The sequence below is a fragment of the Sebastes fasciatus genome, chromosome 8, assembly GCF_043250625.1.
Source record: "Sebastes fasciatus isolate fSebFas1 chromosome 8, fSebFas1.pri, whole genome shotgun sequence".
Taxonomy (NCBI): Eukaryota; Metazoa; Chordata; class Actinopteri; order Perciformes; family Sebastidae; genus Sebastes; species Sebastes fasciatus.
The window spans coordinates 70,160-179,859 of record NC_133802.1 but is presented as its reverse complement, the minus strand read 5'-3'; the positions used below and the strand labels follow the sequence as shown (position 1 = coordinate 179,859).

General features: G+C 39.8%; 3 protein-coding genes and 1 long non-coding RNA gene across 8 annotated transcripts; 3 read left to right on the top strand and 1 right to left on the bottom strand.

Moving 5' to 3' along the window:
- The first annotated feature begins 1,029 nt into the window (after positions 1-1,029).
- On the top strand, positions 1,030-12,175 carry slc66a1 (solute carrier family 66 member 1). Of its 4 annotated transcripts, none has more exons than XM_074642772.1 (8): positions 1,030-1,182; positions 5,145-5,338; positions 5,431-5,560; positions 5,901-5,988; positions 6,741-6,895; positions 7,008-7,100; positions 9,143-9,328; positions 11,210-12,175. In XM_074642772.1, exons 1-8 carry the CDS (start codon positions 1,165-1,167, stop codon positions 11,294-11,296), a joined length of 951 nt encoding a protein of 316 aa, XP_074498873.1. In that variant the 5' UTR covers positions 1,030-1,164; the 3' UTR covers positions 11,297-12,175. The 4 variants fall into 4 exon arrangements, with proteins under 4 accessions (XP_074498873.1, XP_074498872.1, XP_074498871.1 ...); XM_074642771.1 differs by having other exon boundaries at positions 1,040-1,182; positions 5,142-5,338; XM_074642770.1 differs by having other exon boundaries at positions 1,125-1,248.
- A 2,752-nt stretch (positions 12,176-14,927) lies between these two features.
- On the top strand, positions 14,928-63,533 carry nr1h5 (nuclear receptor subfamily 1, group H, member 5). 2 transcript variants are annotated; one of them, XM_074642775.1, is made up of 11 exons: positions 14,928-15,076; positions 24,570-24,705; positions 46,533-46,931; positions 47,054-47,194; positions 47,319-47,443; positions 59,805-59,903; positions 59,990-60,086; positions 60,348-60,464; positions 60,579-60,668; positions 60,789-60,902; positions 61,556-63,533. In XM_074642775.1, exons 2-11 carry the CDS (start codon positions 24,609-24,611, stop codon positions 61,756-61,758), a joined length of 1,482 nt encoding a protein of 493 aa, XP_074498876.1. In that variant the 5' UTR covers positions 14,928-15,076; positions 24,570-24,608; the 3' UTR covers positions 61,759-63,533. The 2 variants fall into 2 exon arrangements, with proteins under 2 accessions (XP_074498876.1, XP_074498875.1); XM_074642774.1 differs by having other exon boundaries at positions 14,930-15,076; positions 24,566-24,705.
- Positions 34,397-36,270, top strand: LOC141772114 (uncharacterized). Its single transcript, XR_012594856.1, has 3 exons — positions 34,397-34,624; positions 34,729-35,117; positions 35,474-36,270. It is a non-coding gene; the product is annotated as an uncharacterized LOC141772114 (long non-coding RNA).
- An 8,888-nt stretch (positions 63,534-72,421) lies between the features above and the next one.
- LOC141772113 (uncharacterized) lies at positions 72,422-73,421 on the bottom strand. Its single transcript, XM_074642776.1, has one exon. It carries the CDS (start codon positions 73,331-73,333, stop codon positions 72,422-72,424), a length of 912 nt encoding a protein of 303 aa, XP_074498877.1. The 5' UTR covers positions 73,334-73,421.
- Between the last annotated feature and the right edge of the window lie 36,279 nt (positions 73,422-109,700).

The following is a 109,700-nucleotide window of genomic DNA, read 5'->3' as shown; positions in this document are numbered from 1 at the left end:
AATCCTCTTTTCTTTTTCATTCAAAGTGTCCAGTCTTCCAGGTAGGAGGTTTTCTCTTGACAATCGTTATCTTGAAGAGATCAAACCAGGACCAGTCGTTCTGATTAAACAAGTAACCTCTGTTGTATTGTGATAAACGACAATTAGCCATCTCATCATCTCTGCATAGAACAGAAGAGAAGAAGTGTCATTGTTAAATGACTTAAAGCCTAGTAACCTCTCCAAAGTTCACTGAGTGAATATTTGCATACAAGCCCTTTTTTTACAGCGGATTTCCCCACATGGACCTGGTATTCTAGGTGTATTGTTTTTCACGACTGCACACTAAAATGCAAAGCTGGTTGAAGAATGCAGGAGGCCTCAGGGCTAATGGCGACTCCGGACTAATGACTGAATTACCATGTGCAGCGAAATAATCCAATTTAACAAGGCTTGTAGATATGTGATGAGAGTATGTGAAATGTGTGAGCCCTGGAACATCAAATCGGCATGGTTAAGTTGGCCCAGTTCTACAGATAAGTCACATTAACATGAAAGCAGACCGTTAGCTTGTTACACAGCATTAACAAATGTGTCGACCAGTCTCACTGAGGTTGATCCTGAACGTTGTGAATCACAGTAGTGATCATTTGTTCATCGACCTTCAAAAACAAAAACAACAATCCTGAAAGGGAAAGAAAGATGTTTTTGAGAGATCAAATACAGTCGTTTTGTTCTATGAGACACAATGTTCTGATTATCATGATGTGCAGTAGATTAACCGATAGAAGAATAACCGATGCAAAAAGAGAAAATGTGTTTTTTCTTGCCAGTCTTACCCTCATACTCTCCTTTTATGTTCTTGTGTTAAAATGTAGTTTAAACAACTCGGAGGGATGTCTGTCACACATTTCCAACCCATGACGAGGGATATAATTCTTATTAAATGGACGAAATATACATTCCTGGAGCCCGACCCAGATTAGACTTTTATTTTGAAGTCCTGGCTGGTTTGTATTGGAGCTCACGAGCCGCTAGTCACGTGCCAATTTTGATGAGCCTTGCAGTGACGTTTCAGCCTAACGACTAATCAGATCATGGACACAGACCTAGCTGCTTTATTGCTTCCGTGTTGCCTCTTCAGTCTCTGAGAAGTTGTTGTTCTGGTCTGAGGACTCTACCGCCATGTCAGCAGCCACACAGGCAAGATCACTGGCTTTTATTCATTGTTCTGTTAAACACTTTACCGCCATGTCAGCGGCCACACAGGCAAGATCACTGGCTTTTATTCATTTCCAGTGTGGTATGTTGTTAAAAGCCACAGGCGAGACCAGCTGTCGGTTATTAGCTAGCTGTAGTTAGTAGCTAACAGTTATCCTGTGGTTTCTGATAAGTGTGTTTTATTTTGGTGAAAAAACTAAATGTCTGTTTTCTAGCTTTTCCTAATGTATAATTGTAGCCACACATAGCACCACTGTATTGAACTGTACCAGCAGAATGTGGATCTAAACGGGCTGTTCTGATGTTGTTCCGTGTTAACTGTTAACTGGAACTCGGTATTATCTCGAGTGTATGTGTTGTTGTCTTTGGTGTTTTAATGTGTTGTCTTTGGTGTTTTAATGTGTTGTCTTTGGTGTTTTAATGTGTTGTTGTCTTTGGTGTTTTAATGTGTTGTCTTTGGTGTTTTAATGTGTTGTTGTCTTTGGTGTTTTAATGTGTTGTTGTCTTTGGTGTTTTAATGTGTTGTCTTTGGTGTTTTAATGTGTTGTCTTTGGTGTTTTAATGTGTTGTTGTCTTTGGTGTTTTAATGTGTTGTCTTTGGTGTTTTAATGTGTTGTTGTCTTTGGTGTTTTAATGTGTTGTTGTCTTTGGTGTTTTAATGTGTTGTTGTCTTTGGTGTTTTAATGTGTTGTCTTTGGTGTTTTAATGTGTTGTTGTCTCTGATGTTTTAATGTGTTGTCTTTGGTGTTTTAATGTGTTGTTGTCTTTGGTGTTTTAATGTGTTGTTGTCGCTGGTGTTTTAATGTGTTGTTGTCGCTGGTGTTTTAATGTGTTGTTGTCTTTGGTGTTTTAATGTGTTGTTGTCTTTGGTGTATTAATGTGTTGTTGTCTTTGGTGTTTTAATGTGTTGTCTTTGGTGTTTTAATGTGTTGTTGTCTTTGGTGTTTTAATGTGTTGTTGTCTTTGGTGTTTTAATGTGTTGTTGTCTTTGGTGTTTTAATGTGTTGTTGTCTTTTGTGTTTTAATGTGTTGTTGTCTTTTGTGTTTTAATGTGTTGTTGTCTTTGGTGTTTTAATGTGTTGTTGTCTTTGGTGTTTTAATGTGTTGTTGTCTTTGGTGTTTTAATGTGTTGTTGTCTTTGGTGTTTTAATGTGTTGTTGTCTCTGATGTTTTAATGTGTTGTTGTCTCTGGTGTTTTAATGTGTTGTTGTCTCTGGTGTTTTAATGTGTTGTTGTCTGGTGTTTTAATGTGTTGTCTTTGGTGTTTTAATGTGTTGTTGTCTTTGGTGTATTAATGTGTTGTTGTCTTTGGTGTATTAATGTGTTGTTGTCTTTGGTGTTTTAATGTGTTGTCTTTGGTGTTTTAATGTGTTGTCTTTGGTGTTTTAATGTGTTGTCTTTGGTGTTTTAATGTGTTGTTGTCTTTGGTGTTTTAATGTGTTGTTGTCTTTGGTGTATTAATGTGTTGTTGTCTTTGGTGTTTTAATGTGTTGTCTTTGGTGTTTTAATGTGTTGTTGTCTCTGGTGTTTTAATGTGTTGTTGTCTTTGGTGTTTTAATGTGTTGTTGTCTCTGATGTTTTAATGTGTTGTTGTCTTTGGTGTTTTAATGTGTTGTTGTCTTTGGTGTTTTAATGTGTTGTTGTCTTTGGTGTTTTAATGTGTTGTTGTCTTTGGTGTTTTAATGTGTTGTTGTCTTTGGTGTTTTAATGTGTTGTTGTCTTTGGTGTTTTAATGTGTTGTTGTCTTTGGTGTTTTAATGTGTTGTTGTCTCTGATGTTTTAATGTGTTGTTGTCTCTGGTGTTTTAATGTGTTGTTGTCGCTGGTGTTTTAATGTGTTGTTGTCGCTGGTGTTTTAATGTGTTGTTGTCTTTGGTGTTTTAATGTGTTGTTGTCTTTGGTGTTTTAATGTGTTGTCTTTGGTGTTTTAATGTGTTGTTGTCTTTTGTGTTTTAATGTGTTGTTGTCTTTGGTGTTTTAATGTGTTGTTGTCTTTGGTGTTTTAATGTGTTGTTGTCTTTGGTGTTTTAATGTGTTGTTGTCTCTGATGTTTTAATGTGTTGTTGTCTCTGGTGTTTTAATGTGTTGTTGTCTTTGGTGTTTTAATGTGTTGTTGTCTTTGGTGTTTTAATGTGTTGTTGTCTTTGGTGTATTAATGTGTTGTTGTCTTTGGTGTATTAATGTGTTGTTGTCTTTGGTGTATTAATGTGTTGTTGTCTTTGGTGTTTTAATGTGTTGTCTTTGGTGTTTTAATGTGTTGTTGTCTTTGGTGTTTTAATGTGTTGTTGTCTTTGGTGTTTTAATGTGTTGTCTTTGGTGTTTTAATGTGTTGTTGTCTCTGGTGTTTTAATGTGTTGTTGTCTCTGGTGTTTTAATGTGTTGTTGTCTTTGGTGTTTTAATGTGTTGTTGTCTTTGGTGTTTTAATGTGTTGTTGTCTTTGGTGTTTTAATGTGTTGTTGTCTTTGGTGTTTTAATGTGTTGTTGTCTTTGGTGTTTTAATGTGTTGTTGTCTTTGGTGTTTTAATGTGTTGTCTTTGGTGTTTTAATGTGTTGTCTTTGGTGTTTTAATGTGTTGTCTTTGGTGTTTTAATGTGTTGTCTTTGGTGTTTTAATGTGTTGTCTTTGGTGTTTTAATGTGTTGTTGTCTTTGGTGTTTTAATGTGTTGTTGTCTTTGGTGTTTTAATGTGTTGTTGTCTTTGGTGTTTTAATGTGTTGTTGTCTTTGGTGTTTTAATGTGTTGTTGTCTTTGGTGTTTTAATGTGTTGTCTGGTGTTTTAATGTGTTGTCTTTGGTGTTTTAATGTGTTGTCTTTGGTGTTTTAATGTGTTGTTGTCTTTGGTGTTTTAATGTGTTGTCTTTGGTGTTTTAATGTGTTGTCTTTGGTGTTTTAATGTGTTGTTGTCTCTGGTGTTTTAATGTGTTGTCTCTGGTGTTTTAATGTGTTGTCTTTGGTGTTTTAATGTGTTGTTGTCTTTGGTGTTTTAATGTGTTGTTGTCTTTGGTGTTTTAATGTGTTGTTGTCTTTGGTGTTTTAATGTGTTGTTGTCTTTGGTGTTTTAATGTGTTGTCTTTGGTGTTTTAATGTGTTGTCTTTGGTGTTTTAATGTGTTGTTGTCTTTGGTGTATTAATGTGTTGTTGTCTTTGGTGTATTAATGTGTTGTTGTCTTTGGTGTATTAATGTGTTGTTGTCTTTGGTGTATTAATGTGTTGTTGTCTTTGGTGTATTAATGTGTTGTTGTCTTTGGTGTTTTAATGTGTTGTCTTTGGTGTTTTAATGTGTTGTCTTTGGTGTTTTAATGTGTTGTCTTTGGTGTTTTAATGTGTTGTCTATGGTGTTTTAATGTGTTGTCTTTGGTGTTTTAATGTGTTGTTGTCTTTGGTGTTTTAATGTGTTGTTGTCGTTGGTGTTTTAATGTGTTGTCTTTGGTGTTTTAATGTGTTGTCTTTGGTGTTTTAATGTGTTGTTGTCTTTGGTGTTTTAATGTGTTGTTGTCGCTGGTGTTTTAATGTGTTGTTGTCGCTGGTGTTTTTATGTGTTGTCGTGGTGTTTTAATGTGTTGTCGCTGGTGTTTTAATGTGTTGTTGTCGCTGGTGTTTTAATGTGCTGGTGTCTTTGGTGTTTTAATGTGTTGTTGTCTTTGGTGTATTAATGTGTTGTTGTCTTTGGTGTTTTAATGTGTTGTTGTCTTTGGTGTATTAATGTGTTGTTGTCTTTGGTGTTTTTATGGCTGATTGAGTGTGTGACGAAGCTCTGAAAACTTCCCATCTGTGCCATATGGTTCGATATGTGGAGATATTTTTGCCACATTCTTTTGTATGCTCTCTTGGAAGCAGTGTGTAAACAGTGTTTGTAGGCTTGCTATGTAACTAGAAGAGAAGATGTAGAATATGGGTGTTATTTGTTAATATGCTGGATATTTACAGAGCCTTTTTCTCCAGCAGAATATGAGGACAGACGGAGTCCTTACGCGGGGCGCCTTTGGATTGACCACTCAAGGAAACTTCACTTCATTGTGCCCGAATGGGTCCAAATGGGTTTGGGAAGGGCTCGGGGAATGTGCCCAGGATGCGAGGGATATGGCCAGCATCTACCTAGGCCTCCTGTCCATCCTCTGCTTCATGGTGTCATCACTTCCGTAAGTGTTTGTGTTGGTGTCTGTGGCTCTCAGAGGAAGTGTTCTTTTATCTAAACATCATGTCTAATTCTGTCTGTTGTTTGTGATTGCAGACAGTACTACAGCTCATGTAAAACAGGGAATATGGACAGCGCCCTCTCTATTTGGTTTCTGCTGCTGTGGTTGGGAGGTGACACCTGCAATCTGGTGGGCTCCTTCTTGGCAGACCAGCTTCCTCTTCAGGTAACTTTTAGTGATATAATGATTTTCTCAGTGTAAGGGTGTTTCCCACGACAGATTAGGGCTGTAACTATCAGTTTGATTATCAATTAAGCTATAAATCAATGTTTTTGATAAATTCTTTAGTCTATAAAATGTCAAAAGCAATGATCATAAAAAAATTAAAATTCTTTTTCACTGAAAGAAACAAATATATATATTTTTTAATAATAATATGACCAATAAAGCAAACAAACTGTCAAATTTTATCAGTGACGTATATGATCAATTACAATGACTTTATTTGTGTATAGAAGAAAAAAATCATGACCTGTATACATGTGTCTTTCTCCTTGTCATCCAGACATATACAGCCGTTTATTACGTTATAGCTGACTTGGCGATGCTGACCATGTACTTGTACTACATGACGAGGAACAGAATAGCAGAAAGTGAGTGTTTTTTTTTCATAACTCAATTTTCCAAATGCACAATATAAGAACCAAGTTCTTGTTTTGAGCCTTATTTGAATCCTAGTGCCTCATTTGGTGTGCTACACACAGGACTTTCTTAACATATGGAACAGAAATAATCCCTGACATGTATTGTATCCCCAACTGTAAAACTGTAGCAATAGTCTACTACACGAACAAGTGTCTCATATCAGTACTGATGAATAATGATCCAACACTAGTCCAGACAGAGGAAGAAGGTAATCGCTGTACCCTGTCATGATGTCATCACATGCCTCATGTTGCTGTGGCGTTTGTTCCCTTACTGGTGACCTTTGACACAGACACCCTTGTCTGGAGGAATGTGCTTAGCTGTGCGTGCCGATACCCATACTACCATATTACTGTATTTAGTATGCCAAAAAAATGTTGTATGTCCCAATACATAATAGGTCAAATGCAGTGTGCCAAAAATACCAGGATGTCCTACTGCACCCAGTCGCATGCTTTTCTGGCAATTCTGACCCACAATCCTCTGCACAGTGCATATATGAGCAAGAGGGTCAAAGTTCAAGGTGCAATGTTATGATGAAGTAGTATGTCCCAATTGTATGCGTACTGCATGGAACTGTAAGTACTTTGGGCAGCTGCAGTATGTACTAAAAGTAAAAATAAAAAGTATGCGATTTTGAACGTAGCCAAAATGTCTTTCCCAGTGTCTATGTTGAACTCAGGTGTTGTCTCTTCCCCAGGCAGGAGGGTTTTGCATGCAGTGGGTGTAGCCTATGTCCTGGGCCTCACCACAAGCCTCGCCCACCTCCCCGGGTTAGGTGCCCAACAGGAAGTTATTCCTTCTGGGTTCAGAAGTCGCGCCTTGCTTGCAACCTCTGACCCTAGTACTATCAAGGTGAGTCATATTTGTTTGTTGGATTATAGACCTGAGGGTGGTGTTTGTAGTTGTGTCTGGCTTTTTTTTTTGCTGGTGTAATGTTGTTGTGTCTGGCTCTCTGTCGCTTCAGGCTTTTACCCCTAAAGAGATTATTGGTTTCTCCATCGGCTCAGTGTCGTCAGTTCTCTACCTCTGTTCCAGACTTCCCCAGATGTACACTAATGTGAGTATGACAAAGTTTAGATTCCTTATTGGCTGCATACTGAAGGTGGTAGACATTAACTGATACTTATACTTATGCTAATACTAATAACAAATGGATAATAATTAGGGCTGTCAGTCGATTAAAATAGTTAATCGCAAATTAATCACACATTTTTTATCTGTTCAAAATGTACCTTAAAGGGAGATTTGTCAAGTATTTAATCCTCTTATCAATGGGAGTGGGCAAATATACTGCTTTATACAAAAATATGTATATACTTATTATTGGAAATCAATCAACAACAAGAGAGAAATAAACAGTTGGTTTCAAAACTATATGGAATTATACAAGACTCTAAGAAGCACTCCACAAACTACATTAAACAAAAATGGGAGAGAGAGTCAGATTCACAAATAACAGAGGAGGACTGGACAGAGATATGTGAGACTCAGGCAACCACTACAAACTCAGGATCCTGGAGGGAGTTTGGATGGATGAATGTAGTGCGATTTTTCATCACTCCTAAATGAACAGCACTGCAAACAGGCACGCAGAGCGGGGGCCTCTTTTGTAGGCAATGTGGAACCCCTTGGGTTAATCATTTCCATATTTTTGGGGCATGCCCTAAAATACAACCATATCGGCAAGAGGGGGCAACTGAGATCCATTAAATAATGGGAATAAAGTTAAAGTACTCATTCATTACACTATACTTGAGAAAAATACCAGAGATTGTTTTACACAAAGATACATATTTCTCTTGGCAAGTAGTAAATTAGCTATAACTGGAAAGTGGTTGCAGACTGATCCTCCAACATTAGACCAATGGCGGGGTATTATAAATGAAATATATTGTATGGAAAGACTCGCATCTATTTTAAGGCTTAAATTGGAAAAAAGTATCGTACTGGGAAAAATGGATTGTGTATTTACACCATTGAGTAAAGTGTGACATTGTATATCAAGATGTATTTAAAAAAATGTTCTGTGAGCTGACATTGTAACACCCATGATGACTTGATGATGTTTTTTGTTCTCAAATAAAAAGAGTTTAAAAAATCAACAAAAAAACAACACAAACAAATGACAGATATTATCCAGAAACCCTCACAGGTACTGCATTTAGCATAAAACAATATGCTCACATCATAACATGGCAAACTGCAGCCCAACAGGCAACAACAGCTGTCAGTGTGTCAGTGTGCTGACTTGACTATGACTTGCCCCAAACTGCATGTGATTATCATAAAGTGGGCATGTCTGTAAAGGGGAGACTCGTGGGTACCCATAGAACCCATTTACATTCACTGATCTGGAGGTCAGAGGTCAAGGGACCCCTTTGAAAATGGCCATGACGGTTTTTCCTCACCAACATTTAGCACCCTTCCCTACAAGCTAGTATGACATGGTTGGTACCAATGGATTCCTTGGGTGTTCTAGTTTCATACGATACCAGTAACTTCACTCTAACGCATTAATGCAACTTGCAATTTTTCAGTTGTAGTGGGCTCAGTTTTAAAATTAAACAAATTAGTGACGTTAAAACGAATTTGTATTAGTGTGTTATTATCACGTTAACTTTGACAGCCCTAACTAATACTAATACTTATGATAATACTAATAACAAATAGATAATAATGATGATTAGATTAAGCATCCTCAATATTAGTTCAGCATCACTGTATATTGCACACTTTAAAATTATAATTGTTACAGTTTTTGTTTTCTAATTCCACTCATTTTCTCATTACACTAATGTTGGTAAAAGTACATCCAGTACAACACGTTCTAAACAATACAATTCAGATAGTTTGGTATCGAGGTGGAAAACACAGTCCTATATCGGGTCAGGTATCCACGGGTACCCAATGAGTATTGTGCAAAACGTGCATTAATTCAAATATTTCCATATTTAAACTGACAGATATTGTTGAAGATAAATCAGATGAGTAGGTGCCGCATGAAAAAAATACATAGTGGTTGTGTAAAAACTCTTCTATTCCTTATTTGTGTTTGTGTTCTTCCCATTTCCCCTCCCGTCCTCTCATTGCTCCCCAAAGTTCAAGAGGAAGTCGACAGAGGGAGTGTCTTACTTCTTGTTCGCGCTGGTCATCCTGGGAAACACCACATACGGACTGAGTGTCCTGCTGAAGAACCCTGATAAGGGACAGGGCGAGAGAAGCTACCTGATCCATCACCTGCCCTGGCTCGTCGGCAGCCTTGGCACCCTCTCCTTAGACCTCATTGTATCCTTTTAAAGACAAAAAAAACATGGCCGCCATTGCCTGGCCTCTGGGCTCTCCTCAATCCCACGTACATGCTACATTTTAGGAAGTGCTGAGCTGGAAGAGAGGACACTTCATATCAGATGGGTTTAGGTCTCATGACTGCACGTGTGGAGACACAATTTACAGTATCAAAGGTCTAAGCACTCACAGGGAAATGAGCTTGTCACCAGGCACCAGCAAAGAAACAAGCTGCACTAGTGCCCCCTGGAGGCCATGTGCCTCTTTGCACCCCACAAAAGTGGTGAACTGAAGTATGAACTTGCTTGCTGCTTTGTTTTCAATGAACACTAGATCAGGCCGAAAGCATGTGACCTGATGATGACTGGGTGTTGTAGTTGTTTTAAGGGCCAGCACTCAAAAGTATCAGGGGAAAGATGGCGTGATCAGTTTGGTTCTCTAAATATTGTTGTCATACCTTTTTAGCTCCTTGCCCAGCTCTGCAGTTTATTAAAAGCTGAATATCAGTCGGTCCTATCACATGGTACAGCCCCAAGCTTAGATTAACCTGTTGTGTCTCTAGATGAAGATAGATATCACTCAAATGTCTCTACGGTAAAGATGACGCCACAGCACAGAAGTCACAGCGCAAACCATTTCTTTAGGTACAGTGGTCATGAGCAGAGTACATACACGGCAGCCTTGTTAAATGCTCCGATACCCAGAGACCAACCAGTACTGCTGTGCTGGAATAATACCAAAGAGTATAGAAGCAAAGCGACCAAACTCTGGTGCTTTTTTGACAACATCCGCTAGATGGCGCTGTGGTAGCGCTGCTGCCATTTTGGACTGAAAACTTCAATGAGTCTATGACCATGAATGTATAAAGAGACGTCTGTAAATCAGAGGATCGTTTGAGGTAGATCAACTTCCCAGTACGAACACTTAAATAGCCCTCATTTAAATCATGATGTCCTGAAAGTTGTAAAATGAACTAACAGCTGAATCCAGAGTTATTTTCCCCGGCATACTGAACATGCATCAGACCCACGGGACCGCACCGCCCTGCACGCTCATATGACATATCTGGTTCTGCCAGCTTCCTGCTAGCTGTATGCGGCTGTAATAATGGATATATTGGCTGTAATAATGGATATATTGGCTGTAATTCATCACTTTTATTATCTTATAATTCACCCATCGGCTGTATGCTGTAGGCCTGTATCTAGCACTACTAGCTACTGGCCGATAGCCGGTTGTTTGGGAACAGAGACGTTAATACATCCACCACGGATGTATTAATGTCTCTGTTCCCAAACAACCGGCTATCGGCCAGTAGCTAGTAGTGCTAGTAGCATGACATCATTCATCATCCATGGTCTGTGGTCTGTTGGACCCTCTTCTTCATCAATGGTCTGTGGTCTATCGGACCCTCTTCTACAGCCATGGTCTGTGGTCTATTGGACCCTCTTCTACATCCATGGTCTGTGGTCTATTGGACCCTCTTCTACATCCATGGTCTGTGGTCTATTGGACCCTCTTCTTGAGATTGATCTCAAAATCTGTGTGCAACACAATTGCAATTAATTACATTTTAAATTTTTAATTAAGTAAAATTCAGTTGCCACACAGTGAACCTGGGACCTTGGTAAATCCTGGGAATCTGGAGCTTCAGGGCCCACGTTACCCTGTTGGTAATCCAACTTTGTACAGCAGGAGTCACTGTCTGGTATTTAGTAAAATATATTTTTTTAATACCATCAATTTGGGTCATTTTTATTAATTCATTATTCAATTTATTGTCAAATAGTATCTTCTGTTCATCATAGTTGTGTGTTTCTAGCTGCATTAAACAGACTCTTTCCCAGGATTTCTATAGTTTTCCTTAAGGCTGTGGTTCAGATCTCCATCCAGTTCATAATGTACCGTAAAGCTAAGGTGGAGGTGGACGTCAACCACGATGAGACAACGCCTCTGATCGTGAGCTAAACCAACAACCCATGATCGTACTGGTGGGACATGAACAGACACTCACTTCCAGCAAACCCCCAAAATCACATTTCCAACCAAATCAGGATGAAAGAAAATTGAACATTTTAGTTTGATTTTATAGGTTTATTTATTATGCTCTTTTTTAATGTTTAAATGTGTTTTTATCTGCTAAAGTACTGTGAGATTCTTCACTTGGGTTCAGCTGCAGTGATGTGATTTACACTGCTCTAAATGTTAGAGTTTTAAAGGGACGATCAAGGGTTTCAGGTGTTGGACATGGAAACTCCTCCTGTCAACCTGAACTCCTTTCCTGATTTCAGGTCACAACCTCAATTTGATGTCATGTAGATGTCAGAAACCTGCTGGCCGGGGTGACCAGGCCACACAGAGGTTTCTCTAAAATGATTCCCATGTTTTTTAAGTTGCCAAACCCTTTTGACAGATCTGACACTAACTACTGCATGAAGCCCAGTCTGATCTTGTCGTGGTGATGTGTCAGATCGGAAAATAAGAAATGTTTTGTAAAACATTTCAGAGTGCAAATTGTATTTAGTAAATTTTTAATTGATGTTTACACCAAGTGCTGTAATCACAAAAAAATGAGCCTTTATTTTTCTGTTCATTTTAGATATCTTTTTTAATTGTAGACATACTATTACTATTTTACTTTTTTTTTTTAAATACAGACACTTGACCAGTTTTGTTTGCACTGGGGATAAAAGTCACTTAACACAGATTTCACTACCAAGTTTAATTTACACATTTTCAGTTTTCCATTCTCACAGTTTTGCGCAACAAAAGTTGGTTTTGTACTTTGAGAAATGTTTAATATGTTCAGTGGGTCAGTGTGCTGTAAAGATTAAACAATGAAAAATACTTTTTCTCTGTTCTTTTTTATTCTGGGTAGTGTTGGTGGATTCTCCCCATAATTTACACAATGGTGTTAGTCTTTTCATGAATTATATTATTATATTTTATATATACAGACGTAGGCAAAATCGTTGGTACCCTTCCGTTAAAGAAAGAAAAACCAACAATGGTCACTGAAATAACTTGAAACTGACAAAAGTAATAATAAATAAAAATTCACTGAAAATTAACTAATGAAAATCAGATATTGTTTTTGAATTATGGTTCAGCAGAATCATTTAAAAAAACAAACTAATGAAACTGGCCTAGACAAAAATTATGGTACCCTTAACTTAATATTTTGTTGCACAACCTTTTGAGGCAATCACTGCAATCAAGTGATTTCTGTAACTCTCAATGAGACTTCTGCACCTGTCGACAGGTATGTTGGCCCACTCCTCGTGAGCAAACTGCTCCAGCTGTCTCAGGTTTGAAGGGTGCCTTCTCCAGACTGCATGTTTCAGCTCCTTCCACAGATGTTCAATAGGATTTAGATCAGGGCTCATAGAAGGCCACTTCAGAATAGTCCAATGTTTTGTTCTTAGCCATTCTTGGGTGTTTTTAGCTGTGTTTTGGGTCATTATCCTGTTTGAGGACCCATGACCTGCAACTGAGACCAAGCTTTCTGACACTGGGCAGCACATTTCGCTCCAGAATGCCTTGATAGTCTTGAGATTTCATTGCACCCTGCACAGATTCAAGACACCCTGTGCCAGATGCAACAAAGCAGCCCCATAACATAACCGAGCCTCCTCCATGTTTCACATTAGGTACAGTGTTCTTTTCTTTGGATGCTTCATTTTTGCGTCTGTGAACATAGAGCTGATGTGACTTGCCAAAAAGCTCCAGTTTTGTCTCATCTGTCCAAAGGACATTCTCCCAGAAGCTTTGTGGCTTGTCAATATGCATTTTGGAAAATTCCGGTCTCGCTTTTTTATGATTTGGTGTCCTCCTCGGTTGTCTTCCATTAAGTCCACTTTGGCTCAAACAGTGACGGATGGTGCGATCTGACACTGATGTACCTTGACCTTGGAGTTCACCTCTAATCTCTTTGGAAGTTGTTCTGGGCTCTTTGGTTACCATTCGTATTATCCGTCTCTTCAATATGTCATCAATTTTCCTCTTGCGGCCACGTCCAGGGAGGTTGGCTACAGTCCCATGGACCTTAAACTTCTGAATAATATGTGCAGCTGTAGTCACAGGAACATCAGGCTGCTTGGAGATGGTCTTATAGCCTTTACCTTTAACATGAAGGTCTATAATGTTCTTTCTGATCTCCTGAGACAACTCTCTCCTTAGCTTTCTGTGGTCCATGTTCAGTGTGGTACACACCATGATACCAAACAGCACAGTGACTACTTTTCACCCTTTAAATAGGCAGACTGACTGATTACAAGTTTGAAGATACCTGTGATGCTATTTACAGGACACACCTTAGTTTAACATTTTACATCTTTTCTAGAGGTACCATCATTTTTTGTCTAGGTCAGTTTCATTAGTTTGTTTTTTAAAATGATTCTGTTGAACCACAATTCAAAAACAATGTCTGATTTTCATTAGTTCATTTTCAGTAAATTTTTATTTATTATTACTTTTGTCAGTTTCAAGTTATTTCAGTGACCATTGTGGGTTTTTCTCTCTTTAACGGAAGGGTACCAACAACTTTGCCTACGTCTGTATATATATATATAATATATTATATATATATATTATATATATTATATAATATATATATATATTATATATATTATATATATATATATATAGCTCCTCTTGAGAGGAAAAACTCTCAGGGAGCTCTTCCTCCCCTACAGTTTACTCTCTTCACCTCCCACTTTTTTTTCAGTCCAGCAGAGGTCAAGGCCTGCTCTTGGCCTTGATGGTGACCTTTGACCCTTTGCCTTTGCTGACCTCAAACCCTGGTGACTGTGTTTGACCTGCTCCTGGGAGGCCTTGACAGCCAAGTTGTTTTTCATCATTAGCAGATTCACACTGGCCTCTCAGTTGCACCCTCCTCCCTTATAACCCCCACGCACACGTTCCAGCACTATTAAACATAATGCAATCACACACACTCAAAACAGTAAGGGCCCACCCACCAAGGAAGCAAGGTCAGTACAGAAACTATCATGGGTTCAGTGAGTGTGTGTGTGTGTGTGTGTATTTGGGGGTTGAGGGTTGTGAAACAGTGGCAGAGAGATTGTTAAGCGGGTCGGGGAGTTAGCAGGAAGAGCCAGTGATAGGGAGCATCCATCCATCACAGGGGATGAACAAGAGGCTGTTTATAAACACTCTATACTGGGAATGTCTTAATGAGATGATTCCAGTTCCTACAAGCAGGGCAGGGACAGGGTCCCTTGTGGCTCAGAGGTTGCCAGTTCAAATCCCTAGTGCAACCAAAAGGCCCCATGCTGGGAAATGTTATGGTAAATTTAGGATATTTTCAATTTCTGTGTTGACATACAGTACATGGAGACACATTATCTTAAGATGCTATTGTTCCCTGGCTTCATTTTTCATGTTTTCCCAATTATTCCCCATAAAATGTCTGTGAATAATTTATTCTCCTCACTGACAGACTTTTGTCCTGCAAGAGGACATTTACAGGAAAAGAAGGTCTTTGGTCAGGTTCCCGCACGTCCAGCTAAAACACACATCAAGAGCAGCTGTCTGTTTACTCTGTGTGTGTGTGTGTGTGTGTGTGTGTGTGTGTGTGTGTGTGTGTGTGTGTGTGTGTGTGTGTGTGTGTGTGTGTGTGTGCGAGAATGGAGGCTGGGCTGGAGTCAACGTTACAAAAACTTAGATATTTGGACAAAGGGAGAGGACGTCTGGACGCTCGGCGCAGCAGGAAGGCTCCCACCATCAGCGGTGAGTCCACCACTTCTGCTCCTAACAAACACAACTGCAACATAAACAGAATAATTCATAAGCCAGTACAATGTTGTTAAGTGATCTCTGACCTGAAGATCGGCACGTTACTGTCCTGCATTCTGAATCTGTCTTATCTATAGGGGTTAATCATTTTTCCACTGTCTTCAACACTTCATTGCCATTTCAATGCAATTTCAGCAGGGACAGAGCTTCAGTGCAATTCAGCTGATTAAGGTTACAGGTGTTACTTATGATGGCCAGTTTGTACATGCTGCATTAAGGTCCAGTAGGATATGATACTGTTTTTTATAAGGAATTCAGTGTATTTGATTGCATCCAGCATACATAACCAATTAGGACTGTCAAAGTTAACGCGATAATATTGTGTTAACGCAAATTTGTTTATGGTCACTAAATTCTTTAATGCGTTAATGCAATCTTTAGGTTGTAGTGGGCTCAGTTTTAAAGCTACAGTAAAGGTACTGACATCATATGAAACTAGGAAATAAGGAATCCATCAATACAAACCATGTCAAACTAGTTTGTCGTGAAGGAGGTTAAATAACGCTCCAAACTTACTCTAAATGTTGGTGATGAAAAACTGTCATGGCCATTTTCAAAGGGATCCCTTGACCTCTGACCTCCAGATATGTGAATGTAAATGGGTTCTATGGGTACCCACGAGTCTCCCCTTTACAGACATGCCCACTTTATGATAATCACATGCAGTTTGGGGCAAGTCATAGTCAAGTCAGCACACTGACACACTGACAGCTGTTGTTGCCTGTTGGGCTGCAGTTTGCCATGTTATGATTGGAGCATATTGTTTTATGCTAAATGCAGTACCTGTGAGGGTTTCTGGACAATATCTGTCATTGTTTTTTGTTGATAATTGATTTACAATAATAAATATATACATACATTTACATAAAGTAGCATATTTGTCCACTCCCATGTTGATAAGAGTATTAAATACTTGACAAATCTCCCTTTAAGGTTAACTTTGAACAGATAAAAAATGTGTGATTAATCGCGATTAATTATTTGAATAGATTGACAGCCCTAATAACCATAGAAAACTTAGGGTTAGGGTTAAACTTGAATCTCACAATAACCTCTACAGATCAGAGGAAATGGTTCCAAACAAATCCTTTAAGTACACACAACTACCATTTGACAATTTACATTCCTTCTCATGATAGCCAAATACCCCCCAACCACACTCACTCACTCACACATGCTCAGACATCAGCTGTAGTGGCATTCCTTCTGAATCCCAAAAATAAGCCACAAACGAGCTGTAGGCACAGTAACTTCAGTCTGACGCGAATGACAGTAGATGTAATCCAGTTTAAAAAAGTTCACTGAAAAAAGTTAAGTATTACATAGTGTCACATAGTAGAAAAAACTGCTCAGAAGAAACTAGCTAACGCTAGCAAGACGGACCACGAGCGTGGATGCTACAACGTGGAATTCTGAATGAAAGTCCGACGCACCTCTTGGAAGAAGAGCTCAAAGCAATGTCGCGGTATGTTTTTGACTGAATAAAAACGTCGGACAAGATGAAAGAAAAGAAAGACCGACAGCTGCTCTGAAGTTAATGAAGATTGATGATGCTAATTGATACAACCTGTTAATTAGCTACGCAGTGGATTTCTCCGCGTGCAAATTCAACAGCTTGCCTTAAGGAAAAGCCATAGAAGTTTCTGCGTTTTTGAGAAGTTGTGATGCACCTGTCTGATGAGAAAAGTGGAAATACTTTTTACTCATTTGCACGCAATTTACGCATTGCTTTGCTGATATGATGGCTGAAGATAAGGAAGTAATTGATGCTGTGGAAGTGGAATCTAAAAGAAAGAGCAAGTTAACTGAAAGAGCACTGGAGGATAAACTGCATCGGCTGATTGGAACCAGGAGAGGAGTATTAGCTCGGATAACTGGTAAAAGAAAAGAAGTTGACTGTTTGATGAGTGATGCTGACAATTTGCAAAAAGTGCAAAAGTTAATGCATAATGATTTCAACCCTCTCATTGTGGAGTTTAAAAAGCTCAGTATGCAAATAGAAGATCTTCTGCCTGAAGAAGAAAAAGATGCAGATGTGAGCAACTGGGTTGTACCTAAGATGTTGGTTATCAGACAGTTTGAAGAAGAAACTGAAAAATGGATGGATGCTTTAAGTGAAAGCAAAATAAAGAAAGTAAATAGAGCATCTGATGATGATGAGACTGGCAGTAGTAATGATGAAGATGATGATGTATGTCCTGAAGATAGTGCATCACAAGTTGGCTTTAACAAACCAGCACAAAGAAAGAGCTCAAATGTTGGACGCTCATCTGTCATGTCTGTGAGATCATCAGTTTGTGTAAATGAAGAAGCAGAGCTAGCAGGCTTAGTTGAACGTGCTGCAGCTTTACAAGAGAAACAGGAGCTTGAATTGGAAGAAGCACGTATTAAAGCCAAGCTGGAAAGACTGACTTTAAAGGCTGCTATTGCTGAGAAAAGAGCTCAAGTAAAGGTGTTGAAAGACTATGAGAGATCAGAAGATGGCATGAACAGCTATGTCCGCTCATATGTGGCAGGTGGAGCTCGAGTGAAAGAAGAGGAACGGAGACAACATCCGCTCGCTAACTTACCTGTATCTGGAGGTAAGATGTCATCCAGATCGTTGCAATATACACAGCCACAGGTTGTGAGGTCAAGACCCACAGACAACACTGACAGACAACAGCGTGAAAGAAGCAGTGATGGCATTCTTCAAGTAATGCAGAAGCAAAATATGATTACAGAGATGATGGTTACTCAACAGAAACAGGCTCAGCTGCCAGTTAAAGACATTTCAGTGTTCAAGGGCGATCCACTTACCTACAGATCATTTATCAGAGCTTTCGAACAAGCCATTGAACAGAGAACTGATAGTGATCAGGATAAGTTGTACTATCTCCAACAGTACACTGCAGGAGAACCACAAGAACTTGTGCGTAGCTGTGAGCACATGCCACCGCAAAGAGGATTCATGGAAGCGAAAAGACTGCTTAAAAAACATTATGGAGATGAGCTAATGATAGCCAGTGCTTACATTGACAAAGCATTAAAGTGGCCGCAAATCAAGTCTGAAGATGCAAAAGCATTGAACACTTATGCTGTCTTTTTGACTGGCTGTCGGAACACTATGGAAGATGTGGAGTTCATGGAGGAAATGGATAACCCTACGAACATGAGAATAGTGGTATCCAAATTACCATACAAAATGAGGGAAAGATGGCGCAATTCAGCATTTGAAATTAAGGAAAGGAGAGGACACAGAGCACGATTTGCTGACCTTGTTATCTTTATTGATCGTCAAGCAAATGTGGCTGTGGATCCAATCTTTGGAGAACTCCAAGACAGCCGCACATCAACAGCCGGCAAAGCCAAAGAAAAAGAGAAACCTTTCAAAAGTGGAATGAGAGGAAGCAGCTTCGCAACCTACGTGTCAGTGGAGAGGAAAAGACCAGATGCAACAGTGAAGCAGGCTAGCACGGTAAAAGCAGCTAATGCCTTTGAAACACCATGTCTTTTCTGTCAAAAGAATCACACGTTGGAGTCTTGCTTCAAGATTAAAGAGCTGGCACACAGTGAGCGTGTTGAATTTCTAAAGTTAAAGGGACTATGCTTTGGATGTTTAACACAAGGCCATCTCAGTAGGACCTGCAAGAGGAGAATGGTTTGCAAACAGTGCTCACAGAGACATCCAGACCTTCTTCATTTAGAGAGAGAAACATATAAAAATACATCTGTTCCAACACATGATGTCTGCACGCTAAAGGAAGAGGTCTCAGGAGCTCAGAAGCCAGTTACGCAGGAAATAGTTGGCTACACTGGGGCCGGAGAGACTGAATGTATGTTATCGATTGTTCCAGTGAAAGTGAGATCCCGTAAGAGTGGACGGTCCATAGAGACATATGCTTTCATGGACCCTGGAAGTACCGCCACGTTCTGTACGGAGGAGCTCCGAAAGAAACTGAACGTGAAAGGAAAACCGACTCAGATCTTATTGAGCACAATGGGCCAAGATGAATCTGGTGGACAGAAGCTGATTACCAGTTACATGCTTTCTGACCTGGAAGTGTGCGACCTAGAGGACACAAAGTACATTCAGTTACCAAAGGTCTTCACACACAGCAACATCCCTGTTCAAAAAGAAAACATCCCCAGTCAAGAACAACTACAAAAGTGGCCATATCTGAGCGAAGTAACCTTACCACACATTGACGCTGATGTGGGCCTTCTCATAGGAGCCAACAACCCAAAGGCAATGGAGCCTTGGCACATAATCAATAGTCAAGATGACGGGCCCTACGCCGTGAAGACTGTCTTGGGCTGGATGGTGAGTGGACCTATAAAGAACGAGAATATAATTTCCAAGGATAAGACAGCTCATTACAGTGTCAACCGAATCTCAGTGGTGGAAATAGAACAGCTACTGGTCCAACAGTACAACACAGACTTTCCATAGCGTCATTATGATGACAAGGAAGAGATGTCTCAGGAAGACAAACAGTTTATGTTGTCAGTGGAAAAGACAACAAAGTTTGTGGATGGACATTATTGCATAGGGCTTCCATTAAGGAACGAAGAAGCTAAGTTGCCAAACAACCGTTGTGTGGCAGAACAGCGAGCTGCTAGTCTCAGGAGAAAACTGCAAAAGAATGATGTGTTTCTTGAAGACTACAAAGGCTTCATGGAGAGCATACTTGATAAAGGCTACGCTGTTGAAGTTCCTCAAGAACAGCTTAACTGCGATGACAACAGGGTCTGGTACGTCCCACACCACGGGGTGTACCACCCGAAGAAAAAGAAAATTCGTGTGGTCTTTGACTGCACAGCTTCATTTCAGGATGTGTCGCTGAATGGTCAGCTAATGCAGGGACCTGACCTCACCAATACGCTCATTGGTGCTTTACTGAGGTTTCGTGAAGATTCAGTGGCGATGATGGCAGACATTGAATCAATGTTCTACCAGGTGAGAGTTCCAGAAGCAGATGCCAACCTACTGCGATTTCTGTGGTGGCCGGATGGCAACCTAGATGCACCGATGAAAGAGTATCGGATGGCAGTGCACCTTTTTGGAGCGACTTCATCTCCTAGTGTTGCTTCTTATGCATTACGGAGAACAGCAGAGGATAGAAGAGACACTGCAGATCCAGAAGCTGTTGAAACAGTTCTGAGAAATTTCTACGTAGACGACTGTCTAAAATCTTCGCCTACGGAAGAAAAAGCAGTTGCCTTGGCAAAGAACCTTCGAGACTTGTGTGCTGAGGGAGGTTTTAACCTCACAAAATGGGTAAGCAATAGCAGAAAGGTATTGTCATCCATACCCACAGAGCACCGAGCCAGTGAGCTGAAAAACCTTGATCTCACACATGATGTCTTACCCACTGAACGAGCCCTTGGTGTACAGTGGTGCACAGAAAATGATACATTTGCATACAGTATCAAGCTGCAGGACAAGCCACTGACTAGAAGAGGTATCCTTTCTGTTGTAAACGCCATCTACGACCCTCTTGGCTTCCTGGCGCCACTTGTACTTCCTGCCAAGCTTCTTTTGAGGGACCTGTGCAAAGAAAAGCAAGGATGGGATGAAGAAATCAGTGGCAGGCAAGCCGAACAATGGTGTAAATGGTTGGAAGATCTCACCCACCTCTCAGACTTCAGCATTAACAGATGTGTTACATCAGCTATGGACTTTACTCACCAACAACGAGGCCACTTTAATGTAAGCGTCAGTTTCCTGCGAGGATCAGTAAACAGTCCAGGCCATTATCGAGCTGCAGCTACTAGCCAGCAGCTCTCTGATAAAAAGAGGACTTGGCCGCATGATTAAGACGTCCTAAACGGGATTTATGATGTGCTGAATTTATCTCAAAGCTTGTGGTGTGAGTGATTCAGGACTAATGAGTTCAGGTGGTTTGCACATGCCATCAGTTTGTTTGAGGAAAAGTTGACTTGGTATCCTTTTTTCTCTTTGGTTTATTTAAGCTGGTGTTATGTGGAAATGCTAGACTTTGCTCTGTTTCTCTGGCGTTCATCTCATCATTCCTTTTTTGTGCAATCATATTTTGGTGCAGTTAGTTGGCGCACAGAAAACAAACTAATTCTGAGTCCAATTGAACTAACCAAACTTGAACGTGGAAGTTTTTCCCTCCTCCCCCCTCCTCTCCCTCTTCTTTCGTGACCCTCATCTCCCATGGGGCGAGCCCTCATATCGTCAGGCTTGTGTCCAACAATGTGTCCAACAGTGTGACACCTCCAGAAGATCCACGACAACATTTGCACGCTCTCAGATACTGTTCCCATCATTTAGCGTCTCTCTCAGCGCTGCTGCCTGCTCTCTACTCTTCTTCCATTCCTCAGAGGTCACAGACAGTTGGAGGAACTGCTGATGGCTTGTTTGGCCTCATCCTGTTAACTGAGAAATAACAACAGAATGCCTCTTCTCTAGCAATGGATTCATGTATCTCTCTAGCTTATTTGTAGTTTTTTCATTCAAATCCTATCGCTCCTTTTTGGAGCATAGGTCGTTGACCACAGTCCGCCAGAGTCTTCTGTCCTGGGCTTTCCTCTCCAGTTGATTATTATCACCAGATTATTTGTAGTAATAACTAGAAAATAATGTTTCCATTACGCACTAACATGAAGTTGACGGATTTGGCTTTTACTGAAATATCTCAACAACTATTCACAGATATCCACGGTGCTCAAAGGACCAACCCTAGTGACTTTTGTGATCCCCCGACCTTTCCTCTAGTGCCAGCAGCAGGTCAAAGTTTTCACTTCTCCTGTGAAATATCTCAACATCTGTGTGATGGATTGGCATGATATTTGGTAGAAACTTTCAAGGTTCCCAGTGGATGAATACTACTGACTTTGGTGATCCCCTGACTTTTCTTCTAGCCCCATGATGAGGCTGACATTTGTGGTTTTGAGTGAAATATCTCAACAACTATTGGATGGATTGCCATGAAATTTGGATCAATTGCAATAACTTTGGTGGTTCACTGACTTTTCCTCTAGTGCCATCATCAGGTCCGATTTTTAATTTGCCCAATACTTTGGTTTATGACCAAATACCTGCAAAGCTCATCAAATTCCCATCAGCCTCACCTGTACTTCGTGTTTAGTGCTAATTAGAAAATGTTAGCATGCTAACCCGCTAACTATGATGGAGAACATGGTAAACATACCTGCTAAACAAAAGCATGTTAGCATTGTCATTGTTAGCATGTTTGCTGATATAAGCGTTCAGCTCAAAGCATACAGTATATAGATCAGACAGAAATATCAGTAGCAAAATTACTGGAAAAGTACCTTAAAAGTAATCTTATCAATATAGTTATTAGGGCTGTCAATCAATTGAAATATTTAATCGTCATTAATTGCATAATTGTTCATAGTTAATCATGATTAATCGCAAATTGATTGCACATTTTTTATCTGTTCAAAATGTACCTTTAAGCGAGATTTGTCTAGTATTTAATACTCTTATCCACAATCAGTGGACAAATATGCTGCTTTATGCAAATGTATGTATATGTTTATTATTGGAAATTAATTAACAACACAAATCAATGACAGATATTGTCCAGAAACCCTCACAGGTACAAATCAGAACATGGCAAACTGCAGCCCAACAGGCAACAACAGCTGTCAGTGTGTCAGTGTGCTGACTTGACTATGACTTGCCCCAAACTGCATGTGATTATCATAAAGTGGGCATGTCTGTAAAGGGGAGACTCGTGGGTACCCATAGAACCCATTTACATTCACTGATCTGGAGGTCAGAGGTCAAGGGACGCCTTTGAAAATGGACAATCCAGTTTTTCCCCGCCAAAATGTAGCGCCCTTCCCGACAAGCTAGTATGACCTGGTTGGTATTGGTGGTGTTAAAACGTATTTGCTTTAATTGTTTTATTATGGCGTTATTTTTGACAGCCCTAATAGTTATTCATCTTATTTGTTCACCATGTAAAGGTAGGCTTGTAGTGTTAAAATCATCCAGTCTGTTTCGGACATTTGGACTGTTATTGTAGGTTTTTGCTATCTTTTAGTTTGTGCTTTTCCCTAAAGTACATTTATCTCGAAGCTGTGTTGTCATCATGCACTGTGATCACATGTGTACCAGTTTACCCTTTGGACACTATCTTCAAAAGAAAGTCACAGCGCAGCTAGCAGCCAAATTCCTGTGTCATTTGTCACTGAGATCGATAGTGATCACTCCAGTGAAGGCTACAGCTTCAGTGAGCAACACTCTGCTATCCAGCGGTCGGTCCTGGTTCCCTTAATGAGCCAGTGAAAGGGATGACATGCGGGTGGGAGGCTGCCGTTAATCCTCAGTAAGCATGCTGCATGTCAAATGGCCCTAGTCAGAGATTTACAGGCCATTGTTGAGGTCACTGCTCTGTCTCCTCTGGGCAGTTCAGGACTCGACTCCTTTGGCTCTGCCCCGGCCTGGTTAACTATCTGTGGGGGAGGCGGAGGTCTCCGAGCCCCTTGAAATCTAACTGCTGTCCAATATTAACTGCAGCACAAACAGAACAGCGGTAAACAAAAGCAGAGTAAACACACTCCCAAAGGCTTGGAAGACAAACATGGACACAGACACACACACACACACATACACACAATCATGTAAGTATAGCAAGCGTCACAAGGAACATTTAGTCAATGAAAAACTTTTAACAATTGATTTAATGGTGGAAATTATTTTATTCGATTCATGAGATTAAATTGAGAAAATGTTCCTTTTTCCCAGCCCAGATGTTGCACGCTGGGATACATCTATTCAGGCCAAACCTCAACACACACACACACACACACACACACACACGCAGACACGCACACACACACACACACAACACACACACACACACACACACACACACACACACACACACGCACACACACACACACACACACACACACACACACACACACACACACACAATGAGTGTTGAGTGTCCCTCACTCTGCCCATGAGGGACAAAGTCTCATCTTTCCCTCCCTCCATCCATCCATCCCTGCCATCCTCTAATCTGTGAGGTCCTGGCCAGGTCCAGCTGTTTGGACCACAGTCCCATCCCTGTCCTTTCTGGGTGTCCCCGCTTTCCCTTTCGTCTACCCCCAGGGGACAGTTAAGACCTCCTCCATCACATCATCCACCACAGACCAAGACTCTCAGCTGCACTCGTCCTCTCTGCTTTTTTAAATATAGGCTGGGATATCAGCCTGGACAGCTAAGAGAACTGGACGCATCCTGGGGATTGAGGAATGTCTCCGCACAGATCCTTCATATCTGTGAATCCTCTGAGTAATTGTCTGTGTGTGTGTGTGTGTGTGTGTGTGTGTGTGTGTGTGTGTGTGTTTATGTCTTTGCATGTGTGTGTGTGTGTGTGTGTGTGTGTGTGTGTGTGTGTGTGTGTGTGTGTGTGTGTGTGTGTGTGTGTGAAGATAGATCCCGTATTACTAGCTGGAGAGAGGATCATCTGTCCAGATGAGAGAGTGGACTGAGTTGGAGATGAGCTTTTCGGCAGGGGGGTTTCTATCCTCCTCGGATGGTTACTGCTCCACAGAGCAGCTCCAGTATTACGGTGAGTCCACTGGGACACGTCTGGCTCTGCTTCTGTCTCTTTTGTCTTTCTTTTCTTCTGCCTTTTACTTTCTCTCCTTCTGTTTTTTCTTTGCTTCTCTAAAACAAGTTATGTGACATATACATTTTTACAATAATAGATAAAACACTGAAGATGGACTGCTATAAGAATTTATGCCTTAATTAGACTGTTGGAATGGGATACCAATATATTTAAACCAGGAAGTACAGCAAATACGCAATATTCAGACATGAGTGTTCATGCCTATTTTATTTGCTAAGTACTTCCAGTGTTATCAGTCAATAGTAAATTCATTCAAATGATACCGTGTGATGTCATGTGATGTCCAATGGCAGGTACAGCTGCTATACTTTGTTTTCTAATGTTGTAAAAGGTTGGTTCACACAAATTACTAACATATTTTCTCACTTAATGCAGATAGTTTTGGTTGAATTTCTCCACGTCTTTTTAGATATTAATTTCTAAGATTTTAGACTCCATTTCAATACAATGAATGGAATAAATAAATATATAACAAAGACATTTTCTTTGTGGTGCCATCAGATAATGACATCTAGAAAATTCATAAGCAACCGTCTCTTTCTAGAATCAATGTCCTCTAACTCTGGGTTGTCCACAGGACACACAGTTGGCCTGTTTCTTCAGTAGAATGGAGTTCCCATGAAAATGTGTTCACAGTTTTCATCAACTTGGCAAATAAAACCCAAACTATCTGCATTGTTAGATACTATCAGTGTTAAACGTGCAGTAGGCAAACTGTTTTTGGCAGCATTGGGCAAAAATTCCATAATAACCTTTCAGCATATTGTAATTCAAGTGTTCTGAGAGAAAACTAGACTTCTGCTCCTCCTCATGGCTCTGTTTTCAGGCTTTAGAAAATCTAGCCCGTGACAGGAGATTTCACAAGCCAATCACAGGTCATTTCAGAGAGAGAGAGCGTGCTCTGGCTGGTGGGCGGTGCTTGGTATTTCCTCAACTGATCTCAACATGGCTGCCGGGTCACAAACGTTCTCATTTTACAGCTAAAAGTACACCACAAGATGATTCTGAGAACATTTTATGCGGGAAATAGACATTACAGTAACAGAATATTGATTCATATTTGATCAGCACTGCCTAGTTTGACTGTTTGATCAGAGTAGGTGAGTGATTGACAGCTGCTCAGAGACGGCAAGGCTCCAGCTCGGCTCTGATTGGTTGTTTTCCAGATGCAGATGCCGTTAGGAGCACCGGAGGACACAGAGGCACATGATTTTTTTACCCGTCTCATGCACTACTGTCAGGATATAGTGACCGTTTGATAAAAATAACTTTTTAAAAATCATATTTGCTCCATTTCTACCCACTGCTGCTTTAAGAGAGAAAGTATGTTTTGTTTTGTAATTTAGGTGAACTGACCCTCTGAAGTGACACTATGAAAGGGACGTTTAGTGGACAGGCCCATTAAACTGATGTGACCTCAGTCCTGACTGAATCACTCAAATCTACTCATGTTTATATCCACTATTATTCATCATTTTCAATTTATACTGTACATTTAACATTATCCTATGTTTGTCACTTGTTTAACTAAGGTTACGTAGGCTTCCTTTAAAGGTCCGGTGTGTATGATTTTGGATGATCTATTAGCAGAAACGGAATATAATATTCATAACCATGTTTTCATTTGTGTATAATCACCTGAAACTAAGAATTGTGTTCTTGTTAGCTTAGAATGAGCCTTTCATATCGACATAGGAAGCGGGTCCTCTTCATGGAGCCTGCCGTGTTGTACCACTATGTTTCTATGGTGGCCCAGAATGGACAAACCAAACTCTGGCTCCAGAGAGCAAAGAGAGGGCCTTTCATGTTTCTACGTTACCTGAAGGCCACCGTAAAGGTTCTGCGACACACTTGGAAAGGGAGGAGTGAGCGGAGGAATATTCAGTTGTTTGCAATCTGCAACCACAGAGCAAGATGCCACTAAATCCTACACACTGTACCTTTAAGTAAGCGGGTCATTTATACATTACATTGTTACTCAACGACAATGTGCACTCTGTGTGCAATGCAAACATATCTCATTCACTCTCACAGTTGATGAATGAATGGCAACCGTTTATTTACCGCCTTTGAGAACTCGCTGACATGAAAAAACACGTTCTTGAGGTGGTTCAGCCGGCTCGCTGCATTCACAGCACGCAGGGAGACTGAGTGTGCATCGTAGGATCTATTTATACTGACGTGTATCATACAAATTCACCCTGTTGTCTCGCCTCCTGCCCCTTAGAGCTGGGGGGACGAGGGGGGTGGAGGGGGCGCTATGGGGGGTAGTTTGCTGGTGTTGTTTGGCTCCCTAGTGTGCGTGGGACTGAAGGGAAGCTGAGGAGTGTTTAGACAGTGTTCAAATGGTTTACAAACAGTTTGAACCACAGCTCTGTCACATGCAGCGAAAGCAAGGACCCCCCCAAACCATCGCCGCCACAGTCTGGTGAAGACAGGAAACATCTGGAGAGAGAATGAAAGAGGACAAAAGGAAGTGAGGAGGGGTTAATAAGTGGCCCTTAAAGTGATGATTCTGACATTTACTCAATCAGAGCAAGGTGTCGATCAACGAAATACACCAGTTTTCTACATCTAATGTCATTTGTCACCAAAACATCCAAACGAATTCTGGGGTCCAAAATTTGTCAATTTGATGACACTTTGTCAGTCAACAATCTTCAATTAGTCAAGGTTAAAAGACTAATGAATAGTAACAGTGGCAAAGTATTGAGAGTACCAGCCCTTACCCCTTTCCTTTGGACTTGGATAGATCAGAGAGGGTCGGGTTGGCTGTGTCTTTAAGGAGGAGGGAGAAAGTCTCACTGAACACCTTCACAAAATGACGGAGAGACATTTTTCAGCCCTTTAAAGCAGCAGTAGGTGAGATTTGAGCAAACATGATTAAAAAATATTTTTATAAAACAGTCACTATACTGACACTGACACTAGTACATGAGACAGATAATCAGAAAAAAATCATGTTCCACTGTGTCCTCCAGTGTCCTCCGGTGCTCCTAACGGCATCTGCAAGATTTCACAGACTGGAGGAGAACAACCAATTAGAGCCGAGCTGGAACCTTGCCATCTCTGAGCAGCTTTCAATCACTCACAAACTCCGATCAAACGGTCAAACTACACAGCACTGATTAAATATGATTAATATTCTGTTACTGTAATGACTATTTCTCGCAAAAAATGTTTTCAGAATCATCTTGTTGAGAAAGTTTGTGACCCGGCAGCCATGTTGAGATCAGTTGAGGAAATACCAAGCACCGCCCACCTGCAGTACACTACAAGTTGTTTCTGAAAATATTTTACGGGTCACAAATTTTCTCATTTTACAGCTAAACAGTACACAACAAGATCTTTCTGAATACATTTTATGCGATAAGTAGACATTACAGTAACAGAATATTGATTCATATTTGATCAGCGCTGCCTAGTTTGACCGTTTGATCAGCGTTTGCGAGTGATTGACAGCTTCTCAGAGACGGCAAGGCTCCAACTCGGCTCTTACTGCTTGTTTTCCTCCAGTCTTTGAAATCTTGCAGATGCCCTTAGGAGCATCGAGGACACAAAGGAACATGATTATTTCAGATGACCTGTCTCATGCACTACTTTCAGGATATAGTAACCGTTTTATAAAAATAACTTTTTTAAACATATTTGCTCCAATCTGGCCTACTGCTGCTTTAATTACTCCTTTAACAACGCTACAGAGCTACAAGGATCGTTGGTTGGTTTTCCTGTCAAAGCTTAAAGGCGCACTTTAACTACAATTTAAAAGAACATGCATTTTCCACATAATCAGATTGACATTAGCCCTCATCTTCATGCAACATGTTTTACCCTTTAAATTTCCATCTCCCACAGTCCTGAGACTCCTGACAGTTGGGTGGGCTCTCCGTTTAATCAGCTCATAACAGATCCCACAGCAGTCCCAGTCGTATTGGTCCAGCTGTTCTTTCAGAGGCTGCCAGTGGTCACACATGTTTTCTCAAAGGAGACAGGACTTGCAAAACACAAGCTGCCGATCCACACTCAAAGACGTTTTAGTCCATCACAACACTGAATGACCATTACAGACTGAACAAAGCATCCAGAAAAGGGGATCAAAAAATCCTAAATGGTACTCGGAGCTCTCAGCTGCATCCTGTTTCAGCAAGTTCACAAGGCCACATTTCTGCTTTTTATTATATCCCCCAAGAACCATAGAAGCAGTGAAATGACACGAGTCACGTAAGACCACATTCCTATGACGCTCTTTGACTTTGTAACAGCGTCATAGTGTTGCTTGAAATGTTCATTCACATTTCTGCTCTTGCTATTGCACTTGTTCTCGCCATTGTCTTTTTTCTGTTGCTCAAATGTGTGTGTGTGTGTGTGTGTGTGTGTGTGTGTGTGACATATTTTTACTTTATTTTAACTTTTTATGTTGTATGATATTGACAAGATTACATTTTTGGGAAGGATACCTGCTGGATGCCATGTACTGTATACAGGGAAATGAATAACCAGATTTCTCATGCTCCATGTAAACATCACATCCCAAATAAGATCAAAAGGATACAACTCCAAACCAGGACACTAGTGTGCATGTAAACACACTCATTCTTAAAGGATACATTTGGTATTAGTTTATATTTATCTTATTGTCAGCAAATCCAATGAAAACACCAAAACCAGCAATGTTTTCGTCCATCTCTAAATAGTTTGTGACTTCCCTACCCTGTATGTGGCACTCAGCCCCAAGCCCATTGGCTCCTACAGAACACGTAAACCTGTAAATCCCTGTCACAAATATATAGTTTCATATTTTTAAAAATCACAGTCATTTTCTAAAATAGCTGGTCACTGTAGTTTTTAGAAAACATTACTCTAACAGTAGGAAACAGGGCATTTGTAGGGGACTATTTTCAGCAGTGGCTTAAAACACATTTGGTGCTCTATGAGTATTTCAGGCAGCAGGATAGTGCATGTAGGACTGACTCAAAATATACTACAGTGCCCATGTTCAACATAATGCAGGAAGATATTGTTTGGTTACGGTGTAACCTTTTTTCTCTGAGTGAGAGACTATCTCTCCAGCTTACATATTCCATATGTATGGGGAATGACCTCACTTAGGTCAGGTGACGTGGATACTTATTTAAGACACACCGGCACTGCCGACAACGCCCAGACGCGAGTCTATAAAGCGCATGCGCTGGCATGGGATCATTGCTAGTTTTGATCGTAACGGGTCTCCTAGCGGCCTCATACTGGAGTCTCTCACTCAGATAACAAAGGTTACACCGTAACCAAACGTTCTCTATCGTATCGAGACTATCTCTCCAGCTTACATATTCCATATGTATGGGGAACTCTGTAAGACACACCGTGAGGAGACGGTGCAGACCAATAATTAAGTACATCTCAACAGACGAACTATTTACAAATGTACACCATTACACTCCAACCAGTTAACAGGCTCTGCCAGATGCTAAGGCCTCTACTGGGAGGAAAGCCGCTCAGGGCAGCCCGCAAGACGCTAAGCTGACTGAGGGGAGACACTTATCCCCCCAACAGGGGGACCTGATAAAGAGGCCCAGCCCTATGGGCAGGTAGGATCAAGTCACATTCGGGTTGCACCCAGCACCAACTCGCCAGAGGAGGTGCCGGCTGCAACATTTAAGCGGTAGAATCTGGTGAAGGTAGAAGGCGCTGACCATGTGGCTGCCGTGCAAATCTCGTCTAGAGAGGCACCCCGCCACAGTGCCCATGAGGTCGCTACACTTCGTGTCGAGTGCGCACGCACCCCTGGTGTCAACGGCCCATCCGTCTCCCTGTAAGCCTGTTGGATTGTCTCAACAACCCAACGTGACAACCTTGACTTCGAAAGTGGCCTACCCAAGCACTCCGGTTTGAAACAAACAAACAACTTGTCCGTTTGTCTAAACACCTGCGTTTGTTTTATGTACATCGCCAAGGTCCTAACCGGGCATAGTGTCGGCTGTTGTCGGTCGGCTCCCTCCCTCTCTTGAGGGGAGTAAAAATGACGAAGCTCAACTGACTGGCTCATGTGCATTTCCGAGAGTATTTTAAGGAGGAAAGCTGGATTAGGGCGAAGGATCACCTCCGCACCATCCGGCAGAAACCTGCAGCAGTTTTGATGAATAGAAAGAGCCTGCAGCTCCCCTATTCTCCTCGCAGAGGTCACTGCCAGAAGGAAGGCTGTTTTAATTGACAGCCATTCCAGCTCTGCAGATGCAATAGGCTCAAAAGGGGGGCGCTGCAATGCCCCCAGGACGCAGTCCAAATCCTAGAGGGGCGCAGCCGGCCCTCTTCTACGAGCTGTAAGCCTATGAGCCCCTTTGAGGAACTGCAGGATCAGAACACAGCCGCTCTCAGGGAGTCTGAGTTCCCCAACCTCGAGCAGCCTTAATAGTACCTCTGAGGGTGGTGGAGGACTTCCCCGCATTCAACTGTTCTTGCAAGAATTGCAGGATGTCTTGAGCCGTACAGGCCAAGGGGTCCACCTGGTGTGCCTCGCACCATGACAGGAACACCACCCCACCGATAGGAGTAGGCTGCCCTAGTTGAGGGCATCCGAGCCCCTTGGAGGGTTGTGACTACCCGCTCTGGCAACCCCATAGCAAGGAACCCTGTCCTCTCAGGGGCCCGGCCCAGAGCTTGAGCCCCTGCCTGAGACAGCAGGTCTCTCCTGACTGGAAGCTCCCATGGCACTCCGTGCAGGAGAGGTGGAATGCCGACTTAAAACCCTGCCATGTGGGGCCAATTGGGGGCCACCAGAATCACTCTCCTGTTCTCCGCCTGCACTCTCCGAAGAAGAGGCGGGAGAAGGCTGAATGGGGGGAAGGCATACAGTTGGCCCTGAGGCCATGGATGCGCCAGAGCGTCCGTCCCAAGAGGGGGGTTGTCCCTCCCCAGGGAGAAAAACAGAGGGCAAAGTGTCGTCTCCCTGGAGGCAAACAGATCTGCGTCCACTGGACCAAACCGGCGACAGATCTCCGATACAACGGGTTGTAGCCTCCACTCCCCCGGGTCCAGACTTCCTCTGGACAGCTGGTCTGCTGCTGTGTTTGTAGAGCCTGGCACATGCACCGCTCTCAGAGACAGAACCTGGGGGTGCACCCGTGTCCAAAGCTTGTGTGCCAACCCACACAGGAGGGGGGAACCCAGGCCCCCCCCCTGCCCGTTGACATAGGCTGCAGCTACGGTGCTGTCGGTTCTTACCAGCACATGATGCCCACGGAAACGTGGCATAAAGTGCGTGAGTGCGAGGTGAACTGCTCTCAGCTGTCCAGTGACCGCTGACACCCCAGCATTTGTGAACTGCACCCCAACCCCCCAAAGAGGCATCTCCTGTTACCAGTTGGCGAAGAACCACTGGATCCAACATGCTTCCCTCTGCAATGTTGCCTGTGTGCTCCCACCAATGAAGGGCCACACGAAGCCTCCGGGTGACCGACACCTCGGTTGACAGGGACCTCTGAGGGCACAACCCCAAGCTCAGGAGACACCTTTGCACAGGCCGCATGTGCAGAAATGCCAAGGGTACCACCTGAACAGCAGCTGCCATCAGGCCCATGAGGCAGAGACACAGTCTCCAGCTGACCTTTGGTCTTAACCAGAACTGGGAAAGACAGGCCAAATGTTTCCCCTGGGCGGGCTCCGACCTGCTTTTGTTTGTGTTGAGGCGTAGGCCTAAACCCTGGATGCTCCAGGAGCATGGACACATCAGGTAATTCAACACCTTGAGGCCCAGACGCCGAAGAGATGCTAGGACAGCATCCATGCACCTTGTGAAATTCCGAGGGGCAGAAGAGATACCGAAGGGGAGGACTCGAACTCGTAGGTCCTGCCCTTGAACTCGAACCTCAGGAAGCGCCAGTGATTTTCCCAGATCTCCCTTCTTTTGGTGTCTGAAATTAGGCGTCTTCGAGGTCGATTGTAGCGAACCCGTCGCCTTGGCTGACTGCCTGTCTCACCCTCGGAACTGTCAGAATCTTGCATCTCAGGGGACGGAGATACTTGCTGAGCCCCCTGAGGACCAAGATTGGTCGGAGTCCCCCGTCCCGTTTGGGGACAAGGAAATAATGAGAGTAAAACCCTGCTTGCCAGTCGCCCTGTTCCACCTCTCCTTGACAGGAGTGATGTCACCTCCGCCCGCAGCAGTTCCCTGTGCTTCGGGTCCACCAATGTAGCCCGAGGAGCTGAATTTGCCAGAGGAGGACTGCACAGAAATTGCAAACTGTATCCCTGGGTCATGGTAGAAAAACTCAGGGACTTGCGTCCAGAGCTGCCCATGCCGCATCTCGTGCCGAGAGGGGCCAGTGGCGGACCCCTAGAGGGTCTCTGACCTCGGCCACGCCCCCCTTTCTTTCCTTGCCGCCGAGCCCTCTGCCTATAACCCTGGGGTTGAGCTTTTTCCTCTTTCTGTATCACACGTTCTGCACCAAAGTGGAGATCAAAATGGCAATGATCTCACGCCTGCGCATGCGCTTTATAGACTCGCATCTGGGCGTGGCCGGCAGTGCCGGTGTGTCTTAAATAAGTATCCACATCACCTGACCTAAGTGAGGTCATTCCCCATACATATGGAATATGTAAGCTGGAGAGATAGTCTCGATACAATAGAGAACACCCAGTGCAACAGTGATGTGTTTCTAATTTTTGAAAACAATGGAGCTCTACAGAACAGAGGAATAAGATATATCAGGGTGTAGCGACACAGATCAGTTCATTGTTGGTTGATAGTCTTTCCATGAGGTTTATTGACAATAGGAAAAATATAGAATATCACCAGCCTTATCCTAAACCAATGGGATGTCAGTTACGGAAACAAAGGCAGTTTCATTTGATGTAATGGGCAGAAAGGCAGCATCAGTGAGGAGGCACTAACCAGGTGGTTGTTTTCCAATTAGTTGACAGTTTTCTAAAAATAATCAAGTGCCTTTTTCATGTGGTCTTAAAATGTCAGATCTAAATGCTTAAATACACTTGCTTGCAGCCTTTTCCAAAGTTTCACACTCTTTTGCTTGAAGTTTGTCAAAGAAAACGGAATCTGATCACAAATCTGAACACAAAATTACAAAAGCCAGACTGAAGTGGTCTACGTCTACAGGTGTACACCTGGAGGGAGCGCAGGTAGTGGTGTGACTCTGTCAAACTTTTGTGATTTACTGAGCCTCTCATTGTGCGGAAAAAAGGCACATAATGGGAGTAAATCAGTGCTGAGAATTTGGTGAAGACAAATTCTCAAAAAAGGGTCTCAATGGCTGAGAAAACAATTCAAACGCGCAATCAAGCGCAGGACAAAGACGAGGATAAAGAAACAAGCGTGCTTCTGAAGGAGATGAAAGTGATTCAGATGAAGATGGATAACGAAAAACAACTTAACAGCAAGGTGGATGGGATGTATGGTTCGCTGGAAAAGATTCTGAAAGGAGACCCTTAGAAGTGTGTTAAAGGTCTCATATTATGCTCATTTCCAGGTTAATAGATGTATTTTAATGTTGCACTAGAACATGTTTACATGCTGCAATGTTCAAAAACCCCTTTATTCTTCTCATAGTGTCTCTCTCACTCAGCCTGCATTTAGCCTCTGTCTGAGAGATCCTGATTGGTCAGCGTTTCTGTCAATCAAACGTCCTCAACAACACAACGTCACGGATAGAGAGAGAGAGCAACCTGTAGTTTTGACTGTAAGGAGAGGGAGAAGCAGCTAGAATAGAGCTTATAAACCACTTTAAAGTTTATAAACCAGAAACTTCACCCAGCGCACGTTACCGGAGGAATCTGATCAGAAATCGGCGACAAATGAACAACATCTGCGGTCCAGATTCCAGGTTTTCCTGACGGTTTCTCTCAGGTAAATAATACTATTTATATCTCTGTTAGTTAGCTCAGTGTTTACCTTATGCATCAACTCTGTAAACCGTAAACATACACTCTGTTTTACGTTTGTCTTTACAGATCCATCTGTGAGAAATGACCGACAGAATCATCCCAGAGGAGAGCAGACAGCTGAGAGCAGATAGCTGTGAGCAGATGGGAAATACAGAGCTAACCCGTTAGCATGTAGCTACATGCTAACGGGTTAGCTACATGCTACCGCTATGAGACGGTGTGTAACCACAGCGACCATCAGGGTGGAAAATAGAAGATGTGAAACAGTAGTCAGTTCATTATTTCTGGTAAAAGACACCTGCTAAATGTATGGAAGATCAGAGTAATGGTATATTATTTACAGTAGGAGCTGTCTCTGTGTTATCATGACTACAGACCACTGGAGCTTAGCTTACCGTAGTTTACCAGAGCTGAAAGACTTTCTCCTGTACCATGTCAACATAACTAACTAACAGGTGGGATGATTACAAATGCTGTGTATAATTAATATTGTCATCTGTCTACTCAAATAAAGTTTGACTGTGAAACAGAAATGTGTTGTGTTGCTTACAAGTCACTATTTACTACCTGTACTCTTCTACATGCATGACATCAAATATATATAATATATAAATATCACCTGTTTAAACAGTGTAATTACATAAAGCCTTGTGAAAGAACATGTTATATTTAGATGATGGGAGTACATGAAGCCTGTTCTGCTGGTTCTTGCAGACTAACAGTAGGAGCTACTTTGCTCAAGTTCGGTTGAGGAGGAGAGACAGTGGGTGGGGCGGGGTCAGCTACTGAAGGTTCTCTCTGGTTCGACCAGGAAACCCTTACATGGCTTGCATTTCTCTAATGACGTCAGAAGAGAAGGAAAAAAAGCGAAGTGATTTTCTACACCCATTTCCGGACAAACGGAGCAGGAGAAAAAGAGAGAGGATGGTCTTTTATGATACTATGGTGACCTGTAGACACACTGGGGACAGATATTGATGTTTAAAAGACATGAAAAAGTGCATTTTGCATAATAGGTGACCTTTAAAGAAATACAAGAAAATATTGATTTAGATATCGGTGGACTAAAAGCACGCTGGGATCAGCTGGAAGAAAACCTTCAATCAAGCAACTCAAGCACCCCTAAAAAGTTTGATTCTGATGTGTCGTTTGTCATTATGGGGTTACCATATGACGAAGATTTAGCTGGAAAATTAAAAGAGCTTTTGGAGGTGGGTTGTGCTTGTGAACAGTTTTTCGACACCGGTCGCAGTGCAGCGATTGCGAGCCAGAGGCCCAGGCCCAGTAGCTAGGGAAAAGATGGCCGTGCTGCATGGGAAAGCTGCAGCCCAACCCGTAAGCACAAGTGATTCTTCTTGTTTGTCTTTAGTTCACTGAAACATAAATGGATGAAATTAACCCAGATATTATTTCACTGAATGAAACGCACTTATCTGGTGGCTATTCTTGGTTTGGAAATAACAGAAATAGACATATAAGAGCTCCAAGGGGCTCAGGAGGAGTTGGAGTTCTGATTGCATGGTTCAGCTGAAATTTGCCAGTACCTAAAATGAAAAAGTTTTTTTTAAATTTAAATTTTTTTTATTTGAAAGAGCCTAGGCATTCCTCGGCCAACACAGATGTACTGAAAAACTTTGGGTAAATGAATAAAACATTTTTTAAATAATATTTAGTTTTGTGTTTTTGCATTTGCACCATTTTCTAGACATATCAGCGACATGTGAGAGCAGGTGTGTCTGTGAGGTTTATTCTTATTTTAAATGACTCCTTTTCCAAAAGGCGACGCCAACTCTTCAGGCCATCAGTAAGCCATTCACCTGTTGCCATAAAGGGAGGCTGCGGGGATTGAAAAAGGCAGCACTGCTTTACAATTCATACCTTTTATTGTGTGTCATTTAGTCTCTTTTGAAAGATCTGAGAGTCTGCCAGAAAAAAAGCAAGAAAGGATTTTTTTTTAATTTATTTCTAGTGAGAGTTCACATGATTTCCATTTACATTAAACTGACATTTGAAAAAGGTCATGAGGCATTCACTGATGTTTCTTTAAACAGATCTTTTTTTGCGAGCTGTAAAAGTGACACCTGTGAGAAGCGATCTCCTTTTTTTCCATTTTTAGTTAGCTTCAAAAATATTGTGGCTTTTGGATGAGACCGACCAAACTGAACATCTCGGAACTTAACATGCTGCTATTTTTTATAATTTTTTTTAACACTAACACCCATTTGTATTAGTGTAATAGCTACTATCTCTTCATTTCATTGTTAAAATATCGCTAAAAGTGGAGAGAGTATGGCTAGTATGGGCAGGTCATAGTTAGATGTATTTGACATTCGTTATGTTCTCACAGGCATTGGTTTGTTTGTTTGTTTTTGTGCGTTTGTTTGTTTGTTGGTTGATTGGTTTGTTTGTCGGTTTGTCAGTTGGTTGGTTTGTCTGTTTGTTGGTTGGTTGGTTGGTTGGTTGGTTGGTTGGTTTGTTGGTTTGTTGGTTTGTTGGTTTGTTGGTTGGTTGGTTTGTTGGTTGGTTGGTTGGTTGGTTGGTTTGTTTGTTTGTTGGTTTGTTGGTTCGTTGGTTGATTTGTTGGTTTGTTGGTTCCCCCCCCCCCAACCGGTCACGGCAGATTGCCGCCCACCCAGAGCCTGGTTCTACTCCAGGTTTCTTCCCGCTAAACAGGGAGTTTTTCCTGGCCACAGCGCACTTGTTGGGATCTCTCTTGTTGGGTCTCTAAACTATGGTGTACGGTCTAAGACCTGCTAAAGCGTCTCGAGATAACTTCTGTTATGATTTGACGCTTTTTAAAAATAAATTGAATTGAATTGAATTGGTTTGTTGGTTTGTTGGTTTGTTGGTTGGTTGGTTTGTTTGTTGGTTGGTTTGTCCGTTTGGACGATAACTCCAAAAGTCTGTGATGGATTTAAATGAAATTAGATCCATTAGATTTTGGTGGCGATCCGGATCATGATCTGACTTCAGGAATTTTTTTGAATAACTCCGCTCAGCCTGTGCATCAACATCACAGGCCACCACAGGGGGACAGCGACATACTGTACATGAAACCTGCCTTGGCGGAGGTCTGCTCTCTCCGAGTGCGCTTCTAGTTGCTTTATCATCCTTATTAGTTCTGAGTGACATTTCAGGCTCATTTACCATACAGTTTCTCTGACATACTTCATGTAATACTATGCCCTGCCAATATTAGCATCCTCAGACCCATTAAAACTATTGGTACATGTGAAATAGTGTTGTAGCAACAATGCAAGATCAGTTATTGGGACTGGCTGTAAAATTTTAAAGAGCTATGATGCTCAAAAATTATCTGGCCCATTTTACCTGACTCCACCCTACAGTTTGAACATCCAGATCTGCATTATAGTTTTGTGATTTTCTCCTGTTGATTGTCCCCAGAAGGATCTACAAGAGGAAGAGATTGTAATACATTTTTCAGTTACCTACTTAAGTTTATTCTCTTGACACGGATGCTATTTATTCATGTGGCGATTTAAATAGTGGTATTGCTGATAAAGAGGATTGTATTGGGGATTTAGACAATGTTCCACCTAGAGTTGCTATAGATCTGAGTAGTAATGCCCATGGTGAATAATTTCTTGACTTTCTTAGGGATTCTAAATGCTGTGTTTTAAATGGCAGAAATAATCCCAAAAATGATGATTTTACATCTCTATCAGTAAGAGGAAAAACTGTGGTTGACTACATAATAACACCTCATGACATCTTGTGATGATTTTAAAGTAATTACCTCAACGGATCTTATGAATAGTAATGATGCAGCCTATATTGATCTCACTGGAGAAAGATGTCACTTACCTGATAATTCCTTATTGATGGTAAAATTTAAGGTTTGGGTTCAAATAATTGAGGAAAACATATCAGTTGTTCAAACAAGAAGAACTTTTCTTGAGAATTTTCTATCCTCTAATATGTGTTGCTCTGCTTTGTTGGAATTTATTAGACAACTTGAAATTTGTAAAAGTACACAGAGTAGTGTTGATGGATGGTATAATCAGTTGTGTGATATGTTCATTTTAGAAATGGATAAATGTCAACCCATAAAATCTAATCAAAATGAGGCTCAGAAAAGAAGGAGTTCCAAGCCTTATTGGAAGTTCCACTTTAAAAAGCTGTGGAATGAAGGAAAATGGCTGAAAGGGAACATCTCAGATGTAATGACCCTATGAGTAGACAACAGCTGAGGGATAGATAAGGGCAAGCTCAATTTACATTTAATAGAAATTTACATTTAAATTTTTGAGAAGACAATCTTTAAAATTTGGTTACTTACAAACCAATAATCCACAACAATTTTGGAAGGAAATCAATAAACTGGGACCCAGGAGACAGCAGAAAATACCTATGGAAGTTGTTCTTAGTAATGATACTATTGAAAGTAGGAAAGAGTTTGTACTCAAAAAATGGGAGCAAGATCTTGCTGATTTATTTTCAGGAAATCATATTCCATCTATTTTTGATGATATCATTTTTAAAGAAGCATGTGATTTAAAAGTTGGAGTTGGAGAGAAATATGAACCAAGACGGTTATTCATCAAATGTATTTTGGAATTATCATATTACTTTGGAGGAAGTTAGAGCTGCTATAGATAAGTCAAAGTTGGAGAAAGCTGTAGGTGTGGAGGAAATCCCAAACAAAGTATTAAAGTCACCACCACTTCTAAAAGTGCTTTTTGTTTTTTAAAATGTTCCTTAAAATACAGTATTATTCCTTCTGCATGATATAAATCTATTATCAAACCCATTCCAAAATCATAGAAGACTGATCCAAGAATACCTCTTAATTACAGGGAATCAGCTTATAGTGTAGAAATTGTATTCTAGTATTTGAATGTTAGGCTGACCAAATACCTGGAAACTGTGAAATATTTCGTTGATGAGCAGAATGTGTTTAAGAAAAATCGAGCCTGCATTGATCATATTCACTCAATTTCAACTATTGTTAGAGCAAGAATTGCGGAAAATAAATCTACTTTTGTATGTTTTGTTGATTTTATAAAGGCTTTTGATTGGATTCAGAGAGATTTACTTGCTTTAAAACTTTTAAAAGCAGGGGTAGATGGCAGATTTGATAAAGTGTTCAAATCATTGTACAGTTGTTCTGTTGCTTCTTTAGAAGTAAATCATTTACAAACTGATTGCTTTAGTACTCCCTTTGGTGTTAAACATGGTGATGTTCTTTCTCCTATACCCTGTTCACAGTTTATGTAAATGACTTGGCATTTGAAATTAAGGAATCTAACTTAGGTATACATTTGAATGATTTAATTCTGGTTATTTTGTTGTACGCAGATGATATTGCTCTACTGGCTGAATCTGAGGACAATTTACAAAATATGTTGAATTTGTTAAAGACCTGGTGTTAAAGATGGAGGTTGTCAATAAACCAAGGTAAAACACAGATAGTTCAATTCAGGAAAAAAGTTATTAACAGAAGTAAGAAAAAGTGTACACTGTACACAGTGACACTGGAATATGCACCTGAATACAAATATTTGGGATTTACACTTGATTAATTTATGACCTATGAAGTTGGAATTAAAATCTTGGCAGGTTCAGCTGGGATAGCATTAGGGTCTGTTGTTAACAAGTTCAAAATTTGTAAAGATCTTGGGTATTTTACTTACTTTATGATGCATGTGTCTCCCCCATATTAAATTATGCTTCAGGCATATGGGGCTTCAAATATTGTAAAATAGCAGACTCTATACAGAACAGAGCTGCACGCTGTGTTTTAGGTGTTTCATAAGTTTGCTCCTACTTTGGCTTTTCGGGGTGATCTGGGATGGATTCCTGGTTCAATAATCCGAAAATTTGAAATGATAAGATTGTGGAATCTTTTGCTTAATATGTCAGAATACAGGATCAATAAGAAGGTTTTTCTTTTGAGTACATCACATAATGCTCCATGGACTACAGAACTTAAAGCTAATTTTGAGGAAGCTGAATTACAATATATGTATAGTAATAATTTATCATGTAGCATGAACACAATTAGAAAAAAGTTACTTGCTAGATTTTAAGAAAAATGGTTGAAAAATATATTGTTAAAACCCAAATTACGAACATAAATTATATTCAAATCAAGCACACATTTGTAATGCTTATAAGTCGGCTACTTTTGTTTCTCAAGCTTGGAAAAATGTCAGGATGATTTATTTGTTCAGTATTATTTGTAATTTATGCTGCTACTCTGGTTTCTGCCTTTGTCTTTTTTTCTTTTCTAAATGGTGAAATAAACATCAGAGATGCTTTGCTACAAGCAGAAACTGCAGGAGCAACTTAGGACATGGTGTTGCACGTTCCTCCCCTAAATATTGGTGGCAAGGTGGTCAGAGCATTCACATTGATGGGAACCCTTCTGCATCTTCAGCAGGTATCTCAGGGTCACAAGCGTTTCGCCCCTTAGCCTGTACGCTTCACCAGAGTGGGGCAGTGGAGACTACATTAGCCTTCACCTGCAGAAGGGTTCCAACTGCGGGCTCTTGTCAACCACAGCCACCTTGAGCTACTCTCGGCTACCATGGCTATTTCCCCAGTGGCTTTCTTCAGTTGTTAAGGTTCTAAACCAATCCTCTGTAAGAAGTAGCGCACTGATGTTGCTGGGAAACCGCGGCAGTCAACTTCAATGGGGAATAAGGCTGCATACCAACCTTTGACTAGCGCCTCATCAATCAAATCCTGGTACTTGGCCTTCTTCAGTTGGTGAGAAATGGGTAGCCTGTCCTCCCAGGGCACTGTGAGTTTGGCTACCAAGATGGTTTTTGTGCTCCTTGATAAAAGAATCATGTCCGGTCGGAGTGAGGTTACCGCCACCTCTTCTGGGAAGACGAGCCTCTTCTTGAGATCCACTGGTATCTCCCAGTCAGAAGCTCGATGCAAAATGGAGGGCGGGTTCTTGGCAGTCGTTCTTGTCTTGGTAACCTTATTTCCTTCTCTTTGGAAAACGATGAATCCGGGCGGTGGTGGTGCCTGGTGTGTGTTGGCTTTAACCCTCTGTAGGCCTGTCCATTTGGCAATTTCTGTAAGGACCTTATCGTGCCTCCACCTGTAACGGCCTTCACCCAGAGCTTTGGGACATCCAGTCAAGATGTGATTCAGGGTACAGAGGGTTTGCTCCACACTGTTTGCAGGATGGGTCCTCTTCTTTGCCCCAGATCTTTAGGTTGTTTGGGGTTGGCAGGAGATTGGCCACAGCCCGCAGGAGGAAGGACAACTTGCCCTGGTCGGTACCCCAGAGTTCCTTCCAGGACAGCGAACGCTCGAGTGCCTGGTCCCACTGCGTCCACCGTCCTTGGGAGGCGAGCCCTACCGCTTTAACGCGGCGGTCTTCTTCTGCTGCCTCTCGGACTCTCTGCACCACAAGTCCTCTCCTGCCTTTGGCATTGGCCTTACTCCACGTCTTGGCGTTGTAGTTTCCAAGTCCTAACCTTCCTTGACAAACCACCCCAACGATTTCCTGATGTTTCCAGTATGCTTCAGCTTCCTTTACCACTTCCTGAGGTTTCCACTTCCTGCCACACTTGAGGGTCTTGTTAGCGTGTCTGACTTTCTCATCGTCAGACAGTAGCAGTGTGCTGACTGCTCTTGCCTTGGTGGCTTTGAATTCTTCCACCACTGATGAGACTGGTAAGCGGAGCTTGGAGGTCTTGCTGTACAGGTTGACCGAGCTGAAAGTCGGGGGAACACCCAATAATGATGTCTTGTACGCCCGTTTGGGCTGGGCATATTATTTATGCATGTCACCATTATAATAAAATCAAATTAAAACAAATTTACACAGGCAGGGCCGGCTCCAGCCCTTTTGGTGCCCTAGGCAAAATTCGGCTTTTTCATAAATAATTGTATTTATTATAATATAAATAAACAATTGGTCCCTGATATTGTTGGCTTAAGGTGTTTAGTCAGTTTCATGACAATTTACACTTTTATTAACATATAAGTGTGGCAGTGCAGATGAAAAAGTGTGCAAAAGAGAGTTACAGGGGTGAAAAGTGTCTTTCTTTCTTTCTTTCTTCATTTGTTACCTCAATGCAGAAAATGAGGAAGGGTGCCCATCAGCATTTTTTTTTTTCTTTTATAATTTTTTTTTTAGATCCCCAGAAGGTGGCGCCCTAGGCAACCACCTATGTATGGTGTTTTTTTTTTCACCTTTATTTATTCAGGAGAGGTTCACTGAGAGCAATGCTCTCTTTTTCAGGAACGCAATGATCACATTCACACAGTTAAACATTCACAACTGGAAGCTGCCCAGTACAACCACAGTCTGATCTGCTGGCCAATGAGCACCTCCACTGGAGCGGTTGGGGTAAACGGCCTTGCTCAAGGGCACCTTAGTGGTGGTAATGAGGGAGGAGCAAGTACTGCTTTTTCACTTTCCCCTCGCAGATTTATCCTGCCGGTCCGGGGGATTGAACCGGTAACCGGAAGGAAAAGCATCCTCGCGAGGGTGCATTTCTGCTCCGTGTGCACAAATGCAGTCCCGCGAGCGCGGGGCTGTAATGAGCACTCGCTCGACCCTCTCTACGCGCTCGCAACTGCTCAACTCGATTGTCAAGTTGACTTTTGGGACTTTGGAGGCAGGAATGGAATAGACAGTGGCTGATGTGTCTGCTCCTTTGATTGGTCACTTTCAACACCTACAGTCTCTGACGGCGAAGGCAGAACATGAATAATTCATGAACACGTGACACCTTTGTCCAATCATAGAGCACTGAACACGTGACCATCCACTCCTCCAATGAAATGCCAACAACAACAATAATAGTTAATTAAAGCTGCAAGCAGCGATGAACGGGCCCTCGCCCCTCCTTGCGCATCGGGGATGCTGGCGGGACGCGGACTGACGCAGCCGGGCACGGTGAAACCGAAACTCTGAAGAGTGCCATGACGCCTGATACAAAGCTCTACGACAAGCGGTTCATGAGTTATGAAAGGGGGCGGGGATAATGTGTAGGGGGCGGGGATAACCATCCCCAATGAAACAGGAACTCTCTGCTGAGTGATATGACACTTCCCACAAGACTTTACTACAAACGGTTCATGAGTTATGAAAGGGGGCGTGGCTAACGTCTTGGGGCGGGGCTATGAGTATATTTTCTCATGTACATGTCCTCAAGACTGTACCACCATCATGCCTGAGAAATTTGGGTTAAAGCCTATAAAACGCTAAAAATGACATGAAATCCAATATGGCCGACTTCTGGGTGGGCGGAGCTAATGAAACCCAATGAGGAATATGTTTCAAATGATGAGTGGGATATGCATACCAAATTTCATGAATATCGGATCAACTTTAGATTTCAACGCGTTAGGGGGCGCTATGGAGCCCGCTGGCGACGCCCGTTCCCAATCACTACAGAACATTGCAATTTTCGCCACTCCCGACGCATGTTCCAATTTTGGTGAGTTTTTGGGGATGGGAAAGGCCTCAAAAACGCGATCTCGCAGCAGAAAAATAATAATACTGACAAAAACAATAGGTTCCTTGCACTTCGTGCCAGGACTCCGTTGGGGTCCTGGCACTTTCGTGCTCGGGCCCTAATAAATATTACCAACTTAACAGACACTCTCTGCTGAGTGATATTGTACCTCCCACAAGAGTCTAGGACAAATGGTTCATGAGTTATGAAAGGGGCGGGACTAATGAGTAGGGGGCGGGGATAACCTTCACCAATGAAACAGGAACTCTCTGCTGAGTCATATGACACCTCCCACAAGACTCTACGACAAACGGTTCATGAGTTATGAAAGGGGGCGTGGCTAACATCTTGGGGCGGGGCTATGAGTCTATTTTTGCATGTAAATGTCCTCAGGACTGGACCCTTATCATGCCTGAGAAATTTGGGGCAGATCGGACTATGTACAGTGGAGTTACAACAACTTCCTGTTTCATGGCAAATGGCTCAAAATGGCCGCCACGCCACAGTTAGGTCGTTCAGTGAAAACTCACCATTTGAATAACTTTTCATCCTTGAGGTCTTAAGATGGTCTTGACCAAACTTCAAGTCAATCTGATTAAATCTACAGGAGGAGTGCGTTAAATTGCACGGCCTATGAAACGCTAAAAATGGGCGAAAATCGCATATTAAATTAAAAATGGCTGACTTACTGTTGAGTTTTGGGCACACCTCCTAGAGGCTTTTTTTTGTGCGTCTCCACATGTTACATCTGTCTGCCAAATTTCATACATGTAGGTGAAACCGGAGCGAGGGGCAGAATTTTTCCAATTTTCTAGGGGGTGCTAGCGAGCCATTTTGCAACACCCAAGCCCGAAAACCTTAAAATATCACATTTTTCACCGCGCCTGATAAGTGTGCCAAGTTTAACAACTTTTTGAGCATGTTAAGGTCGTCAAAAAGGCGATTCATTTGAGAGAAAAAGAAAAAGAAAAAAAAGAATAGTTCCTACAGTTTCTATAGGGCCTTCGCTGGCCCGACGTTGTCGGTGCTCGGGCCCTAATAAACACTACAGTTTCAATAGGGCCTTCGCTGGCCTGACGTTGTTGGTGCTCGGGCCCTAATAAACACCCCCTGACTTTGACTCTCAGGTTTAGGAAAATGAAATCAACGAAAGTCAGCGTCGAGCTCGCGCTTGCTCGCTCAAAATAGACATGGACGAGCATCGCTCAAAACAGTGAGGCGACACACGTCAGCTAAACCCACAATATATAACCCAATATATATCACTATATTTCAGCTGCTTGGCAGTAATGGTAGCTGACCAGACAAAGGTCTCTCCATGAATCACTGCTGATCCTAGTGTTGGCTTTTCCTGCCTCAGCGCAGGCTCAGGCAGCGGGGCTACTCAACGAGTTACGTTATCGCCTCCCGACCGTAGCCGGCAGCCGCAGGGAGACACCGGCACCCGGTCGGTAACGAGACGACAACATAACACGTGGGGGAGCCCCGTCCCTTCACAAGACATGGAAAACCTCTGTTGGTCTGGAGGAGCTGCAGCAGTTATTTCTGCACAAACGTCCCCTGTACATTCACTAGATATTCTCAGAGCTAAACTAACTCTTCTGCAGTGTGGAGTGAGCGCGCGTTCACGTCTAGTAGAGGTGGAACGAGTACGCGAGAACGCGCGCTCTGTCTGAGTGAAGGTAAGCAGGCAGCGGAGACGAGGCTCCGGCCACACGCGAACGTGCATGTGTGGCGACCCGCTACATTTATACGCTTAAAAAGTTACAAACAGTCCCTTTAAATTTATTAGATGTTATTTTTATGTTTGTTTTTAAAAAAAAAATCTATCAAAGCAAAAGAGAAAAGAAAAGCAAGAAACCTTTGGAAAGCTCTCAAAAAGGGTATTCCTTTCTAACCCCATTAAATGCATCTAAACATTGACTGTGATTTAATTTTATATATGAATAATAATTTATACTCAATTGCTTCCCAGATACAACATTGTGATATTTGGAGGAGTGGATGGTCACGTGTTCTGTGCTCTATGATTGGACAAAGGTGTCATGTGTTCATGAATTGTTCATGTTCTGCCTTCGCCCTCAGAGACTGTAGGTGTTGAAAGTGACCAATCAAAGGAGCGGACAAATCGGCCAATGTCTATTCCATCCCGCCTTCAAAGACTCAAAGTCAACTTTTTATGTTGAGCTGAGTGTGTAGAGAGGGTCGAGGACTGCATTTTCTGCACGCGGAGCAGAAATGCTCCCTCACAAGGATGCTTTTCCGCTCGCAGATACTGTTTTGTGCGCGCGCGGGTTTTGATACTAATAAAAAGCCATACCTATGCCTTAAGCCTCATTCGTTTTTAAACCTACATTTTTGAACTACAAAACAATTAATACAAGTTTTTGTCCTTGGACTTCCACCCTTTTTCCATTTCAGACATGCTGGCTGACCCTCTGGGCTACCCCCTACAGGACCCTGACCTCCAGCTGCTCCCTTACAGCCAACAACAGTACAGCCCTGCCAACCTGCCCTTCTCCCTCTATGGCTCTCCGCCCTCCTCCACCTCCTCTCCCTCCTCCTCTTCTTCCTCTTCGCAACCCTGCCATCCTTCGTACCACTACAGCCCTCATTGCCTGGAGGCCCCCTATGAGCCCAGCCCCGAGCCCCACTGTGGGGGCCTAGCTGAGGGGCTCGGAGTGGTAGGACTGCCCCTGGGGCGGAGGACACGGGTGGGGTCAGGAGTGAAGGGCAGAGGTCAGGAAGAGCTGTGTGTGGTGTGTGGAGATAAAGCGTCAGGGTATCACTACAACGCTCTGACCTGCGAGGGATGCAAAGGTAGTTCTCACTTTTCAATTTTGTTTTTTATTCTTTCCGCTAATGCTGTAGTTGTACAAGGTAATCTAGCAAGGTTTTGTTTCAATCTCACCAGGTCCTTCCTTCCCCTCCTTTGCTTGTAGGTTTCTTTAGGCGTAGTGTGACTAAAAAGGCTGTGTATCACTGTAAGAGTGGCGGTGGCTGTGAGATGGACATGTACATGAGGAGGAAGTGCCAAGACTGTCGGCTGAGGAAGTGCCGCGCTGTGGGAATGCTGGCTGAGTGTAAGCGACCTCTACTGTACTTTAACTCATTAAAAGAAAAGTATTGATGAGTAATCAATACCCCCTTAAACAATATGCATTTAACTGATTTGACTTGAGTCTGAAAATGCATATTTTTTCTCAGGCCTTCTGACGGAGGTGCAGTGCCAGTCCAAACGACTGAGGAAAGGAGGGAAAGGCAGAGGACAGGAGGAACAGGAGAACACAGACAGCAGGAGGGTCAGCTCTACCAGCAGGCTACCTGGACAGGTAAAGCAGGACTGACTCAGTCTGATTGGATGGTTGCCTGAGTGGATGGTGTTTTTTTACCGTAGCTAGGGCAGTGTTGGTCTGTTGATTGAACCATTCTGGTCCAGACTGAAATATCTCAACAAGTTTGGGATGGATTGCCATGAAATTTTGCGCAGACTTTCATGGTCCCCACCACAGAAAAAGAATCCTAGTGACTTTGGTGATCCCCCTACTTTTCCTTTAGTACCACCATGAGGTTGAAATTTTAGGTTTTTAGTGAAATGTACTTTGTATGTGTCAGCATATTAGCATTCTCATTGTGAGCATATTGAAAGTACAGTATGGTATGTAATAGAAAATGTTAGTATTCCTCCTTGGGAGTCTTTGGTTCTGCTAGAGAACCATTGTCAAGTGAACCTTCGTCACCAGAGGAATAAGGGTTACCTGGGACCTCTAGAACTTGTAACTCAACCAATTTTTCTATTAACTTAGCTTTTATCTCTTTTTTAACACTATATCTTGACACTGCAATGTCAAAGTGTGCCGCAATGCTAAGCAAATCATCTTTACGACATGACTCCACTTTATCCAAATTAGGACCATCTACAAAATCCTGAAGATTAAATGCCATCTTTAAACAAATTGCAAACTACCACAGTGACTCATCATAATCAACTTGGTTGTCGAGTTGTTCAAGGGAAAATAGAGAAAGATCCCGGACGAGCCCCCACTTGTTACATCCACTAGGTGGAACAATAACTGAACAAACAATCAATGATTAGACAAAGTCAAAGTGAAGTGCAAAGTTAAAGGTGTTTATTAAAGATGACTAAAGGTTGACAAATGTGGTGGAGGTAGGGACAAAATGGTTGTGCCAAATAAACAAAATCAATAAATCAAAACCAGGCCTAACTAAGTGTCTGCCTTCTCTGGAAACAACACAAACAAAAGGCTGACTAAATTATCTAAAAAACAGCGGTGTACAAAACATACAGGGGGTGGCACCAACCAATAAACCAAGTGTTTCTAGACACAAACTACGTGAAAAGGTGTACAGGGTACCCCCAACTTACCTAGATCCTCTACCTCCTCACCACAAACTAGTGATGTTACATGCTGTGCCGAGGCTTCGGAGCGTGTGTCGAGTAATCCAGGAAGTTTTCCTCGATGGGCGTATCGAGGCTTGTATCGTTTTAGACCAATGACATCATTGATGACGTCCGAAGCCTCGCTGCCCGGTCATACCACGTCACTGGTTCAGGAAGTGGTTCAGATCTTCACTGGTTGAATCAATAACACAGAACACTAATATTACCCCTCCTGCCATTATTATATTATATTACACTACACTACAATACAATTATTGACCAAAGGATTGGTTTACACACATAAGATACATTGCTCACAAAACAATTACAGTTTATTATACATGTATGTTATATACTCATAATATGCTTACTAGAAAATAGACATTATATTATATATTATATAGATATAAATGGATTACATGGTAATATATATTTTTTTCATTGTTTATAGTCATTCCCAACAGCCTTTACTGGCTCTAAATACAGTACATCACAGATCTGTGCTCCCAGTAGACCACTTACACACCAAAAACTGACAATAACCTGATATTTTCAGGTGGAATTTCATTCATTCATTCATTCATTATCACTGTGCAATATCATTTTTCCACTTGTTTATTGTCAATACTGTATATACTGCTCCTATTTTTATACTTCCTTCTATTTAAATGGTTCATATTTTGAAACACTTTGTTTAGCTCTTTTTTTACTGTGTTAGCTGATGCATCTTGTTTTTTGCACTATCCCATTTGCTGCTGTACACTACAAATTTCCCCACTGAGGGACTAATAAAAGGAATATCTTATCTTATCTTATCTTATCACATGGTTAAGATCATATCTGCCCGTTTTACACTCTTTGACCACCAGGTGGTTTCGTGTGCACATGAAGCCCTGAGAAATGAACCCTTTTCCGAACCAATTTGCTGGAAAGCTTCAAAGCTTCATGAAGCTTCATCTCGCCATCACTACCACAATCCTTATCTTTTAATTTCACCCCAAAATCAGATTTCTGCACAAGTCAAATGCTTCAGTAGAATGAGTCAGAGAGTGAGAGGCAGCCCGGAGTGTGCTTCTTTTGAACAGAGCCCACGACAGCGATTGGCTAGATGGCAGGAGAGTGAGCCAATCAGCAGTTGAAAAACTCTCCACAGGTGGACTCCAATCACCTCCATTATCACTTAGACCTGGCAGCACCTGCAAGACAAGGGGGAAGGGCAGAACAGGAGAAAAGAACAGAACAGGGGTCTTTCCCATTAGTGCTTTTATACGGCTTGACTCCTCGGCTCCTCGACTCCTCGACTCGCGTCTTAGGGTGCGTTCCAAAGCTCTTAATTTTCGTTTCCTCGCTCCTCGATCCTCGCTTGAACCGGAAGTTGTTCTGGTGCGCCATTTTGAAGACCGTTCCAAAGCCCTTATTTGTGCATCGAGGAGCGAGGATCGAGGATCGAGGAGGCTTGCCGGAGGAGCTATGAGCGAGGATACACCAGTGTATCCTGCACGGAAGTCTTTTGCCGACCGACACGCCCCCTTATTGGATATCAGTCACTGATTGGACGCTGCTGCCGATCAGACTGATCTGATAACTTTACCTCTCAGCATCACTGGAGTTTCATACCGGAGTGAAGACAGATCACAGATTAAACGTTTTATAGTTTAGTTGTCTTCTGATTCACCATGTAGTTATGATCTGTGTTAATTGAAGCTCTGAACAGCAGCAGAAGGACCTGCAGTATCTCTCCTTTACACACCGTCAGTGAAGCAGCCTGACAGTCAGAGGGGTTTATAATACCTGACAAACTGACTTAAAATAACTTTCTGCATTTTTTAGAATGATTTTTCTTTTCATGATCTGTTATTTCCCCCGTTAACTCTTATTAATGAAACTATTAAAGTCAGAGAGAGAAGGAGAGTCTGTCTGTCAGCAACAAACACCTTTTACATCATTTATCCTCATTTCCATTCAGTCACATGAGGCTGATGATTCCTGAACGTCGGTTTGATATGAGTTACATCATTTACATTTTCCCTTTAGCCTAATAAATAATGTCCAGTGTTTAAAAAAACACCGTAGTCATATTCTGGGTTATGAAATAATGAGCTCACAATCAGAATATCAATAACTACAGACGCTAATAATGAATAAATAATGTAAAGATATTGTGCCAGTAGAGATGGTTCCTGGGCCTCTAAGCAGTCCACAGTAGAAATACAGGCTGCAGCTTGCACTTGTCTTTATTAGTATTAGTACAGTTCAGACACAAACAGCTGTTAAAGCTGACTGACAGCTGATCCAGCTGTGATCAGCTGCTGCTGTCATCAGAAACAGACGTAGCTTCATGTGACGCTTCAGAGGAAAGGACGTCTCATGTCTCTAAAAACATATTTCCTCGTTTCCTCTCTCCTCGAGTCTTTTCCTCGCCTCCTCCGCTCGCATCTCCCGTGGGCGGGACTAAGACGCGAGGAGAGGAGTCAAGTCATATAAAAGAACAAATGGGAAAGACCCATAGTATAGTATGCCATAAAAATGTCATAGTATAATGTCTCATTAAAAAAGTATTTAAAGGTCTCATATTATGCTCATTTCCAGATTCATAGATGTAATTTAATGTTGTACTAGAACATGTTTACATGCTGCAATGTTCAAAAAAACCTTTATTCTTCTCATACCGTCAGCCTGAATATACCTGTTCAAAGCCTCTTTTGGAGAGACCCTGATTCACAGCCTGTCTCCTCCCACTCTGCTCTGATTGGTCAGCGTTTCTGTCAATCAAACGTCCTCAACACAGCGTCACTCTCTCCCCCTCCCCCTGAGCTCAGCTCTGCTCTCACAGAGAGAGAGAGAGAGCTACCTGTAGGTCTGACTGTAGCTCTGACTGCAGGGATAGAGAAGCAGCTAGGAAGAGTTTATAAACTACTATAAAGTTTATAAACCAGAAACTTCACCCAGCGCACGTTACCGGAGGAATCTGATCAGAAATCGGCGACAAATGATCAACATCTGCGGCCAAGGCTCCAGGTTTTCCTGACGGTTTTGCTCAGGTAAATAATGCTATTTATAGCTTTGTTAGTTAACTCAGTGTTTACGTTCTGCATAAACTCTGTAAACCATAAACATACACTCTGTTTTACATCTGTCTTTACAGATCCATCTGTGAGAAATGACCGACAGAATCATCCCAGAGGAGAGCAGATGGCTGTGAGCAGATAGCTCTGTTTACATGGAGATACAGAGCTAACCCGTTAGCATGTAGCTACATGCTAACGGGTTAGCTACATGCTACCGCTATGAGACTGTGTGTAAAGACAGCGAACATCAGGGTGGAAAATAGAAGATGTGAAACAGTAGTCAGTTCATTATTTCTGGTAAAAGACACCTGATAAACGTAGTAAAGTAATCAGAGTAATGATGTATTATTTACTGTAGAAGCTGTCTCTGTGTTACCATGACTACAGGCCAGTTGACGTTACACTCACCGGAGCTCACCGGAGCTGAAGACTTTATCGTGTACCATGTCAACATAACTGCAGGTGGGATTAAAAATGCTGTGTATAATTAATATTGTCATCTGTCTACCTAAATTGAAGCACAGGTGGTTATACCTGCTGGGCATTTCTGCCTGTCACACCTCCGACGGTGCCATTGGGCCGGCTGCAGGGTCGTCAGCCGGGAGCCACCCTTCACTGATGTTTCGCTCCATTATTCCCGGAACATCTCAAGGTGGTGGAGCAGCGACAGGGACGTCTCCCTGCCGCCCCCTGCAGCCAGCCTTAGGACCCTCCTTTTCCCCACGCCTTGTCCTTTCTACGGAGCCAGAAGCTCCCTTGCTCAGCCTCCTCCGCAAGTTCTTTGAGCGCCTTTCTAAGCTTGGAGCCTGTGATCCCCAGGGACCTCAGGAGCCGCTGGGTGGATGTTCCAGCATAGCCTCTGCACCCGACTTCTACTGGACGGGTGACCGCCCTCCATCCTGCTTGAGTGCACTCAGCTGCCAGCTCTGAGTACTTTTCCTTCTTTCTCTCGAAAGCAGCCTCTATCCCCTCTTCCCATGGGACAGTCAGCTCCGCCATTATAACCGTCCTTGTAGGGGTGGACCAGAGCACAATATCTGGCCGAAGGGATGTTAGTGTTATTTCATGCGGGAACTTTAACTGCTGGTCAAGGTCAGCTCTCATATTCCACTCGCCTCCAAGACACAGGAGAGACCGCCCCCTTGCACTGCTGCTCTGGCCTTTGCCCCCTTGCTGAACAAACTGGATCAGCCGCTGAGATGTTGCTGGGCTGGCCTTGTTTACCTCCAGCCTGCGTGTCTCCAGGATTTCGGCTAGCTTACGCAGCACCCGGTCGTGGCGCCATCTGTACCGGCCCTGCGCTAGCCCTGCCTTGCATCCAGAGAGGATGTGCCGCAAGGTGGGGTCTTTGGAGTTGCAGAGTTGGCAGGTCTCCTCTGTGCCATACCAGAGGTGAAGATTCCGGGGACTGGGAAGGGTGTCATATGTGGCCCTGATCAGGAAACTCAGCCTTGCTTGGGGCATCTTCCACATGTCTGCCCACGTGATAGTTCGGTTTATCACCGCCTCCCAGGTTGTCCATCTGCCTTGCTGTTGTTGGCTGACCGCTCTGATTTTGTAGCCCTCTTCTTCAATCTTTGTGACTTCGGAGATCACGAGATCTTTCCTTTCCTTCTTCGATGCTTTGGACCACATCTTGGGTGCTGGTCCCCACCCAAACCCGGCCCTGCCTTGCTGCAGCTGCCCGACAATCTCCTGATGTTTTAGGCGATTGATGGCCTGGTCGACTGCCTGATTTACATCCCACTTGCGTCCTGTTCGAATTTGGACCTTGGTGTTTTGGACAGACGGGTCAGGTGAGTCTCTCAGCTCGAAGACAAGTCTCACCTTCTCCTGTTTGTAGCCTAGGTTGATGGATTTCAGTGGGAGCTTCAGGGTGGTTCTCCCAAACAGTGCAGTGTTGGTAAGACATCGAGGAAGGCCCAGCCATTTGCGGATGTAATTGTTGGCTTTTCCATCCAACTTCAAAACGGTTGTTGAGGTGATGTCACACAACTTTAGGGGCCACATCAGACGTTGGTATAGGGTGAACTGGTAACACCAGACCTTGAATTTCCCTGGCAGGGGACTTTGGTCGATCTTGCTCAGGCCATTCGTGAGCTGAGCTAATACAGAGGCAGCCATGTGCTTATCGGACAGGTCGGCTGTGTAAAGCCTTCCAAGGCTTCGCACAGGTTGTTCCGCCAACAGTGGGATCTTCTCGCCATCGACTGAGAAGGTGATGTTATCGTTCCGGGCTCCTTTCCGGATTGAGAGGCTGCGGGACTTAGCAGGTTTTATCTTCATCCGGGCCCATGATAAGAGCTCCTCAAGCCTTTTCAGGAGTCTGGCAGTGCACGCTGCTGTCTGGAGGAGGGTGGTAACGTCATCCATGTAGCTCCGTAAAGCCGGGAGTCGCAGACCTGTTTGGGATCTGACTCCTCGGACCATCTGTCTGCCCCCAATCAGGATGATCTCAAACGCTGCCGTGAAAAGGATGGGAGAGATGGAACAACCCATTGCTATCCCTTTCTCCAGCTGGTGCCAACCCGTTGAGATCTCCTGGGTTGTGTAGCAGACGCGGAAGTTGTTGAAATAGCTTGTTACTAGGCTCTGGATGCAAGATGGGATGTGGAAGAAGTTGAGAGCGAAATTGATGAGCTGGTGGGGAACGGAACCATAAGCATTTGCAAGATCCAGCCAAACCACGTGGAGGTCTGATTTACTCCGCTTCGCTGTCTGGATCTGTTCCCAGATCATAGCAGAGTGCTCCACGCAGCCAGGAAACCCTGGGATGCCTGCCTTCTGACAGCTGGTATCGATGTAGTTGTTTGCCAGAAAGTAGCTGGTCATGCGCTTTGCCATCACCGAGAAGAAGATCTTCCCTTCCACATTCAGCAGCGCAATACCTCTAAATTGGCTGATGTCGTGGGAGTCTTTTTCTTTCGGGATGAAGGTGGTGATCGCTCTGCTCCATGCTGGAGGGATGGATTGGTTCTTCCAGGCAAGTCCCATCAGTCTCCACAAGAGCTTCAGGATCATAGGACAGCTCTTATATACCCTGTAGGGTACTCCGTTTAGTCCTGGTGCTGATGCAGCTCTCGCTCATTCTACCACTTGCTGGACTTCGGACCATCTGGGGGGAGTGGTGTCAAACTGGGAGGAGGGCTCGGGTGGGAGGGGTACGTGACCTGGGGATCCGAGGGGTTTTTCCTTTTGGCTATCACTGAGTTGGTCTTTGATGTATTCCTCCAGTTCCTGCTCGGTAGTCTGCAGTTTCCCTGTTTTCTTCTCCTCCAGCAAGCCTCGGGCATACTTGAAAGGGTCACGGAAGAAGCTCGCCCTTGCTTTCTCCTTTCGGCTTCTACGTTTCCTGATCCTCTCAGCTCGCCTCAGGTGGTTGAGTCTGGTTCTAATCTGGTTCCACAGGTTCTGCAAGCCCTCTTTCTCCTCGTTCTCGGCTCTTCTCCATGCTTTCCTCAATAGCCGCCGCTCCTTTACCAGTTGGAGGATTTCTCTCTCCCGTCTCCCAGTCTGCCTGGGGACGATCCTCCTCTGTAGCATCTCTCCAAATCTACCCGTGCCTTCTTCGTAGATGATATGGGCAAAGATGTTCAGTTTGGATGTTGTGCTGCCTCTTAATGTGTTCTGGAGGGTGATGTGTATGCTCTCATCGAAGCTTCTCCATGCCTCCTTATCGCTGGCTTTTGGCCACTTGACCTTGGGTTTCCGGGCTGGTTTCTCAGAAGTCTCTATTGTGGGTTCTCTCCTTCGTGTCTCGCTCTGATGCTCCGGCTCGGGGCCATGCTGGTGTTGTTGCAAAACCTGCTGGGAAGGCTGAAGTTGCTCTCTCTCACCAGCTGCAATGGTAGGATCAATAGCACTGTGGTGCTCAACCTGGCTATGATTCCTCCTTGTCTGACCTGCTTGCGCAGTGCAAGTTTGCATCTGGATGCTGCCGCCGCATCTTGCCTTCCCCTGGTGGATTCGCAGGCCCCGGTAGGTTGTTACTTTGGACCACCCGCAGCCACATTTTCTGAGGATCCTTTGATCGTTCGTCGTTGTCGTTCCGGTCGTTACCATGTTATCTGTCCTGGTTGGTCCATCTTCCATCCCGCCTCTCGGTGGACCGCCGGGCTGTTTTTTCCTTATTCTGCTTGTAGTTTGTTTGGGAGTTCCTGTAGCATGAGCTACAAGGACGTGTGAAGAAGGGTAACTAGCCCCTCCACCCCCGGTGCAGTCTTTCCTGCCATCAGCCAGACTTCCCTGGCAGCCCTCCAGTCTTTCCTGGATGTCAACTGCTCTGTTCTCAGTAGTCACTGGCAAGCCAGATTAACTAAATTGAAGCACAGGTGGTTATACCTGCTGGGCATTTCTGCCTGTCACACCTCCGACGGTGCCAACTAAATAAAGTTTGACTGTGAAACAGAAATGTGTTGTGTTGCTTACAGTCACTATTTACTACCCCTTGTTCTTCTACATGCATGACATCAAATATATAATATATAAATATCACCTGTTTAAACAGTGTAATTACATAAAGCCTTTGTAAAAGAACATGTTGTATTTAGATGATTGGAGTACATGAAGCCTGTTCTGCTGGTTTTTGCAGACTAACAGTAGGGAGCTACTTTGCTCATAGTTAGGTTGGGGAGGAGAGAGTGACGCTCTGTGGGCGGGGTCACCTCGCTGGATGTTCTAACCGTTCCAACAGGAAACCCTTGTATGGCTTGCAATTCCCTAACGACGTCACCAGTGTAAGGAAAAGCTGCGCAGCGTATTTCCACACCCATTTCCGGACAAACGGAGCAGGAGAAAAAGAGAGAGGATGGTCTTTTATGATACTATGGTGACCTGTAGACACACTGGGGACAGATATTGTTGTTTAAAAGACATGGAAAAGTGCATTTTGCATAAAAGGTGACCTTTAAAAGTATGGCATGTCAAAAAAAAGTCAGAATATGTACGTAATAAAAAATGTCATAGTATAGTACATCATAAAAACATATGATAATGATATAGTATGACATAAAAAAATCACATGTATGTATGTCAAAAAATGTCACAGTATAGTATTTCAAAAATGTCATAGTATATTATGTCGTAAAAAATGTCTTACTATAGTATGTCATAAAACAATGACATGTCATAATATAGTATGTCTTAAAAATGACATGAAAAGGGTAATAGTATAGGATGTTATATAAAAGTAATTGTTTAGTATGTCATGAAAAATGGCATGATATAGTATGCCATAAAAAGTCAGGAATAACGTCATAAAAAATGGTGTTGCCAAGTATGTCATAAAAAGTAATTGAACAGTGTCATAAAAAGTCATAGTATAATATGTCATACATTTTTTTGTAGTAAAGTATGTCATAAACTTGTCTTAGTAGGCTATAGTATATCATCAAAAATGTCATAATATAGTATGTCATAAAAATGCCATTTAAAAGCTAATAGTATAGTGTGTTATAAAAAAAGTAATTGTTTAGTATGTCATGAAAAAAGTCATGATATAGTACATGAAAACGCATACAAATATTTCATAGTAAAAAAGTCATAGTATTGTGTATGATAGGAAATATATGTCACAGTATAGTATGTGATAAAAAAAAAGTCATAGTATAGCATGTGATAAAAAGTCATAGTATAATATATGATAAAAAATTTAATTTAGTATGTCACTAAAAAGTCACTGTAAAGTATGTCATAAAAAAGTCTTAGTATAAAAGTCATAGTATATTATATCATAAAAAATGTCTTACTATACTATGTCATAAAAAATTTAAAGTAGTGTAGTAAAGTAGTATAGTAAAAAGTAGTAATGTAGTACAGTAAAAAGGCAATAGTATAATATGTTATAAAAATTGTTTAGTATATCATGGAAAATGTCATGTTATGCAATAAAAAATCATAATGTCATAAAATATCATAGTATTGTATGTCATAAAAATGTGACTGTATAGTTTGTCAAAAAAAGTGACGTAAAGAAAGTCATAGTATTGTGTGTCATAAAAAAATACATATACAACATAGTATAGTATGTCATAAAAATTACATTAAAAAGTCATAGAATTGTATGTCATAAAAATGACATTAAAAAAGTCATCATAGTATTTTATTAAAAATAAATCATAGTATTGTATGTCATAAAAAACAAAACAAAAAAGTCATAGTATATGTGATAAAAAAGTCATAGTATAGTATGTTGTAAAAAGTCATAGTATAATATGTGATTAAAAAAAGTCATGGTATAGTTTACCAAAAGAAATGGTATAAAAAAGTTATAGAATAATATGTCCTAAAAAATGTCATCGTATAGTATAGCATAAAAATGCTGTAATATAAAAAGCCATAGTATATTATTACATAGAAAATGTCTTACTATAGTATGTCATAAAAAAATAATAGTATAGTAAAATGCTAGTATAGTAGTACAGTAAAAAGGTAATATTATAGTAAAAAAAAAAGTAATTGTTTAGTATGTCATCAGAATCAGAATCAGAATCAGAATCAGAATCAGAATCGTGTTTATTGCCAGGTGTAAGAGGTATACACTAGGAATTTGCTTTGGTTTTGTTGGTGCAAGTAAACAGTATAATTACAAAAGAATAGATAAATACGTTAGAATAAAATAAGAATAAGAAAATTGAAATTCTACCAATATACAATATACAAAATAAGCTATAACAAAAATAAACATGATATAAACAGATAGTGCAAATATTTTCGGTGTGCAAACAATCAGGTGGGGCATTAGTGTGTGTGTGTGTGTTTGAGAGAGGAAGTCACAGGGGAGCGGAGGGGCTGTTGGAGAGCCCCACTGCCACGGGGAAAAAACTGTTTTTGTGGCGTGATGTTTTGATCCTGATGGATCTTAACCTCCTGCCAGATGGCAGAGTCTGGAATAGATGGTGTCCTGGATGGGAGGGGTCGGCCACAATCTTTCCTGCCCTCCTCAAGGTCCTGGAGGTGTACAGCTCCTGGAGGGAGGGAAGGTTGCAGTTGATCGCCTTCTCTGCAGTCATGAAAAATTTCATGATATAGAATGCCATAAAAAATCATGTCATAAAATATAGTATGGTATGTCATAAAAAAGTAATTGTATAGTAAAAAAGTGACAGATGTCATAAAAAAAGACAAAAAAAGTCATAGTATATTTGATAAAAAAGTCATAGTATAGTATGTCGTAAAAAGTCATAGTATAATATGTGATTAAAAAAGTCACAGATGTCCTATAAAAAGACAAAAAAGTTATAGTATCGTATGTCATAAAAAAGCCATTAAAAAGTCATAGTATAGTATGTCATAAAAATGACATAGAAAAGTCATAGTATTGTGTGTCATAAAAAAGTCATCGAACAAGTCTCAGTATAGTAGCTGGTGATCATGTAGTTGGTTGTTGAATTGTTGGTTAACTGGTGATTGAATGGTTGGTTTGCTGGTGATCATGTAGTTGGTTGATTGAATGGTTGATTAGCTGGTGAACATGTAGTTGATTGTTGAATGGTTGGTTAGCTGGTGATCAAGTAGTTGGTTGATTGAATGGTTGGTTAGCTGGTGATCATGTAGTTGGTTGTTTAATGGTTGGTTAGCTGGTGATCATGTAGTTGGGTGATTGAGTGGTTGGTTTGCTGCTGATCATGTAGTTGGTTGTTCAATGGTTGGTTAGCTGGTGATCATGTAGTTGGGTGATTGAATGGTTGGTTAGCTGGTGATCATGTAGTTGGTGGTTGAATGGTTGGTTAGCTGGTGATCATGTAGTTGGTTGATTGAATGGTTGGTTAGCTGCTGATCATGTAGTTGGGTGATTGAATGGTTGGTTAGCTGGTGATCATGTAGTTGGGTGATTGAATGGTTGGTTAGCTGGTGATCGTGTAGTTGGTTGTTGAATGTTTCAGAACGTGGGTTAGGGGTTGATGGTTCAGTAGAAGGTATTTTGTTCAACAGGTTGTGTTGATTGGTTGGGTGCTTGGCTGGTTAGGTCACTAGGTGGTTTGTTGGATGATTACTCATTTTGTGTTTTTCTTTTGGTTAGTAAATTGGAAAAATTATTAGTTGTGTAGCTGGTTGTATAGTTAAACAAACCTGTATAAGACAACCCCTCAGGTGGTCAAATTCACACAAAAACATTTATCTTTCATCTCAATGCACTTTCTATCTTGTAGTTTTAACATGGGGAAGTGAATCATAATCCTGATACTGGTTTAACCTTGTGTTGTTAACTTCCATCTGCTCCAGGCTTTGTCTGTCAGTTTAACCCGAGACCAGAAGTACATTGTGGACAGGATGGTGGAGGCCCATCGACTGTACAGAGCACAGGACAGCAGCCACTCCAGGGTAGGTCACAGGGTGGAAACATCAGTTGCACTTCCAAAAACACAGTTTTTTATGTTGCCCTCAAGGTTCCTTATCTGTCTACTCAGTTGTTTGAGTGGCCGTGTACAGAAGAAGGGGAGGGCTTGTCTGATGTTGTATCACCCCACCTGCAACGACTGCTACAATTTGCCAGAACAGTACCTGGTAAGATAGACGGATATATGTGACCTTCACAATCTCATCAATATGCTTTCTGCTGTTTTCACAGTAGAAACAAAATATAGAATCTAATAATGGGAAATATTCTCAAATTATAAGGAAACTTAAAGATCAAAGAGAGGTGATTAAAATGGTTTAGTAGAACTTCATCAAATTCCATAATTTAATCAACATTTCACTCAAGAAATCCAGAAACAATCAAATAAACATCTACCATATATAAAAACAATGATGTTCCCCTCACAGGTTTTGACCTCCTGGATTTTTCCAACCAGCACTCTCTCTTGTTTGTCTCTTCACTGGAGGTCATGTTCCTGTTCTCAGCTCAGCAGTTCTCCCACAACCCAACAGGCCCCAGTCCAGGTGAATACAACAACACAACACACACTTTTATGATTCATTGTAGCATTCAAGTCAGGGTGAAGCAAATTCAGTCAGATATTTAGTTCTAAAAAACACCTTTTTCACTATCATCAGCTCTGCAGATTTTTAGTATGTCAACACACAACTGGCTGAGAAATGTAGAGTCTAAGGAAAACATCCACAGTAGGACGCCGGTCAACTCAGGTGAATCCAGACATACCCTCACTCAGAAAAAAATATCTAAGATATTACAGGCTTGGAAAAAAAATAGTTCAAGGTATACCAAATGAAAATGAAAAATGTCCTATTTGCTGGTGTGAACAGGAGGCAGTGAGGATCTCCTCGGACCGGTGCTCAACTTCTTCCACAGCATGTCAACGCTAAGGGTGACGGAAGCTGAATACACCCTGCTCACTGCTACGGCTCTGCTCTGCTCAGGTCAGACTAGGAATCTGTACGTTTGGTCTGAAATAATCCAATTAGCTGTCAAGTCAACACAGTTTTATGCTCTATTCAACTGTAAATAATCATTATAAACCCACCTGGAGCTCTTCAACAGGTTGAGATAGTAACATGATGCCTCTGAATGATTCATTCTGTCTCAAAGGGTCTGACTCTAATGGCTCTTCAGCATTTTTAAAGTTTGACAACAACTTCACTCAAGCAACACATTTGACTTTTTCCATCCAGTAGCTGTTTGACAACTTTAAACCTGCAGTAGGCAGAATGTTTTTGCCATCATTGGACAAAAAATCCATGATAACCTTTCAGTTTGCCAGTGATTGACAGCTGCTCAGAGACGACAAGGCACCAGCTCGGCTCTGATTGGTTATTTTCGTCCAGTCTGTGAAATCTTGCAGATGCCATTAGGAGCAGCGGAGTACACAGAGGCACATGATTTTTTTTCAGATTACCTGTCAGGATATATTAACCGTTTTATAAAAATAATTTGTTTTTTATCATATTTTCTACAATTCTACCCACTGCTGCTTAAATGCGTCAGTCCATGTTTGGATATAAACACAAAGAAACAGATCTTGTCTATGTTTCAGTGTTATGAACCGGCCTCTCTCTGTATCCCTGTCCTGCAGACCGTGCGTCACTGCAGGCTGCCAGCTGTGTTGAGAAAATGCAAGAACTGATCCTGGACCTGCTGTCCAGGGTGTGTGGGGCCCAGGCTGGAGCTGCACGAGGGGGGCCGCAACGGTTTGGCCGCTTGCTGGGCAGACTGACGGAGCTACGAACCCTCCGTCACAATTACCTCCTTCTGACTAGACAGCAGCCCAGACACTGACAGAGAGGACACACCGGAAATGGTGAAAACTACCAATATCATCTCTGGGGAGTTTCATGTTTGAATTGAAGGACTGGGACTGAAATGTTGTGGACTGCTGTTGTTTGTTTAGACAAAAGATATACTGTAGGGAAAGAGACAGGTCTTTTTATAACTGTTGTATACAAGTAACATGTACAATTACAGTACTCTTCACTATGCTCAGTGTTGTTAAAATAAAATACTGACTGTATTCTAGCTGCAGTTCATCGGTGGAAAAGATCATTTTCTGACTGAAATCAGGGACTAAATGGACATCACTTTCACCACGACTGTTATTATTATAGTATGTAACTGTAGTCAAGTATCCCAAAAGGTTTTTAATAGAGCATTTATTTCCCAAAATGTGGAAATACTGGTTCAGACAAAATATTTGTTGAGCAGGTAAAATATGCAGGTAGTACAAGCTTATAAAGGTTTATTTTTTCCATTTGATAAAATGGGGCTCTCGATAATAAATAGGATATTCTGGGGGTCAACAGAGAATGAAGGTGGTCGTGAGTAAAATCATCAACATCAAATGGTTTTTGCCCCATCTGTTAAAATGTTAGCTGCATGTTTTTCAAAAGGTCTAGGTATCATTGGATAATTCATAATTCTTTTGTAATTTCAAAAATAAAAAAAGGAAATACCATGTAAAACTACCATTTTTTTTCTGGTTTAAAACGAAAACCAAAAAAAAATGGTATTTCCATTTTTTCTTTTTTAAATTACAAAAGAATTACAGATTAACCAATGATACCCAGACTAATCTGCTGATTATTTTCTCCATTAATCAATTGATTGTTTGGTTTGTAAAAATTCTGAAAATAGTGAGAAATGCCATCCCAGTTACCCTGAGCCCAAAGTGACACCTTCAAAGTGCTTGTTTTGTCCAACAAACAATCCAAACCTCTGAATTATTACAAATACATTAAAATTCTTAAAATAATTAAAAGGGGGGAAAAAATCAGCAAATCCTCACATTTGAGAGGCTGGAACCACGAAATGTTTTTACATAAACAATGACTGAAACAATCAAAGTATTTGCCAATTAATTTGCTGTCAATTGACTAATTCATTTGTCAACTAATCATTTCAGCTCTACCCTGTATATACTGTTGGGTAGTTTAATTTATAACAAAACGTCTTGTTTTATAAATCTTATTCCTAAAGTAGCTAAAGCTGTCAAATAATTGTAGTGAAGTAAATAGTACAATATTTCCCTCTAAAATGAATTGAATTAGAAGTAGTCAAATTTTTACTTAAGTACAGTACATGAGAACATGTAGGCTACTTACATTTCACCACGGCATAACCTAAAATAATAATAAAGCTTTTAAAATTTGATTTTGACTCACAGTCTCCTGACAAGTATATACAATTAGCTAATCATTTTGTCTTTCGTTTAAAAAGTTTAACAAGTTGCAGACAGAATTAGTAATTAGTAATTACCAATTCAAATTAGTTTGAGAAAGTAACCCTGCCCAGGGGTCAACCACTACAAATAAACTCTCTACTTAGGCCTATTGCAAAGCACTGTCTCAGATAATGTCAAATAATATAGAAATGCATGTTTGCATAGAGCTTTGAGGGTGTCGGGTAGGGCACTGACCTTATGGTTCAATGTCCATAGATTGACAGTGTCTGGACCTGCTGTTTTACTGTTTTGCTCCATTGCTAGGAAGCATGTTTAGAAACAGCATTTTGAGAATAATTGACAAACATCAAAATTCAAAATAAAATGAAAATATATCTCCTGCAGTTTCTTTACTTACAGTACATCTTGCCTGTCTTAGGTCCATAGTCGGACAAATGTTGTCTCTCCATAGACCTTACAATTGCTTTATGCAAATGTATTTATATATTTATTATTGGAAATCAATTAACAACACAAAACAATGACAGATATTGTCCAGAAACCCTCACAGGTACTGTAGCCCAACAGGCAACAACAGCTGTCAGTGTGTCAGTGTGCTGACTTGACTATGACTTGCCCCAAACTGCAACTTTATGATTATCATAAAGTGGGCATGTCTGTAAAGTGGGAATTTTCAATCAAATATCTTGAGTTCAAAGGTCAAGGGACTCCTTTAAAAATGGCCATGCCAGTTTTTCCACACCATATTTAGTGTAAGTTTTGAGCGTTATTTAGTGTTAGTGTTCAGCGAGCACGCTACAACTTAATAATCACAAGTTGCATTAATGCGTTAAAGAAATTAGTGCCGTTAAAACCAATTTGCGTTAACGCGTTATAATCATGTTAACTTGTTTTTGGTTTAAAACAAGAAAAACATAATTTTTTTTGTTTTTTTATTTAAAACCAAAAACGGAAAAAACGAAACCATGGTCTGGGTGGTCTGGGTATCATAGGATAATCCGTTATTCCTTTTGAATTAAAAAACTAAAAAACTTTTTTTTTATTTTTTTGTTTTAAACCAAAAAACGAAAAACGGATCCAACCCGGGCCGTTTTTTGTTTTTGCTAATTCCTTTTATCATTATTCATTTTTGATTGAAGAATGGGAGTCACGTGGGTTTTTTGTTTTTTCGTTTTAAACCAAAAACGAAAAAATGAAATCCCGTGGTGCTCTGTTTGTTTTTTGTTTCCAAACGAGAAACGAAAAAAACAAATTAAAAAAACTATCCGATTTTAGTTTCTTCAAGTTTCTTTTTGTCATTTTCTCTTTTGAATCGAAGAGCGGAGAACGGCAGTCACGTGACCCGGAAGTGAAGGCAAACATGTCAAAATAAAAGCCAAGAAGATAGTTTGGTCATTCTATAAAAGTGTAACATTATTTAAGCAAAGGATCGAGGTAACAGTAGAAGATAAATAGGCTAAATAAATACATACTGTACCTAAAAAAGCTTAATTAATTATATATCCTAGACACATGCACTGTGCCAAAATCATGGAAATTCTCAATAATTAGGCCTGTGCTAAAAAAGCCGGGCGCAAGTAAGCCAAATGATCTTCGGCCTATCGCAATAACCTCGATATTGTGTAAAACCATGGAACGAGTTCTTGCCAACCACCTGACCAGCACAGTGGCGACTAAGCTAGATCTGCTCCAGTTCGCTTAAATAAGAGCGAAAGAGGCCCAGACGACGCTGATTCTGCTTAACACATTCACAAAACACCTTATGCATCCTAAAGGATTTTCCAGAGCTTTATTTGTGGATTTTAGCTCAGCTTTTAACTCAATGAAGATGCATATTCTCCTGAAAAGGCTCATTGATCTCAACATCAACACAGGGTTAGTTGTGTGGATCAGAGGGTCTGTGTCAGGGAGAACATGTCAGACATGCTGCCAAAGGCTGTGTTCTTTTCCCTGTGCTATTCTCTCTTTTTACTAATGAATTTATGATCAATGAGAAACATTTTAGACTGTTTAAGTATGCGGATGACATGGCCTTAGTTGGCCTTTTACAGGAAACAGGCCCACTAGGTGAAGCTGCCTATCTGGCCCACACTACAGCCCTTCAGACATGGTGTCACACTAGCCAGCTAGAAATCAATGTGGCCGAGACGAAATAATGCTGCACAAAACAACATCTGATCACAGAGCCAGTTTCACTTTATGGCCAACATGATGAAACTGTGGAACACTTTAAATACCTTGGTACAGTCCTGGACACCCAGGTGAGCTTCTCTGAAAATACAGAGTATATTTTCAAGAGATGCTCACAGCGACTTTATCTTCTAAGGAAACTTAGTGGCCTCGGTGTCAGCCAGCAGATTTTAGAATTAGTGTACAAAACTATTGTTGAGAGGATTTTAACCTTTAACCTTCCTGCCTGGTATGGTCACCTACACTGTAGATATAAGAATAAAGGATTGTGTCAATTGCTGGCAAAATAGGTGGTAAACCCCAAAAGCCCTTGACTCAACTTTTTACAGAAAGGACGAGGAAGAAAGTGAGGAGTATCCTGGCAGATAGCTCCCATCCTCTCTTCAGCCAGGCGCTATAGAGTCCCTCTGGCAACTAAACATGTGTTTAAAAAGTCTTTCATCCCAAATGATATCAATATTCTTAACTCAACACAGTGACTGAGCAGATCTGAGCCACAGACACTGACATGAACTGTTTTTAATGTGTAACATAACCTGTCTCTGTTTTTTACTAACTTCTATTGTATTGATCAGATCATATTGAGGGGCCGTCAGCTTTACAATTTAGTTTGGAGGGAGATTCGATATCAGTGAAGTCAGTGCATTTTATGAGTAGGCCTTCTGTGACGTTACCCACCGTAGGGGTCAGAGGTCACCACTCCTCAATCCCAAAGGATTTTCTTTTCAGTCAAATTTTCAATTTTGACGCATTTATAGATGAAAAGTCAAGTCAATAATCATGGTCAATGATAGATAAATATGGTTGATCAGCATGTTTGCCAACCTTCAGACATCATAGTCTAAAATGATGATTAATCAGCTTGAGTTCACTAAAAAACTGAAATCACTAACTTTCTGTATTCTGTTTGGTGGTTTATGATGTTTTTCAATCATTTCTAGCCTATTTGGTATAATATGTAATTTAGTTAATTTGTTCGACATCATGATAATGCTGATTTTTCAACCAGTGGTTATGACATTAATGCCAGCTATACAGAATAAAGCTCTGTCTGTCACGACAATAGCACTGTACTGAAGGCCTTTACTTTACTCGGGTGACTCTTTACAGCCATCTGAAGACAGCAGGTATCTGTTAAATCTACAGTATCTGGAGTGATGAAGTGGCCTTCAGTACAGTACTATTGTCATGACAGACAGAGCTTTATTCTGTCTAGCTGGCATTGATGTCATAATCGCTGGTTGAAAAATCAGCATTATCATGATGTAGAACTACTCGGCTACAGCCTTCCTAATGGAGTGACGGGATCAGGTGGAAGTGTCAGGTGTGTTGAAAGGAGTAGCCACATAGTGCTTCTCACCTGCCGACATAAAGAAACAGCCCATAGTAAGAGTGTGAGAGAGAAAATTGTCAATTATGTGAGAGATCTGAATAACATCTTTAGAGACCCTCCCTGTAATTCATCACACACTTTTTGGATAAAAGACATTCATGTGTTAATGAAAATAACAAAACAAAAAAATATCTATGTATGTACTTATTTGTGTATTTATTTAGCCTATTTATCTTCTACTGTTACCTCGATCCTGTGCTTAAATAATGTTACACTTTTATAGAATGACCAAACTATCTTCTTGGCTTTTATTTTGACATGTTTGCCTTCACTTCCTGGTCACGTGACTGCCGTTCTCTGCTCTTCGATTCAAACGAGAAAATGACAGAAAGAAACTTGAAGAAACTAAAATCGGATCGTTTGTTTAATTTGTTTTTTTCGTTTTTCGTTTGGAAACAAAAAACAAACAGAGCACCACGTGATTCCATTTTTTGTTTGTGGTTTAAAACGAAAAAACGAAAAACCCACATGACTTTCGTTCTTCAATTAAAAACGAATAATGAGAAAAGGAATTCGCAAAAACAAAAAACGGCCCGGATTGGATCCGTTTTTCGTTTTTTGATTCAGAATCCAAAAACGAGAAAACGGCCGTTTTCTCGTTTTTGGTTTAAAACGAAAAAATAAAAAATCATTTTTTTGTTTTTGAATTCAAAAGGAATAACGGATTATCCAATGATACCCAGACCCGTGACTCCTGTTCTTCAATCAAAAATTAATAATAATAAAAGGAATTCGCAAAAACGAAAAACGGCCCGGGTTGGATCCGTTTTTCGTTTTTTGATTCAGAATCCAAAAACAAGAAAATGGACGTTTTCTCGTTTTGTTTTTTCTTTTTTGAATTCAAAAGGAATAACAGATTATCCGATGATACCCAGACCATTAACGTCCGTGTGTTTTCATCTCTCCACTTCACCACACACTAAAAACGAAAGTTAGCCTGCAGATCGGTCTGGGTATCATCGGATAATCCGTTATTCCTTTTGAATTCAAGAACAACATTTTTTTAAATTTTTTTTTCATTTAAAACCAAAAAAGAAAAAACGTCTGTTTTTATGTAGCGCGTTTACTTGATCTTTACCTTACGGGGGCTGTGTGTCTTCCTCTTTGTAAACCTGTGTTTGGTGAAATATGTCATATTCTGCTCTAGCTCTGACGTAGCTGAAGATGCGTTCACGGTCACCGTCTAGCGTCGGTCTATTGAGTTTGTGCCGGTTGGTTATTATTATTTGTTGTCTGCCGCAGCGGCGCAATTTGCCGTGAGCTGGAATGAGCTAGAAACATGAAACTTGGCACAATAACTGGAAATTATGTGCAAGTGCTTCTCAAGAAATATGACCCCAATCGGCCACATGGTGGCGCTTTAATTAACGCCCAAACATGCGATTTTGGAAAGGCCACGCCCCTCACCCACTTAGTCCGATTGAGTTGAAATTTGACACACTGCCTCAAGCAGAGATGAGGAGTGGGCTACAGAGATCTACAGCTTACTTCCTCTACACACCCACTTTTTTTGTCCATTATCAGGAATTAATGGACTACGTGGAGGCCAGAACCTTCCGACACGCAGCAGAGTATATCAACATTTTCACGAAATCTTGATTTCGTGAAAATGTAAAAATGGCAAGATTCAAAGTTAATAACAATGCGTACGGTTGACAAACAGTAAATATAATGTGACAGTATGTCTAACAACAAGATTAGCTGGCTATCCAGCCATGTCATCATCCCAAAATCAATATCAAAAGTTCCATGAAGCAATTAGCGGCCACTTGTAGAGTTACTGTCGGCCTGAAGTAGGGAGTTGAATAGCGAATGGGATGCAAGATGATGCTTATGTGATATCAGTAAATTCAGAGGGTCAGATTAACTTAATTCTTGCAGCTTGTGTGCTACAGTCACCACCCTGTGGTATTCAGAAGATTAGGCACTAAAGGACTTATGTTGGAAATAAGTTATTTCAATTTTTTTTGTAGCCAGCGCATTAAAGGTCTCATATTATGCTCATTTCCAGGTTCATAGATGCATTTTAATGTTGTACTAGAACATGTTTACATGCTGTAATGTTCAAAAACCCTTTATTCTTCTCATAGTGTTCTCATCACTCTGCCTGCATTAGAGCCTAATTCAGCCTCTGTCTGAGAGACCCTGAGTGTGTTCCAATCCACGTACTTCCAGAAGTACACTTCAATGTAATGTACTTTGTGCACTCTGTACTCACTTGAGTAGTGCGTAAATTTCAGCGGGGTAAGGTCGTCTCAAATCGAATACTCTGCGGCGCACTGACCGGAAATGACGATCGCAACATTTGACCGCGGCTCGCTACCCGCCAAAATATCTTCTGAAAAAAAATTAAAGCAGAGTCGAAATTACGTTTCCAACGTCGTCGCCTACGCCTACGATGTGTCCTCCTGTTGGCTGAAAATGCACCGGTATGTTTACGTATTGTATTGTTTTATTCTGTTATCTACGTATGTTTGAATAATGGTCGTGGCTCCGCCCCTTCCGCTACGTAGCCAATTCAATTCAATTCAATTTATTTTTGTATAGCGTCAAATCACAACAGAAGTTATCTCAAGACGCTTTATATATAGAGCAGGTCTTAGACCGTACACCATAGTTTAGAGACCCAACAAGATCCACCAAGCGCGCTGTGGCCAGGAAAAACTCCCCGATTACTGCGAAGAAACCTGGAGCAGAACCGGGCTCAGGGTGGGAGGCCATCTGCCGAGACCGGCTGGGGCGATAGATAGAGAGAGAGAGAGAAAGAGAGAGAGAAGCAGCCACAATAATAGCCCAGCAGCCTTAATAACTAATACAAGTAGGACTGATAACACAAAACCAATAGTAGTGGATGTAAAAGAGTGATAATGCAACTATCGGAATTGATATCATTGGGTCGTCCTCAGACGGGCTTTCCAGAGGAGCTTCCAGCTATCTCAGTCCACCATACATCTGGCTAGCTCGCCAACACTGTCCAGCATCTCTCCTCAGTACATTCATGTATGTTGGTGTGGGACGTCCTTGTGATCGATGCCTGTGCGTTTGTTCCCGCAGCATCAGCATGCTTGCTGGGAGTTCTTGATGTCTTTGGCAGTGACCGAGAAGTGTCATTCTCCAGGCTGCCACTTTGTCACTTAGTGTTGGTAGTCCCTCGTTAGCATTGGTAGTCCCTCGTACAGACGTAGTTAATTAATGATGGTAGCAGTTGGTGTCAAGCAGCCCCCGGACGCGGTAGCAGATGCAGCCACAATACCGGAGACATCCAGATCCAGGTGAATCCCCGCTCCAAGTGTACCCCTGCTCCAGGTATGACCTCGCTCCAGCTGTGACCCCGCTCCAGGTATAACCTTGCTCCAGGTTTGACCCCGCTCCACGGTTACCTGCGAGACAAGGAGGCACAAGGACTCCCGGGAAGGAATGAAGTTAGTAACAATGAATGGGACATGAATATATACAGAAGGAGAGAGGAGCTCAGTGTGTCATAGGAAGTCCCCCGGCAGTCTAGGCCTATAGCAGCTTAACTATAAGCGATATCAAAGAGGAAAGTCTTTAGCCTACTCTTAAATGTCCTCCCGGACCGAAACTGGGAGCTGGTTCCAGAGAAGAGGAGCTTGATAGCTGAAGGATCTCGCTCCCATTCTACTTTTGGAGACTCTAGGAACCTCAAGTAACCCTGCGTTCTGTGAGCGCAGTGCTCTAGTGGGGTAATAGGGTACTATGAGCTCTTTAAGATATGATGGGGCCTGACCGTTTAGCGCTTAGTAGGTGAGGAGGACGATTTTAGATTCTATTCTTGATTTTACACGGAGCCAGTGCAGAGAAGCTAATACAGGAGTAATATGATCTCTTTTTCTAGTTCTTGTCAGTACACGTGCTGCAGCATTCTGGATCAACTGGAGAGTCTTAAGAGACTTATTGGAGCAGCCTGATAATAAGGAGTTGCAGTAATCGAGTCTAGAGGTAACAAATGCATGGACTAATTTTTCTGCATCATTTTGACACAGGATGTGCCTGATCTTCGCAATGTTACGTAGATGAAAGAAGGCAGTCCTTGAGGTTTGTTTTATGTGGGGGTTAAAGGACATATCCTGATCAAAGATAACTCCCAGATTCCTTACGGTGGTGCTGGAGGCCAGGGCAATGCCATCTAGAGTAACTATATCATTAGATAATTTGTTTCGGAGGTGCTCAGGGCCAAGTACAATAAGTTCAGTTTTGTCTGAGTTTAACATCAGGAAATTGCAGGTCATCCAGGTTTTTATGTCCTTAAGGAATGTTTGAAGTTTAGTTAACTTGTTGGTTTCGTGTGGCTTGATCGATAGATATAATTGGGTATCATCTGCATAACAATGAAAGTTTATGGAGTGTTTTCTAATAACATTGCCTAAGGGAAGCATATGTAAGGTAAATAGAATTGGTCCAAATACAGAACCCTGTGGAACTCCGTGACTAACTTTGGGGTGCATGGAGGACTCATCGTTAACATGTACAAACTGAGATCGATCTGATAAATAGGACTTAAACCAACTTAGTGCAGTTCCTTTAATGCCAATTAAATGTTCCAGTCTCTGTAATAGGATGTGATGGTCAATGGTGTCGAAAGCAGCACTAAGATCTAACAAGACAAGTACAGAGACAAGTCCTTTGTCCGATGCCATTAGAAGGTCATTTGTAATTTTCACTTGTGCTGTCTCTGTGTTATGGTGCACTCTAAATCCTGACTGATAATCCTCAAATAAATGATTGTTCTGTAGAAAGTCACACAGCTGACTGGCAACTGCTTTCTCAAGTATTTTGGAGGTAAAGGGAAGGTTAGATATAGGTCTATAGTTGGCTAGGACTTCTGGATCAAGAGTGGGCTTTTTAAGAAGAGGTTTAATTACAGCTACTTTAAAGGACTGTGGTACATAGCCTGTTAGTAAAGACACATTGATCATATCCAGAAAAGAGGGTAAAACTTCTTTAAGCAGTCTAGTTGGGATGGGGTCTAGGAGACAGGTAGATGATTTAGATGAAGAGATCAGTGAAGTCAGTTTGTGGAGGTCGATGGGAGAAAAGCAGTCTAAATGTATATCAGGTTGTACAGCTGTTTCTAAGGTTCCTAAGTTTGAGGATAAATCGGTACCAGTTGATGGTAGGAGGTGATTAATTTTGTCTCTAATAGTTATGATTTTATCATTAAAGAAACTCATGAAGTCACTACTACTGAGGGTTGTAGGAATACATGGCTCAATAGAGCTGTGGCTCTCTGTCAGCCTGGCTACAGTGCTGAACAGAAACCTGGGGTTGTTCTGATTTGTCTCTATTAATGAGGAGTAATGGGCTGCTCTGGCATCACGGAGAGCCTTCCTATATGTTTTAAGACTATCTTGCCAGACTAAATGAGATTCTTCCTGTTGGTGGAACGCCATATCCTTTCCAGTTTCCTCGATGCTTCCTTTATTTAAGAGTCCACTTTTAATTCTCCTGTTTTGTTGCTTTATTGCAGTGCTCGTGTTAGATTTTATTAGATTATTATGTTTAACTCCGCTTCTGTTTACCTTTGATCTAATTAATTTAGGTGGGGCAGACACAGTCTCAGTTAGGTTTGGGGTTAAGCTATGGGTGGGTAACTGCTCTAGTGGAAGCGCAGAGAAGTGTGTAAGACTACAGCTCTGCTTCCTGGAATGACCTCTGGTTTGTCATGGATTTGTTCCACTAACAATCTTGGTCAGATTTCTGGATAATAGATCCGCTCCATCCAAAGTAGGATGAATGCCGTCTCTCCTAATCAGACCAGGAGTCCCCCAGAAAGAGTTCCAATTGTCAATGAAGCCCACATCGTTTGCTGGACACCACCTCGACAGCCAGCTGTGGAATGACTTCATGCGGCTATACATGTCGTCACTGGTCAGGTTGGGGAGGGGACCAGAGAAAACTACGGAGTCCCACATTGTCTTTGCGTATGCACACACCGACTCCACATTAACTTTAGTGACCTCCGATCGACGTAACCGGGTGTCATTACCGCCGACGTGAATAACAATCTTACTGTATTTACGCTTATCCTTAGCCAGCAGTTTCAAATATGATTCAATGTCGCCCGCTCTGGCCCCCGGGATGCAGTTAACTATGGCAGCTGGCTTCGCTAACTTCACGTTCCTCAAAATAGAGCTGCCGATAACCAGAGTTGGGTTCTCAGCGGGTGTGTCGCTGAGTGGGGAATATCTGTTAGAAACGTGGAGTGGTTGGTGGTTAACCGTGGGCTTCAGCTTACGACTATGCGTCCTTCGGGCAGTCACCCAGCCTCCCGACTGCTCGGGGGTTGCCGGGGGACGGCTAGCAGAAGCTACGCTTGGCCGGTCCGCACCGGCTAGGGGCTGGCTAACTACAGAAGAAGCTAGAGATAAAGTGCAGAACCGGGCTTCTAACTCGCTAACCCTCGCCTCCAATGCAGCAAGTGCACTACACTTAATACATGTACCATTATCACTAAAGGAGGCAGAGGAATAACTAAACATCAGACACACAGAGCAGGGGAGAGCAGGAGAAGGTGGAGAGGGAGAGAGAACAGGAGAGCAGGAGAGCGCAGGAGAGGGAGAGAGAGAAGCCATCGCTAACAGCTAAGCTACTGCTAAGCTACTGCTAAGCTACTGTTATGCTACAGTACGATAGCCCAGCTAGCGTTAGCCGAGCTGAATATGTGCGTTTAGGTCTCTAAAAAGGAGTGAGTTATGAGTGCTTAAGCAGAACTAGTGTAGGTATAAATGTAGCGGGTAATTGGCCGCTGTAATGAAGAGTATATAACTCGGCAGATGGCCGCCCGCCCTGCGCCCGGTTTTGCTCCAGGTTTCTTCCCAGTAATCGGGGAGTTTTTCCTGGCCACAGTGCGCTTGGTGGATCCTGTTGGGTCTCTAAACTATGGTGTACGGTCATAGACCTGCTCTATATATAAAGCATCTTGAGATAACTTCTGTTGTGATTTGACGCTATACAAAAATAAATTGATTTGATTTGATTTGATTTGATAACTATATTGCCCTGGATGTGCTAGAGCAGCTACAGAACGCAGCAGCACACAGAAAGACAGGCAACCGAAAATGAGGCAATACGCTTACTGCAAGCACGTCAGCACCAAGATGGCGACAGTTGAGTGTGGAAAGTGTCCAGCGTTCCACACTCAATGATCTGCCCGTTTTGAGTACAACATCCGGGTACTTTGAGTGCACTGCACTTTGCCATACTTCCCAGTGCGAACGCACTTATGCACTCAAAGTAGTAAGTGTAAGTACAGAAGTACGTGGATTGGAACACACTCCCTGATTTAGCGCCTGTCTCCTCCCAGTCTGCTCTGATTGGTCAGCGTTTCCTGTCAATCAAACGTCCTCAACACAGCGTCACTATCTCCCCATCCCCTGTTGCAGCTCTCCTTGAGCTACACAGAGAGAAGCAGCTAGGAAGAGTTTATAAACTACTTAAAAGTTTATAAACCAGAAACTTCACCCAGCGCACGTTACCGGAGGAATCTGATCTAATAATAATAATATATTGGATTTATATAGCGCTTTATATTAATCTCAAAGACGCTTTAACATAGTCGGGGGGAAAACGGTGTGAGACAGACAGACAGGAGACGAACGACAAAAAGCGACATACACAGGAAGAATCACATACATACACATGGACTGATGGGTAGGGGGAAGGAGGGGGCTACGGGTAAGCAGATGAGAAAAGATGTGTTTTGAGGCGGGACTGGAATGTGGTGAGGGAATCGGAGTCTCTGATGAGATTGGGGAGTGAGTTCCAGAGCTTGGGAGCTGCCCTGGAGAATGCTCTGTCCCCAAAGCTGCGGAGTTTGGACGTGGGGGTGGAGAGTAAACCAGCCGAGGTGGATCTGAGGGACCGTTGAGGTTGGTAGGGGGAGAGGAGTTCAGAGAGATAGGGAGGTGCAAGTTGGTGGAGGGCTTTGTAGGTGAGGGTCAGGATTTTGTAGGAGATCCGGTGGGAGACGGGGAGCCAGTGAAGGTCTTTCAGGACTGGGGTGATATGATGCCATGATTTGGTGTGGGTGAGGAGTCGGGCAGCTGCATTCTGGACCAGTTGTAATTTATTTATGGAGGTGTTGCTGATGCCATAGAGGAGTGAGTTGCAATAGTCAAGGCGGGAGGAGATGAAGGCGTGGATGAGTTTCTCTGCTGTAGGGGGTGTGAGGGACGGACGGATTTTTGCGATATTGCGAAGGTGGAAGAAGGATATTTTGACCAGTTGGCGGATGTGGGGCTCAAGGGAGAGGGTGGAGTCGAAGATCACGCCAAGGTTACGTGCCTGGGGGGAGGGGGAAACAGAAGTGCCATCGATGTTGATCTGAAATCGGCGAGAAATTAACAACATCTGCGGTCAAGACTCCAGGTTTTCCTGACGGTTTTTCTCAGGTAAATAATGGTTTTCTCATGGTAGCATACATGCTACCATGTAGCTACATGCTACCGCTATGAGACGGTGTGTAAACACAGCGAACATCAGGGTGGAAAATAGAAGATGTGAAACAGATGTCAGTTCATTATTTCTGGTAAAAGACACCTGATAAACGTAGTAAAGTAATCAGAGTAATGGTATATTATTTACTGTAGGAGCTGTCTCTGTGTTACCATGACTACAGACCACCGGAGCTTACCGTAGTTTAGCTTACCATAGCTTAGCTTACCGTAGCTTGCCGTAGCTTACCGTAGCTGAAAGATTTTATCGTGTACCATGTCAACATGACAGGAGGTGGAATTAAAAATGCTGTGAATGATTAATATTGTCATCTGTCTACTCAAATAAAGTTTGACTGTGAAATAGAGATGTGTTGTGTTGCTTTCAGTCACTATTTACTACTTGTATTCTTCTACATGCATGACATCAAATATATATAATATATAAATATCACCTGTTTAAACAGTGCAATTACATAAAGCCTTTGTGAAAGAACATGTTATATTTATCTCAGATGATGGGAGTTTCTGCTGGTTCTTGCAGACTAACAGAAGTAGGAGCAGACTTTGCTTATAGTTAGGAGGCGGAGGAGAGAGAGTGACACTCTGTGGGCGGGGTCACCTAGCTGGAGGTTCTCCTCTGGTTCTAACAGGAAACCCTTATATAGCATGAAATTCGTCCCCGACGTCACCAGTGTAAGGAAAAGCTGCTCAGCGATTTTTAGACCCATTTCCGGACAGATGGAGAAGGGGAAAAAGAGAGAGGATGGTCTTTTATAATACTATGGTGACCTGTAGACACACTGGGGACAGATATTGATGTTTAAAAGACATGGAAAAGTGCATTTTGCATAATAGGTGACCTTTAAGGATTCACCAAGACCACCCAAGTGGGTTGGATATACTTTATATCCTCCACCAATATGATGTGTAAAATTGGTGTTCCCCATCAAGACTCAAATTATGATGGGCTATACTCATATTAAGCAGTGCATGTTGATAGAGGAAAATTGACCAGTGCCAGCATGACCTTAAAACTTTTCTTTTGCCACTGGTGAAAATACAGAGAGCTTCAGCACACAGCCTTGGTCATTAAAAGAGGAGTAGAGTGGAGAATGACCTTGCCAGTACGGCTGTAAGAAGGAAAAAGAAGCAAGAAGCAAGGATGGAGATATAGTCCATAAAGAGGATGAGCAGAGAGACTGCCAGACAGACAGAGGCAGAGAGTAAATCCATTAAGGGAGCATGGCAGGCAGAGAAAGAGGGAGTTGTTACAGAAATTTAAAAATAACAAAAAACTGGCAAAGCCATGAATGAAAACAGATTCTGAGACTTATGATAGAAATTGAATAACAATGGAAAAAGAAAGTGATTCCAAGAAAAAAGAAAAAGAGAATATCTGAAGATGTCATGAGTAAAAAGCAAAAAAGTCAAATCTTTGCTCACTGGAAAATAACTGATCAATCGTCAAAAGTTTTCTTGTTGAACAGTTGGAGGAAATGGAATTAATAACAGCTCAGATCTATCACAAAGATTCTAAAGGGGTAAAAGCATGCAGTCTTAACAGAATTCTACAGCACAGCAGCCATGTGCTGCGAGAAGCCATCCTCAAGGTAATTAGAGCATATACCTGATACCTGATACCTGATATCTGGAGTATAAAACGTATAAAAGCCCTCCACAGCCTTATTCATATTTTCTTTGGACCCTCTCCTTGACTCAGTAAACAATAATGCAACACCTTCCTCCTGTCAAAATACTTTGACATGTTGTCATTGATAACTAAAAGTGCATAAAGAATTTAAGAAATTTACCAATTTAATCTGTAATGTGTTAGTGTAATAATGATCACACAATAGAAGTGGAACTTGGACAAACATCAAATGGTTGAACCTGTTCATTGTCTATTCCATCCATTCTTGAACCTGGCTCTGTCACTGTGGCTTTGTTACATTTTGTTGACACATATGACTGTATTGTAGTTCTGCTGTCTGTTAAAGGTGCAGTGTGTAACATCTGGCGGCATCTAGCAGAGAGGTTGTACATAGTAACCTCTCCCGTGGTCCAAGCATGCTGGAGAACTACGGTGGCCGATGTGAAAACTTGAATGGCCAGAGCTGGTGTAAGAGTAGCACAAGACATTTGGAGACTAGCAGAGCCAGTGTGGAGAGTGTCTGTATATGAGAAGTGCATGGTGAAGCAAAAGAGAGAGAGCAGTGGCAAATATGTGTGATGGTGTGTGACGGCCCCATATTCCTGGTCCTGGCCTTGGTCCTGCTAGGTACTGTGTCTGTGTGTGTGTGTGTGTGTGTGTATTTGTGTGTGTGTGTGTGTGTGTGTGCGTGTGTTTTGTAGGTCCTAATTGGATGGATGGAGGTGCCATCATGTCCACTGGGAGCACCTGGCTCACTAGCCAGGTGCTCCCAGTTCCTCAGCTATTTAACCACTGCCTGCTCGGATGCCAGTGTGCCGGTCTCTCTTCGACATGCTGATCGTTTCTTTGTTTTGATTCTATTTGTTTTACACTGACAACATACACCTCACATTACCCACTGCATTCATGCATCCTCACATTACCCACTGCATTCATGCATCCTCACATTACCCACTGCATTCATGCATTAGCAATCGCACAGGGCTGAGCAAGACTGTCCAACTTTGATTTCTAGAAAGTACTTGTATTGATTTGGTTTAATGTTATTCATTGAGTTTAACTGTGTTGATTTATCTGTATTTGATTTTTGGGTAACTGGCTTCGCCACATCTGATGTGTTTAGTTTATGCTTCACATAGACAAGGTCTTGCATGCAAACTAACCATCTTTTCTAACCCACTGCATATCTAACACACATTAAGATCACATACAGAAACTGTGAATTAGTTAAACATAAACATACAGCTTCAGATAATCTTTACCCCCACATCTCTTGTCCTAGAACAAAGAGGTCATGTGATGACATGCTGATGGCCAGCTTTGATTCCGCCATCTTTGATTCAGCCATCTTTGTAGTTTTACAGTGCCCACCATTTTGTTTGTAGGCCATACAGACATTTTGAGACAAGAACCCATCTTGTTCCCCCCCCCTCCCTCTCTCTCACACACACACACACACACACACACACACACACACACACACACACACACACACACACTGTGTTTGGTTTGTTTAGTTTAGTTATTTAGTTAGATTAATATTGTGTTTTGAACCTTTATTATCTTGTAAATAAATGATTGTGGAATATACATGCTGGTCTTTTTAATGTTGCACAAGAGTGAATACTGCCAACCTCTGCTATGTCAAGAATTCCGATATCCTTCAACCTTTACTATCTAATTTGGTTATAGTTATTAATTTAATTATTAATCAACGTTCCAAATTGATAGTTTAGCATATATAATGAGACTATATTAACGTGTTGGTCATTGGTCCCTGATTCCAGGGTGGTGCCCCGTTTATTATTGATGTTTATTGATAATCTTTATTAATATTAATAATTATATTATTATTTATTAATTAATTTGCTAATAACCAAAACCTACCAAAGTAGAATCCCTACATCACATTACCCACTGCATTCATGCATCCTCACATTACCCACTGTATTCATACATCCTCACATTACCCACTGTATTCATGCATCCTCACATTACCCACTGCATTTATGCATCCTCACATTACCCACTGCATTCATGCATCCTCACATTACCCACTGCATTCATGCACCTCACACACCACTGATTCTGACTTTCACGCCTCATCGTTATTTCCACTTGTAAGCTTACTTTAATAAATTTAAGTTGATTTTTGCTAAAGCTTGGTGTGCATCTCCCTCCTTTGTTGCGGCCCACGAGCTGGTTGTAACGTGTGAGGTGAAGTGAACTTGTGGAGCAGAAGACAGAGTTAGTTTAGCTCTGAGAATATCGGTGAATGTTCAGTGAAAGTTGCATTATTTTGTAGAAATACGTTTTACTATAGATCTCTCTCTCTCTCTCTCTGTCTGTGTAGTGTATCTGCTCCTCTCTCTCACTCTCTGTTTAGACACAACTGACAAATATGTGGAATTAATATGTAATTTAAAACCTGGGCGGCTTTAGGTACTGAAGGAATTTCCCTCAGGTTATCGTCACCTTCATGCGTGTTGGTTTATCTTCTAGGCAGCTGCAAGCTCAGAGTTAAAATCATAAAAGATTGCAAATTATGTTAAAATCAGTATCAATTTATTCCGTATATATATTCATCAAAGTTGCACAGAGTTATTACAGAATTCTGGATTCATCAATGTGTCCCTGATACCATGTAATACCGTGATCAGTTCGCAGTGAATGAACCCCGAGCTGTTCTTCACATTTGCCTTTTATACACAGCCATAAACATTGTTCGAAAGGAGGGGCAGAGTTTTGATCAGTCTTAGTACTTTTCCACAATGTCAATGTGACCTTCTTCTTATCTGACTCCATCCTTAAACAACGCTGTCTACTGTTCATATCATTCTGTCCTCTCCCCCCTATCTGTTTCTTCCCTAAGGCTGTATCCTTGAGACTGTTCTATCTACACAAACGTATGTGTATGACGTCCCACCCTTGTGACTCTGAACGATAAGTCCCTCAGGCGCCACAGTATTCATTCTTATAATTCTTAGTCTAAACATCTTCAACCCAATGACCTCGTAACATAATAGTTTAAGCATTGCCATATTATTCTTCATGATATATTTCCAACATTTCCTCTTTTGAACTTGTCTAAGTTCACTTCACAGAAATATATGACATGAGGTTCAAGCCATTACCGCCCTCTGAATCTGGGTCTGTGTCACGGTACTCTAAATTAAGCATTTCTTCTTATAAAATTCACCAACTAAAATTTAAAAACCTTAAACAATTAAACCTTGCGAGAGTAACCGATTCAACTCATTCTCCGTGTTTTCTGTCATCCATGTGATGAGTGTAATGTGTATGCAGTATCTTTATTGAAAATGTGAGTGTGTGTACTGAGGTGTGTGGCTTAATGTGATGTGTATGTAATGAAATATAAGTATGTGTGTGATTAAAGTATGTGTGTGTGATTACATGTAATATTGCTTTGATTTTAACCCACAGAATCATAGGGATCAATAATGAATAACATTGATTATATTAGAGTAGTACCCATCTTCAAAATGATTATCTATAACTGATTAAGTCTTCTTCTTCAACTCAGGTGCTTTGCGCACCACAGAGCCATCACTGTCGAGAGGTCTCAAGACATACGATGCACAGTGATATGGATGTTTTCCTTGCGGTCAAAATCAAACCTCAATCAAATACAAACATGAAAAATAAAAATGATCACATCTGGAGAAATGTGAGATTACGTATCACAGGGTAGATGAATACAAAATAAGCTATTGTTAACGTGATATATAAAGCAATAATTACTACAACATATAACATATAAGACTTTCACTGAGTCACCTTCTCCTTACTGTTAAGCCGTGTTTTATCTGTAAAACAGGCAAGACCTTGAAACCTTCCGTCCCTTAATTGTGTCTCATACAGCTCACTAATATATTTTTTACAGTGATATATATAGAAAACAAAAAACTTCAGTATAGAAAACAAAAAATTCAGTCATTAGTCACGCTTCAATTTTTACGTGTCTTCTTCTGTGCTCTTCTCTGGTGTCCCTGCAGAGATGCTTGCATGTTGTCCACCTCTCCGCTGATGGGGACACCAGACAAAAACTTCGCTCTTGTCTGGTGTCCCTGCAGAGATGCTTGGTGTCCCTGCAGAGATGCTTACATCTACCCCTGGTGCTGTTCCTTTGTCCGGTTCATCTGGGTTGTCCACCTCTCCGCTGATGGGGACACCAGACAAAAACTTCGCTCTTGTCTGGTGTCCCTGCAGAGATGCTTGGTGTCCCTGCAGAGATGCTTACATCTTGTCCACCTCTCCGCTGATGGGGACTGCCGTTGGTTTTGGATGTTTTGTTGAGCTGCACTGGGTCAAGTGCCACCAAACTCCGCCTTTCCCTGCAAGTTGTACTGCCGTTGTTGTCCTTGCTGTCACTCTATGAGGCCCCGTCCACCGTGGCTCCGACCACTTCCTCTTTAACACCTTCAACCAAAGGTGTTCCGGGGGGCCTTCAGGTGCTGTCAGCAACACAGGCTTCGGAGCATGGGGGGCACCTGAACAGGAGAGAGCTGAGACAAGAGCATTCACTTTCTGATAATACGGGCGGTATCCTACAGCAGGTAGGACACACAAAGGCACTGTGGGACCTGGAAAAGGTCGTCCACAGTTGAGTTCAAACGGTGTTAAACCTGTTTGCCTATTGACTGAGGATCTCATAGCCAGAAGAGCAATGGGAAGAGCCTCAGTCCATGGCAAACCTGTTTGCTGACAAATCTTCAGCAGTTTCCCCTTAATGGTCTGGTTAGCCCGTTCGACTTTGCCTTGCGATTCTGGGTGGTACACCGTGCCAAACTTGTGTTCCAGACCCAAAACAGTCTCCACTTCTCTCAAATCCTTATTTTTGAAATGAGAGCCATTGTCGGAGCGAATAAGTTTGGGAAAACCATGATATGGTATATAATTATTCACCAAACATTTGATGACTGTTTTAGCGTCCTCTTTTCCAGTAGGATAGGCCTCAATCCACCTGGAAAATGCATCCACTATGACCAACAAAAATCTTTTCCCTCCCGCCCGGATCCCCATATCCGTAAAATCCATAACTATTTGTTCGCCAGGACCCTCAGGTTTTGGGTATTTTCCCAAAGGAGGTTTTTCAGTAGGTCGAATGTTGCATGCCCGACAGGTAGTACAATTTTGTACGAAATCAATCACGGTTTTCCTCTTTTGTGGGAACCACCATGCCTCCAGAGCATGCATCATTACCGCCACTCCCCCATGATGTAAGCCATGTGTTTGTTTTAACATGGATGGTATCCAATCTGACGGCATTACCGTCTTCCCATCTTTCTGCCACATGTCTACAAAACAATCCGTAGCACCTGCATCATCCCAGGATTTTTTCTCATGTGCAGGAGCGTCCTCCTGTGCCTTTTTTACATCATCAATAAATGCTCCTACTTCTTCGCCAAGCATTAATACACATTCAACAACATATCCTGCAGCAGCCTTGGCCGCAACATCCGCAGCATTATTGCCAATGCTCTCTAGGTCCTCTCCCTGAGAGTGACCTTTCACTTTTAAGACAGCAACCTTTTTAGGAAGCTTAATGGCAGACAACAACTCTCTCATGAGCACCTCATGTGCCATGTTTTTGTTTCCGCTTGTCTTGAACCCTGCTTGTACCCAACCTGTCATGTCCCTGTGAATAGCATTACACACATATGCCGAATCCGTGAAAATATTTACAGCTTTACCCTCAGCGAGTTTAAGAGCGGATACCACAGCGGTCAACTCAGCAGCTTGGGCAGATTGTTTTCCGTCTAGTGGAGCGGAGCACAGTGTGATAGGTTTTGAGGTGACATTAGGAACCGACACTACAGCATATCCAGCTTTTAACCCCTCTGTGGGATGTCTAAAACAGCAGCCGTCTGTAAATAGACTGAGATCACATACTGTTAAGGGGGTGGTTTCTAAGTCTGCTCGTAGTTTTGTGAAGGGCATAGATTTTTCTGCGCATAAGTGCTTTTTACCCTGACCATCCCCCATTTTGTCAGCCATATTGCAACCCTCGTGGAAAAAAGAGATGTGTGGCTTTGATAGTACTTGTAGAATCTTTGTCTGTCGCAATGGAGTGAGAGTGAAACACGCTGATGTAACGTAGGCTACAGTACTATGGGAAGTGAGAATTCGGAGTGGGTGGTGCATGACGATATGACCCACTTTCTCCACTATTTTAGCCAGTGCAGCCGCATACCGTACGCAGGGGCTGGCTCTCTGTTCTTGGTTATCTAATAATATGCTACAATAATATAACACATTTCTGTCTCCTCTTTGCTTCTGATACAAAACACCATGGGCGGTAGACAGCTGTTCAGATACGTCAAGATGGAACGGCTGGGAATAGTCCGGGAGGGCTAAAGCAGCCGCTTCGGCCATCTCCTGTTTTAGGCGGATGAACCCCTCTTCCCCCTCCTGTGACCATTCCAGTTCTGCCGTAAGATTTCTCAATCCCTGGTTCTCCCTTTCCCTGTCTTCTAAATCTTTCCCTCTCTCGACTGGACTCAAACTGTGGCCCAGTTTGTCTACCAAGACTGGAGGTGGTGGATGTACCCCCATCCACCTGATGGCCTGATGAGCCTCCTCCACATGCTCCATCCTGCTCTATGTCAAGCTCCCTCTTGACTGCCTCTGTCCTTTCTTCTAATTCTACCCATATTCTGTGCCTCTCCTGCTCTTTCTGCTCCTTTCTATGTCTCTTTTTCTCTGTCTCGTCTCTATCCCTTTGCCATCTCCCAACCACCTCTTCTCTCACCCGCCTACCCTCAGGGTCAGAGAATTCGCTTGGGGAGACGACCATCGGTGGTGATATGGGAGATGGCAAGTTCGGTTCTGCGATTGTATCCCCTATTAGATCCATAACCCCAGGCTGATTTCCCCCTCTGGTTAACCCTAGCAGGCCTATTTCTAGGAACCGGGTCCTTCTTTCTAAATCTTCTCTGTTCCTTTTTCCCTCATGATCTTCTAGCCACAAATGTCCTCCCTGAACAGAAAATTGGGGCATCTGGGCAGATACTGGTTTGGGACTGGAATGTTGTGGAGGGTCGGATTCCGGGCTATGTTCAGGGGGTGGAGGGAATGTTTGGGTGTCATCGTATGGTGGGGGTACCGTAGGTGCTATACCTGTCATTACCATCTGATGATGCGGTGGTGGCGGATCGGGCTGTTCCCCTAAAGCTGGGTACAGCCGGTTGTATCCGTCCGGGGTTTTATTTGGTTCTTTTTTAGTCTCTTTTTTTACTGGCCATTGATGTCCTAATTCAGTTACGGATGCAAGATAAATGCTGTTTATTTTAGCTAAAGTTTTTGCTTGGTTCTCAACGTCTTTTTGGGCTTTCTTTTTTGTAAAAACACCGCTTTGTTCCACCGTTTTTCTACTTTGGGCCAAGATTTCCTGCTGTTTTAGTATGGCTTCTCGTACTGCTGGGGTAAAAGCTGATTTAGAGGAGTTTTCCGGGAACTCTTTATTCTCTATCATTCCTTTAAACCATGCATCCATCCCCTCTGTCTCTTTTCCCCTTATCTCCGGGTCAAAGGTACATATCGCATTCGTTCTTACTTTCGCCCACTGTTGGCCGAAGGTTAACCCACTTTTGTTACAACCGCCTTTCTCCTCCCAATCTTTGTCAAATTCTCCATCCATTCTGTCCAGTACTATTTCACACAGTTTTATTCAGTTTATGACAGTAACTAGATTCAGAGTAAATGGGTCGCTATGCCCCTCGCTGTGATCCTACCAACATAAGCTTCTACTGGACACTTTGATGTTCCAGCGATGTTGGCCCAGTATCAACAGTAAGTTTTAATTTTCCTCTGAATACTAGTTATTAATGTACACTCATACAGGCGTTCCAAACGCTTTTAACTAAGATCCCAGATCATTAGCGGATCCCAGATCCTTTTAACTAAGATCCCAGATCATTAGCGGATCCCAGATCCTTATAACTATGCAACTTGATTTATCAAAAGTCAAACAGAGATGCTTCAAACTCAGCCAGAGAGATAAATTTAGATCCTATGCCAATATGCAGATTTTGTTTTAACAGGTTCTGCTTACCTTTTTGCCTTGTAGTCAGGGTACCCTTATCTCTCTCTCACTGAGTTGTCCGGTCTCTGGCTCGCTCTTCGCTCTTTCCGAAGATCACGTCGGGGTCACCAAATTGAAGGAATTTCCCTCAGGTTATCGTCACCTTCATGCGTGTTGGTTTATCTTCTAGGCAGCTGCAAGCTCAGAGTTAAAATCATAAAAGATTGCAAATTATGTTAAAATCAGTATCAATTTATTCCGTATATATATTCATCAAAGTTGCACAGAGTTATTACAGAATTCTGGATTCATCAATGTGTCCCTGATACCATGTAATACCGTGATCAGTTCGCAGTGAATGAACCCCGAGCTGTTCTTCACATTTGCCTTTTAAACACAGCCATAAACATTGTTCGAAAGGAGGGGCAGAGTTTTGATCAGTCTTAGTACTTTTCCACAATGTCAATGTGACCTTCTTCTTATCTGACTCCATCCTTAAACAACGCTGTCTACTGTTCATATCATTCTGTCCTCTCCCCCCTATCTGTTTCTTCCCTAAGGCTGTATCCTTGAGACTGTTCTATCTACACAAACGTATGTGTATGACGTCCCACCCTTGTGACTCTGAACGATAAGTCCCTCAGGCGCCACAGTATTCATTCTTATAATTCTTAGTCTAAACATCTTCAACCCAATGACCTCGTAACATAATAGTTTAAGCATTGCCATATTATTCTTCATGATATATTTCCAACAGTACTTCAACAAGAGCACCTCTGTATGCAAGGCCCTAATCTTGCTGTTTAACGCTTACGGACAAGCCAGACAGGCCGCATGAGCAGAGCGTGACGGCTGCCTCGCTGAACTACTGCGTCTCTCATGTGTGGGACACCAGCAGCGTTTCTGTTGATGAGCTGCTGCTGCTTCTATCTGCATCCAGGTTGCCTGTCATAATGGTCATTTAATTTCATTTAAAATGTAATTTATATTTATTTGAGACAGAAAAAGGTTAAGAAGCGTGTGCTCATTTGTAAATAATAGTAATAATCCACAATTAAATCCTGGTACTTTATTCATTCATGGAGCCGTGCAAGTCACTGGATTTTGTACAACACTGTCCTGTCAATATTTTAGAATAAAAGCCTTGTGTTTACAAATTAAGGAATTCATCTAACCTTTAACCCTCCCGCTGTCCCGGGGTCATATTGACCCACCGGCATGTTTACCCCTCCCGCTGTCCTGGGGTCAAAAGGACCCGCTCGCATGTATACCCCTCCTAGGGTCAAAAGGACCAACCAAAAGGGAAACCAAAATCCCCTGCATGCTACACTTGAACCCCACGATGACCCAATCATTACAAAGGGAATCTTTGCCTTTGTTAGTTGCGTTTTCCTTTCATTCCCACGTGACATTCACATGGGAATTCATCCCCCCCCCATGCGTGCGCAAAAAAAAAGAAAGAAATCAAGTACACTGTAGGTCTGTCTGAGATCAATCGGTAGCGGATGTAAACATGTCCGGACTTGAACCCCACGATGACCCAAACATTACAAAGGGAAACTTTGCCTTTGTTAGTTGCATTCTCCTTTCATTCCCACGTACCATTCACATGAGAATTCAAGGAAGCAGAGGATGTGTCAGAAGAAGAAGATGGAGAGGAATACAGACCAGAGCAAGATGTATCATCCTCAGAAGAAGAAGAAGACAACAACAACAACAACGACAACAAGGACGACGAAGAAAAAGAAAAAGAAAAAGTAGAAGAAGAAGAAGAAGAAGATAAAGACGAAGAAGAAGAGGAAATCCCTCAAGCCGAAAGAGGGACTTTCCTGTCAAAAAACGGAGCAATCAAATGGTCCTCACTAGCATATCACGAACAGGGCAGGACGGCAGAACATAAGGTGCTGGAGATGACCCCAGGACCCACACAATATTCCGTTCCCCACGCCCATGACATTGCTTCAACGTTCTACCTGTTCATCACACCGGAAATAGAAAAACTCATCCTGGAGATGACTAATCTGGAGGGTTGTCGAAAACATGGAGACAGCTGGAAAATGATGGATGAGACTGACCTGCGTGCCTACATAGGGCTGCTAATCTTAGCGGGTGTATACAGGTCCCGAGGTGAGGCTGCAGCTAGTCTATGGGATGCGGAGAGCGGTAGAGCGATTTTCCGTGCCACGATGCCACTCAAACTCTTTCACACTTACTCAAGCATGCTACGATTTGATGACCGTGAGTTACGACCCCCAAGACGTGCGTCAGACAAGATGGCAGCCATAAGAGATGTCTGGGACAAGTGGGTGGAGCGGTTGCCACACCTCTATAACCCAGGGCCTGACGTTACAGTGGATGAGCAGCTGGTTCCATTCAGAGGTATGTATGTATATATATATATATATATATATACATAGCTCTATATACAGATATATTTCACAACTGACGTGTGTGTGTGTGTGTGTGTGTGTGTATGTGTGTGTGCGTGTGACTGTTTTCTGTGAAACCGAGACTGATTACCGATGATCATGGCTTCTATCCAAAGGTCGTTGTCCCTTCCGGCAGTATATGCCGAAGCCAGCAAGTCATGGGTGGCCTGTGACGCCATATCCAGCTACGCTTGGAAGATGCAGGTCTACACTGGCAAGCCTGCCAGTGGAGGCTCAGAGAAGAACCAGGGGATGCGGGTTGTGCTCGATGTCACAGAGGGACTGAAGGGTCACAATGTCATGTGTGACAATTTCTTCACCTCTTATGAACTCGGACAGCAGCTCCTGAAGAGGGACATCACCATGATTGGCACGGTTCGAAGGAACAAGCCTGACCTCCCACCTGCACTGCTTGCCACGAAAGAAAGACAGGTTCTCTCATCGAAGTTTGCCTTCACGCCCAGCACCACTCTAGTCTCCTACCTCCCGAAGAAGAGCAAGAATGTGATGCTTCTGAGCACACGGCACACAGAGGCTAACATTAGTGATCGCCAGGACAGGAAGCCAGCCATCATCCTAGACTACAACTGTACCAAAGGAGGCGTGGACAACCTAGATAAAGTGATTGGAACGTACAGCTGCAGAAGGATGACTGCCCGCTGGCCCCTGGCCATCTTCTACAACATCATTGATGTTTCCTCCTACAATAAATTTGTGATATGGAGAGAGATCAACCCTGGCTGGATGCCCCGTAAGCGGAACAAGAGGAGGGTGTTCCTTGAGCAGCTGGGAAAGGCACTTGTAACTCCACTGATCAAAAGAAGGGAGCATCTCCCCCGCACAGACGCATCTGCAGCAGTCGTGAAAGCTGTTCAGCGGGCTAGATGTCTTGATCAACCTGAGGATCCCGCTGCCCTAGCCACTGCCCACGCGGGGGCAAGTAAGAGGAAGAGGTGTCAGATCTGCCCACCAAAGAAGGACTGTAAAACACATACTGTGTGCTGTAGATGTAAGAAATATATCTGCAAAGGCTGTGCACTTGGATACTGCCCTACATGTGCTAAGTGAGGGATTTGTTGTCCTCCGGAGTCGATGTGATTTGTTAAAAACAAATAAAAAGTCATAAAAAAAAGTCATGTAGAAAATCATAAAAAAGTCATGTTTTTGGCATGTCGAAAGTCATAAAAAAAATTAATGTCGAAAATCATAAAAAAAAGTCATGTCAAAAACAAATAAAAAGTCATGCCCCGGCATGTCGAAGATCATAAAATAAAAGTCATGTCAAAAGCAAATAAAAGTCATGCAGCGGCATGTCGAAAATCATTAAAAAAAAAATAATGTCGAAAATCATAAAAAAAAGTCATCTTGAAAATCATTAAAAAAGAGTCATGTCGAAAATCATAAAAAAAGTCATGTCAAAAAACAATAAAAAGTCATGCCACTACATGTCGAAAATCATTAAAAAAGAGTCACGTCAGAAACAAATAAAAAGTCATGTCGAAAATCATTAAAAAAAAGTCTTGTCAAAAAAAAAAAAGGTAATGTCAAAAATCATAAAAGAAATCATGTCAAAAACAAATTAAAAGTCATGCCGCAGCATGTCAAAAATCATAAAAAAAAGTCTTGTCAAAAACAAATAAAAAGTCATATGTCTATTTTAATGATTTCAGACATGTTTGTTTTTAACATGGCTATTTTTTTTTTTATTTTCGACGCGGCTAGACTTTTTATTTATTTCTGACATGACTCTTTATTAATGATTTTCGACATGCTATAGCATGACTTTTTATTTATTTCTCACATGACTCTTTTTTAATGATTTTCGACATGCTATAGCATGACTTTTTATTTATTTTTGACATGACTCTTTTTTAATGATTTCAGACATGACTTTTTATTTGTTTTTGACAAGACTTTTTTTTTATGATTTTAAAAAAGAGTCATGTCAGAAATAAATAAAAAGTCATGCTATAGCATGTCGAAAATCATTAATAAAGAGTCATGTTAAAAACAAATAAAAAGTCATGCCACGGCATGTCGAAAATCATGAAATACCAGTCATGTCAAAAATAAATAAAAAGTCATGCCACGGCATGTCGAAAATCATAAAATATAAGTCATGTCAAAAACAAATAAAAAGTCATGACACGGCATGTTGAAAATAAAAAAAAAGTCATGTAAAAAACAAATAAAAAGTCATGTTGCGGCATGTCGAAAATCATATAATACAAGTCATGTCAAAAAAAATAAAAAGTCATGCAGCGGAATGTCGAAAATCATAAAATACAAGTCATGTAGGAAACAAATAAAAGTACGGCATGTCGATTATGATTACAACATGTCGAAAATCAAAAAATACAAGTCATGTCAAAAATTAAATAAAAAGTCATGCCGCGGAATGTCGAAAATCAGTAAAAGAAAGTCACGTCAGAAACAAATAAAAAGTAATTCCGCGGCATGTCGAAAATAATTAAAAAAGTCATGTAAAACACAAATAAAAAATCATGCCGCGGAATGTCGAAAATCAGTAAAAGAAAGTCACGTCAGAAACAAATAAAAAGTCATGTCGAAAATAATAAAAAAAAATTCATGTCGAAGATCATTAAAAAAGAGTCATGTAAAAAATAAAAAAAAGTCATGCCGCGGCATGTCGAAAATCATTAAAAAAAAGTCTTGTCAAAAACAAATAAAAGGTAATATCAAAAATCATGAATGAAATCATGTCAAAAACCAATAAAAAAACTTGCCGCGGCATGTCGAAAATCTTAAGAAAAAGTGATGTCGAAAACAAATTAAAAGGTAATGTCAAAAATCATGAAAGAAATCATGTCAAAAACAAATAAAAAGTCATGCCGCAGCATGTTGAAAATCATTAAAAAAGAGTCATGTCAGAAACAAATAAGAAGTCATGCATGTCGAAAATCATTAAAAAAAATTCATGTCGAAAATCATAAAATACAAGTAATTTCAAAAACTAATAAAAAGTCATGCCGCGGCACATCGAAAATTATAAAATACAAGTCATCTCAAAAACAAACAAAAAGTCATGCAGCGGAATGTCGAAAATCAAAAAATACAGGTCATGTAGGAAACAAATAAAAGTACAGCATGTCGATTATGATTACAGCATGTCGAAATTCAAAAAATACAAGTCATGTCTAAAATAAAATAAAAAGTCATGCCGCGGTACGTCGAAAATCATAAAATACAAGTCATGTCAAAAACAAATAAAAAGTCATGACGCGGGATGTCGAAAATCATTAAAAAAAAGTCTTGTCAAAAACAAATAAAAGGTAATGTCAAAAATTATAAAAGAAATCATGTCAAAAACCAATAAAAAGTCTTGCCGCGGCATGTCGAAAATCATAGTAAATAGTGATGTCGAAAACAAATTAAAAGTCATGCAGCAGCATGTAAAAAATCATTAAAAAAGAGTCATTTCAAAAACAAATAAAAAGTAATGTCGGAAATCATAAAAAAGTCATGCCATGGCATGACGAAAATTATTAAAAGAAAGTCGTCAAAATAAAAATAAAAAGTCATTCCACGGCATTTCAAAAATCATTAAAAAAATAGCCATGTTAAAAACAAATAAAAAGTCATGCCGCAGCATGTCGAAAATAAAAAAAATAGTCATGTCAAAAACAAATAAAAAGTCATGACGCGGCATGTCGAAAATCCAAAAAAAAGTCCTGTCAAAAACAAATAAAAAGTCATGCCACAGCATGTCAACAATCATAAAATATAAGTCATCTCAAAAACAAATAAAAAGTCATGACGCGGCATGTCGAAAATCCAAAAAAAAGTCCTGTCAAAAACAAATAAAAAGTCATGCCACAGCATGTCAACAATCATAAAATATAAGTCATCTCAAAAACAAATAAAAAGTCATGACGCGGCATGTCAAAAATCATTAAAAGAAAGTCATGTCAAAAACAACTAAAAAGTCATGCCGCTGCATGTCGAAAAACCAAAAAAAAGTCCTGTCAAAAACAAATAAGTCATGCCGCGGAATGTCGAAAATAAAAAAAATAGTCATGTCAAAAACAAATAAACAGTCATGCCGCGGCATGTCGAAAATCATAAAATACAAGTCATGTAAAAAACAAATAAAAAGTCACGCCACAGCATATCGAAAATAATAAAATACAAGTCATGTAGGAAACAAATAAAAGTACGGCATGTCGATTATGATTACAGCATTTCGAAAATCATAAAATACAAGTGATGTCAAAAAAAATTGAAAGTCACGCCGTTGCATGTCGAAAATCAAAAAATACAAGTCATGTCAAAAAGAAAATAAAAAGTCATGCCACGGCATGTCGAAAATCATTAAAAAAAAGTCTTGTCAAAAACAAATAAAAGGTTTCAAATAAAAGAAATCATGTCAAAAATCATTATAAAAAGTCTTGTCAAAAACAAATAAAAAGTCATGCCTGTCATGTCTGAAATCATTAAAAAAGAGTCATTTCAAAAACAAATAAAAAGTAATGTCGGAAATCATAAAAAAGTCATGCCGTGGCATGTCGAAAATTATTAAAAGAAAGTCGTTAAAAACAAATAAAAAGTCGTTCCGCAGCATGTCGAAAATCATTAAAAAAAAGTCTTGTCAAAAACAAATAAAAGGTAATGTCAAAAATCATAAAAAAATATTCATGTCAAAAACAAATAAAAAGTCATGACGCGGAATGTCGAAAAACAAAAAAAAAGTCCTGTCAAAAACAAATAAGTCATGCCGCGGAATGTCAAAAATAAAAAAAAATAGTCATGTCAAAAACAAATAAAAGGTAATGTCAAAAATCATAAAAGAAATCATGTCAAAAAACAATAAAAAGTCTTGCCGCGGCATGTCGAAAATCATTATAAAAAGTGATGTCGAAAACAAATTAAAAGTCATGCAGCAGCATGTAAAAAATCATAAAAAAAAGTCTTGTCAAAAACAAATAAAAAGTCATGCCTGTCATGTCTGAAATCATTAAAAAAGAGTCATTTCAAAAACAAATAAAAAGTAATGTCGGAAATCATAAAAAAGTCATGCCGTGGCATGTCGAAAATTATTAAAAAGAAAAAACAAATAAAAAGTCGTTCCGCGGCATGTCGAAAATCATAAAATACAAGTCATGTCAAAAACAAATAAAAAGTCATGACGCGGCATGTCGAAAATCAAAAAATACAAGTCATGTAGGAAACAAATAAAAGTACAGCATGTCGATTATGATTACAGCATGTCGAAAATCATAAAATACAAGTCATGTCAAAAAAAATTAAAAGTCACGCCGTTGCATGTCGAAAATCAAAAAATACAAGTCATGTCGAAAATAAAATAAAAAGTCATGCCACGGCATGTCGAAAATCATTAAAAAAAAGTCTTGTCAAAAACAAATAAAAGGTTTCAAATAAAAGAAATCATGTCAAAAATCATTATAAAAAGTCTTGTCAAAAACAAATAAAAAGTCATGCCTGTCATGTCTGAAATCATTAAAAAAGAGTCATTTCAAAAACAAATAAAAAGTAATGTCGGAAATCATAAAAAAGTCATGCCGTGGCATGTCGAAAATTATTAAAAAGAAAAAACAAATAAAAAGTCGTTCCGCGCCATGTCGAAAATCATTAAAAAAGAGTCATGTAAAAAACAAATAAAAAGTCATGCTGCGGCATGTCGAAAATCATAAAATACAAGTCATGTCAAAAACAAATAAAAAGTCATGACGCGGCATGTCGAAAATCATTAAAAGAAAGTCATGTCAAAAACAAATAAAAAGTCATGCCGTCGAAATGTCGAAAATCAGATAATACAAGTCAAGTCAAAAACAAATAAAAAGTCATGCTGCAGCATGTCGAAAATCATAAAATACAAGTCATGTCAAAAACAAATAAAAAGTAATGCCATGGCATGTCGAAAATAAAAAAATATAAGTCACGTCAAAAACAAATAAAAGGTCATGCTGCAACATGTCGAAAAGCATTAAATACAAGTCGTCATAAACAAATAAAAAGTCATGCCGTCGAAATGTCGAAAATAATACAATCCAAGTCATGTCAAAAACAAATAAAAAGTCATGCCGCGGCAAGTCGAACATAAAAAAAACAATAGTCATGTCAAAAACAAATAAAAGACATGCCAAGACATGTCAAAAATCATAAAATACAAGTCATGTCAAAACCAAATAAAAAGTCATGCTGTAGCAAGTCGAAAATAAAAAAAACAATAGTCATGTCAAAAACAAATAAAAATTCATTCCCCGGCATGTCGAAAATCCTAAAATACAAGTCATGTCAAAAACAAATAAAAAGTCATGCTCCGTACCCAGCATTTCGAAAATCATAGAATACAAGTCATGTCAAAAACAAATAAAAAGTCATGCTGAGGCATGTCAAAAATCCTAAAATACAAGTCATGTCAAAAACAAATAAAAAGTCATGCAGCGGCATGTCGAAAATCCTAAAATACAAGTCATGTCAAAAACAAATAAAAAGTCATGACGCGGCATGTCGAAAATCATTAAAAGAAAGTCATGTCAAAAACAAATAAAAAGTCATGCCGTCGAAATGTCGAAAATCAGATAATACAAGTCAAGTCAAAAACAAATAAAAAGTCATGCTGCAGCATGTCGAAAATCATAAAATACAAGTCATGTCAAAAACAAATAAAAAGTAATGTCGGAAATCATAAAAAAGTCATGCCGTGGCATGTCGAAAATTATTAAAAAGAAAAAACAAATAAAAAGTCGTTCCGCGCCATGTCGAAAATCATTAAAAAAGAGTCATGTAAAAAACAAATAAAAAGTCATGCTGCGGCATGTCGAAAATCATAAAATACAAGTCATGTCAAAAACAAATAAAAAGTCATGACGCGGCATGTCGAAAATCATTAAAAGAAAGTCATGTCAAAAACAAATAAAAAGTCATGCCGTCGAAATGTCGAAAATCAGATAATACAAGTCAAGTCAAAAACAAATAAAAAGTCATGCTGCAGCATGTCGAAAATCATAAAATACAAGTCATGTCAAAAACAAATAAAAAGTAATGCCATGGCATGTCGAAAATAAAAAAATATAAGTCACGTCAAAAACAAATAAAAGGTCATGCTGCAACATGTCGAAAAGCATTAAATACAAGTCGTCATAAACAAATAAAAAGTCATGCCGTCGAAATGTCGAAAATAATAGAATCCAAGTCATGTCAAAAACAAATAAAAAGTCATGCCGCGGCAAGTCGAACATAAAAAAAACAATAGTCATGTCAAAAACAAATAAAAGACATGCCAAGACATGTCAAAAATCATAAAATACAAGTCATGTCAAAACCAAATAAAAAGTCATGCTGCAGCAAGTCGAAAATAAAAAAAACAATAGTCATGTCAAAAACAAATAAAAATTCATTTCCCGGCATGTCGAAAATCCTAAAATACAAGTCATGTCAAAAACAAATAAAAAGTCATGCTCCGTACCCAGCATTTCGAAAATCATAGAATACAAGTCATGTCAAAAACAAATAAAAAGTCATGCTGAGGCATGTCAAAAATCCTAAAATACAAGTCATGTCAAAAACAAATAAAAAGTCATGACGCGGCATGTCGAAAATCATTAAAAGAAAGTTATGTCAAAAACAAATAAAAAGTCATGCCGTCGAAATGTCGAAAATCAGATAATACAAGTCAAGTCAAAAACAAATAAAAAGTCATGCTGCAGCATGTCGAAAATCATAAAATACAAGTCATGTCAAAAACAAATAAAAAGTAATGCTGCAACATGTCGAAAAGCATTAAATACAAGTCGTCATAAACAAATAAAAAGTCATGCCGTCGAAATGTCGAAAATAATACAATCCAAGTCATGTCAAAAACAAATAAAAAGTCATTCCGCGGCATGTCGAAAATCATAAAATACGAGTCATGTCAAAAACAAATAAAAAGTCATGTAGCGGCATATCAAAAATCATTAAATACAAGTCATGTCAAAAACAAAAAAAAATCATGCCGCGGCATGTCGAAAATCATAAAATACAAGTCATGTCAAAAACAAATAAAAAGTCATGCCGTCGAAATGTCGAAAATCAGATAATACAAGTCAAGTCAAAAACAAATAAAAAGTCATGCTGCAGCATGTCGAAAATCATAAAATACAAGTCATGTCAAAAACAAATAAAAAGTAATGCCATGGCATGTCGAAAATAAAAAAATATAAGTCACGTCAAAAACAAATAAAAGGTCATGCTGCAACATGTCGAAAAGCATTAAATACAAGTCGTCATAAACAAATAAAAAGTCATGCCGTCGAAATGTCGAAAATAATACAATCCAAGTCATGTCAAAAACAAATAAAAAGTCATGCATCGGCAAGTCGAACATAAAAAAAACAATAGTCATGTCAAAAACAAATAAAAGACATGCCAAGACATGTCAAAAATCATAAAATACAAGTCATGTCAAAAACAAATAAAAAGTCATGCCCCGTACCCAGCATTTCGAAAATCATAGAATACAAGTCATGTCAAAAACAAATAAAAAGTCATGCTGAGGCATGTCAAAAATCCTAAAATACAAGTCATGTCAAAAACAAATAAAAAGTCATGCAGCGGCATGTCGAAAATCCTAAAATACAAGTCATGTCAAAAACAAATAAAAAGTCATGACGCGGCATGTCGAAAATCATTAAAAGAAAGTCATGTCAAAAACAAATAAAAAGTCATGCCGTCGAAATGTCGAAAATCAGATAATACAAGTCAAGTCAAAAACAAATAAAAAGTCATGCTGCAGCATGTCGAAAATCATAAAATACAAGTCATGTCAAAAACAAATAAAAAGTAATGCTGCAACATGTCGAAAAGCATTAAATACAAGTCGTCATAAACAAATAAAAAGTCATGCCGTCGAAATGTCGAAAATAATACAATCCAAGTCATGTCAAAAACAAATAAAAAGTCATGTAGCGGCATATCAAAAATCATTAAATACAAGTCATGTCAAAAACAAATAAAAAGTCACGCCACGGCATATCGAAAATAATAAAATACAAGTCATGTAGGAAACAAATAAAAGTACAGCATGTCGATTATGATTACAGCATGTCGAAAATCATAAAATACAAGTCATGTCAAAAAAAATTAAAAGTCACGCCGTTGCATGTCGAAAATCAAAAAATACAAGTCATGTCGAAAATAAAATAAAAAGTCATGCCACGGCATGTCGAAAATCATTAAAAAAAAGTCTTGTCAAAAACAAATAAAAGGTTTCAAATAAAAGAAATCATGTCAAAAATCATTATAAAAAGTCTTGTTAAAAACAAATAAAAAGTCATGCCTGTCATGTCTGAAATCATTAAAAAAGAGTCATTTCAAAAACAAAAAAAAGTAATGTCGGAAATCATAAAAAAGTCATGCCGTGGCATGTCGAAAATTATTAAAAGAAAGTCGTCAAAAACAAATAAAAAGTCGTTCCGCAGCATGTCGAAAATCATTAAAAAAAAGTCTTGTCAAAAACAAATAAAAGGTAATGTCAAAAATCATAAAAAAATAGTCATGTCAAAAACAAATAAAAAGTCATGACGCGGAATGTCGAAAAACAAAAAAAAAGTCCTGTCAAAAACAAATAAGTCATGCCGCGGAATGTCAAAAATAAAAAAAAATAGTCATGTCAAAAACAAATAAAAGGTAATGTCAAAAATCATAAAAGAAATCATGTCAAAAAACAATAAAAAGTCTTGCCGCGGCATGTCGAAAATCATTATAAAAAGTGATGTCGAAAACAAATTAAAAGTCATGCAGCAGCATGTAAAAAATCATAAAAAAAAGTCTTGTCAAAAACAAATAAAAAGTCATGCCTGTCATGTCTGAAATCAATAAAAAAGAGTCATTTCAAAAACAAATAAAAAGTAATGTCGGAAATCATAAAAAAGTCATGCCGTGGCATGTCGTAAATTATTAAAAAGAAAAAACAAATAAAAAGTCGTTCCGCGGCATGTCGAAAATCATTAAAAAAGAGTCATGTAAAAAACAAATAAAAAGTCATGCTGCGGCATGTCGAAAATCATAAAATACAAGTCATGTCAAAAACAAATAAAAAGTCATGACGCGGCATGTCGAAAATCATTAAAAGAAAGTCATGTCAAAAACAAATAAAAAGTCATGCCGTCGAAATGTCGAAAATCAGATAATACAAGTCAAGTCAAAAACAAATAAAAAGTCATGCTGCAGCATGTCGAAAATAAAAAAATATAAGTCACGTCAAAAACAAATAAAAGGTCATGCTGCAACATGTCGAAAAGCATTAAATACAAGTCGTCATAAACAAATAAAAAGTCATGCCGTCGAAATGTCGAAAATAATACAATCCAAGTCATGTCAAAAACAAATAAAAAGTCATGCCGCGGCAAGTCGAACATAAAAAAAACAATAGTCATGTCAAAAACAAATAAAAAGTCATGCTGCAGCAAGTCGAAAATAAAAAAAACAATAGTCATGTCAAAAACAAATAAAAATTCATTCCCCGGCATGTCGAAAATCCTAAAATACAAGTCATGTCAAAAACAAATAAAAAGTCATGATCCGTACCCAGCATTTCGAAAATCATAGAATACAAGTCATGTCAAAAACAAATAAAAAGTCATGCTGAGGCATGTCAAAAATCCTAAAATACAAGTCATGTCAAAAACAAATAAAAAGTCATGCAGCGGCATGTCGAAAATCCTAAAATACAAGTCATGTCAAAAACAAATAAAAAGTCATGACGCGGCATGTCGAAAATCATTAAAAGAAAGTCATGTCAAAAACAAATAAAAAGTCATGCCGTCGAAATGTCGAAAATCAGATAATACAAGTCAAGTCAAAAAAAAATAAAAAGTCATGCTGCAGCATGTCGAAAATCATAAAATACAAGTCATGTCAAAAACAAATAAAAAGTAATGCCATGGCATGTCGAAAATAAAAAAATATAAGTCACGTCAAAAACAAATAAAAGGTCATGCTGCAACATGTCGAAAAGCATTAAATACAAGTCGTCATAAACAAATAAAAAGTCATGCCGTCGAAATGTCGAAAATAATACAATCCAAGTCATGTCAAAAACAAATAAAAAGTCATGCCGCGGCAAGTCGAACATAAAAAAAACAATAGTCATGTCAAAAACAAATAAAAGACATGCCAAGACATGTCAAAAATCATAAAATACAAGTCATGTCAAAAACAAATAAAAAGTCATGCCCCGTACCCAGCATTTCGAAAATCATAGAATACAAGTCATGTCAAAAACAAATAAAAAGTCATGCTGAGGCATGTCAAAAATCCTAAAATACAAGTCATGTCAAAAACAAATAAAAAGTCATGCAGCGGCATGTCGAAAATCCTAAAATACAAGTCATGTCAAAAACAAATAAAAAGTCATGCCCCGGCATGCCGAAAATAAAAAAGTAGTCATGTCAAAAGCAAATAAAAAGTCATGCCGTCGAAATGTCGAAAATAATAAAATACAAGTCATGTCAAAAACAAAAAAAAATCATGCCGCGGCATGTCGAAAATCATTAAATACAAGTCATGTCAAAAACAAATAAAAAGTCATGCCGTCGAAATGTCGAAAATCAGATAATACAAGTCAAGTCAAAAACAAATAAAAAGTAATGCTGCAACATGTCGAAAAGCATTAAATACAAGTCGTCATAAACAAATAAAAAGTCATGCCGTCGAAATGTCGAAAATAATACAATCCAAGTCATGTCAAAAACAAATAAAAAGTCATTCCGCGGCATGTCGAAAATCATAAAATACGAGTCATGTCAAAAACAAAAAAAAATCATGCCGCGGCATGTCGAAAATCATAAAATACAAGTCATGTCAAAAACAAATAAAAAGTCATGCCGTCGAAATGTCGAAAATCAGATAATACAAGTCAAGTCAAAAACAAATAAAAAGTCATGCTGCAGCATGTCGAAAATCATAAAATACAAGTCATGTCAAAAACAAATAAAAAGTAATGCCATGGCATGTCGAAAATAAAAAAATATAAGTCACGTCAAAAACAAATAAAAGGTCATGCTGCAACATGTCGAAAAGCATTAAATACAAGTCGTCATAAACAAATAAAAAGTCATGCCGTCGAAATGTCGAAAATAATACAATCCAAGTCATGTCAAAAACAAATAAAAAGTCATGCATCGGCAAGTCGAACATAAAAAAAACAATAGTCATGTCAAAAACAAATAAAAGACATGCCAAGACATGTCAAAAATCATAAAATACAAGTCATGTCAAAAACAAATAAAAAGTCATGCCCCGTACCCAGCATTTCGAAAATCATAGAATACAAGTCATGTCAAAAACAAATAAAAAGTCATGCTGAGGCATGTCAAAAATCCTAAAATACAAGTCATGTCAAAAACAAATAAAAAGTCATGCAGCGGCATGTCGAAAATCCTAAAATACAAGTCATGTCAAAAACAAATAAAAAGTCATGACGCGGCATGTCGAAAATCATTAAAAGAAAGTCATGTCAAAAACAAATAAAAAGTCATGCCGTCGAAATGTCGAAAATCAGATAATACAAGTCAAGTCAAAAACAAATAAAAAGTCATGCTGCAGCATGTCGAAAATCATAAAATACAAGTCATGTCAAAAACAAATAAAAAGTAATGCTGCAACATGTCGAAAAGCATTAAATACAAGTCGTCATAAACAAATAAAAAGTCATGCCGTCGAAATGTCGAAAATAATACAATCCAAGTCATGTCAAAAACAAATAAAAAGTCATGTAGCGGCATATCAAAAATCATTAAATACAAGTCATGTCAAAAACAAATAAAAAGTCATGCCCCGGCATGCCGAAAATAAAAAAGTAGTCATGTCAAAAGCAAATAAAAAGTCATGCCGTCGAAATGTCGAAAATAATAAAATACAAGTCATGTCAAAAACAAATAAAAAGTCATTCCGCGGCATGTCGAAAATCATAAAATACGAGTCATGTCAAAAACAAATAAAAAGTCATGTAGCGGCATATCAAAAATCATTAAATACAAGTCATGTCAAAAACAAAAAAAAATCATGCCGCGGCATGTCGAAAATCATAAAATACAAGTCATGTCAAAAACAAATAAAAAGTCATGCCGTCGAAATGTCGAAAATCAGATAATACAAGTCAAGTCAAAAACAAATAAAAAGTAATGCCATGGCATGTCGAAAATAAAAAAATATAAGTCACGTCAAAAACAAATAAAAGGTCATGCTGCAACATGTCGAAAAGCATTAAATACAAGTCGTCATAAACAAATAAAAAGTCATGCCGTCGAAATGTCGAAAATAATACAATCCAAGTCATGTCAAAAACAAATAAAAAGTCATGCATCGGCAAGTCGAACATAAAAAAAACAATAGTCATGTCAAAAACAAATAAAAGACATGCCAAGACATGTCAAAAATCATAAAATACAAGTCATGTCAAAAACAAATAAAAAGTCATGCCCCGTACCCAGCATTTCGAAAATCATAGAATACAAGTCATGTCAAAAACAAATAAAAAGTCATGCTGAGGCATGTCAAAAATCCTAAAATACAAGTCATGTCAAAAACAAATAAAAAGTCATGCAGCGGCATGTCGAAAATCCTAAAATACAAGTCATGTCAAAAACAAATAAAAAGTCATGCCCCGGCATGCCGAAAATAAAAAAGTAGTCATGTCAAAAGCAAATAAAAAGTCATGCCGTCGAAATGTCGAAAATAATAAAATACAAGTCATGTCAAAAACAAATAAAAAGTCATTCCGCGGCATGTCGAAAATCATAAAATACGAGTCATGTCAAAAACAAATAAAAAGTCATGTAGCGGCATATCAAAAATCATTAAATACAAGTCATGTCAAAAACAAAAAAAAATCATGCCGCGGCATGTCGAAAATCATAAAATACAAGTCATGTCAAAAACAAATAAAAAGTCATGCCGCTGCATGTCAAAAATCATAAAATACAAGTCATGTCAAAAACAAATAAAAAGTCACGCCACGGCATATCGAAAATAATAAAATACAAGTCATGTAGGAAACAAATAAAAGTACAGCATGTCGATTATGATTACAGCATGTCGAAAATCATAAAATACAAGTCATGTCAAAAAAAATTAAAAGTCACGCCGTTGCATGTCGAAAATCAAAAAATACAAGTCATGTCGAAAATAAAATAAAAAGTCATGCCACGGCATGTCGAAAATCATTAAAAAAAAGTCTTGTCAAAAACAAATAAAAGGTTTCAAATAAAAGAAATCATGTCAAAAATCATTATAAAAAGTCTTGTTAAAAACAAATAAAAAGTCATGCCTGTCATGTCTGAAATCATTAAAAAAGAGTCATTTCAAAAACAAAAAAAAGTAATGTCGGAAATCATAAAAAAGTCATGCCGTGGCATGTCGAAAATTATTAAAAGAAAGTCGTCAAAAACAAATAAAAAGTCGTTCCGCAGCATGTCGAAAATCATTAAAAAAAAGTCTTGTCAAAAACAAATAAAAGGTAATGTCAAAAATCATAAAAAAATAGTCATGTCAAAAACAAATAAAAAGTCATGACGCGGAATGTCGAAAAACAAAAAAAAAGTCCTGTCAAAAACAAATAAGTCATGCCGCGGAATGTCAAAAATAAAAAAAAATAGTCATGTCAAAAACAAATAAAAGGTAATGTCAAAAATCATAAAAGAAATCATGTCAAAAAACAATAAAAAGTCTTGCCGCGGCATGTCGAAAATCATTATAAAAAGTGATGTCGAAAACAAATTAAAAGTCATGCAGCAGCATGTAAAAAATCATAAAAAAAAGTCTTGTCAAAAACAAATAAAAAGTCATGCCTGTCATGTCTGAAATCAATAAAAAAGAGTCATTTCAAAAACAAATAAAAAGTAATGTCGGAAATCATAAAAAAGTCATGCCGTGGCATGTCGTAAATTATTAAAAAGAAAAAACAAATAAAAAGTCGTTCCGCGGCATGTCGAAAATCATAAAATACAAGTCATGTCAAAAACAAATAAAAAGTCATGACGCGGCATGTCGAAAATCATTAAAAGAAAGTCATGTCAAAAACAAATAAAAAGTCATGCCGTCGAAATGTCGAAAATCAGATAATACAAGTCAAGTCAAAAACAAATAAAAAGTCATGCTGCAGCATGTCGAAAATAAAAAAATATAAGTCACGTCAAAAACAAATAAAAGGTCATGCTGCAACATGTCGAAAAGCATTAAATACAAGTCGTCATAAACAAATAAAAAGTCATGCCGTCGAAATGTCGAAAATAATACAATCCAAGTCATGTCAAAAACAAATAAAAAGTCATGCCGCGGCAAGTCGAACATAAAAAAAACAATAGTCATGTCAAAAACAAATAAAAAGTCATGCTGCAGCAAGTCGAAAATAAAAAAAACAATAGTCATGTCAAAAACAAATAAAAATTCATTCCCCGGCATGTCGAAAATCCTAAAATACAAGTCATGTCAAAAACAAATAAAAAGTCATGATCCGTACCCAGCATTTCGAAAATCATAGAATACAAGTCATGTCAAAAACAAATAAAAAGTCATGCTGAGGCATGTCAAAAATCCTAAAATACAAGTCATGTCAAAAACAAATAAAAAGTCATGCAGCGGCATGTCGAAAATCCTAAAATACAAGTCATGTCAAAAACAAATAAAAAGTCATGACGCGGCATGTCGAAAATCATTAAAAGAAAGTCATGTCAAAAACAAATAAAAAGTCATGCCGTCGAAATGTCGAAAATCAGATAATACAAGTCAAGTCAAAAAAAAATAAAAAGTCATGCTGCAGCATGTCGAAAATCATAAAATACAAGTCATGTCAAAAACAAATAAAAAGTAATGCCATGGCATGTCGAAAATAAAAAAATATAAGTCACGTCAAAAACAAATAAAAGGTCATGCTGCAACATGTCGAAAAGCATTAAATACAAGTCGTCATAAACAAATAAAAAGTCATGCCGTCGAAATGTCGAAAATAATACAATCCAAGTCATGTCAAAAACAAATAAAAAGTCATGCCGCGGCAAGTCGAACATAAAAAAAACAATAGTCATGTCAAAAACAAATAAAAGACATGCCAAGACATGTCAAAAATCATAAAATACAAGTCATGTCAAAAACAAATAAAAAGTCATGCCCCGTACCCAGCATTTCGAAAATCATAGAATACAAGTCATGTCAAAAACAAATAAAAAGTCATGCTGAGGCATGTCAAAAATCCTAAAATACAAGTCATGTCAAAAACAAATAAAAAGTCATGCAGCGGCATGTCGAAAATCCTAAAATACAAGTCATGTCAAAAACAAATAAAAAGTCATGCCCCGGCATGCCGAAAATAAAAAAGTAGTCATGTCAAAAGCAAATAAAAAGTCATGCCGTCGAAATGTCGAAAATAATAAAATACAAGTCATGTCAAAAACAAAAAAAAATCATGCCGCGGCATGTCGAAAATCATTAAATACAAGTCATGTCAAAAACAAATAAAAAGTCATGCCGTCGAAATGTCGAAAATCAGATAATACAAGTCAAGTCAAAAACAAATAAAAAGTCATGCTGCAGCATGTCGAAAATCATAAAATACAAGTCATGTCAAAAACAAATAAAAAGTAATGCCATGGCATGTCGAAAATAAAAAAATATAAGTCACGTCAAAAACAAATAAAAGGTCATGCTGCAACATGTCGAAAAGCATTAAATACAAGTCGTCATAAACAAATAAAAAGTCATGCCGTCGAAATGTCGAAAATAATACAATCCAAGTCATGTCAAAAACAAATAAAAAGTCATGCCGCGGCAAGTCGAACATAAAAAAAACAATAGTCATGTCAAAAACAAATAAAAGACATGCCAAGACATGTCAAAAATCATAAAATACAAGTCATGTCAAAAACAAATAAAAAGTCATGCCCCGTACCCAGCATTTCGAAAATCATAGAATACAAGTCATGTCAAAAACAAATAAAAAGTCATGCTGAGGCATGTCAAAAATCCTAAAATACAAGTCATGTCAAAAACAAATAAAAAGTCATGCAGCGGCATGTCGAAAATCCTAAAATACAAGTCATGTCAAAAACAAATAAAAAGTCATGCCCCGGCATGCCGAAAATAAAAAAGTAGTCATGTCAAAAGCAAATAAAAAGTCATGCCGTCGAAATGTCGAAAATAATAAAATACAAGTCATGTCAAAAACAAATAAAAAGTCATTCCGCGGCATGTCGAAAATCATAAAATACGAGTCATGTCAAAAACAAATAAAAAGTCATGTAGCGGCATATCAAAAATCATTAAATACAAGTCATGTCAAAAACAAAAAAAAATCATGCCGCGGCATGTCGAAAATCATAAAATACAAGTCATGTCAAAAACAAAAAAAAATTAATACCGCGGCATGTCGAAAATAAAAAAATACAAGTCATGTCAAAAACAAATAAAAAGTCATACCGTCGAAATGTCGAAAATAATAAAGTACAAGTCATGTCAAAAACAAAAAAAAAGTCATGCTGCAGCATGTCGAAAATCATAAAATACAAGTCATGTCAAAAACAAATAAAAAGTCATGACGCGGCATGTCGAAAATCATTAAAAGAAAGTCATGTCAAAAACAAATAAAAAGTCATGCCGTCGAAATGTCGAAAATCAGATAATACAAGTCAAGTCAAAAACAAATAAAAAGTCATGCTGCAGCATGTCGAAAATCATAAAATACAAGTCATGTCAAAAACAAATAAAAAGTAATGCCATGGCATGTCGAAAATAAAAAAATATAAGTCACGTCAAAAACAAATAAAAGGTCATGCTGCAACATGTCGAAAAGCATTAAATACAAGTCGTCATAAACAAATAAAAAGTCATGCCGTCGAAATGTCGAAAATAATACAATCCAAGTCATGTCAAAAACAAATAAAAAGTCATGCCGCGGCAAGTCGAACATAAAAAAAACAATAGTCATGTCAAAAACAAATAAAAGACATGCCAAGACATGTCAAAAATCATAAAATACAAGTCATGTCAAAAACAAATAAAAAGTCATGCCCCGTACCCAGCATTTCGAAAATCATAGAATACAAGTCATGTCAAAAACAAATAAAAAGTCATGCTGAGGCATGTCAAAAATCCTAAAATACAAGTCATGTCAAAAACAAATAAAAAGTCATGCAGCGGCATGTCGAAAATCCTAAAATACAAGTCATGTCAAAAACAAATAAAAAGTCATGCCCCGGCATGCCGAAAATAAAAAAGTAGTCATGTCAAAAGCAAATAAAAAGTCATGCCGTCGAAATGTCGAAAATAATAAAATACAAGTCATGTCAAAAACAAATAAAAAGTCATTCCGCGGCATGTCGAAAATCATAAAATACGAGTCATGTCAAAAACAAATAAAAAGTCATGTAGCGGCATATCAAAAATCATTAAATACAAGTCATGTCAAAAACAAAAAAAAATCATGCCGCGGCATGTCGAAAATCATAAAATACAAGTCATGTCAAAAACAAATAAAAAGTCATGCCGTCGAAATGTCGAAAATCAGATAATACAAGTCAAGTCAAAAACAAATAAAAAGTCATGCTGCAGCATGTCGAAAATCATAAAATACAAGTCATGTCAAAAACAAATAAAAAGTAATGCCATGGCATGTCGAAAACAAAAAAATATAAGTCACGTCAAAAACAAATAAAAGGTCATGCTGCAACATGTCGAAAAGCATTAAATACAAGTCGTCATAAACAAATAAAAAGTCATGCCGTCGAAATGTCGAAAATAATACAATCCAAGTCATGTCAAAAACAAATAAAAAGTCATGCCGCGGCAAGTCGAACATAAAAAAAACAATAGTCATGTCAAAAACAAATAAAAGACATGCCAAGACATGTCAAAAATCATAAAATACAAGTCATGTCAAAAACAAATAAAAGACATGCCAAGACATGTCAAAAATCATAAAATACAAGTCATGTCAAAAACAAATAAAAAGTCATGCCCCGTACCCAGCATTTCGAAAATCATAGAATACAAGTCATGTCAAAAACAAATAAAAAGTCATGCTGAGGCATGTCAAAAATCCTAAAATACAAGTCATGTCAAAAACAAATAAAAAGTCATGCAGCGGCATGTCGAAAATCCTAAAATACAAGTCATGTCAAAAACAAATAAAAAGTCATGCCCCGGCATGCCGAAAATAAAAAAGTAGTCATGTCAAAAGCAAATAAAAAGTCATGCCGTCGAAATGTCGAAAATAATAAAATACAAGTCATGTCAAAAACAAATAAAAAGTCATTCCGCGGCATGTCGAAAATCATAAAATACGAGTCATGTCAAAAACAAATAAAAAGTCATGTAGCGGCATATCAAAAATCATTAAATACAAGTCATGTCAAAAACAAAAAAAAATCATGCCGCGGCATGTCGAAAATCATAAAATACAAGTCATGTCAAAAACAAATAAAAAGTCATGCCGTCGAAATGTCGAAAATCAGATAATACAAGTCAAGTCAAAAACAAATAAAAAGTCATGCTGCAGCATGTCGAAAATCATAAAATACAAGTCATGTCAAAAACAAATAAAAAGTAATGCCATGGCATGTCGAAAATAAAAAAATATAAGTCACGTCAAAAACAAATAAAAGGTCATGCTGCAACATGTCGAAAAGCATTAAATACAAGTCGTCATAAACAAATAAAAAGTCATGCCGTCGAAATGTCGAAAATAATACAATCCAAGTCATGTCAAAAACAAATAAAAAGTCATGCCGCGGCAAGTCGAACATAAAAAAAACAATAGTCATGTCAAAAACAAATAAAAGACATGCCAAGACATGTCAAAAATCATAAAATACAAGTCATGTCAAAAACAAATAAAAAGTCATGCCCCGTACCCAGCATTTCGAAAATCATAGAATACAAGTCATGTCAAAAACAAATAAAAAGTCATGCTGAGGCATGTCAAAAATCCTAAAATACAAGTCATGTCAAAAACAAATAAAAAGTCATGCAGCGGCATGTCGAAAATCCTAAAATACAAGTCATGTCAAAAACAAATAAAAAGTCATGCCCCGGCATGCCTAAAATAAAAAAGTAGTCATGTCAAAAGCAAATAAAAAGTCATGCCGTCGAAATGTCGAAAATAATAAAATACAAGTCATGTCAAAAACAAATAAAAAGTCATTCCGCGGCATGTCGAAAATCATAAAATACGAGTCATGTCAAAAACAAATAAAAAGTCATGTAGCGGCATATCAAAAATCATTAAATACAAGTCATGTCAAAAACAAAAAAAAATCATGCCGCGGCATGTCGAAAATCATAAAATACAAGTCATGTCAAAAACAAAAAAAAATTAATACCGCGGCATGTCGAAAATAAAAAAATACAAGTCATGTCAAAAACAAATAAAAAGTCATACCGTCGAAATGTCGAAAATAATAAAGTACAAGTCATGTCAAAAACAAAAAAAAAGTCATGCTGCAGCATGTCGAAAATCATAAAATACAAGTCATGTCAAAATCAAATAAAAGGTCAGCCTGTCGAAAATAAAATACAAGTCATGTCAAAAACAAATAAAAAGTCATGCCGCGGCATGTTGAAAATAAAAAAAAATAGTCATGTCAAAAACAAATAAAAAGTCATGCTGTCGAAATGTCGAAAATCATAAAATACAAGTCAAGTCAAAAACAAATAAAAAGTCATGCCGCGGCATGTTGAAAATAAAAAAAAATAGTCATGTCAAAAACAAATAAAAAGTCATGTCAAAAATCATAAAATACAAGTCATGTCAAAAAAAAAATAAAAAGTCATGCGGTCGAAATGACGAAAATCCTAAAATACAAGTCAAGTCATAAACTAATAAAAAGTAATTCCGTTGAAATGTCGAAAATAATAAAATACAAGTTATGTCAAAAACAAATAAAAAGTCATGTCGAAAATCATAAAGTACAAGTCAAGTCAAAAACAAACAAAAAAAGTCATGCTGTCGAAATGTCGAAAATCATAAAATACAAGTCAAGTCAAAAACAAATAAAAAGTCATGCTGTCGAAATGTCGAAAATAATAAAATACAAGTCATGTCAAAAACAAATAAAAAGTCATGTAGCGGCATGTCAAAAATCATTAAATACAAGTCATGTCAGAAACAAATAAAAAATCATGCCGCGGCTAGTCGAACATAAAAAAAACAATAGTCATGTCAAAAACAAATAAAAGTCATTCCGCGGCATGTCGAAAATCATAAAATACAAGTCATGTCAAAAACAAATAAAAAGTCATGCGGTCGAAATGACGAAAATCATAAAATACAAGTCAAGTCATAAACTAATAAAAAGTAATTCCGTTGAAATGTCGAAAATCATAAAATACAAGTCATGTCAAAAAAATAAAAAGTCATGCCGCGGCATTTCGAAAATCATAAAATACAAGTTATGTCAAAAACAAATAAAAAGTCATGCTGTCGAAATGTCGAAAATCATAAAATACAAGTCAAGTCAAAAACAAATAAAAAGTCATGCCGCGGCATGTTGAAAATAAAAAAAAATAGTCATGTCAAAAACAAATAAAAAGTCATGTCAAAAATCATAAAATACAAGTCATGTCAAAAAAAAAATAAAAAGTCATGCGGTCGAAATGACGAAAATCATAAAATACAAGTCAAGTCATAAACTAATAAAAAGTAATTCCGTTGAAATGTCGAAAATAATAAAATACAAGTTATGTCAAAAACAAATAAAAAGTCATGTCGAAAATCATAAAGTACAAGTCAAGTCAAAAACAAACAAAAAAAGTCATGCTGTCGAAATGTCGAAAATCATAAAATACAAGTCAAGTCAAAAACAAATAAAAAGTCATGCTGTCGAAATGTCGAAAATAATAAAATACAAGTCATGTCAAAAACAAATAAAAAGTCATGTAGCGGCATGTCAAAAATCATTAAATACAAGTCATGTCAGAAACAAATAAAAAATCATGCCGCGGCAAGTCGAACATAAAAAAAACAATAGTCATGTCAAAAACAAATAAAAGTCATTCCGCGGCATGTCGAAAATCATAAAATACAAGTCATGTCAAAAACAAATAAAAAGTCATGCGGTCGAAATGACGAAAATCATAAAATACAAGTCAAGTCATAAACTAATAAAAAGTAATTCCGTTGAAATGTCGAAAATCATAAAATACAAGTTATGTCAAAAACAAATAAAAAGTCATGCTGTCGAAATGTCGAAAATCATAAAATACAAGTCAAGTCAAAAACAAATAAAAAGTCATGCCGCGGCATGTTGAAAATAAAAAAAAATAGTCATGTCAAAAAAAATAAAAAGTCATGTCAAAAATCATAAAATACAAGTCATGTCAAAAAAAATAAAAAGTCATAACGCGGCATGTCGAAAATCATAAAAT

What these genes read in the sequence shown, in the direction of transcription:
- slc66a1 (XM_074642770.1), top strand. Translation starts at nt 1,165, where the DNA reads ATGTCAGCAGCCACACAGGCAAGATCACTGGCTTTTATTCATTGTTCT. An exon ending in TTCATGGTGTCATCACTTCC is followed by an intron (nt 5,339 to 5,430) that starts GTAAGTGTTTGT and finishes TTGTGATTGCAG; the next exon opens with ACAGTACTACAGCTCATGTA. An exon ending in TTCCCCAGATGTACACTAAT is followed by an intron (nt 7,101 to 9,142) that starts GTGAGTATGACA and finishes TGCTCCCCAAAG; the next exon opens with TTCAAGAGGAAGTCGACAGA.
- nr1h5 (XM_074642775.1), top strand. Translation starts at nt 24,609, where the DNA reads ATGAGAGAGTGGACTGAGTTGGAGATGAGCTTTTCGGCAGGGGGGTTT. An exon ending in AGGACAGCAGCCACTCCAGG is followed by an intron (nt 59,904 to 59,989) that starts GTAGGTCACAGG and finishes CTGTCTACTCAG; the next exon opens with TTGTTTGAGTGGCCGTGTAC. An exon ending in TAGGACGCCGGTCAACTCAG is followed by an intron (nt 60,669 to 60,788) that starts GTGAATCCAGAC and finishes TGGTGTGAACAG; the next exon opens with GAGGCAGTGAGGATCTCCTC.
- LOC141772113 (XM_074642776.1), bottom strand. Translation starts at nt 73,333, where the DNA reads ATGGCTTCTCTCTCTCCCTCTCCTGCGCTCTCCTGCTCTCCTGTTCTC.